At 46.9% G+C, this 144,179-nt stretch overlaps 1 protein-coding gene, 1 long non-coding RNA gene and 1 pseudogene across 2 annotated transcripts; all 3 read right to left on the reverse strand.

Moving 5' to 3' along the window:
* Window positions 1–15,887: 15,887 nt before the first annotated feature.
* LOC146205870 (transcriptional repressor scratch 1-like) lies at window positions 15,888–50,571 on the reverse strand. Its single transcript, XM_084586966.1, has 2 exons — window positions 50,367–50,571; window positions 15,888–16,789 (listed from the first exon to the last, which is right to left on the reverse strand). Exons 1-2 carry the CDS (start codon window positions 50,569–50,571, stop codon window positions 15,888–15,890), a joined length of 1,107 nt encoding a protein of 368 aa, XP_084443092.1.
* A 27,241-nt stretch (window positions 50,572–77,812) lies between these two features.
* LOC146205871 (uncharacterized) lies at window positions 77,813–78,896 on the reverse strand (annotated as a pseudogene).
* Window positions 78,897–83,751: 4,855 nt separating this feature from the next.
* LOC146205872 (uncharacterized) lies at window positions 83,752–88,530 on the reverse strand. The gene is made up of 3 exons (XR_014703226.1): window positions 88,485–88,530; window positions 87,253–87,361; window positions 83,752–83,863 (listed from the first exon to the last, which is right to left on the reverse strand). It is a non-coding gene; the product is annotated as an uncharacterized LOC146205872 (long non-coding RNA).
* Window positions 88,531–144,179: the final 55,649 nt, after the last annotated feature.

Consider the following 144,179-nt stretch of genomic DNA (forward strand, 5'->3'; position numbering starts at 1 on the left):
CAAGAATAGCCGAAACACGATGGAGGTGGCCTTCAAAGGTTGATGAAAATACGATGACGTCATCGAGGTAGCACAGACATGTGGTCCATTTGAGCCCGCGTAATAGAGAGTCCATCATACGCTCGAATGTCGCAGGGGCATTACATAAGCCGAAAGGCATCACCTTGAATTGGTAGAGGCCATCCGGGGTGACAAAAGCCGTCTTTTCACGATCTCTTTCGTCAACAGAGATCTGCCAATATCCAGAACGGAGATCGATGGAGGAGAAGTAGTTAGCACCATGCAGGCAGTCGAGAGCGTCATCGATCCTTGGAAGAGGGTACACGTCTTTCTTTGTTATCTTGTTTAGGTGTCGATAATCAACGCAAAACCTCCAGCTGTTGTCTTTCTTTTTGACGAGTACTACCGGAGACGCCCAGGGGCTGCTCGACGGCTCAATAATGTTGCTTGCCAACATTTTCTCTACTTCGTCCTGAATGATCCTGCGTTCGGAAAGAGCAACTCTGTAAGGCCGTCGATGAATAGGTCGGGCATCTCCAGTATCAATACGATGTGTGACGACGGACGTTTGGCCCAGGGATCCGTGACCGAAATCAAAAATGTCGCTGAATGACCGCAAAAGGCCGGCAAGGGCGCTAGGATATTCGGGACGCAGGTCAGAGGCAACCATGGCTGAGATGCGGTCCTCCGGACTATGTGATGGGACAGGTTGTGCAGGTACGTCGGCGTGACGGTCGGACAGCACTGCAGAAATGGTAAAGGTGGACAAAGGCGACAGCTCGGCAAGGAAAATGCCCTCCGGGAGAACTTGTGAAGACATGCTGAAGTTGAGTACGGGAATGTAGATGAGGTTATTCTCGACGTGTACAATGTTATGAGGTAGGACGATGTTGCGCTGTAGAGTGACGTCGGTGATGGGGTTGACAACGTAGTCGCCGTCAGGAAGGGAGGGAAAAGGTGACATGGGCACGTATACTGCTGCCTCGGGAAGTAGGCGAGTAAATGTACTGGAACGGAGGCGAGGCTGGGATTGGTCAGCACTGGGGTCGTGAACACAATAGGGCAGGGCTAGGCGCAGAAGTCCGGCGGAACAGTCAATGAGAGCGGAATGGGCTGTTAAAAAGTCTAGGCCTAAAATCACGTCTTGAGGACAAGTATTAAGGACGGCGAAGAGCACAGGGACATGGTGGCCGGCGATGCTTACGCGTGCAGTGCACATTCCGATGATGGCAGCAGTTTTTCCATCAGCAACGCGAACTGCAGAGGTGTTAGCGGGCGTAAGAACTTTTTTGAGGCGCTGGCGGAACGACGAACTAAGAACTGAAATATGAGCTCCAGTGTCAATGAGAGCGGGCACAGGGACTCGATCTACGAGGACATTGATCAGGTTGCGGCGTGGTGCGATGGTCGAAACACAGTTGGCTGTCCGGGTTGGTAACGCAGCGTCACGTCCGGGCGCTGCGTTGCCTAGTTTCCCGAGTAGGTGCCTTGGTATGTTGGGGACAAGCTGCGGCGACGAGTAGGTGATCGGGAATGGTGGGCTTGAGGCGATGGAGAACGGCTAGGACGACGGTCTTGCTCTGTGTTCTCAGTACGAAGATGTGCTGGGGTGACAGAAACGGGTCGTGGTGCATAATAGTTATGGCGGACAGGGCTGTAATAGGGTTGAGAGGGGGGAGCCGGACGGCTGCGGCAATAGCGGGATGTATGGCCAGCTCGACAGCAGATGAAGCAAATAGGCCTATCGTCAGATGTGCGCCACTCCGCAGGATTGCGGGTAGGGTAGCGCGGTGTGTAGGGCGGGGTTGTGGCAGCAGCAGCAACCACTGGGAATGGCTGGGGTGCAGGGGGTGGTGGGGCAGGATTTGAAACGAGGCCCACATTAGCGAATTCTTGGCGGACAACAGCCTGTATCATAGCTATTGTTGCCTGTGCAGGAGGTGACGTATGTGTAACAGGAGTCAAGGCCTCGATTTCTCTGCGGACGATGGTAGTAAGGTTATTCTGACTTGAAGGCTGCTGTAACGTGGGCAAGTCGTCACATGAGGATGTAGTCGCCGTGTTGGGAAGGCGCTGAAACCGATGGACGATGCGGCGCTGCTTCGCCTGTTCGAAACGGCGACAGACTTGCAGGACTGAGTCCACCGTAGAGCAGTCTTTGCAGAGAAGTATATTGAATGTGTCATCGGCGATACCCTTAAGTATATGGCCCACTTTATCATCTTCGGTCATGGAGGTATTCACCTTTCGACACAATGCGAGAACATCCTGTATGTAGGCCAGGTATGACTCGGTTGACGACTGAGCCCGAGTAGCCAGGTCTTTTTTGGCTGCCAGAGCTCGCCCAATTGGTTTGTCGAATAAGTCCTGCAGTTTTTGTTTGCAGATGTCCCACGTAGGCATCTCCTGTTCGTGATTGGTAAACCAGGTCTTCGCCGTTCCCGCCAGATAGAAGATGATGTTTGCCAGCATTATGCTAGCATCCCAGCGGTTATTCTTGCTGCTCCTTTCATATTCGTCGAGCCAATCTTCAACGTCCTTGTTGTCTTCGCCGTTAAAGATAGGCGGATGACGGATTTTGGCTAAAACCATGGGGGCAGCTGGAGTTTCCGTAGCGGGTGATGCGTCCTGGGATGCCATGCTTACTGCGGTAGTCGGTGGGGTGAGCTCAGGGAGATGACGTCCACTGCGCAAATCCAGGTTTCTGGCGTGAAAGTACGAGGAGCTGTGTCAAGGGGAATCGAAAGTACCTCCACCAAGATGTTACGGGGTAGTTCAGCTTGTAGCAGAGGGCGGACACCGAAGACAAGGCTTCCCAACGGACGTTCTCTGTAGGCACCAGCCGACGCTGTTGAACGTCGTCTTCTCTCCAAAAACTCACGAGAGTCTTCTTCTTTCCTTATGCATATGCGTTCTTCTTTCCTTATGCGTTGCACCGCCTAATGTGACAATATGAATGCCGAGCTAGAGTCGTTTTGTGACACTTTCGCAGCCAGTTATCAAGAGCTTCCTGTTGACGTTACCTGGCAACTTTAAAGAAAAAGGAAATGCTCCGTCTAATCTCAAAGTGCATACATCCCCATTATTACAATAGGATTGAAAAATACGTTGAAAAAAAAGGGGAGATTTTTCGATCTGCTAAGCACTCAGGCAATGACGCTGCGGGGAAGAAGTATTTCTGCGTCTCTAGCGAGTATAAAATGTTATTACAACACCTCTAAACACGGCGCTTTCAAAAACACTCTTTTCATGCCTTGTAATAACCCGAAAAGTTTTGGAAAACGATCAATCCTTCCGTCTCAGACAATATTTTTTTGCTTCGTAGCGACGGCTGCAACCTACATGATCACGAAGTTGCTGATATGCCAAATGATACTTTTTGTGCTGTCTTTACTAACGAGATCCTTGGTGACATCCCTTGTCCATCGGAATAAGCTCATCCTCAAACGTATCCTATACATTCGACTCGAACGGTATCTTTAATCTTATTGACTAATTCAACCTCGGCAGGAACCGACGGCATTAATGTTAGGGTGAATAAAAGCCCCAAACATGTCAGCAGTTTTGTTCTATCGCTCGTATTTCAGTGGTTGCTAAGCACTGATACCATGTTCTTATGGACTAGAGGATCGTTCCTCTCGTCAAAAACCATTATTGCTCTTACCCTAGCAACTACCGACTGATATCTATCGCAAGCGCTTCTTTAAAAACTATAGACCATATATTTATTTACTGCTTGCGACTTTCCTATTATCTGTTGTCTATTTCCACCCCAATCATGAATCTCAGCTTGCTCTTTTCCTTCACGGTATTCCCACAAACCTCGACCTTAATGCATCTAGAGACGTCTTCTTCTTTTTTTTTTTTTTTTAGATTTTAAGTAAGCTTTCGACAAAGTTCCGCCTCATCACCTGCTGCTTAAACTGTCTAACCTGAACATATAACATAGACCTTTGTGTACTCACTTGGATAAGCAATTTCTCAACAAGTTACCTCCAGTTTGCTGTTGCCAACTCCCATGCATCCAATCTCTCCCTTGTCCGCTTAGGTGTTCCCCAAGGTACTGTATTGGCCCCTTAATTTTCCTGATTTATATTACTGACCTACCAAACAACATCCAATATACATCTGCTTGCCGACGATTGAGTAATATACCATTCCATAATGACCATTGTGATGGTATTATCCTGCATAATTATTTCCTCAAAATTGGTTACTTATAATCAGCACATCAGGAAAGCACACAGAGAGGAAGAAAGAACAAGCGCTGTTTCCTGGTGGGCTGTTTCATAATCAACGACAGGCCAATTAGCAAAACTATCCGCTTTACTCCTCAAAGTGCAAGAGTGATGTGCGACACCTGGCTGATAAAATCAAGTGTTAATAAAACCTTTCATGTCTCTTTCCACCGTCGATGTAACAACTCATCTCTTACCTACCACCTTTGCGGTTTTCCTATTACTCAAACCGACACAATCAAATATCTAGGTATCTATATCTCTAGTGACCTATCCTAGTACAGTAATATTACTCATATAACTAGCTCTGCCAACCGCGTTCCTGGCTACTTATGGTGCAACACAGCATTAGCACCCCCTTCTGTCAATTAAATCGCTTACACATCGCTTATCTCACCTAAACTACAGTACACCCATTCTATATTCGATCCTCACCAAACTAATTTGATCAATTTACTGCAACCTATTCAAAATCAAGCTTCACGATTCATTCTTACAGATTACTCCTATATCACCAGTGTAACTATGATGAAATCCAAATTTGAACTCCACAATCTAGCTTTGCGCTGCAAACAAGCTCGCATTTCTCTTTATCATAAGTTTTATCTCTCCTTGCCACGTGACAGCGTGTTCATCCGTCCAGCTCATCAGTCACTTCGTCATCTCCATGACAATTTCGTCTCCTCCCATCGCGCTTATACGACAACATTCCAAACATTATTTTTTTTCTCTGCACTGCCCTGAACTGGAACGACCTTCCCGGCCCCATCGCCTCACTAACAGACATTCCACATTTAAGGACTGCAATAGAAAACTATTTTTGTTATGTCTACCATACTCCCAGCTGACGTCTGTGTAATATCCTGTAATTGGGAATTTAAAATGCAATAAATAAATAATAGTTAATAAATGTCAGCGCATCAGTGCTCAATTTCGAAGCTTGCTAAGAACCTTAATGAGTCTGCATATAGATATTTTTTTTTTCAGAATGAATTGTCAGACCCTAGATGAAAAGTGTGTTGGTGTAGCAATTATTGCAGATTTTGTTTTTCATTTTCAAATTTGTCGATGAGTCACAACCTAAGATTCGTCCTAATTTACCGAAGCTTAGAAAAATTGACTCCACGTTTGTTTAACGATGCAAGAACGCAAACTATTATCGATATTCATCGAAAAATCGGAACATCAGTGCACATTTGTTTACAGTTTTTACAGGGCTTCTCATCTTCTCTTCTCATTACAGGGCTTCTCATCACCTACTACCCCAGCCTTCCTTCGTTCATCTTTTTCTACTCTGTTGTATTCATTTTCTGCTCCAGCTGCAGCCTTCCTGTTTATCCCCGCGTCGCTTACACGCAGGCCCTTGCGGCACTTACACGCAGCCTCGCTGCAGTAAATAACACCACGTACAGGCAACCTCCGTTTCCAGCAGATCTTTTATTTGGTTCTTGTCCCCCTTATATTTTTGCCCTGCCAGTACATTAGCGTCAGTGACTTTATAATGTTTAGACCTTAAGGCGGTCTGCCAGTTGAGCGAAGTAGTAGGCATTCTGTAATATCCGCAACAGTCCTAACCTTCAGAAGGGCGAAGACTAGTGTTCCTGTTCCCTTCAAAAGGTTTTAAGAAACCTCCTAGCGCGGCCAGTGGTGCAACGCCCATCGAGCTTGTATACATTTGACACTTCTCCTTCTTCTGTAGTGGTGCAGAAGTTTCGTCTGACCTTATTCTGATAATCTCGTAGGCTTTCAAACAACGAAATGTGCAACAAACGGCGAAAGCAAATCATGCCATAATACCATCGTCCTCGACTTTATTTCATATTTATTCCCGGTGTATTTTCGCCTACATTTTCGCCCTTTTTAAGTAATTGATATAATGCTCGTAAGAAAAGTACAACACAGAAAGTATGTCCAAAAGTTGTTTATTTCGCTTTTGTTTGCAACAAAAGAGTCTTTGACAAAGCAACAGTCAAACTTTCGCCCGTAATAAAATTTCGGATAAAGAACACTTTTATAAATGAGCAATCTCATAACATTTTCTGCTGAAGCACGTGCAATAAAATTGGGAGGAAAAAACACTAAACAGAAAAGTTGACTGTTTTTATTTACGCATGAAAACTGCATATGAAAACCCCAAAATGATCACTTGATTCATAATCATGCGTGTCTGCAGATATATTTGAAAACGGGGACTTTCAGCTTTAAATAAATCCAAAATGGTTCGCATGACAAGAGGCGTACTGCGCGAGACCATGTCAAGGTTATAAGAACTGCTTAGGCTTCATGACTGGATGCAGACTGTGTTCCCTTATGCCTTTGCAATAAAGGCATGTGAAGAAGCATATAATACGGACCGAAAAAAAATGTGGAGGATGCTGATATTCTGGAATTTTGTTAAAGAAGGAATGTACCCTTTATTTATAACTTTAGGTTAAATTTTTCACGTGAAGAAATATTCACTACGATCAGAGATCACTGGGCGTCGATGGCTTGAAAAATTTTAAATGCGGCGTAGCCAGTCAGGAGTAAGCGTGGAAGACCGCATTTGTTTTTTATATTTCATCCGTCATTTCAGTTTGTTTTTTGGAGATCAATACTCGCTGTTTACCTGCGCTTTTTCAATTTCATTTGAGCGCTGGTCAAGTGTTACATAACGCGTCGCCCTTCTTTTTGTGAATTGTAGGTATGTAAAAAACCTGATTCATATTTATGGATCAGTTTCGCCTTTCCAAAACACCTTTGACAACACTTTTTCGAAACCCAATGCATACTAAATTGCAGATGAACTAGCGCACATCCGTTTACAGTAAATATACATTTGTCTGCCTGAGACGATCAGTATTGACAGAACTGTTAGTGACCGCGTACAAGTCAAAGCTGTTTTTGAACTTTCGTGAAAACAACTCTCAACACGCTAACACCAACTTTTTTTTTTTTAGCACTTCGTTTATTACTTGCGTGGACGTGGACACAAAACAGCCGAGGTCTGAAGAGCAACTTCAGCCGACAGCATGCATCAAAACTCCACGTGAAGGGTTTTCGTTGATGTCAAACCTGAAGCGAAGGTCGAAAACAATGCGACCCGGTCGTTACATTTTGTTGATACACATGCACCTACATTAAAAACTAGACGAATTTAGTTTTTATACAGTGCACTGCTACACATGCGATATAATCTTTTACAGCAGAAGTACAATTGAATATCATGCAGCGTTCAAGAGAGAAGTACACTACGAGAAGAGAAACGTTAGTAAGGAAGAATTCGCTGATTTGGCAGCTTTTAAGCTGCCTTATTGCTTGGTCTTATTCTGCAGCGTCTACATTTTGTGGGGGCAACGGCAAAACAATGATTGTATGCCTATTAGCACACCCTTGTCGATGCATAGCCAGCGTTGAGCCTTAAAAAAGAAACGCTACAAATTGTGCGGATTCGAAGCTCTAGAAGAAGCAGTTATTGCTCTCTACAGGTTGATGTATTGTTAATACATCGGTGATTATTGCTGGAAAATTCGGCATTTGCTTTTATCAACACCAGCACTTTGAGCTCACTACAGCAACAAGATTTGTATGCCCCTCAGAAACACATGCTGCCAGCATTATGGATTCAAGATGCTCTCCATAAATCAGAGAGAGCACGTGAACACAATAAGGGATTGTTACTGGTGCACGAATCGTGCGTCGTGCTTGAAGGCTGGCTAATTTATTTATCCGCAATGTGCGTATTGCTTGCGTGTTCATGTACAGCGTAATGACTAGAATTTGTACATAGGCGATTCAACGCGATTCTCTCGAAGCTGCCAAGGCTGAAAGCGATGGAAAGAAGTTCTGTGTTTGTCTTTAACGACCACATGAATGTCATGAATAGCGGTTAAGCCCTGAGCGCTCTAAATAGAGAAGCTATCTATGAAAGCAATATTTACATTGCCAAAAGCGCTGTTTTCAACTGACTTGTAACATTCCAAGTCATTAAAGATTTTTAATTAACCTGAAGCAATCTCATTCGAGCTTATATATTTCCTGCCGTTTACTTTTCTCATTTATTGGTACCCGCATTAAGCGAATTCTTTTTGTAAGACAAGCATATAAAAATATTTGTATTGCCAGCTCATGATTAGTGTGTACGTTTTACCATCTTGCCTTTCTGTTAGATACAAAAGAAGCCGAGAGCGCTTAACGTTATAACCTCGTTGAGCGTTTTGGTTTTCCTTGCCGCTGCTTTTAATGCGTTAGAGCTTATATTTTGGCTTTAATTATTCAGCCTCAGAATTTTTCACACGAAAATGGCATGTTGTTCAAATAAACTGCATGTGGGCTTTTTTTTTTTTAATTTCCCCTTGTTGCTTGAGTGAAATGCAATTTGCTCATGTCAATGAAGACATGAACTGCTGAAACGAATATGCATAATCAGCTGCCGCGTACGTTTTAGCCTCGCGTAGAACATTCTTTATTGCCAGCCAGCGAGCTTCGTTCATTATGTTACAATTCTGAACCCCCTGGGGAAGGTACAACAGCAGCTAAACAATGAAAGTAACAACACCTTTCTCGTTGGAATGAAATTCATCGCTGTAAAGCATACCAATTGAAGAAGCATTATTGTTAAAAGAGTTTCACTCCCTTGGATGAGTATTTAAAGATCTAATGATTTGGCAGTTCCACGCCTTCTGTAAGGACTTCCAAGCTGCTCATAAGAAGCTAACGGTCAAGATACTATCAAGCGTCAACGCCTCTGTACGTTGTCGCTTTACTTCAACAATTGCGCTAAGGAAGGAAAAAAATACGTGGACGTGCCCTATGTAACAGTCGCACAATCTGTAACTACTATTAAGCCATATACACTCATCAAATCTATAACAGTGAGAACGATATTAGCGTCTTAGCGGCAGAGCGCTCTGTATAATCAGTTCACGTTTAAGCGCGCAGAATGACTTGACTAGGCTTCTACCACTTCCTTGCTACACCGTTCATTAACCCAACGCTGGCAAAGCAGTGCGAATGCATATGTAACCGCTCTTTCTATCAGGATGCAGACGGTTACACTCAGAAACACTCAACGAAGCTGTTATTCGGCGTCCTGGACATTATGTGTGTTCGTAATTCATGTTATATTCGCACCGAATATATGGTAGTATTATTCTTGGTGCAGTTTGAATATGGCTTTTCGAAGCGATTGTAATGTTTCCTAAACAATGTTTCCAGTTTCTTTCTTTAGCTTCTCCGTTCAAACGGGTCAGGCAAAGCCGACTCGTTTTAAATATACACGACTAAGTATTCAGCCGCGGGAGCGTACGTTGGTTTCGTTACGCAGCTGGAACCAGTGCCCTCGAGAACTGTTATGTTGACCCTCTTGCGTGATAATGTTTCTGCTTGTTTACTTGTTTACTGTTAAAAATTATCGTTCGCCAGCTGTCATTTTTGTTTGCAGTCGTGAATAGCAACTGCGCAAACGTTGGCTGACCACGAGCCAATCTCTCCAGGATGTAAGGAAGGCTCCGGGCATATTACGCTACAATTCATTTTTCCCATAAAATTTGATATTTATATGAAGCCTGGTACCAGTGTGAAATGAGAAAGCCTCAAATACGGGCCGGAAAGTGTTATCCGTAAATTCATACAAATTTAGAGCATGACGTTTGTAATCCTGGATGCTTGTTTTCTTCTTTGTCTCCCAGCTATCCGTCCCGTATGTCTCAACAAGGCACATATACAGAAACTGGAAACCGTATTCAGGTTTCAGGTTACGTATGCGTTATAGGAAATAACCACATCAGATAGTTCTTCAGAGCGATTCCTGGCGAAGGTGTATTGAATGGTGAAGTAGCAGCAGGACGCGAAAGCAGAGCCCGTCAAGGATACGAGATTGTGAGTGCACTTCAAATCACCACTCCAGCGAGCCTACGTATATAACAGCTGACTTCGGCGAACAGTATTGGCGAGTAGGTAAGTCAGAGCACGAAAGCGCACTGGCACAAGCACGAAGGAAGAAGCACACGCATCCTTGCGGATATATACAAAAGAAACACACGTGTTACGATGCGTTTGTACAAAGCAAAAATCGCACGACACATTCTTCTCTGCACCGGACACAATACTATTTCGATTGTCTCTACTTTGAAGTATAAAGTAGCGTCTGTATATGTACAGTGGCGAAGAAAGCAAAGCGTTTCCTATCACTCCGCTTGCTGTCTCAGCTGTATACATCGTTGCTGGGAAAGTGGCGCATACGCGTCGAGGGCTATACACAACCGCGCTGGGGGCATCAACCTCGAGCGCCCCGCTACGCCTACGGCCTACTGGGCACGCAACGTGTCACGCTTCGCGGGCAACTGTACATTGTATTATTGCTGTGCGAATATGTCGATTGCTTTCTGGCAAGACGACAGTTGTTGGGAAGCTGTCTAGAGCCGGAGGGATTAGCTCCGACGGCGGGTCGAAAGAAAAACCTCTCCGGCGACTCTCTGCTACGGAGCGACGAGGCACGCCTAGCACTACGGCCTATCTTTTCTACGTCGGAGCGCGCTTGATACGGGACCACGGAAGCGAGGATTCCATCTCGGAACATCGGGAGGGCCTCTTCTAGAGAGTCAGATGCAGCATCAGTAACACTCAAAACTAGACAGCGGTCGTTGCAGATTTGAACAAGGACACGGCCCGGGTGGACCCACAGTAAAACCCGTGCACGCGGCCGAACCCCCGGTACCGAGGACACTCCAGCGTGTTCAACAGCTCGTCTCTCTTCCAGGATTGCATAGGAGACTACGTGATGTCTAGGTAGCGCGTCATTAATGCACTTCGCTCTCGAAGATTGCACATTTTAGTCGCGTTATTGCTAAGCCAACTAGACTACAGCTCGTACAGTAGGCCGGGAAAGGTGTGCGAATGCTGGTCCACCACTCCAAACGGTGGGCCGATAATAAGCTCGTATCGGAGCGCACACTTGAATATTGCGCTCATTTATTGCCACTTCGTCTGAAGCTTAGCGCTGCTCTCCATGGGACGCCTTCAATTACGTCAATGGCGCACTAACATCTAGATGTAGTCCAGTTTAGTTTTTTTGTTCAGAGGTAAGCTCTTCATTGTCTCATGCGCGCATTCTGTAAGCGCCTGTGTAGTTTTCCTTTTCACCGTATATATTTTTGCTCATTATTACGTTACTTCTCAGCACACACTTACGGTTAATGCTGCCGTGTTAGCTAAACGTAAGAAGCCATATTTGCCGTAATGGGTGCCCTTTCCCATCTGTCGTAGGTTTCTGCCCCCCCCCCCCCTTTTTTTTTTACGGGGTTACGTTTCTGCCCTTTGTGCTACCTATTTTGAGCGGCAGGCATTCTCGGAAAATTACCCAAAGATACGCCTTATTATTTCGTGAAAGTGAATGCGAGCAGGCGCATGACGCTACTATGCAGACGCCGGGCTGCTAATCTGTAGCTGGAGCAGCTACAGCTGCCTCCTAGCTGCCGTTTTAAACTCTCATCAGTTTCAAGGTAAGCTACAAAGAGTAAGATTACCGCAATATAACGCTTCATTCAAGCAACTCGTAGCAATTAGAATAATTGTAGAGCTTTCGTCGTGCCAATTGCCGCAGTTAGATGCTATACTGTGCATCTTGAATAATACCTTTAAAGTGAATCGTATTGTATATGTGTTATTGCCGCATCTTGTTAGACCTGCACCTCAAACATTCGCACACCTTTTCCAACCTCGACATTGACACTCTACAGTACACCACACAGATTGCGTACCACCACATACCGACACGTCGACAGCTGACGCAATGTAGTTCGTTTGAAACGTGGAGCCATGGTCTACGGCCAAGGCCTATTGAGCGCAAGAACAAGACTGAACAAAATTTCCCAACTCCCGAAGTATTCAAATTTGTTACGATACGGCATTCTTTATGACATGTACACATCCCATAGCACATCGTCGTATAGCATCTTGATTCTCGTTTCAACTGGTTAACATATTTAGGTACGCAATATATTTTGAATATGATGCAGCGAGATACTAAGATGAGTTTTAGTAAACAGTCTGACCTACTGCCATTAAGATTCTGGCACACATCTATGTATATTGCATGACGTAAACAATTTTTGTATATTTATTGCTTCAAAGGGGAAATGTTTTGTCGAAAATCCCTCAATAAAATAATGCTTTTATGAGCGGACAACCTCCTAGTCAGGAGCTTGTGTATGCGAAGTCTTAAAAGGCTGAGCTACTGATAGAACGTGAAGAAATAAAGCAAAATTTAAGCAGTTCTTTCTTATTTTGGGGGAAAAGTGTCAATGAAAAGTAAACGCGAGCGCTGCTACAGTATGGACGGTACAAGGGAGCACAACATGGTCAATAAGTGGTCGTGTAGTGAACCGCCTACCAGGGAGACGTTGCCATTTGACGTTTCTTCCTGCACTCATCGAGATTTGTGGGACAATAAAAACGAAGTACCCCTAATAATGTGCGTAGAAATTTGACAGCACTACGTACAAACGCAGCCAAGGGAATGAGTTTTCGGTACGGGGTACTGGAAGAAGCCTTTCGGCGGCCCGAACGATGCATTTGGCTCTGGAACTCAACACCGCAGCTAGCGGAAAATGTTTTTCACTCAAACGTTTTCAACTTTCTGAACCCGCCGAGTAACTTCGAGCGGTCAACACTTGTTTGAGTGTACATTCCCTGAAGTTTATTTGCCAATGAAGGCAGATTGTCGCGGAGGTAGCGCTGCAATCGAAATCTCGCGCTGAGCATAACAAGGCGAAGCAACGCTTGACCGAATTGTCGCGTGAATGCAGCTGCATTATTTGCGATTTAATGCCCCTTCCTTTTGTTTTCTTTCGAAGATTAGCACCAGTTATTGCGAACTCCTCACGGGACGTCTAAGAGGAAATGTGGGTTGGCGGCTGCGTCCCTTTGTTTCCGCTTATTTTGAAAGAAATGTACTCCTATGTAACCAAAAATGCCCGCAGATAAAAACCGACAAAGCGAGGCAAAGTGGGTATTTTATGTACGCGTGCACCTTTTTGAATGTTACTCATGATAGACCTCACTGGCTTTCTACTTCTACGGGTTATTCTAACAATAAATATATGTACAAAGTTATATACACGACTGCGACGCCTGAGAGAGTGTGAGTGTGTGTATATGTGTATATATATATATATATTATATGTGTGTTTCTCTTGCTTCTTTGTTCAGTCAGATGTGTTGAACCACTGACGGTTGCCACATAACTACTTCGTTACCATGTGCCGGTCGTTTCAGTTTAATTCCTTCGGGCTCGAGTTCACAGGTGTGAAATTGGGCGTTAACTGCTGGGCTGCCCGAAAGGAAGGAAAAGTTGGCACCCCCGAGAGTCCCGCTGAGCGCTCAACATGTCGTTTCAGGACACCACTCATTGATTCACCGAATATCTTCGTTTTGTCTTCACGTCAAATTACTTACAGCGCCGGCTTCAGTACGAAAAAAGAAAAATTATGGGTAATTTTGCATCCGTGATTCCAGAATTGGGCGTTTTTTTACAACAGTTGAGGGCTGTCGTCAAATTAGAAAAGTAAATGATCAAAGCTAAAACGCCGTGTTACGTTACTTCCTTCTATTCGCACTGTTTCGGAGCTGTGTCTTCAGCTCGCATATTTAACGAGCCTTGAGAATGAGTGCTCAAAGGGGATCGTCATATTTTTCAGTCGAAGTAGTGGTCGCGAGCAGCTTGCCTGAATTAGGCGGAATAGTTTTCGAGCTGCCCAACTGAGTGACGTTTAAAAGTGGTCCGCATTTAGTGTTGGACGCGGCGCTCTCTCTACCTCCTCATTTTATGTACAAACTATTATTTTTACCCGTGCTCTCGAGACACGGCGCGGTGGAAGAACGGACCAAGTTCTTCTGCTGCCTTCCTTCTGTTTTGCCTATTCAAAATATACCCGAGGACAATTATCCACCTCGAACTTATGTAGCGTATCAAAGCGCGATGGGGTACATATAGGCCAATGTCTTGGAGTGTGGGAAAGAAGGGAAACGAAGGGGTGAATAGGCCTGTTGAATGTTTAGAAAGTGATCGAATTCCAACTCTTACATTTAGAAAATCAAGAAATTTAATATTATTAACCTACTGCTGGGAAAGTTCCATGACGCAGGTGGTAGTTGAAATAGTAAACCATGCAAAGATTGTGTTGCTGTCTGCTGCAATTTCGGCTGAAACCGCCAGGCGGGGTTTAAAAATTACGTCCTAAACTTGAAGGAGGGAAGACTGACTACACAATATTTCTTGTTTTTTTTTTTTTTTCATTCTTGCTCTAAGGAAGGCATGCGGGCTAAGTTCTGTGGTAGAAGACTGGGAAGCGCTGGGAGAGGTGGCCTACAGCAAGGAGGAGAACGACACCCAACTAACGCAAAGAAATTAAGTTGTCCGCTCTACAGCGTAGCGGGCTATTGTTGTACGGACGGATAGTGCATTCGAAAAGCTACGCCATGCTGCCTTCATCGATTGTCGCTGAACACCTGCGCGAAAACACGTGAAAAGAACTGCGCACGTATTCCTTGCCCAGAGAAGAAAACGTCTATGGTTACCAAGCAAAGCACTGCAGATAGTTGGGTGCAGGAAATGTGAAAAGTACGAGCGTCAGGATTTTCGTATCGCCAGTAACCAATGAGCCGAAGCCATAAGGAAGCAGCGACGAAGGGATAAAACAGAAAGCGAAGATAAACGAACAGAGCTAACAGCTTAAGGTTAGGCATTTGGTCACCTAATTGTATACAAAGTTTGAGTGGTGGTCATTATAGTCGTGAATTGAAGGCCAAATTCAAGAGCCAAGCAGAGCAAACACTACCATTTTGTGACCCTGCGATGACTTTAAATATGCGTTATTACACTACAAGGTGCGGTCGGGCAGTTTTAGCGTTTATTTCTGTGTTAGCACTGCGAGGATTGTATTTGTGTCAGAGTGTAAGTAAAATATACTTTTTAGATCTTGCGCCTATACTAATGCATGTAGTCTTGAGACCGCGCTAAAAACGAAGGCGTTATATAGCCGGGAAGTACTAAATACTATGAAATCTACCGAAGCTCGCGCAAGATAGAAATTTCCATTTATGGCCACAGCAATTTCTCTACGTAGCAAATGAGGGATCCACTGTGTACACGTTTGCATAGCAGCAAAAGTGAATGAAATGCCTGAGCACGTCTAACCACATTGTAGGAGAAACGCCAGGTATTTAAGGTATTTATCGTTGTTCAGTGAACAATTAGAGCTGAGCCACAAAGACACGTCTAATTCGCAAACATGCAGCGTTGTTTTGGGTCTAGAGATGTACATACGACCGTCGTTAGGTACGCGGACCGTAAAATAATGGCATAAGCTTAACTCAGAAAGAGTTCGCGGGGCTTTGCAATGGACTTAAGACGCCGTTCGAAAGCCAATGCTTGCTCTTCACCATTCCATAGGCGAAATCAATCTATTGGAAATCTGAATTGAGAAACAAAGGATCCTCTTTTGGCGCGTAGAAGGTAACTGACGAGAGCGGCGGCTGCCTGTGCGCTGCCAGTGCCGCTACTTTCTTTGCATGTTTCGCGTATCTGCCAGCATTGGTAATCGTTGCGCGTTCGGCGGCAGAAAAACTGAAAGCGCCCCGCGGCGGAGGACAGGCGAACCAAGGGGGAGTCTAGGTGGCGAGGCCCAGCACGGCGGCCATGGCGGGTCCCAGTTGGTGTTCGGCCGGCGGCAGCGGCAGCGCCGGCGAAGGCGGCGAGGGCGTCGCGCCGTCCTTGAAGCATGCCGACTCGAGGTGCTTGTTGAGGTAGGACTTGAGCGCGAACGACTTGTGGCAGCGCGCGCAGCGGAAGTGCTTAAGGCCCGAGTGCGTCTGCATGTGGGCGCGCAGGTTGGAGCGGTCTGCGAACGCCTTGCCGCAGTGGGCGCATCCGAAGGGCTTCTCGCCGGTGTGCGAGCGCATGTGGCCCTGCAGCAGCCAGGGCCGCGAGAACGCCTTGCCGCACACGGGGCACTTGTGGCTCAGGTTGTGCGTCAGCACGTGCATGGCCAGCGCCGGCATGGACACGTACACCTTGGCGCACGTGGGGCACTTCTTGGCCAGCTGCGAGTCCGGGCTGCGGTGCGTCTGCTTGTGGCGCGACAGGTTCGATGAGGTCGCGTAGTGCTTGCCGCACTCGCCACACGTGTAGCGAGGCCGGTCCTCGGTGGTCGGGCGCCGCGCCGGGCCCGAGAGTGTCGAGACTGCCGTGCGGCGTCGGGACCTGCCGTCGCTGATGAAGAAGGCGTCATACGTGTAGCTCACGGTGACGGCCCCTGTGCTGCGGGCGCCGAACGACGAGCAGGACGAGGCCGGGCTGCTGCTGCGCGCGCCCTCGCTCGACGGGCAGCGCGGCTCGGCGGCCGCCTGCACCAGCGGCGCCAGCGGGGCCCGCGAGTAGAACTCGGGTCCGCTCAGGTCCAGCACCCGCGGCTCATCGCGCAGTGGGCTGTACGCCGCGGCCCGCTCGGGCGCCACCACCAGGCTCTCCGCACCCAGGGCCAGCTGGCCCGTCGAGTAGTCGTGGATGAAACCTGCGCACAAGGGGCACCGCTCACTTCATTTATTTTGTTTAGGGTTTTTCTTTCGGACTATCATGCAACATAATGGCTGTTTCTGATAGATACATGTGTGACCAATCCTCCTCGTGTGTATCTGCCATTATATAATGGGCACAAAACAACAACAACCTTCATGCCACGCCAAGTGGCGGACAGAAATACGCATAGAGAAGAGCTTGGATAGGTTACAGGCCCCGCGGCATGAAGAGTACTTAACTGACCAGTCAATGAACAAAGAACGCATACGCGGTTCCGAAATGTCTCGAACTACCTCACATCATTTGCAGTTGAACTCCTCATTTACTAGTTTTTGTGCCTGGTGTAATACCTGGAAAATGAAAGTAAATTTTACTAAAAGTGGTGATATCTCTAACAGCACGTCCCCTTCACTGTTTAATTATGCTTTCAAAGACTCACCATTGCCCAGGACTTCCGAATAACAGTATTTAGGTATTATATATACTACTAACATGTCCTGGTCGAAGCATATTGTTTCCTTTGCTCTAAAGTACTAAAAACAATTGGACATTTGAGAAGAGCGTCGTCTAATGCTCGAAAAGGAACTAAGCTACTAATGTACACATCCTTAATTTGTCCGGTACTTGAATACGGATCTCCAGTCTGGAATCCTGATACGCATTGCGGAATTGGCATAATCGCGACGATCCAAAGAAAAGCAATCAGGTTAACATATCGTCGGTACCATCAGCATTTCTCACCTTCATGTGCAGCGTCCACTATGAACCTACCCCCCCCCCCCCCCTCTGGTAAACTGATGATTCAGTGAAATCATTGCCTTGCATCGTTAATTCAGTTTACCATGTCACACCTAATTTATACCATACCCCCGATATTCCCCGATCAACCAGGAGTCATCATGGCCTTAATCTGAAGCCCCCACAGAAGCCCCCTCGGAAAATTGAACCTTGGAACTCAATTCCCGTCACAACGTGGTCTCTTCCACTCTGCACATTTTTAACAGCCATCTATGCCACATTTTTTTTAATTTTTTTTTATATTAATTTTGTTGTGGGGGGTACATTGTCTATTGCTTCATTTTCTTTTTTTTCTTTTCAGAGCGTGTGTGCCATATTATATCCGCCATGTGTGTAAACGTGTTGACTAAGTAAATTTGTTCGGTACCTTGTCATTTTATTATGTATTTTTCTTAACCTCACTTAACTTCTTAACCAGCAGGAGTTGCAGTGTGTATGAATATATAAAATAAATCAATAAAAAACAAACACAGCAAGGTTATGCACATACCGTAGTTTCCAAATTTAAGTAGCGTCACTAGCACGAGCGTTCGTATTCGAGCTACCCTTTCCTTTGAAAGATTGTACATAAGCCGCTCCTCTTCATGAGGCACATTTTAATGTGTACAGTCGACGTGGTAGAACCACAAAACAATCCGTATAGTTTACGTATTGCTATCGTCAGTTATGTGCTCGAGAAAGTAAGCTTCTTTTTTATTCTTTTTTTTTTTACAGCTTTATGAATGTATGTCATAAAAATGAAGCCATAAAGTTGCACGGCCTAGTCTATGCAGTATATTGAGGAGGTTCACAGGTCACTGACCATGGTCAAACAGAAATGGCGTTTCGGGAGCGCTACGGATTCCTTGTTCAGAATAAGCAGCCTGCTGAACATTCCAGGTTTTTTGCAGCGGTTAGCATCGTTCTTAGAGATATCGCAGAGATAGGGTGCAATGTGCCATTATTCTTTTTTATTCTGTTAGGCAGAGTCTAGATTAGTGACTCTAGATTTCGGCGGACTGATACGTTCTTTTCCGTTATCATTATATCTGCTTCGTCACAGTAAATTCCTTAGCCTGTTTCCTGCGCATGCTCCGCGATTGCGTTCGTTGTCATTTTTCATTTACGTACATTGTGCTGATGATCATTCAGGCGTATCATAAAATCGTTTTTCTTCGCCTATGTAAACTGATGAACAGTCGGCGCAGGCAATTTTGTAAACCATGACAGGAAACTTGGCACGAGGGAGCTGATCTTTCACGTTTACAAGCTCATTTCTTATCTTGCTTGTGTGACGGCTCGTGTACGAGCGGACGGGACGGTCGAACAGAAGGCGAGCAGAGCAAATGACTCGGACTGCGCCACGACCTGCGAGTCCGGGGTCTAGCCGCCGTTCAAGTTCGGCCCCTGTCATCCTGCCTCCACCCCTGCCAGCTCATCCCACCGCCAGACGGAAACGAAAAGAAACAGCGGCAGCCCTCGGCATTCCACCACCTGGCTGTGACGAACACCCAACCCTTCTTCGGAGCCCATGCAGCACCGCAGCGACGCAGCCCAGTTACGGCGAGCCGTAAGCGAAACTGAGCCGGCTGTTTTAATTAAATATGTTAAAAAAATATATCCCCAGTCTGTGCCTCCATCTTCCCATGGCCAGTGTGGAGCCAGGGCCACTTTAAGTAACTCGAGTCATCATACTTGTTGGGGCATATGCAATATGGGCATGGCGCTTGCGGGACGTCCGCGCCAGCGCCTCGCTGATCCCTGCTACATACGGGACACTGGCTCGTTTCGGTTTCGGTGCGTTATCACTTTCGTCTTTCACGGCAGATGGAGCCAATCTTCTTTGTGTGTTCCGAATGAAGGAAAGTGGATAGCCTTTTCTTTTCAAGTCATTTTCGATGGTCTTCATTTCGTGGATTAGGGCTGCTTCTTCACTGCAAACTTCACTGGCACGGTTGATTAGTGATTCACCGCTTATGACTCACTGGGTGCGTTGAATATAAATCTACCTATCGTCCAGAATGCGTCGTTTTCCGGTAGACGTGAAAACTAAGACCAGTCGGAGTACGGGTTACCACGGTGTCAAGGAACGGAAGGCAGCCGTCGGTCTCTTTCTCCACAGTAAAGTTGATTGAGGGCTCGATGGCACTCAGGTGACCGAGGAAAGCGTGGGTGTGAGTTTGGTCTATGACGCAGACGCAGTCGTCCACATACTTTAGAAATACTTTTGGTCGCGATTGGAAGGTGGCCAAAGCTTTGCATTCGACGGCTTTCATAGCGGTGTTAGCCGCTGTGACCGAGATGGCTGTCCCCAATGCTGTGCCAAAAATCTGCTGATAGAAGTGGTCGCTGTATGTGAAATAGGTGTTGATGGGACAAAAATGCGAAAGTTGGCAAAGTTCCGCTGCTTCGAACGGCGTCCGATTTTGCCACGAAGTGTCATTCTCGATACGTTGTTTGCACGTCTCAACTGCGAGATGAGCAAGTACGCTTGTAAATAGTGAGCAGACATCGAAAGAAACTATGTCGTCTTGTCTTCTAGGGCGACCTTTTCAATGAAGTCGGATGAATTCTTGATATCCGTGGCTGTTTTGCCCACGAGCGGAGCCTGAACGCCATGAAGGTACTGTGACAACGAACGGAGACTTTTTAAAATCCACTATTGGACGCAGGGAAGTCCGTGGTTTATACACCTTTGACAGTCCGTATATGGCGAGCGCTTAACCTTTTGTACATATCAGCTGATGATACAGCCGTTTCGCAGACGGAGGGAGGCCCTTGAAGATTTCTGTGAGCATTTTTGAGTCTGCACATCAGGTGTAGGGTCTTCCGGGATCCTGCAGTATGTGGTCTCGTCTTGAAGCATAGCCTCCATTTTTTCCTTCTATGAAGACCGGTCAACGATAACAGTGACATTACCTTTATCTTCCGGTAGGATCGTCGTTAGCCCGGAGGCTTCAGATTGCTGAGCGTTCATCTTGATCGAGGGGGCTGTTTGATGAGGTCTTCTGCATACGTGACAAAACTCATATCGCCTTCGTTCAAACTTTGTCTGCAACGTCTCATTCCAGAAGTAGTACTCACCTATTCTACGGCGCATGCAACCTTTTCGCGGGTCCGGTGCCTTCCCTTGGCTGAAATTCAAACCCCAGCTAAGCATCTTGGCTTCGGATGGGTTCAGTTTGTAGCCGGGATCAGCGAGGCGCTGGCGCGAATGTTCGGCAAGCATGGCGTCTATATTGCACATGTCTCCACAAGCAATATAAGAAATGAGCTTGTAAACGTGAAAGATCAGCTCCCTCGTGCCAAGTTTTGGCGGCGTGGTTTATAAAATTGCCTCTGCCGACTGTTCATCAGTTTACATAGGCGAAACAAAAATTTCACGAAACACCTGAAAGATCATCAGTACGATGTACGTAAAGGAAAAGTGACAACGAGCGCAATCGCGGAGCATACGCAGGAGATTGGCCACAAAATTAACTGGGACGAAGCAGATATAGCGGTAACAGAAAATAATGTATCAGCCCGCCGAAATCTCGAGTCACTAATCATCCAAAATACGCCTAACACAATAAACAAGACGAAATGCATTAATTAAAAATCTAATCATTATTGTTTAGTTAATCAGCTGTAAAACACGTTGTTGGGCTAGTTGGTGCATTTCCTGTGTGCGTCTTTTTGGCCGGTTAGTCTTACTTCATTAATCAGCTGTACAATTAGGAAGATGTGCAGCAAACTGTGTCCACTGAGATGGACTGTTTGTTCCTGTAAATACTTTTTGTCGGTAGAAAAAAAAAAAGAACGCGTCGGCGGTGGTATCCGAACCCACGACCTCCGGATCTCGCGTCAGGCGCTCTTACCAACTGAGCTGCAGCGAGGCTGTACAAACTTCCGCTTTCTTGGATATTAAAGCTTTTGTAACCGAAACTTGAGTGTTCACCAGCGCCACTCTCATCAATTGCGGTGGAAGAGGAGCGTCCTTTGTTACCGCGAGTGTCGCGTAGAACGTGATTGACGGAGAGGGCGGAAGCTGCGCGATAACTCTCTTTAAGAGAAAAGAGGGTTATCTCATAGCATTTTGATTATAATTGCGTTCCATTGGCAGTAATGGAAATTAATTTTCTCTGCCTCTGTATTGTCCCTTGGGCATGCTCGCAACAGAGAATGACAATGACACGGCACCTGGTGAGCCACTGTTGAACGACAATATGATCAAAAATGAAATACAGCTATAGCAGCACTGCTGCATTATCTCGTCCCAGCTCCCCCATAGACACACAGTAGCCACCTGTTTCGCTGCACAGTTGAGTTCTCTTTTCAGATCGCCCGCTTGCGTTACAACCGGGGAGAAATGACGACGGAGGCGTCCCCGTACTTTCGCATCGAGATGAAACGCTGACGGAGGCTGAGAGACGAGCGCCTTTGATGCGGTGCCGGATTAAAAGGGCTCCGGAGGCGCGGTTCAATTCTGCTTGTTATCAACTGGAGAAGAATGCGCCTCTTTGACGCTATCGATTGTTACTACAGGAGGGAGCTGCTGGGGATGTGCGCGCTTTTGCGTTGTTGCAGCTTCGGCATGGCTGCGCGGTGCCCTGGGCACGAGATAAAGGAGGTGGGGGCCCAAACGCCGCAGAATGGCAGCTCCATCGGCGCTGGCCCGTTGCAGGCGCGCTCTTTTGTCCTTGGCACGCTCCTGAAGCTCGAGCGAAGGCGAGGTTGAGGCTTTCAGGTCGCGAAATTGGATTGAATCAGCCTGTGCTGCGGCTCAGAGGTCGCCATGGCAGGCATCCTAAATGGCTCGCTTGTGGGCCGCCACCAGTTTTAGAGTGCGAAGCTGGTATCGGTCTGCCTATTCTCGTCAGTAGCAGTTTGCCCCCAACTTCGTGCATGTCGGGACCGAGCTGCGTTCCTGACAGTGACAAAAAGCAGCCGTACACCCACAGGTCCGTGGGGAGCAACAAGATGTGCGATTTCTCGGGCGTAGAAATGCACCCGAGACTGAAAACCTTAGAACGAGAAACCATCTGGCGCTACAGGGGTCTTCAAAGGCAGCTCCGAAATTGTGTGATCAAGCCAGTGCGCCACGATTTAGATTTTCTTTTAGTTGCATGGAAAGGCATAAAGAAGTCATTACAGCAACATTCTGCGCATTGTCTGCTATAATGTAGAGTCTCCAAATCTGGCGATTGAGTTCTACCTCCTTATCCCTGACCTGATACCATCCACCGTTATCCGATTTTAGCGCTCGTTTCACTTCTAAAGCTTGGTCGTTCGGATAGTCGGGTTTGGGTTTTGTGTTTAGTTGTAAAGGAGGTTTTGTTTCTTATTAAAAAAAAAGATTAGAATTGGGAAACATCGTTAGTCGAGCCTTACAAGCTATGATGCGACGTGTGTTGCATCCACAGCCAGCACGGGCCTCGTGCCGACTTTTTTTCATATTTACGTTTAGAGTGTAGTACGCGAAGCTCGCAAGTAAAAGTAAGTAAAATGATATAACACTTTATTTATGTTTTATCCTGCAGCCCAGGTTTTCAGTATTGTTACATCAAGGATATCTTTTAGCGCCCATTGTTTCTTTCTGTTGTTTCTGTATTTTCTATTTTGTTTCATTCTTTCGCATTTTACAGCCTCTTCAATACGAATAACTACGTCTGTTTATTTAAGAAAATTTAGTTGGAAAACGATTCGAAGCGAAGGGGCGCAACTCGTAAGCTGAAATAGAGAGCGCAGTTAACTTAATTTCGTAAAATATTTTTCACTCAGGTGAATTGAGAGACTAAACATTGATTAGTCTCATCTTCTACGATGTAGATGCAACCCGGAATTTTCTGCGCATAGTTGAAATCAGGCACAAAGCGGCGGCTTTCGACAAGAAGCACTGAAAAATTATTATTGATGCTGCGCAAACAAGCTCACGCACTATAAATGACATGAAACAGGCCTTTATTGTTTGCATAAGCCGCACAATTTACTATTATCACGTTTTTAGCGCCATGAGACGTGTTGCGATATGAGAACGCCATTCAGAAAGGCGAGATGGGTTAATTTATTTAAGCGGTAAGCTTTGTTTCTCTACAGCCACCAGTAAAATAAGCGCTCGATGGAGAGGCCACGCAAATACCGCGGTTTTATTTATCATCCTGCAGTAAAATTCCTAACTACTTATACTATTCATGCTCACAAGTGTGCATTGCTTATTCAATTCGAAGCAGTGTTAAAGCACAAATATTTGCGGCAATTACTTTTCATTTTCACTGATATACAGATCACGTGCGAATTTCAATACCTGCATTGTTCCCAGATATGCCGTAATATGTAGCAATGATGCTTGTCGAGAGGTTGCTTTGGGGTAAACTCAATGCGGAGGTTGCCGAAAATGCTCCAAGGCTCTTAAAACCACCTTGTGCAACCTTCACAGGAGTTGCCACTTCACTGGTTCAGTATCATTTTGCTTTTTTTACAGGATTTGCGGAGCACGTGAATGAATTGCAATCTTAGCACAGAAATGCGAGCGAAGAAAATAAAGGTGACGCTGAACTCGCTATGTGTGCACCATTGCCTTTAGCTTGCAAAGATCCTTGAATATAATGCAAAGAGCGCTCGAAAACTCGAGAAGAATCCTAGTGGCCCGAAATCCTAGGCAACCTTCGCACGTGCGCAGTCACCCAGACCGCTACGCGCAAAGGTGGAGGACAGGTTTTACACGCCTGACCGAGTGACACTGGAGCGCGCCGTCCGCGCGTTTTCAGGCTAAATCAACCACCCGCATAACAAACACGCAGCCACTCAGCAAAGTTCACAAAACACAATGGCTATTGAGGAGAAAAGAGGAGTCGCGTTTGCTCCCAAAGAAGAATTAGATCGGAACTTTGTAGATCCCCACCCTCTCTCCCTCCCCTTCAGAAATAAAAAAGCAAGAGCGCTGGGAAATGTACTGATGATGATGAAAATTCCCCGCTGATGTGCGGTGCAATCAATGGATTACGTGCCCCAAATAAACGTCACGCTCCCACCAGCGTGTTTATTCTTGCCCTACTGTGGTAGCGAATACTGTACGCTTCAATGCTGTTCTTGCTCGGCATCTCCGCTGCATTAATATCAAGGCTATTTTTTATTTTCACTTTTTATCCTTCATGGTCATAAGCTAAATAGTCAGGACGCTACCCCCATAGCAGATGCTTACTTCTTGCAGGAGTAACGATGAAAGAGCCCAATGAAAGAAGAACGAAGAATAAACTGAAATAATGAAAACCCTCTTGGATCTCGAAGATAACTGCCAGCTTCTCTAGTGATATTCGAGATGCCCCCCCCCCCCCCCCCCCCCCTCAAATAATATTTTTGTGAGCCATTTTAGACGTGCATATTCACTGAACATGTCTGTGCAACTGCAGTACGTTCAAATCTGCTGATCACCGACGCTAATAGGATGCAAACTATTTCGCGAGCATGAAGGGCCCCATGCATTTCAGTTGTGTTACGATTAAAACAAATAAAATAAAAAGAAGGTGGGCATCTTTGGATCCCGAAAAACGCAGATAAGAGTAACATTTGCATAGTAGTTAGCGACTGCGATCACGCCTTTCAAGAAGATCCAATAGCATTTCGGTGATGCTACAGCCGAAAAGCCCCAAAAGAAAAAAAAGCACCTATTGCTTCTCATTTCTCGAAGCCTAGCGCAGTCAGAATACGAGCATTGCGCTCTTTGCTGTGCATCCGCGTTGCAATGGCAGCGCGAAATCCGCCAGAGAGAAAGCCTTCCCTGCATATCAGCGGTGTTGAAAATTTCGGCGCCCAGCGAACCGATGTTGAAACCGCGCCCAGAACAGAAGATGTGCGGTGCGCCCGAGAGCCGAGTGGGACACGATATAGCGGCGAGAGGCAGCATCCGAGTGCTCTCGAGAGGCACCCCATCTCCGGCGGGAGGAGAGCCGCGAGTCGAGAGCACATCGGGGCGACATCGGGAACCCACTCAGCGCGACCCGCTAAGTCTGCCGCCGAAGCAGCGGCGCGCAACGAATCGACACGTTCGGCGCGTCCCGGCGCTCCTTTCGCCGCTAACAAGGTGACCCGCAGCTAATAAGCGAAATCTGCCAACAACAGCCAAACGGAAGCCGAGCAAACTAAAAGCGAGATTGTTATTTGCTCGCGGGCCCGCCGCCGCGTGGCATTCTTGGTTTTCCAACGGGTGCCTAAGAGCTTTTTCCCCAGGTTCGGGCGTCTCTGAGTCCCCGCTCGGGGCGTTAGCTGCTCGCCGAATATCCTGGGTGCCAATTTGGGGATAAGGAAAGGCTTTCGCCCCAGGCGCGATGTCGGGGCCTCGCTAGGCTCCTCATGACGAGATTTGCTGCCGTCGTCCGCCTGGGAAACCTGCTTCGGCGCGCCCCCTGGAAACAAGGCGTCCCCGAAGCAGCAGTAGTTATTGTTCGCCGTTGCCCGCAGCCCGAGATGACACGTCGCAGCAGCTCCGCGCAGCGCTGCCATCGCAGAGGGGGAACTTCGGCGCAAGATTACCTCTCGGCAACTCCATTGCCAGAATTATCGCGCCGTGGCGGGGCCACGTGGCGCAGCTTGGTCTGCAATCGGTGGACAAGCATTGTTTTTCTGACTATACGCCTCTGTCTTTCCATTTCTCTGGGAAGCCTATCATTCACTAGTCCCAGGGAGCAACACGTGCGCGTTGATAGGCGCAGTCCTCCTAGAAGGGCAGTTATAGTTTTTGAAAAAATTTAGGAAAACGCATATATATATTCTAAGAGGGATGCCTGACCAGCGAAAAAAACAGAAAGAAGAGGAAAACGGAGACGTCGCGGTCGCGCGCCGAGGACAATGAAGTTGTGAAAACGACAAAGAGTACGAAGCTCGAGCTGTCGCTGTGAGCGCTGGCCTTCGTAGCTGCTTCGTAATGTAAATATATTGCTGTGCGAATCATCTAAACCGCTTCATTACACTATATATATATATATATATATATATATATATATATATATATATATATATATATATATATATATATATATATATATATATATATAATACGTTGCACGTGGTGTGAACTGTGGTACGAAATATTCTGCATCGATTAGTTATTAGCGTTAAGCACTGACCGCAATTTTTTAGAAATGAGATTTTACGAAATGTGGTGATAATAAAGATTTTTTCAGAGCTCGTCTACCGTTGCTGTGGCGCAAATGGTATTGAAGGTGAACAAATAAAAATAACAAAGTCTCGTCACACCGTTTTCGTTTCTGTTTTTTTTTTTTGTTTTTTGATCATTTTTAGATCCTGAACAAAATGGGAGTACTGAACTCGAATCCCTGAAAGTTCCTAGGTTTCACTAATGCGCAACTAATCCATGATGAATGTGTGTGCAGAGGACGCAATACAGCTGAAAGGCCGTCCTTAAGCAGGAAGGATGGAAACATGCCATAAACGGGAAGCCTAGACGATGTCACCTGAATGAGAATTCCCCATTCTACCTCAAATGACAGACAACAAGAATATGAAAATAAACATCGGAATCCGAACGAAATATCAAGTACCAGGATATCTCTGAGCCGTGTACCGTCCTAAATACCAATGAAATTCAATGAAAACTTTTTGAAGTGTTGTTTGCATTATTACATTTATAACAAGAAGATAGAAATGCCACATGCAAGAAAAACCTATATATAGGACCTTGCTATTCGCCTACGAAAGTTATACGAAATATATAGCTAGTGAAGTTCGTGCTTCTGAATTTTTATCCGCATAAGAAACAATTTTGAGACTCTTGTTTCGTGTCGAAGGTTACCATGTACTGCTTACAAACGGACTTTTTGAGAATTTACAAGACGGTGGCTTGTGCTGACGTTTTTTTTTTTTTACTTTTCCAATTGAAAACAGAGCCATGTCTTGAATCCTTTACAAGGACACAAACTAAGGCTTTATTAGTTCGTACATTTGTTGCTCGCGTGGTGCTGAAATGGTGGCAGTTTTATATATCAGAGGAGAGCAAGGCGAGTTATTTAGGACGCATTACAAAACGCAATGATGACTGGAAGAGTAGAAAACATTTTAGAAATGTTAGCCTTCGCAATTGGCGCGCCTGAATCCATGCATCTGATACTAATGCAAGCATATAATTTCTGGAGGAGCTCAAAGGGCATAAGCGGTTAAGTGGATATCAATCTCCGTACTTCCTCTCCTGAAGCATGCCAGCCTTTTATGCACCGCCTTTCACACTCACTACCTGAAATATTCAACACCATCATGTCTCTTAGCCAAATGGGGCAATTCTGTTTGTCTACGCGCTCTGCGAGTGTGGCAGCGGCCAAGCACCTGACTACTTCGGGCAAGACATGGCCACAGGCACCGCCGCTCACCGCAGTGTCGGCCTCCGGGACGTCCTGTGCGTTTAAAACGCCATGCGCGAGCTCCTGTCGCGCGTCTTCCCACGCGACACATCAAAGCGAGCGAAAATTGCGGCGCATCGTTTCAGCGGCGACATTTTGGTGTGAGCGAACAGAAACGTCGCGCGGTCGGAATACGGTACGACCGGTGACTAATTGGAACGAGCGCGCCAAGGGCGCGGCGCAAGACTCGCGGCAGCGGGTATTGCGTACCGTCGCTACCGGACGGCGCAGCCGCCGCCAAGAAGCCTGCTCGCGAATCCGACGGCTGGGTTTCTGAAAGATTTATTCCAGAAACGTGATCTGTTTAGCTGAAACCGCGCTTTGTTCCCGCTCCTTTTTGTTTGCAACACGTAGACGCGCGCCGAATATCTAAGGAAGGCTCGGCTCCTTGGCGCGCGCGCCCGTTGCGGAATTCTTTGGCGTGCCCCTGCGGCGCTGCTCGTTGTCTGTGCGTGCGCGAGAGCCTCCCCGAAGATTTTTAGCCTTCCCGTGTGTAACGCTCTCCATGGCAGGTCGAAAAGGACGGATGAAAATACGGTGTCGTATAAACTGGCCCGCTTTCTAGGCGCTTTCTCCGCGTTGCCGACCGCTCTTTCTTCGTGTTTCTTTCTTTCTTTTTTTTTTTTTTCCGCGAACAATTTTGTGACGCGCGCCAGGGCAAGTGTGCTCGCGCGATGCCATCGCTCCTGTTTCCGCGCCGTGCTTTTCGAACTTGATAATGCCGCTGTTTATTTTCCGCCCTGCCGCGCGCCTTCGCCACCTCCTCCTGCCTTTCTCCCTGGAGGATTGTTCTTTTGATCTGTATGCTGCCGCTTATCGCCTATCTGAGCAACTCGGTCAGCTGTGCAATATGCAGATGTACCTGTTGTTTATGAGGTTGCGTTCCGCTTATGTATCGAAGGGGTGTTGAGAGCTGTAACACACACTCCTTAATGCTTTCTATAATGTCTTCATATTTTACACTGATCAAGGCCCCTTCTTAGTTTTTACTCGTTCATTCTTTACATACAATGTCTTTTCTTTTTGTGCTTGATCCCGAGATTATCCTTACAAGTCGAGAGTGTGACATTGCAACCAGTTCGTGGATGCCTCTTTCCGTTTTCATTTTCCGAATCGCATTACAATTTGCCGTATACTTTTAGAATTTTGAAGATAACAGAGTGATGAATGTTAAGGAAATACTGCAGTTAATGGTTGTTAGAACACTACCTCGCATTTGTACACATGAGGCTGCAGTTCCGTCCTTCTTCAATTGCCATAGTTCGTGCGAGCTTCACTCCTGGCGTCGTCTCACTGATTAACACTGCCCCGTGGTCGCGAGAGAATGGTTGCTTTACGCACAGCCCCATCCGAATCGACGCTATTTCGTCCCTAATGCTGCCACGAAGGCGTCACTGCCATGGGCAACAGCCACAGCTCAGAGAGGTGCGCGTCCACCAAGACACCACGTTATACTTGCTGGATAAATGAGTAGTTTCGTTGACGTGCAAGCCGACTTATTTGCTTTCCCTTACGGCGTCTAATACAAGGCGTAGGCGCCGTCTCCACTATCGTTTGACGAGCCGTTGTGCGCTGAGATCCTAGGTGTCGATCTCGCCGTGCTGTGAAGGCCGAGACCGGCTGTCTGCGTAAATCACGCGTGCACGGCATATATTTCTCAGGGTCAATGTTGCACGTACGATATAGCAAAAGGTATGCATGGCTCCGCGGGCAAAAGACTAAAAGCGTTGCTCAGGCAACCTGTTGCGGCCGCCGCCACCAAATAGATGTCACGTGCTTTGCGTGTCCGGCACCGCGTCCACCTTACTATGCTTCCGCGGCATTATTTTAAACCGCTAGAGCAGTCATGAAGGGCACCTTGTCGTGTGCGTCATCTCGTTGCCGTGTTGTTTAAGTTATAGTTGGCGATGTGGGTTTCTTCTATATAACTGCGGAGGCGTTTGTGGCGGATGGCGCTTTGCATATGTCGTGGCCTTCTAGCGGCTATGGGACACCGTATACATTCGTTGTATGTGAGAAAAGCTGCAGCATTTGATGAAAATGCATATTTTCACATACCGTGAGCGCATGTATGTTTCGGCAGTGACGCTTAAAGCAGCGAGACTGGAGCGGGCTGTGTGTGCGTTTGAAATGACGCGTATAATAGCAAGAGTTGCAGCAATGCTATAGCGAGTGGAAAAGAACGCCGGAAACCAAAAACAAATAACCTCGAAGTGCAGCGCTCTGCGACAAACAGTATATACTGAATGATAGCATGCAATACAGTCAGTGTTGCGGTGGGTTTTGACTTTTTTTTTTTTTTCACAAACTGTCGACGGCACCGTAGTCGACCAAAGATGGCGACTGTAAGAAGGAACCCGTTTGTGATCAGCCTGTGAGAAAAAAAAAATATTCGATTGCACGGCTGCATCGCGTTGGTTCATTGTATATGAGCGCCCAGTTTTAGCTACACTTTGTGAACTAGTTGGCGTACGTAAAACGAAGAATCGATGACAAACCGGAGCGATGCTGTTGGTCGGGAAAGTCACAAAAATGCGATAACGTCTTGAGCTCAATGTTGCATTGTTTCAGGTCGGCAAGGCAGTGCGACATCATTGCATGACGCTGAAAACTGAAGCAGTTCTCAATAATTTCACTTTCGACCGTCTTCTCCGTGGATTTAAATTCCGTTCAAGTGTGACCATCACTTCAGACGCGCAAGCAAAGTCCTAGTATGTGCATTCGTGAGCAGGCTTGCTTGGTGCTCTGTAGCGGTTTGATGCGTAAGAAATTAGAGCGTGTAACTGCTCCGTTAAGGGTAGTGTGTTCGTTCCTCGATTTTATTTCTACGCAGCTTCACTTCAGCCTCAGCACTGACCCAGCACTTGCTGCAAAATGCCGCTTAGTTTCCTCTGCACAGGACCGCTCGTGTTCTTGGAGACACTACTGGTCGCTTCTGTATGTTGCTTCGTGAACTCAATACCATAGGTGGGGATCGAATCGCTCTCGGAGGAGTAACGTCGTAGTACAGGCGGCCTTTTGTTTTTTCTTGCACTTGCCGGTAATTCACTTTCTAGGCGTAAAACGGATCGATTGCAGTTCACCGATAGAGTACAGTGTGCAAATCTACGTCTTACAGGCGAGTTAACTAATGTGCCTCACCTCTATATTATTTTTTTTTTCTTGCCCGCTGGCACCAGATTTATATGAGCGCTCTCTTCTGGACACTCCCGTCTCTTCACTTTGATGGGAATTTTGTGGACGGTTAAACACAAATGTTGAAACCAAACCAGCGTCAGTACGAAAGTATAAATCACAGAGAGGAAAACAAGACAAATGCTGGCGATTTACCTGTAGCTTGAATTGCGACGAGGAACAATTTTGTGTGCGTTATGGCTGTAGCACAGCCGCAATAACAGCAGCCAGCTGCGATTATCACCCTTGTCATTTATTTTAGGGGAAGAAATTTATCTTTTAGCTGGCAAAAAGATGTCGTCTCTCTGAAAAAATTCTGAGAGCACTGCAGAATCTACAGTGGAGAAATGCGAAAGCCTGAGCGTTGTTGCGGCACATGGTACATCGCGCGCCCCTTGTCAAATACAGCTAGCGTTCCGTTAAGCGCATCAAAGTTCACCGGGGTTCTGTGATTGGTTTACAGGGAAGGAAAGGCGCAGTATCTGTCACTTGTGGAATCCCGCTACTATCAACCTCACGGTAGGCAAGGAAACTTATGATGTGCGTTTCACGATCCCGGCGTGGCGCAGTTGGTTAAAGCAGTCGGCTGAGCATGCGAGGGATGGAGGCTCGATTCCCGGTGAAGAGAGGATTTTTATTTTTCTGATGACGTCATCAGGATGATTAACAAGTGAGATCTCGCGGTATTCCGAGGAATCTTGCGATGAAATGGGACACTTATCGCGGACACACGGACGGAATGCTAGCGAGTCATGAGCCATAGAAGGCTTAACCGCGAATACTCGATCACCGACTCTGTGATTGGCTAACCAGACTGAAGCTTCTGCACCCAAAGATGCATCTTCTTCCCGCTGCTGATAGTGGCAAAGTAATGGAATGATATCTCGAGGCTTTTGAATCTCTTTGGTGGACGGAAAAGGAAGCAACAGTGCCGCGAAGCTTTCAAGTTACCACGATGCTCTCGGCATCTCATTAAAGAGTGCTTGAAAAGAAGAGCATCAACAGCAAGTGTGTGGGTGTCAGGGCGCTCCTCAGGCAGAAAGCATCCGTTTTTAACCTGTTATGCTGCGCCATATTTTGTCTGAGAGAGTGTTCAAAGTAGATTGAATTAAATTAAAAGAAAGCAAATTTACCTTGCTAGCTATCCTTCGATGGGATCGCGGCACGGCTGCAGTGTGGCGTTGACGGCCACTATATTCATAGGGAAATTCTGACAGCAGAGTCTTGGTTCATCGAAAAAGCACTTGTGAAGAAGCAAAAACGATTCTTGCGCTGCTGGTCCTTCCTAGACTATACTCCGTTTCATACATCAGGTGCAACGCAGCGAAAGCTACGCAAGTAGTCCGCAAGAAAAAAAAACAGGGGGCATATCACTACGCGCTCGTTCTGTAGGCGAGTGGTTCCTGCCGAAACGGGCTCTATTCCGAGCATACACGTTTGCAATAGCATGCTTCGCATGCTTAGACGTCTTCACAGAGCGGATCTTATAGAAAAAATGCGCACCAAAGAACCATTTTCTCAAAAAGAGATGCGCAGCGCGGAGGGCACAGCCAGCGCCATCTGGTGGCACAGCTGGCAAGGTTGCGGGGCAGCAAAACGCGGCACGAACAAAAACGACATAAAAAAAACATACAAATCAGCCGAATCCGACCTTTTCTCCCTAAAAAAGGTGCTTTTTATGAAGTTGATGGCAAAAGTAAAATCTATTATGCTTGCAGACATAGAAACTATTATTTTCTCTCGTCAAGAGCAGGCACTATTTTTTATCGCGGATGCGGAGAGCGCAAACAAGAGCTGTAGCTTTGGTAGTGTTGCACTTGATGTATGAAACGGAGTATAGCTCGCGGCGCCGCCACAGCGTGGCGTTGATTTTGTGGAAACTGTTAATAGGAACCGTTTGACGAAATGTAAGGTGTGGCTGTGTCACAATATTAGCTATATGAGACAGGAATACGCTCAGGGAAGCAAGTGAGACATCTAATTGAAGTCTCCTGTCTAAGCCCATATGCCAACCCTAGACGGGCTAAAGCATAGGCAGAACGCACGAAGTGAACGAGTGAACGTAAGTGAACGAAAGACATAGAATATACACACCGCGCTTTCAGAAGTCAAATGTCGAGATGAAGAATGAACTTTCGCTTATGTAGATGACTGACAAAAAGTGGTCTGGCGTATAGAGAAGGCAACTGCTACAAACCTCAGTCAGTGCAAGAAAGCAAACGCGACACTCTTTGAATATATTTTTTCCTTTCGAATGTCCAAGTAGGATTTAAAATCTTTTCTTTTTCTATGTTTTCACTATTCATAAAACGCAGTACTGTTTTTACCAGTTTTAATTAATGACGATAAGTCAACGCTTTCATGCCATTAAATAGTACTTTCCGCAACTTCATAATGCCTGTGAACGCCTTGATTTAAATACTCACTCTTGCATGCCCCTTTATATGAAACGTCATGAACCGTACGCGCTCGGCAACCATCCTCAACTTAATGGCGTAAGAATGTCAAGTTGTCTGGCGGCAACTTTTACTCCGGGCCCCTGCATTCATTTGTGGCAGGGATGGACATACGAATCCGAAACGGATTGAACCGCATAATTATCGAGGCTATATTTACACGCACAGTAAGATAGGGAAGTTTAGGTTCTTTTTAAAATGGGTTTTGTAAGCGTATTCGGTCACTTATATGGACAATTACAAACAATGCAAGACAAACACTAGCAGCAATGATCAACCTGTGATGTCGATCTTAAGGTCCAGGTCTTCTTGAAACTATTGAGAAAAAAAAAAAAAAAACTCTTTCAGGCGTGGTCCCTGAAGTGCGTCGCGTGGATGTGGCAGCAGTTTGCCGGAGCTTCTGCGTTTTTTTCTTATCCGAAGTAAATCCAAGCGAAACGGGGGCCTTGAAAAAAGCGGTTCGACATTCTATTACGCTGTGAGTGCGCATCATCAATTTAAGTTGTGACATTCGGTGTAATTTCTGCCGTTTCTTTTCTCCGATTTTGGTTTTTTATTGATGCCACGCGGGCCGAGAAACCAGCCGCCCCTCAGGCTCAGCCGTCATTTCGAAGTGGCGCCATGCAACGCTTACGCGTTTTGGGGCGCAATGCTGCGACCGAACGGAAAACAACGACAGCATACAAAAACAAAAAGGAATAGGGAGAAGAATCACGCTCGTCGTTAAAAATCGATTTTCGCTGAGCGTATATCTGAAGGTAGGGAGAAGAAAACGGCTTTACAATATATAACACAAGACCATATCGCGCAATGATTTATGTGCATTTTCATAAATTATATAGCTAGTGCCGAATAAGAGTAGAAGCGCAAAAGAAGAAAGCCAGGGCATTGCGCGCAGAGGATGCAGAAGGGGACGCACGCGCCGAATGTTGCGGGATGTGACTGACTGGGCACACGCGCTCGCTTGGTGGTTGGTGTCATATATGCCGGGCGGGTGGCAGGCATCCCTCTGCGGCGGTTTGTTGCGTACACGTCTCGCGATGCAGCAAAAGCAAGTGCTGCTGCTCTTGCCGTGGTGGCAGAGGAAAGGAAAGATTGGAGGGAAAGGAAGGAAGGGAGCCGGAAAGAGAAGAGGAGGGGAGAAGGCAGGCGAAGTTGACATTTCAGCGCTTGTGAAAATCAAATTTAGCCTGCCGGCGATTCGCTGGGATCGTCTGCAGGCAAATGCATCTCGTCAGGAGGAAGGATGCGCGGGCGGCTGGCTCTGCAGAAATCGTGTATAACCAGATTCCAGCGACTTTCGCCGTCTCACTTTTCGAGCCCGGGGGACCTACCCAACGGGGAAAGGCAGGCATCTCCGCGTCTTCCCCCCGGGTAGCGGTGCGGATCGACGGCTGTGCGCTGCTGTGCGACCGACCCTGTCTCGGCACAGCCAGCGAGTGGTTGGGAGGGGGGGACTGGCATCACGAGCGGCTAATCTGCTTGTACGCACACGACTGGCACAGCCGGCGTCGGCCACTCCGCCGGCTTTCAGCACCACAAAAACACACCTAAGCTTTCACCTAGATGCAACAGTCGCGAGAGCTTGCTTCAGACGCACCATATACGCGTACTTAGTAGTTATGATAAGCCCGTGACAATAAGCGGCTTTCTGTGAACTCTGCCGCTCTACGCTGTTAGGTCCGCGCTTCCTGCTTGCTCCCTATAAGATCGCATGCAGCGGACTGCAATAAAGCACAAATTACGAGCGAATACTACATACCGGTTCGGATTTTAACCTTTTACGAGCTTCTACGTAAGATAAGGAAGAGAACAGCACTGAATGGCCACAAGTGTAAACATTATCGTACGCGTACGTTGAAAGACAAAATAGGGCGAACCTAATGAATATCCTCGCAAGTTGGTAGCGCTAATGGGCTCTAATGTGGACACTACCCCTTTTAAAAACCTAGCTGCATGCTAAAGTGATCAGAATTCCTTTAGATAAAGCATTAAACGACACCAACTATTCTCACCTTACAATTTCGTCGTAATGCACTGGAAACGCTGACTGGACATGTGTTATTTTTCGAATGTTGATTTCCTCACAAACACGGTTCCTCGTAGAGGTGCCGATTCCGCAGAATAAAACAAACGAATCTTGAAACTAGAAGATAGTGACTGGGTGATAGACTGCGTCTGAAATCGCGTGAAAGGTCTGCAGTATAGAGCTGCAAAAACCTGTGTCGTGCGTTAGACTCAGACACCTGGAAGTGACGCCGAAGAGTTCTTCTGGATCAAACACTTTAGCTTTGTTAATCAGTTAAAGAAAACATACAAAAAGTCACTTTTCATGAATTAACCTATATTTTAGAAAGTGCTCGGCTAGTTGGCGAACTTCATTGTTTTCATTTCATTCTGCATCACTGTTTCTGTTTTAAGTCCAATAGATTATTGCGCATTTTTTTAGCGATCTATTTCAGCATAGACCCTAGAAAACGAGGCACTATGCTTTCCCCTGCCACACCTTTTTTATTTTTTTTTTACCCGATTTACATGTAACGGTCAAAAACCAAGCCCCGATGACAGATTTCTAGTAATCTTATCCCCTCAATCATATCAAGCAAATGACAGAGGCATCTATGTAAGCTGAATAAAAATTCGCGACAGCCACAAATTTTTATCGAAAGCATTCTTCGAGAGCCTACTCTGAGCGGATTGTTTCTATCTCTACCTGATCGCGCCGAATCTACAGAAGCTGTGCGAATAATCGGTCATAAACGTTGTCCTGGGAGACATTTGAAGCGGTTGACGCAGAATGTACACATAGGAGCGTAATTTATGCACGCGTACCAAAGTAAAGAGCGAAGCAAGGAAGTAGGCTTACCTTGCCGTGTTTTAAAGAAACTCGCGATCTAATTACGTGACAATCAGCGCTTCTATAGTGCGGAACATAAAGTTTTCAGCTCGCCGAATTAGGAAGCTTCATTGGGCAGCCGTAAAACGAAATTTATCTCTTTTCTCGACGCCTCAGCAGAAGCAGCAGCAGTAACAAAATCAGGAGCTTACGGCAAGACGAAGCAAGGCACGAAGTAGAAATGAAAGACACGTCTTTTTATTGTTCTTTTTAGCTATATATATTTTCGCTCGGGCAAAATTCTCTCCATTTATGAGCGTACGTGAAATTACCAAGGTAGAAAGAACACAATTGCGCTCTAAGCTTTTCAATTTTTTTCGCTTGCTCCAAAGGCAGAGTATCAAAAACGCAGAAGGAAACGACGAAGAGAGGGCTGAACGCTTGTCGTTATAATTTTATCTGTGTCGAGATTTTAATCGTGAATTATTCATCACCTGTTACCTGAACGTAATCCGCTTGACGTTGCACACCGCGGCGGCCGCGAGTGCAGCGTGGGGCTGGCGCCGCACATGCTCGGAATGTTCGCCCGGCGAACGGCGGCGCTTTTTAAGGGAAAACGCGTTTGAGGCCGCGGCGGTGGTAGCCGCGGAGATCGATTACGTTGATCACCAGAGGCGCGGCCCTTGACGATTCCGCCCCCTTCTCTCTGACCTCACTGCACGCCGGGGGTACGCGTGCACTTTATGGATGAATGCTCTGTCGTTATCATTTTTGACCACGGTGTATGCAGGCCGTCGTTACTACACGAAGGGAGGCCAAATGCCACGCCGGCAAAGTGGGGTGAGGAGAAGGGGGGGGGGGGGGGGGGGCAGAGCGACTCATTAGAGCAAAAAGGCTGTGCCCCTCTTCGACGTACAGCAGCGCACAGAGCCACTGAAGCGCGTTCAAGTTTTTAGAGTTTGAATATAAATTGGGATCACGTATACGGGCACCGGCGGCGAATACAACAGAATGGACAGCGACGTGGCCAGTGTTGCGCATCTAGCCCCCCCCCCCCCCCCCCCCTTTATTTCTGATCGCCCCGCTGCGAGGCACGATGCTCGGGTGGCGCGTGCGATGCTTTAGCAGCTGTTAATGAATATTCAATGAGTTTAGGACTGTAATAAAATTGAGCGCTGGCCTTTTTTACGCGCGTTCAATTACAAGGGTGCCAACATAGGCCGGAACACGCGATTACCGAAATTGTTCTGCGTGCAACTTTTCTTTTTTGCTGCTCAGAATAGGCCAATTAATTTGCCCTCAGATCACCACGGTGTGCGCGCCCTTTTCTTCTGATGCGACAACGATTTAGGACCGCGGCCACGCAATGAGCCAGATTTGGGCTGCATTAGAAATAGCGGTGAGCTGCATGCAAGCCCAGACCCGTCTGTTTCCTTTCCCGTTTCTTTTTCTTACAAGACCCGTCTAGCTTTTCGTGTCATCCGTTTAATGCTTCGCTTAAATCGTATCTTTGTGCGTGCGTTAATGCGGCTGCACCTAATGACCGGTGCTCGATTCGGCGACCTTCTGTAGGTGTTCCAACAAAACCTAGTGATACTGTTTGGTTTGCTGCCCTTGTCACAGGTGAGAGAGCCGGTCGGATGGAGACGCGAGGCTCGCCCGCGTCATGTAGCTCTCCGAAAGACTGCGGCGCCACTCGGGAAGTTTTACGAGTGTTTGTCGAGCAGTTGCTATTGAAATCAGCGAATCTTCTTTTCGGCGGTTGTGCATTTACTGAGCGCGAGCAGTTTAAATCGCGAGGACTTGATGGACCGGGGAGAACGGTGTCACTGTGCAACGAGATAGAATTTTTTTTTTTCTAACAGCAAGAGTATGTATAACTGTTAATGTGTCCATATAAAACAAAGCAACTTCTTCGCCCATCACTCTTGAGTTGCGCTGGATTCGGTTGTTCTAACGCTTCTACGTAGCGTCAAATAAATCTGTCAGCAAGCTAGCTGGACTGATATCTTACCTAAATTTGAAGAAGCGGACGGGTCTTTCGCAGCTGAACTCCTTGAAAGCATTGGGTGAGAACGTTCCTTTTACTAATAATCGCATACTGGCTTATGAATCCAAGGCAGGACCAACACGAACCGTCTTGTGAGCACAAGCGTCGTTTTTTAAGCTTTCCATGATTTACTTGGACAACTATTTTCGCTGCTCTTTTACATTTTTCTAAGCTAATATGAAATTGCGTATCTACAGAAGCGAAAGGTCTTCTTGAAGAAAAGCTGGCTGAAAGAATCGCCTCGAAGTCACATTAAAATACGGTTAACAAAGACTTAGAGGAAGTAACGTAATAAAAGTTGGGCAGGTTTAAGTATGGTTAAGCCAATGGTCAGGCGAAAGCGGTGCGAACTTTTGGGCTAAACAGCCCGTATAACACGCTTTAACCTACGGTCACCCTCCAGCCTCCCGTTTATGTGGGGTTTCAGCAGCTCTCACCATCATCTGCCTCTCACGTTAGGATGCCATCCATTTGTGATGTCGTACGAGCTAATGGCGCTTAAGAGAAAAGTACTAGAGGACGGCTGGCGTCACAGTTGCTATAGAAACGTCTCCGCCAGCCGAGCGCCGATCCCACACAAAATGGCTTTGAAAAGAGGCACGGCCTATGAATCATTTCGCACTAAAAGCTGACGCTATAGCTACCGGTGCACGTTCAATACCCAGAGCGTTACATACTGCCCATGGCATATGTGCAAGCGGACAGGCTTAATTTAGTAAATCATTAGTAGTAAAATAAATTGACGCCATCTTAAATGCAGTAGCGACGCGCACTGAAACGTCCAAAACAATAGCTATGGAGAAAGTTTTTCGTGAGAGTGCCAAAGGCCTGCATTTACGTTTGCTTCCCGTCGCATGGCAAACACGTTAAACTCCCGGAATCAAGAAGCTCTAGCATGTTTGACAAAAGGCGATGAAAATAAAGCTCCTCTGGTATGGAGTCGCAGCTTCAGCCTCTGCAGTGTTTCAGGCTTTCTACTGGAGCAAAAAGGGCAACACTTGTGCGGGGATGGAGCCAACGTACGTGCTGCCGTACGGTGAGCGTCGCTCTAACTTATGGGTGTGAGGATTACAAAAGCAGAGGGTGAGTAGTGGAAAAACACTGGCATAAAACCCATCGAGGCTTGTCAGATCACTAAGCGAAGGGCTGAAGAACGGGGTGGCTGATCCCTCTGTTGGCGCAGCAATGTGAAACGCGCATATTCCGTCACTTGCTACCGTCTGTGAGTGAGTGCATTACACGAGCTCTCAACTATCAACGTCTATGGAAGGAGCTGAATTTTTCTTTTGGAAATGCCGCAAATTGAAGATATACTAGAAATATCTGAGAAACACTTGGGAGATTGCAGCTCTATTTCGGGCTCTCAGTGCCATAGCTTGAGCTTGAACGCAGCGCCCAGCGCAATGATTGTGGGGAGCCAGGCTGCAAAAATACGTCTCTTATTGCTCGAAATGTTTTCAGAAAAAATGCCCTCTCTGCTTTCAGGTCAACAGCGGAATGTTGTAAAAACCGCAGCATAGTTTTGTGAACACTCAACGCGATTGTATTTGCTGAACGGAGTTATTTATGAGGAAGAATGCATCGTGCACATTATGAAATAGCAGTGTGAAATCCCGATGTGATATAGCACTCCGAAGATTGTCCTCAAGGTGACAACCTTGATGAAGGAGGATATGAGGACGCATGGGGATTACGTCGTATCCACCTCTGCTCCCGCGAACATTCCTGTTTGTATTAGATATATTTCCCGCCGGCACTCAGCTGCAGGTTCCGCAGCGTCGGTCACCGCGCGAGTAATGGACGGATTATGTTTAAAAATTGAGCGCTAAATCTCATTTCAGGTCAAACACCAAACAATGCGACGAACCATTCGCGTGATTACATTTTACAGCAGTCAAGTGAGCCCAGATATTCCTATTTTACGGCCGCGAATGGTCGAGCAATTTAGCGCGCACTCCCTATAAAAAAAAAAAAAAAGAAAAAAAAAAGTGGTGCTGCGAGTCTTGGGCTTCATTTAACAGCTTACGTTAACCCCTGCCTTCAGTGTCCCCACTGGGGCACTCGGACCGCCTATACGCAGTTGCCTTACTAAATCACGTGTGTTGCGTAACGTGTTGTGCAACAGTCTTTTAAAGTTGCGAAGAATGCACGTTCACAGGCACTAAGAGGTAAGCGATCGTAGTGCAAGTGCAAGAAATGAAGAGATAGCATGGTTTCCCCGCTCCGCCATAAGCAGATGACGCAAACGGCACGTGAAGCGTTGATCACATTCCATCGCGTTTTGCGGTTCTCGCGGTCTGTAATGTGATAACAGCGCGGGCGCTAGGTATTGTGCCACTCAGACGGAGACAGCGCGCACGCCCGGCGGAAGAAGCAGAGGACGATAATGGCCAAGAGGATGGGCGCAACACACGGACCACACGGCCAGTCTGCACTGAGCGAGTGACACCGCTCATTCCACGGCACCGTATTCGATGTATGCCGCTAACGAGCCCCTTTTCCCGGCCCTAAATGTCCTTCACAGACGCAAACATTCTGAACGCCCATGAAATGTGCGAAATACTGAGGCGTTTGTGAATCCATTCTTGTTACGGTTTCCGAACACGGAAACTTGGGAAGATGGGGTATTACGAAATAATGAGCACGGTCTGTGAGATTAACGCGAGAGCGGCGCGCTGTCATAATGTCTAGTAATATGGGAGGAAGAAACTGATAGCTTTCTGATAATGTCGCAGAAAATTACGGAAGTAACTCTTATGAGCGTATATGTGCGCACGTTTGGAAGGACGTTGCATCATAATAAAACAGTCCAGACAAGTTACTCACTGTCATGCGGAAAATTTGGTACATACGGGGGAAAAAAACATAAACTTGCATTGACGCCTCCTCCATTCTAGGTTAAATACAAAATAGCTTTCCGTGGACCAATCTGAGATGTCGAGAAAAGCAGATAGACTAACTCTGCTTTCGTCATTGCCTTGAATTCATCAGGATGCTTATCGGTAAAATCATATTTACGGTGACTATATTGCTTAATTTATCTGCCCGTGGGAAAATTTTCAAATGTTTTCGAGCAACATCAAATCAGCTGTACTCATTTTTTGGACTTTCAAAAACACAAATTTCGCGCAGTTCTCTCACTTGCTTGTGACAGAGAGCTTTTATTTCGGATGTATCCCTACTGAAGAATGGATAAATTTTTTTGGAAAAGCTGGGATCGTTATTGCAATAAAATAAACATTTTTTCCACCCGAAATTTAATCGTTTATATTGATTAAAATAAAACAAAAACGTCAGCTTTGAAAAGTGACCGGTAATTTATTTGCGCCCGTATATCTCGATGTTCGCATGGACTCATTAGTAAAACTGTAAATTGCAGTTAATCCTTTTGATATAATTGTTATGTCAGCAGGATAGATAATACACGTTTAAGCAATCGGCCACAAGCGGGAAACTAAAGCATGGCCACAAGCACGCTTTGCGCACTATAAAACGCGCTCGCGTGCTAGTTGAGCCGTGTCGAGAAAGTTTCCGTGATGCTTTTTGCTACCAGCTGTACGCACTCATTTTGGGTACACAATGAGACTACGATGCCCACTGTCAAAGCTCGCATGAGAAGGAAAAACTCCCATAAAACTTAATTTTCAAAGCACGAAGAAGACAATGCCGTTAATACTTCCTCGTGGCACACAAACATTCACTCGAAGTTCAACAGAACTTAGCTGAGGAATGCAGTTCTCGAACTGTGTCGTCAGTGTTCTTTGTGGATGCGCGGCATCGCGACGTTTTGTCTCCACCGCGTGGCGTTTATCACGGCGATGGTGGCCCCCCGGGGAATCTGAAAAGAAGACCTATCGGCGCTTTTAACACCGACTCCGCGGTCTGCTCTCGTTACCTAAGTTCAGCCGGCGAATCGCCGTTCTTCCCGCGAGCGGGCTACCTTCATCATTAAAGCAGGAGCGAACGCCACAAAGCCGTCCTATTAGGTGCACGCGCTGTGAAGGGGGCCCAAGAAGACCGCTTCTAGAACTGAGAGGTCGCCCCTGAATGGCCTAGAAATGAACCCCCCTCTCCTCTCCTCATCCTCCATTTTCTTTACTTGCTCTGCAAAGCTGTCTTTGTGCGCTTTCTTCGCTTGCTGCAATTTGAAGGCAATGATGCGGCAAGTGCGCGGAGCACACGGGCTCTGATTCCTCGCAGCGGGGACGCTTTGGATCCACGGCTCGGGTCCTTTTCCTCTTCTGCGGTCGGCTGTAGGTAATCGGCTTACGAGCGGTATTGCGGAGAACGCTACCTTGTTGGATCTCTTGAATTATCCACGTAAAACTCTGCCACGTACGGGGAGGAAGGAGGGAATGGGCGAGCGTCAATGGCGTCCTCTCTGTGTGGTGCGTTTCTTTTTCGTTTTTAGTCTGTGCTTCCCGTGTTCATTAGGACACGTAAATGTGCCGAAGTTTATTCGATTCCTTCATTTTTGTTTTGCAGCTGTTATAACCACGCTTGAGAGGACGTGTGTCTCGTAACGTTAGGTTTTTATGTTTGTTTTGAAATGATCTAAAGCGCACACCAGGGTGCTTTAGTAGCTATGGTGTGATGCTCCTTAGGACAAGTTCGCAGAATGTTTTTACTGAACTGCGTCGTCCTGAATCTAATTAGCACGAAGCGCAAACTGACCATTTACGCGAATTGCAGAGAACGGTTAACAACGTAAATACTCGAGATTCATCCATGAAAATGATTCTGCGCTCAGTGAAGCGTGACAATATGCCACTAAAGGTTTGCAGAGAGCTGTAAGAATGGTGACCGCGGAGAAGGCTGCTCGCAGCCGCCTTGCACCATGGCTTTTGCGTCCGCGCACCCTACCAAAATTACTGCCTAGTTTTTGGAGTAAGTAGATTGTAAATTAAGGGCTAGTCCACACTACAGTTGCGACCTGGCCCCGAGTTATTTTTTTTCCTTTTCCCAATGAAACGACTTACTTGCGGCAAAAAGTTCTCAAACCCTGTAAAAGCTGTTTATACTTTCGAAAGTGAGCCTGGACTAGAGGAAGATTACGCATAAAAATGGCTCACAACATTGAAAAAGTTCGTAGATTGCCGTGGCTGGAGCTTCGAAAAATCTTATAGCAACCGAGGAGATGTTGCAGTTCTTCCTTTTTGCCTAGTGCGCTTCGATGCTGAAATACATCACGGCTCACAGGTGTACGTTCGCTTCCAAATGCGAAACGTTGCTCCGACCAGGTAAACAAATAATTAAAAATATATGTTATTATGGAGATTCGCTGCGTGTACGCATTCTTCTACATGATATTTAGCGATGCTGCGAAGCATAATATTTTTTATTGTCGCTGAATGAATATCGTTGGCCTTCGTATCCACAATACGCCGCCGTGTATCAATGCAAACCAACATTTGAGTCGAGGTAATTACGAGGTACCCAGAGGTTCCTGTCCTTAGGCACGCCTGGTGTTATTTGGATGTTACGGCGTCCCCTGTCAACACCACATTTGTTTTCTAAGATTAAGAGGGCAAAATCATCGGTGTGTTTTGTAAAAAAGGTAGAACATGTAAGACCCTGAAAGGTTCGCGGAGCACACGGGAGCGAAAGACGAGCAAGCACACAACACAAGCGCTTGTGTTGTATATGAATTTTCCAATCTTAAACACCTTTCTATCATTGCTTACTTCATATTTGAGCCTCGTATATATGGTGTGGTCACCAGGTCACAGGAAAGGGACAGTCAATGAGGTTGCTGATAGCCTGGCTAAGGAGTCTTTCCGTGGCCCCGTGTTGCCTATCTTCCCGGCTTCGGTATTCGTGGAGCAGGCAACCATGTCAGTCACGGCAGACTGAGGCCTCTCTAACAAGGCTGCGCTGCCGTATCCGGTCCCTAAATTTCTATATGGTCTGGTTTGGCGCTTACTCCCGTCTGCGCATTCTGCGGGGAACCGGAGTCTATAGAACATTTCCTGCTGTTTTGCCGCCGTTTCACCACGATGAGAAGGCGATATTTGGAGAAGCCGATGCAACAGCTTGGACTTAATTTCAGCAGCCATATCTTATTACTCTTTGGTGCCATCGTACTTGGGCACAGCCCTATGTCTGTTTTTAACGCCATTAAAAACTTTTTAATGAAATCTAAACATCTGCCTTGCTAATATGCTTTCAATATTTTTAATAACTAGCTACAAATCTCACTGTTTCCACCTCCTGCGTGTGTTTTGCTTCGTTCGTTTTATTTCGTTGTCTCATCTTTTAGTTTCATCCTCTCTTTCCTAGCAGCCATTTTATCTTTGGCAATGTTATTATACATCTCAAAAACAAACATCTCATCACCCCAATTCTTGGCCGATCTCCCTGTATGGGTATGTGCCATCAATTTGGAGGAGAACAAGAACAACAACTTCGTCTTTGAACCCCGTGTTCACTGTGAACTGTTCAGAATGAACCTATATTAACTACCTCAAATCGGCCCCCTAAAAAAAAATGTGAGAGTTTAGTACTTAACGTCACAAGACCTGCACGAGAAACGCAGGTCTGTGGAACAACTCCGGGTGTGGTAGTGACTAAAATGACTCCCTTGCAAAGCAAGAGTATAAAAATCTTATCGTACATGCTTTGCGTATTTTGCTGTAGAGATATTTAACGACAAATTTATTTATGTCTAATTCGTACTCCGGATGAATTGTTAGTCAAGAGCAGCTGTATGTAGGGTTGTTTTAAATAGTCCAAGATTTTATAGAAAGATAGCTCGCTTTCGATTATTTTGTTTGTAGGGCTGTGTTGCGGTTTACGACGGGCAATAATGATAGAACAGCGACGGGCAATAAGTAATAAAACATTTTAATTCTTTCGCTAATTAACCAAACGAGTTGTTTACTTGTAATTTTTTTAGGGCCCTTGCATTTGCGGAATTGCAGCTCGTCCTCCAAATAGTATACCCTAGAAAACAATTTCATAATACAAAGCCACAAATGGCATCCTGATAAGAAGTATGCAGCGAGCGATTCCGACGTAGATAGCTCCTCCCAGCTCTTGTGTTACTGATCGCGTCACTTCAGGCCCAGGCGAACGGTGCTATTCTCAGTTTCGCTTTGTCCGCATCCTCGCTGATTGTCCCCATTTTTTTTTTTTTTCATTCAACTGCTGCCAATTTTTTCATCAGTATTTTCTCGGCTATAAGATTTGAAGGTCGAGCTCCAGTTATGCCAAAACAGCATGTCCCACCCCTTCTCTTATGTGGCGCCCTCCGCAGCCCCTCAACGCAGCTTCAGGGCTAAAATCAATCTGAAGCAAGTTCTGCTTTTATAAAAAATTTGGACCCTCAAGAAAACTAATAAACACGCTGTATATGTTGGACTCTCTGCAATACGCATATTTATACATCTACAATAAACCTCAAAACTACTCCGTGGTATCGCATCGGAGATCGGAGGTGATGGGAAGAACAATTAATACACCCCGAACCACTGCAGAGCATAGAGCGACAGTTCGGTACAAAATATAAAGCTTTACGAAATGCTTCAAAATTATTTTAGACACGACATTACTTGGAGGCTCACTCTATAGTTTAACGCCAGAAAGTAATGCCTAGCATTTCATCGAGTTCATCATGCAAAAGAGTAGATGCAATTTCAATGTTGGGACTTGCTTTAAACGATACTTGATGAAGAAAAAATCTGCTTTAGTCAGAAATAACATCTATGACAAATATTGAAAAAGTACTGAATTTAAAAAAAAATGCGCCTTTCTTGCTGATTTACTTAATATATCAGGATATTTCAGAACGCTTTAATACTATCGCGTGTGTAGTTGATTAGTATGCAACAAATAGCATGAATCTGCAAAGTTTTGCATGACTGTAGGAAAACCTTGATATTTCCCATGATAGAGCAAGATATCAACTGTCTGTTGAATAGAGCTTTGTGAACCAGACAGAATAGCCACTAATAACGTTCTTATAGCTTGTTCTAGTGTATTACTCGCCTTTCTGACGATATTCTACGTGCTAGTTCCGTGTTGAGTTTGTTGATAACGTTACACTTGTGTATCCGCTGAGGGGTGCTGTTTTCTATATTATCGAACGAGTATGGGTCGAAGTGTCTTTAACTAATGTCATTACTTTAGTTTTGTTAGCATTAATGTTTGTTAGCACAACGTAGCACCCCGTTGACAATACCCTACCCTCAAAGTCGCCAAAAATGTTTGCATATTATTGCAATACGTCTAAAAAGGAAACAAAACTCGCTTGCGTGATCTAAACAAATCAGTCTGAGCTACAGAGCGTTGTGAATGGGTGAAGGAGTTTTTTTTTTTTTTTGTGCATAAATAGGACAGCAAGCACTCGCGCTCAGGCAGGATATGGCTGCCAAACACCACAGTGTACAATGATTCCGGAGTCGTCTTCTGTTTTCCAATTAAACCACATGTACTATCAAAAATGACTCGGGTGCTCGCTTGGGACGCGTGGTACGTCGAGCGACTAATTGGTAAGGAATTGTCTTTGTGAATATAATCAACGAGTTTTACTCAGTACTATGAAGTATGTGTCGGGACAGTGATATTTTGTGCACTTCAAGACATATGCAGTCTTTATCATGTCGCTACACTCAGACAACGGTTATGTGCTCAAACTATCATGCTTCATTTAGTACCAATGATATCTACATATTTTACATATTTAGCACGCAGATATTTAGGCTAGGGACAAGCTTTCGGTGAAAGTTGATGCAGTTCTGACCTACATCTCACTTGGAATAATTTTCATGTTCCTCTGCGTTCCTGGGCGCATGATTGGTGAGGACTCTTCTCTCATTCCATTCTTTTGCCCCTGTTAACCACGCATCTAATAACAGAGCGTTTGATGACCATGCTTATTCGTTGTAAATCCTGAATTTATAGGCAGCAGATTTAGATACCTGTGATAATGGACAAAAAAGAATTTAATGAGAGAATGAAGCATTGCAAAAGCGGCCTTACGTTTTTTATTATTATTATTATTATTATTATTTGCAGTGAGGCAAGTGATCAAGAATTAAATTAGCATGGTAGAGCCCCAGTTTACAAGAGCATTTAAAAAGTGCCCTTTCAACCATCAGCGCTGCCATATCAATACCTTCATTTCCTGCTTAAATAGCGCTGCCCAGAAGTCCCTTTTAAAGTATCTTGTAGTGCGACGTTTGACACCCAATTCAAATTTTAGGTCTAGACCCTCGGTTTTTATAGCGCTTTCAATAATTTTAATAAGTTCACGCAGAGTAAGCTGCATAAAATCTAAGTATGATATCACCAGATACTTTAAGGAATAAGTGAACGATAGCAATCGCCCCATTATCACCGCTAACATTTACCCTTGCAACAATGAACAAACTGTAGGGCGATCGCTCCTGTAAAGGATGCTTTCCTGTTATTGAAGACTTACAGTGGCAAAGCCGCCCTTACGACGCAAGGACTAATGAGTCACGTGTTGCTGTGAGGTTTATTTACTTCGTTAGGAGATTAATCTCTAAAGCGAGAATTGGTACACTTATTTACATTAGTAATATATATGCCAATTTTTAACCTGAGCGGATATCACTAAGACCTGTTTATTAATGAAAATTCAGGTATAAGCGCAGCTTCGTATGACACGGCAAGGCCCCATTCTATGCTTACAGTCTCGCTACAAAATGAGCAGTGGCGGCAAAGTTTTGAAAAGAGGCGCAAAATTACTTTCCAACAAGAGGATTCGTCGTATGCCAATATGGCTAAAGATATTTTTCCTTTCTTAGGTAAACGGCGCAACCAGCACGTGCACCTGAAAAGGCGCTTAGCCTATGCGGCTGCTTCTCTATTTCAATTTAGCGTGAGTGGTTATTATCCAAAAAGCATGCCTTTTTCTTTTTCTGAGCTACCTGACTTTACAGCTTAAACGAATTGCGGGGGCATTTATTAGGTTCCCACATATGGCGCAGGTCTGACCATATTCAAGAAGAGTTAAATGGTGTGCAGGGTTCAAGGTTTCGAAGCTGTACGAAGGATATGAGAGGCAATGTAGCGGAGTCATCCAAAATACATACGTCCACTTGAGGTTCTATAAAGCTCACTAAGGTGTCGCCTGGGACAAGTACGTTTTCCTAACTCTCTCCCATCAAAATTTGTTTGCTGTGACAGGCATTTGATGACGTAACCTCGCGTTCGGCAGCAGAATAGTCTAGTCAGCTTGCCACCATGCTGAGTTCAAGGCTAGTAGAAGGTTGCTTTCATACATTGATACGGATAGCATAAAAATATTTTGAACCAGCTTTTGTTATAATGCGTACTATCGCAGTAATACCGCCTGAATTTTTAATACATTCGTTAAAAGTCACTTATTCTCTTTTTTTTCTTGTCTAGCTTATGTAATCAGAAGAGGTTTGGCCTGGTCAAGTAGCCTGTTAGAACAGCACACAAGTTTTTATTAGGAATGTATTTTCTGGACCAGATAACTTTTGCAGAAGGATAGTAAATAATTAATCCGTTTATTACGTTACAAGGTAGTTTAGAAAAATAAGTTGGTCCTGGCATTCTGGATACAAAACTGCATCGAGTGTAGCCCATTAGTTTCCCCTATGGAAAATTTGGTCCCCTTAAGGACATTCATCTAGTAGTTCTTTTTTTTTTTTTTTGCGAGTTTTGAGGTTCAAACCTTTTAGATTAGACAGGTTTGTGAAGGACGTGTTTATATTTTGTAGGAAATATAGACATTATTACAGAATCACAAAGATAACAAATTTCATTCGTACTGCTCAGTGCGAAAACGAGAAATGCATTGCGAGTTTTTCATCTGCCAATGTTTGTTGTAGGAAATGGCAGCGGACCTAGTAAAAAAATTTCCCCGCTGTAGCTTCACAAACAAAATCGAATGTTTGGCACCGCTCCTTAGAATTGAACACTTGACAGGACTATTTGGATGCTATCAATTAATTGTACCTTCTTTTGGTCGACCGTTTCCAAAGATCTAATACACGAGTTGATGATTTATTTTAAAATTATCATCATCGTTCAAGGTACTCCTTGGGAACTATTTACAGCTGCTGAAATTATAGCAGATAAAAATTCCATCAAAGTCCTAGAATCTACTGTATAACTGCTACTCGTTCATTCATAGCATGAAAACTCCTTGCGGTCATGCTCATAAGGCTATCGTGTTCAGACATGCAGTGCTTCTCTGCGGACGTGAACTATTCCTTAGCGGTATTAACAATGCTATAACCTACTCAACCGGCAGCGCCCCTTTCTAGGGAAGATAGTTTAAATTCAGCTTTTGAAAGGAATTTTAGCTCTTCTCTACGAGTCATAATCTTTGGTTTGATTGTTTACATTACTGGCATACATCCGCACCAACAAACATAAAGCACTTTCAAGCTTCCAAAAGATCACGTCATGCTTGTGAGGGCTAGTTTTTAATCCGAACTCCCCAGCATCTCACCAACATTTCTACTAACATTACGCGCAACGGAAGACGACCGTCGCTCATAGCCGCCTAACACACGACACCCCAAAACGACTTCCTTCCATGAATTTTCCAACTTCTACAGCTTCAGACAATGTCACTGACAACGTCGTTTTCTTTCCGCATGCGGCCACGTGGCTGAATGCTGATGTCAAGCATGTAAAGCCGAGCTGGATTTGTTTGTCCCCGTTGCGAGATCGAGCAACATTTGGGTAGCGCGTTTGCCGGTGCTGTCACTCGCTGCCGATCGTGACGAGTCGGTGTCACGCAGCGTGCTTTCGCTGCCGTGCCGGCCACGCGTGGTGACGTTGTTGCGGGCCTCTTCGGCGTCAAGGGAGGCCCTTGACGCGGAAGCGTCCCAAGGGGGCGGCGCGTGTGCGCGCGTGGCCGGCGGCGTGGCACGCGGTTCACTCACCGGCAGTGGGACTGGTGCGCCCGAAAGCGGCCGAGGTGACGACTGCGGGCCGGTCGTCGGCGGCCTGGTCGCCGAAGAGAGGAGCGCAGGGCGCCGTCTCGGCCTCGCTGGGGCTGAGGGGCTCGCGGTACGGCCAGCGTCCCGACGAAGCCGGCCCCGCGGGGTGCTTGGTGGCCGCCTTCTTGACGAGGTAGCAGCGCGGCATGGTGCCGGCCCCGGGGCGGCGCGCGGCCTGGCTCAGCTGCGGGTCCTGTGCATGCCGCGGGCCGAGCAGCGTCCGCCAGCGCTGCCGCTCCGCTCGCGTCTGGGGGGGTTGCCGTGGGCCTCCGTCGGAGTGTGTGGAAAACGGGGAAAAAAACGACCAAACAAACGGTGCGCTCGGTTTTGTCAAACTGGAAAACCTGAGTTTACACCTCGGGCTTTGTTTTATAGCGGGCCCTCGCCGCCTCCTCCTCCGCCGGATAGCCTCCTCTCCATCGGCATCGGAAAGGCGCATGCGCAGAGCGCCCCTCAACTTCTCCACAGCCTTTCCTCCCCACTCGGGAGTGCGAGGCGCCGCCCTCTCCCGGCAACATCCCGCGGGGGGAGGAGGCCTCCTCGGGAGAAGATGGAAGCGCGGCCCTTCCCGCGCGCCGCTGTCCGCGCGGCTGTCTTCGCGTGAGGGACCCCGCGCTCACTTACCCGCTGCGTCGTAGTTACGCCGATGACGACGCCGCCCTTGCTTTTGAGGTAAAACACCATGTTATCCCTCGTAAAAGATCAAATCCCGGGTAAATTTAAGTAGCAACGGTTAATTCTGTGGAGTCGAACTTTCTGTTTCGGATCGTTCGAAACGTTGTGTGCAAGACGGAGGCAAATGTTTAACATTAAGAATCAGCTTCTACAAGTCACCTGTAGATGCAGGGTGCACGTCCTGCCATACCAAATAATACCTACTGGACAAGTAGAAAATTTCCTTCAGTTGATAACGCAGAATTGGAAAGGAGGCAACAATGAACTCATCTGCAATGTAAAAAATGAGCCTGCCTAGTAAAACAGTCCACATATTGTGATCTCATTCTTTCTGAGGTTTTAAGTCAGCACCGCAGACCTGCGCTGCCAATGCTTACCTACACTTTGCAGATTATAAACAAACCGGACATAGTAACAAATGCGCACTTTTCGTTCTTTTTCGTAGCATGCAGCCTTGATGAAAATTAAACCGAAGAGCATTCCAAACCTAATGGTTTCTCATATTTAGGCTCACTTTTCAATCCTGCGAGCCTTCTTTTCATCTGCATGGGTCCACACAGAAAATTAACACGTTGCGTTCTTGCGTGCACTAGAGTGCTCATGGCATGAAATGCCTTCTTTCGTGTCTTTCTCTTAAAGAGACAAGACTTTTCATGATTTAAACATTTAGGCATACGAAGTTGGAGTGATTTTGTAGGAAAAATTTAAACTCGCGGTGTCGCTCAGTTCGTTGCGTTGCCATGTATTTGTTACGTACAGGCCGCCTTTTGTCTTGAAACATTTGCACGTGAAACGATTTCAGACTTGTGGCTTTGTTAAGCGGATGCAAACATAAAAGCGTTACACATGCCTCATATTTTGCTAGCCTTTTGTAGGTGAGAAAAACAAAACCAAACTTTTGTGAGTGAAACTCAGAGAGGGGGGGAGGGGGGGATTTCGCAGGAAGTACTCTTGACCTTTAATGATGCAGGAACTTGGTCTTTTCATTGTGATGCACTTATACGAATGAACAGCAACGTAATATAATTTAATCCTGCTATAGTGATGTTCCTGAAAGCTTCTAAGTTTCTACGAAAGCCAATTTCGACTTTGTGCTTCTATTCTTCTTCATTGATTTCTAGCCTTGTTTAAGCTACCTAAATGAACATAACGGAAAGAAATTGTGCGCTCTCGGATAGTAGTGCTGCATATAAAAAAAAAAAAAAAACCATTGTTCGGGAAATACGACCCAATTTTAATTTACGGAGAAGAAACCAAATTAGATCGCTTTTTGTTTACCGCCTACGGCGAAGGAAGAAATGAAACGCTATTCAATTGGCCCTGACGACTTGTCTCAAAACCAAGAAGACAGCTGACGCTAGCCGCCAGTTACAAAGCAGCGACCGTGAATTGTACATAGTGCGCCCTTCCCAGTGGCCGGTTATCTTTCTCGGTCATTCACTAAGGTGAGTTAAGGAGAGTGCTTTTGTGCCTGTGCTTCCTTCGACAGAAGCTGTAGCCCCCCCCCCCCCAAAAAAAAAAAAAAAAAAAAAAAAAAAAAAAACTCGCAAGCTGCGCTCAAGAGCGCCAATATCTTACGTGAGGGATTTCGCTAAACCTTGTCATCCTCATACTTGCTCTATTGAATGCGAAATAACGCGAACACGGGTTTTCGTTTGTTTGTTTTTTTTCTGCAGCAAGTCGCGTGGCCTGCCTTGAAACGGTGGCAAAGTAAAATGTCTAAGTGGCGATGGCGATCCTTCATTGAAGTAATAGCTAAGGATAGTGTTGTTTCTATGAAAGGCTCATCTACGTTAATTCTACAACTCTTAGAAATGGTCAAGTTCAACTGTGAGGCCTGAGAGTTTGTTCAGTGAGGTTTTTCACTGTCGTGGTGCACAACCATCTCCCCACGACTTCTGATCTCTCCTGATCTCGGAGCGTTGACTCTCGCACCAAAATTGTTTGTAGGGGTTCCCAGGTGTAGTGTATAGGTGAAACGCCCTTGAAGAACGCGAACTATGACAACCAGCGCATGGAACGAACGCCGTTTATTCAATGACGCACACACACACACACACACATATATATATATATATATATATATATATATATATATATATATATATATATATATATATATATATATATATATATATATATATATATATATATATATATATATAACTATAGCCCCGTGGCGGTGTTCACACTGAAACAAGAAATAACTATACAACACCAGGCAGGCTTCATAAATGCGTTTATTCTTTAGAACATTGTGGCTGTAATACCGCTGCTACGAAGCCATGCAACTTATTTATTTATTTTTTAAGATAATTTCTCGAAGATTGCCTGTCGCTCGGCCAGAGTTCCAGAGAAACGTTTATCTGCTTCGCTCATTTTGGCATCGAGCTGGTTTTTATCGCTTCGAAGTGGTAGTAAAAGTAAACAACAATCGTAAACAAATCTGTTCTCATAGTACATGGTCATTTAGAAGCTTACTCCTTCATTCCGCAGTGTCACTATAATGTGTTGCTTCCAGCTGCTGTAGCAATCTTCGTTCATTAATTCTTACATAATAAAGATGCCTAGTCTAAACAAATAAAGAAGTGCTGCTTTTGAAAGTAAGCACGTCTCTTTCGCTAATCCGGAGAAAACTTTTTAAAAGGCAACATCACACTCAGTACAGCGTTGCATTTGCGATTGTAACAAGGAAACGAGAAACTTCATATCGCAGAGGTAAATTTCCAGTCTTGTCGAGCTCGTAGTAATCGAGCTAGTCCGTGCTAGGTCAACAAAAATAATTCATCAGATCTTTATCCTCGTGGGACAGCGCTTTCGCGGTATAAACGGTCAACGTAAGAGGATTATCGTGCCCATTGAGTCAAGTAGTAAATCACCTAGGTTCTCTGTTGTGGCAATGTTTGCAGTGAAAACACTGCCTTATTTAGCAAGGCATGAATCGAAAAGCAATCATGTGGTGCAGAACTGAAGTCTGTTGGTTTTTAAGTGCAGGCATGACTGGTCCTTATGGTTATTTCTTTATGTTTTGAGTGTGATCAGGGGCGCTCTCTAATGAACCCTGTACATTTTACGTTTGTGTCTGCTGTTACGAAGAATACTATCTGAAATAAAGCTAAAATCGAGCCCCTTTCTGTGGTTGCTGCTTTCCTTCTTGTAGGTCTGCCTATTTTAGCGAATACTCTCTGTTTGCCCGGTTATGAAAAGGTTCTTACAAAATACTAGCTTTGTCTATAATAACCAATTTCTTGCGGAGGCTAGTATTGGAAGCTGCGCCTTCAGCTTCGATGACGAAATAATAAGTACATATTTACGGCACATTATTCATGGCATTGTCGTACTTTCAATGCGCAGATACAGAGCACGATGCGCTCGCAACTCCAAACAACTCCATGCGATTAGGAAAGACAAGGACAGAACATTTAGTAATGTTCGCTTAGAACCGACGAGACTTCTGCCAGGAATTCTCGTATTCCAGCATACATAAGCATTTTTTCCTTGATTTTCAAGCATCAGAAAGTGAATTAACGATATACAACTTTGCCTTTTTCGCGCCGCATTTCAAAGTTTATCTGCAGTTTCCTGAGCATCTATACTTCACATGAAGGCGTTTCTTTTTTTGATTTTTTTTTTTTGGCAGCAGGAGCCCTGAGCCGAAGTGAATGGCGGAGCTTTGGACAGGCGGTCGGAAACGACAAACAAGGCTTTCTTGCTGCTGCATTCGTAGTGAGAAGACATGCCAGCAAGAGCAACACTCTGTCCATCTGTGCAAAACAGCAGTTGCGCATATTCAAAACTTGATTGTTCTTTTTTTTTCTTTTGCGCACACATAAGTGTAAGAGCCAGCCACGTTCTCCGTCCGCTGTGAAAGGCCACGCACAAAAAAAAAAAAAAGAGGGGGAGGGGGGGGGGGGGGGGAGGGGCAATTAAAAAAAAATGAAATCGTTTGTTGATTCCCACTTCCGCAACTTGATCAGCAGACTCTGTCACGTCCGACTCGTGTTTGCTTTCTGCGTCGTAAACGAAACGGTAAGAGTGAAGGCAATGTTTCCGATTCTTTCATCTGGAAAAAACTGTTCCGCCGCGATAGCTGTGCAGAGCACATTACTGGGTTCCGCGTCGCTGGAGCAATAGCACCACTACTAGCAGTAGCTGTAATGAAAGTAGTGGTGGTCGTAGTAGTATTAGTGGTGGTAGTTAGTTGTAGTAAGTAGTAGTATTAGTAATAAAAGTACTAGTAGTAGTAGTAGTAGTAGTAGTAGTAGTAGTAGTAGTAGTAGTCGTAGTAGTAGTAGTAGTAGTAGTAGTAGTAGAAGTAGTAGTAATAGTAGTAGTCGTATTAGTAGTAGTAGTAGTACTACTGCTACTAGTAGTAGTACTAGTAGTAATAGTAATAGTAGTAGTAGTAGTAGTAGTAGTAGTAGTAGTAGTAGCAGTAGTAGCAGCCACAGCAGCAGTAACACTGCGCGTAAGGTATGGGTGCGTTGCCATTTCAACCGCCCCGAGGCATGATGAGTACGGAGGAGCGGTTAAAAGGAGGGTAGTATCAGAGGAACGATCCGGAGGGTAGTTACGTAACATAGGAAGGAGGAATTGGGTTTGTAATGTCGTCCCTGGAACGCAACGCCACACAGTGAGTAGTTGGGCGCCGGTGACGTCGTGAGGGACACTAAAGTGACTTTATGAGTTGAGCGACTACTAGAAGAGCACGCCCAAATGTTGGCAGAGTTTTTTACCGTCTACAAGGAATGCACCTGCAAGAAGAGAAACCAATGGCTGACACGAAGATACTGTGGTTACTTCTTGACCGTTCGACCACCTTAAAGACAAAACACTCCGTCCTTTCTACCCGTTTCGCAAAGTGGGGGACATTTTAGAAGAAAACTGCTTAAAAACTATCTGCAAGAAGCTCATGAATCTCATTCCAAAGACACCAAGGCCAGTACCGCAGTTATATAGTCACTGGTAAAATCTGCGTTCTTTGTAGTTGTCAACTTACTTCACATCGATTGAGCGGAGCCGGAAACACTTTCAGGAATGTCCGAAGTGAGAAGTCACCTTCCAAACACTGAAAAAGATTCTGTCCTTCTAGACATCGATGCGGTAGAGCGCAATTCCCTGCGCAAACGATGTCCTGCTGTGTGTACCCCCGTAACCACCAAGACACGCGCGTCACCAACAGTATGAGGTCGTCCGAGAGGCCAGCCTTCCATCAACTCACCGCTCCCAGACTCTTCGCAGATACAAATCTTGCTCACGGGAGCGCCAAGACATTTGTGCTGCGCCTCGTCATGGATGTGTACTACAGATACTGCAACTCGCGCAGACAATGTGAACTCCTACGTCGCCTAGGCGGCGGTCACCTGCAGGGAGGTAACTTTACACGCCATCTTTAAATTAAACGTCAGGGCGGACGGTGGATTCTGCTACAACTAGCTCAACACCTTTCCGCTACGCATTCAGGAACCCAAGCTGGACACGGCACTTGCCGTTGAGTCCCGTCCGTAACGGCCACACAAGCTGGACACCACCTCCACCATGTGCTACACTATGACTGAGCAGTCGCACATCACCCCAGCCCTTACGCTAAAGTTGGTTCACTTACGGATAATAAGAAGTATGTGCACCACGACAGAATTAGAAGGCATGCCTCTGTCATGTACCTCTCACGGACTAGGATGAATCCGAAGCAGCCGTCGAGATCATATATACCAGTGCTGATGTGGGCTTGCAGAGACTACAACAGATCGGCGAGAGGGGCCATATACATTCGTGCGGGCATCTCTGCAGTACTCATAAAACTCTTTGGCACATGATTGGCTTTGGTTTTGTGGGGTTTAACGTCCCAAAGCGACTCAGGCTATGAGAGACGCCTTTTTGAGATCGAGTCAGCCAACTCTCTGCAGCAAAATTAAACGGCTTGCTCTCTGTGGCGGCCTGCAATTCTTATACCGCACTCCCTAAAGATGTCAACTTAAGTCGCATTATTAATACATCGATCCAAACCTATCTCTGTAGTTGGGGACTTTAATGCAGACATTAAGAAAAAAAAGCTGACGGCCGATTTACCATGATTAGGCCAATTGAGAATTAGGTGCACTATCGCTTCGGTTTCGGTTAACACATACTGGTTAGCATACACTCCGAGTCTACAACACACGACACAGATAGGAATCATGGCTTTAGCTAAACGTATGAATGTACTGCCTCTGACTCGAGATCCAAGGGTCACGATTCTTATATCTGCCCAAGTTCGCGGCTCCCACAAATTGACCTCCTGTCTGGACACAAACCGCAGACAAATTAGAACCCAAGCATATCAGCTGCCAACTGCCACCAGCCAAAAGCATAGTTTTATTTTTTTTTTCTTTGTCATTTATTTCGGGCATTTACTCGTGCAAAGGACCGGGCAAACAAATATCGGCGTAATATGAAAGTGGGATGCTGGGGCGAACGCTTTTAAACAAGACTTCAATTCCCCCACGCACGAAAACATCCCATTCCTCGCCCTGGTAACATCTCCCACTGCTGTAATGACCTCTCAAAACACATTCGCTGACCTTATGAAAAAGCACTGAAGAAGGGTAGAAGGGGAGCCTCAGTTCGCAAGTCGAGCTAAGGTTTCGACAAGTGGACTTGTCGAAGCGTTGGCTTGGCTTGCGAACTGAGGCTCCCCCTCTACCCTTCTTCAGTGCGCTCTTGCACAGTGGTAGCCACCCTGTCACTTCTTAATTTTATTTTCGATGGATTAGCGCTTGGTTAGTGGCTGCCCTCAACTATGGCATAAAAACATGTTCCATGAATCTCGAAACACAAAACCAACAGAAAGCTTGATTGAGCCTGTAAGGAAATTGACCGTAGCAGTTAGCATTGCTCCTGTCACTCTCCTTGGTCATACTGTGAGGTACCGAAACGTGTTTACGTTGATGCCTGATCCCTAGAAAGAAACTGTCGTCAAATAAAAACCATCTGCTCGCGAAGAAACTTGTCATAATGAGCCGCCAATAGGTCGTGATATTCTATTGTTGTATTTTGAGGTTCTTTCAGGTGATAGTGTATAAAGTTTGTGCGCATCTAAAAATAACACGCGACAGTAGCAAGAGCGTTGTTAAGAAAAATCACCAATTTAGCGAAAAATGCGCTCGTATACGCTGAGGCCATTTCTGCTTTGTTCTGTTTTTCTTTTTTTTTTTTTTTACCAGCCTAAGGGACCCTGTTATACGAAGCAAAACATACACTTGTGCACCTGAGGGATTTAGACCAAGTGGAGTTGTCAAAGACTCACTGAAATTCAACCACGTAAGTTTTTTTTTTTAGTGCATTCTCGTGGAGTCAGCATGCTTCTAGCAGGTGATATGGGCGGTTTGTGTGATGTCACGAGACCACGTGGCATGAACGAATTGCCAAGACCTACCAACCTGGGCAGCACTTTCAAAATGGGAATCGAACCCACCCTTGGATCCCGAGTCGCACACGCTACTTCTTGGGTCTGAAGAAACGTTCCGGCGGCTCAGCTAAACCGAGGCTTTATATCAGGTTGCCATAAACAATACCGGAATTCAAGAAGTTCTAACCACCCTCCTTAAGCCGTAAACGATGCAGCTTTGCCCTAGTGCAAACCGAACACTCTCCAGCAAGTTCTGCAGTAGCATTGCGTTCGGTCTTACATGAGCAAGGAGCACTGAAGAGCCACGAACATTGCGTGTGGCTGTTTTAGTCAGCAACTTTTCACAGCAACATTCACTGGGAGTGCACGTGTTACACTTAATTGCAACCTTTGTCGATTATTTCGCTTCTCCATTTCTCTTTGATCGGCTTTACTCTTGGCGCTACGAAGTTTGATTCGCTCAGCCGTTTCGTAGACGGTCCCTATACTTCCAAGGGGGGAGGGAGTTAGCTCTCCTCCGATACAGTTCGTGGCGCTGAGGGCCACAAGAAACCAGCAATTCAATTCAATTTCATTAAATTCAATGTTATACTGTTTCGCACTTTTCAGGGATCATTTTCCTCCCTGGTCTTTGTACGCTGCACTGTCGGCCTGACTTCCAGTGCATCATCTCCTAAATAGTTCGGGTGCTGTCGTCGTGACTGCACAAAATATGCGTGTAATACAAAAAGGTTCTTATGAGCCAAGGACGACGTAAAACAAATGCTGGGAGTAACAACTACATGTGCCCATTAAAGTCTTGGGGTCTGCGTGATCAAAGACAAAGCGCGCTTCCTGACTTCAGTCATTTTTTCGGTCTGGCTAAGAAATGGCTTCTCTTTCTTACTCTATACGTGCCTGGGAAGCCGTGCTGTCACTTATACGCTGCTGTACCAGGTCGGCGTATGTTGGTAACTCTACCGCCTTCATTTCTTTATTTATTTTTACCTCATTCTAAGTGTGCCCCTGCTTTTATTGTGTAGCTTTCATTGTTTCTATATTGTAAAGTCTTATTGCAATCTTCTTCCCGGGTCATTAGCGCTCTATTATGCACTTGTCAGTGTCAATTACTTCCTTGCTTCTTTTCTTCCGGTCTCTTTCTCGTGCGGCACCTATAAGCTCGGCTTAAAAGAGTCAAAGCTTAAGCAAGCAGTTAAAACAAGTTTGAACAGGCGACTTCGCCCAGCGCCTCAGTGAGGCGAAGGGCAGTGGGTGGTACTTGCGGCAACAAAGAGCCGGGCCGCTATTATTTTACAAATCACCGCGCTTTTTTCTGCCAACATTGTCTTGGCAGGCTGGCGTAGGCGGCGGAAAAGCTTGGAGGAGCGCCTGTTTGTTTGGGAAATTCTTGGTCCAAGGGGAGGAACACACGGCTGGGGGACGTCGCGCGGCGTGAGTGCGAGCGGAAAGGAGGATGCTCGTCCCTCTCTCTCCGCAGACGACACACACGCAGCGCCCTTGCCTGCCCCGAAGTCATCACTCTGTTCGGTGGCTAGGTTCTAGCACAGCTCGTGGAGCTTCAGCCCGCCTCCACTTTTATCTTCTTTCGCATTCGCTTCACTTGTCCAGCACCGTTTCTTCCACGTCTATTTGATGTTTCCTTTTTACTCCAGCGCGCCTCGCTTTTAATCTTTCACGGAAGAACGTGCCCGTTCGTCTTCAGTGCCACTTTTATGCACTCGCTTTATGCTCAATTTTTCATTTAGCTACTTGCCTCTGGGTGCACTGCCTCACTTTTTTATTTGTTATTGTCTATCTTATTTCCACGAAAAAGTCTTGGGCGATGAAAGAGGAAATCATGGGATATAAAAGGGCAAGAGAAGGTCTGTTTTCACTCTGTGCGCGAGCAGCTGAGAGCATTTGTGCAAGCATCTTTCTTCTTTTTTCCTTCATTTTTGCGCAAAGTGTCATTTAATCTGATGAGGAGGAACTGAAAAGCTCCGTGCCTCTATGTGGTCCCCGAGACGTCCGGGTTTAATTCATTATTTCCTCGTAACGCGTCCTCCTAGCGCCAAGCGGTTTGCTTGTGCAGCTACAGATTCGCACGGCGGGAGTTTAGTTTTTCTTGCGTAGTCATTACCCTCCCCCTTGTTTCCACGTCAATAAAAAGAAGCAAAAGGCCATCTAGATAATATGACACATAAAACTTGAATAATGTCGAACCGCCTTCCAGCTGTTTCCTGTATTTTCATTCTAACAAGCACCGGTCATTCTAGAAAGGAAAGGAGAATGCCAGTTGTCAACAAAATAATCCTTTCGTTCCGCTGGAGTGAGCTTTATCGCATGCTTAAATCTCCTTTGTTTCTGCGTTCTGAATCTTCTCTTTAGGGCAGCGATGTTGTCTTAACCTCGCCTGGAAGGAAACACTGCCATTAATTCATTCTTTTTCTGACAACATATTGCACACACTCTCGTGTATACCGACACTTGCGTCTTCCGTCCCGACTCCTTCTTGCCATCGGTGGCTGCTGCCGGCGCTGTATGCAAACAGGCTCATTTGCAGACGAGGAGGGCGCGTTTGCGGGCTCGGCCAATGAGGACAAGGCACCGACAGGATGCTTTCAGTGCCTCCTTGTACAGTGGGTGCTTTTGGCTGGCTGGCCACTTCGGCTCCCCGCCGCCATCCACTCTTTTCTTCTCTGCTGCCCAGCGTATTCTTTCTTTTTTGTCCTCTTCTTCTCTTGTCGGGATACACCGTTGCCGGGAAGGATTCCAGGCATGTGTCTTGTCGCGGCTCGAGCTGTCCTATGGAACAAAGCGAAAGAGAGGCACCTAATGATGCAGCCAAGCTGCAACTCAGCCGCGAGACCACCAACGGGCGCTTTTTCTGTTTACTTGGCTGTTGGCGCACGCGCCACTGAGAAAAAGAGAGCGGAATCATGTGCCATTGAGTTCGAATGACGTCCCTCCTCATGCCTGTGCGGTACTCTTCCTCAGTGAACAGCGTCGCGTGTTTTGTGTCTTCTTCTTCTTTGGCTTTGCTTTCGCCTGCCCTATATTATTGCTTACTAGCGCACGTCAAGTTTAGTTGTGGTTGATGGTGGCATGTTGGTTATAAATATGTAAGGTTAGTTTTATTCCTCCAGGGCTCTCGTAGAGTCCTTTAAATGTACCCTTGTGTGTGTTGGTTCTGCCCGTGTTATCCTCTCTCTCGTTTCACCCTTTTCAAGCTGTAATCCTACTTTGCCAGTGTGACTAGCCAGCTTGACTTAACTTTGGGTTTCTGCTTTTCTGCTTTTTTCTCTTTATAGGAGAAACTTTAGCATAATGCAGCCTAAGCAAAAATGTGAGGCGGAAAGCAGCAATTCGATAAGATACTGCATATTACACTGGTTTTATTGCAAAACTAGAGCGCAAACTTTCATTCGTTCTTGGTACATACAAATCTTGTTATATCATCAGCTCAGAAAGAAGTATTTCCACTTTTTAGTTAATAACAGAGCGCAGATGACTACGTTGACATCAACGTGGTTAAGTTGTTTATGCAAAATAGTTTTTTAATCATCTTGTTATCAGATTTTGGAGCAGAGTGATAATCTCCAGTCAAACGATTTACATCCTGTGTAGCAGTGTTCCACTAAACGATGGGTAAAACGTCCTGCTTCATAAGGCTCACAAAAAAATAGCGAATTCGTGTTGTCAGAAGTTTAGCGAATGATCTTTACCATCATTTAGTTCCATTCACCAAGCCACGTCATTATCTAGCCGAGAGAGATAAACCAGAATGCCGGCTCTGTCTCCACTCAAGGAAAAAAGTTACGTCTACTTAGACGATCCGAGACCCCAAATGCAAGTAATCTAGCTTTTGTATTAATTCAAAGAGTGCCAGAGCATCTTAGCATTCTCGCCAACAAAATTGATAATTCGTCGGGATTCTGTTGGCGAGTATTTTTTGCGTTAATTTCGGCTGTAGAGTACGTCATCTCACCTGTAATGTCATCCTTACAAGGTGAAATTTTAGAAAAAAAAAAGGCACTATAGCGGGGTGCGTTCGTCTATTAATAACAAGCAGGTACTACGGGGTGCAGATAAGCGTTCGATTTCGCCTATGATTCGAAATGCAAGTGCTCGAGCCTGGCACGTTAGCGCTGTCCAGTCGGTAGGAGGCTGGCAGAGAAGTTCGAAGAGCAAGCTGACTGAGACAGTTCTCGTGCGTTTCGAAATTGAAAAAAAAAAAAATAAAAAATGGCAGGAACGAGAGAAAGAAGGGGGAAGTGAGGGATGGGACGGAGAAAATATATTTTGAGGTGGTAGTGACGGCGAGAAAGGGCGCGACATAGATTTTGGCGCTTGGGACAGGGAAGATGTAAAAAATAAGTGTTGCAAACAACACAGTCAGGTCATGACGTAGACCTTTGCAGTGTACTGAGCGTCTTTCGCAAAGGCTAAATCAAAATATTAATCAAAAGGCTGGTTTAAAAGGCATTGGCTTCATAATCACAGCGTGCAGTCAGCATCTTCGGTGAGCTTGTGCTTGGCTACGGAAGCTAAAATAATTGCATCAAGCCTTGTAAGAATAGAGGTTGATTCAGTTTGTTCAGTGAAAAGTTGATTGGAAAAGTAGAATCGAAAATGTTAACTAGATCATCATACGTTAGGAACATAATTATTCTAACATTACACCCATGGCTAGGAATCACTATCTCAAATTCTGTGTTCATATAGTCGATATGCATATTAAAAAAAAAAAAAAAAAAAAAAAAGACCTGTTTCGAAAATTCGAAACTGCCCCGTAATATTTCTAAGGGCTGTGGTATTTCAGGGGAACGCTGTCTTTGCGTTATGGGTGTCGTTTTCATTGCATATATTTCTCGACACTGATTGAACACTATCGAATGTGTGAGTGTTTTGTGCGCGTGATTTGTGTGTGCGTTCGTGTGGATTCTTCTTAACTGGGGCACCATGTGATCACTGAAAGCAGAATGAACAATGCTTGAAGGGGAGCCTCAGTTCACAAGCCAGCATTTCGACAAAAGGGATTGTCTTTGTCCAGATGAAGACAAGTCTCGCTCCCTCTCTGTTCTGTCTCTACCACGGATCATAACTGGATGTCTTCTGCCAATGTCTCACTCTTCACTGGATCCACCGTCTAGAAATTATTTTTTTTTTTACTTTCTGTACAACGTCATCACGGCACCCAGTATTCTGACTCATCTTTACGAGTCCATTTTCGCACCAGGTTTGTAGGCCTAGACCATGCTTGGAAAACTTATCGAGAAACAAAATGTGATAAGTATGCTTTCTTTTTAACGATGTGATTTGGGCTTCAAAACCCTAACTGTACTCAGGAATGTAACCACTAACCACGTGGAACAAAACAATTATCGGTGGTATAAGTCACTCGTACATGATGTATAAAAAACAGGGATGCTATTTTACGCTCCAGCGATCTTATATGAAATGCGATAGTACTACTGAGAAAACGCGAATATTTTACGTGTCACGAAGTAATACGGAACGATTCAGTGAGGTTATTCAGAAATTTAGTGTTACTAAGGTAAATTAAGTGCCAATAAATACAATTATTTGAATATATTAAGAAATCAAAGTGAAATATCAGTAGTTTGTTAAATCATAGCCGAGTCGCTTTGGGACGTTAAACCCCTAAAAATCAAATCAAACCAGTTTGGTAAAATTAGAAAGTAGGTGCAAGGCTACAGTAACTATAGCCACAAGTCAGCTTTTAAGCCATGAGTAAGATGTAATCTAAGGGAGTTTTGAATTTTTTTGGTTAAACAGAAATATTGAGTAGCGTGTTTTTTTGGGCTTGTTGGTACATGATTCCAATACACTATAGCGCAGCAAAAGACGAGGACACAAGAGCGAGAGACGAACACCACGAGCGCTAACTTCCAACAAATTTTATTCTCCTGAAGCATCATATATAAACGCCAGAAAAACATGAATCACATGTGCCAATAGTATCAATTCCTTAGAAAGACAAGCTCTTTATCTGAGAGGAGAATGGAAGGTGTGCTTACACACGCGCATCCTGAACTATTTATCTTTTCGGCTTCAATGATTTCGCGCGTTACTCTTTCTCTGCTTTTTCCTATTACCACACTTTTATCAAAGAAAGGCTTACAGGTTTTTGAGTTGCATATCTGCACAACATTTCTCACAATTTGAAAAGAAGAAGAAAGAAAGAAAGCAAATGCGACCGTAGTGTTCTCGGCGCCGAAGAAACTTTCTACGTTGTGCAAGCTGAAAGAAACCAACACTAAAAAAGCGGGCGGATGCGCAATTAAGCACCAGAAGCCGTACGTCTCGTGCGATGAAGGTGTTGTACATAAAATTCCCTTGTCATGCGGGAAACACTATATCGGCCAGACAGGGAGATGTCTGAACGAGCGCCTAATGGAACACGCTCGCAACGTCAGAAACGGCCGGCAAGGCGGATCGCTAGTTGACCACATTCTCGAATGCAACTCAAAAACCTGTAAGCCTTTCTTTGATAAAAGTGTGGTAATAGGAAAAAGCAGAGAAAGAGTAACGCGCGAAATCATTGAAGCCGAAAAGATAAATAGTTCAGGATGCGCGTGTGTAAGCACACCTTCCATTCTCCTCTCAGATAAAGAGCTTGCCTTTCTAAGGAATTGATACTGTTGGCACATGTGATTCATGTTTTTCTGGCGTTTATATATGATGCTTCAGGAGAATAAAATTTGTTGGAAGTTAGCGCTCGTGGTGTTCGTCTCTCGCTCTTGTGTCCTCGTCTTTTGCTGCGCTATATGGTGTATTAGAAATATTGAGACGATCCAGAAACTTAAAGAAAAGAGCTAAGCGTTCATAAAAGTCCGAATAACTAATATGCATACCCGAAGTTGCAGATTCCAGAACATTGAACAATGAAGAAAAATCTGGAGATACTATCCCAATGGATATCACCAGTAACAATTCAAACTATAGAAGGCACGTAGTCCGGGAATGATTCTGGGCGAGATACAAGCGTTGTGTTACCAATAAGTTCTAGAAGATTCGATAAAATGCAGATAAGGTTTAACAGTGCTTCCCTGTGCTGCAAATAACTAATATCGTGGGACGCGGCAAAAAAAAGCAAAATTCTTGAGGCACTTAAGACCCCTTAAGAGCGACAAGGCGTACGCTTTTGGGGCTGGTTTCACAGTAGTTTTTATTTGACAAAACTACGTCGATCCCGCAGTGCAGGACAGTGAATTCTTCCTTGCTAGAATCGAGGGGAGCAGCTCCACTCGGCGGCGATGGAGCGCGCTTGTTGTGGCGGTTGGTCTTCATAGCTGGCGGCAGATGGCGTGCGTCACGCTCTCTCCTGAAGACCGGGGTGAAGGCGTCGTTGTCGTTCCCCTACGTTGCCACAGAGACGGCAGCAATGATAGACAATGAGAACTATGATATATGTTCCTCACCTCCTAGGTGTGGCGTATTCGGTTAACACATTCGGAGGAGTTCGATTCCCGGTGACGGATAATTTTTATTCGTAAAGGCCAGACAAACCCACGTCGTTATCCGCGGAATCTCGCAGACACATCTCGCGGACAGATGTTGACCACGATATAATTTGACCTTGAGCCAATAAGGCTTTCTCCCTAAAACAGTTCGAAAGAGAAGTATTGTAAGCTTTGTTCATCTGCGGTTAGGGTGAAAAGTGCGTCAGCGATACGACAGTGACATTGCTGCAGATAGAGTTGATGTTTATGCGCAAAGAAAGTTAGTGGTTCGGCCACACTCCTTAATGTCCATTTAGTAGTGTGCACACGTAGCATCAACCCCTTGATTAAATGTTGCTTGTTTTATCTTAGGCAATTAAGTTGCGCTAGTGGTTGCTGTATGCATCTGCGCAAGAAGTCTGGTCACCGAAAAATGAAGGTTCAGAATGAACACAGTTACAAGCATCGTTTGTCCCGCCCACTTCCTTCCTCTTTGTATGCCTGAGTACTTTAAAATTTACAAGTGTAACGTAGTGGTGAGAAGGCCGTATGCACTAAAAGAAGACACAGGCTTTATGGTACCGAAATTAACTCTTTATTGAGCTGACTTGCGCCCGCAAAAGAACTAAGCAACTCGGCGGCGGCGATAGTAGGGGGAAGTTATTGTCTTCCACGCACATATGTACTTGTATATATACACACACGCACTGTAGTACATACATGGGAGGACAACGAAAGGTGCGATAAATTCCCAAACTAGCAACAATCACATATTAATCGTCATTCCGTGTTCATTAATACCCCCAGAACACAAGCTCAAAAGGAGTTACAATGAGAAACTTAATGACAGACGATTAAACCTTATATGGCAATATACTTCCTCATGATTCGAGGTACGTAACGAAGGGGGGGCTTAGTATGACAAGGCTGGCATAACAAGCCTGCCGCCCCGAATGAAGAAGAAACGGGTGTGCCAGCGCTGCAGAAACCGCGCCTCTCCATCTCTGTCCAGTTGATCAGAGATATACTTTCACAATAGAAGACGCAGTCTCTGCAGCGCTTGGTACATGGCCTTGGCTGGTTGCCTACGGACTTCAGCAAGGCAACACCTCTTCCAGAGCACAAAATATACACAGGCGACTACTAGCCGCTCATAACATCCGCGTGGTGGCCTGGCGCCAGGGCCACCGTGCACGGAGAACATCCTTCTCACTAAGCGCTACATGACCAGCGCGACTGGGCATTCAAAGAATGCGTGCCTCATGGTTTCCGTGCGGCCGCAGTTTGGGCATCGGTCATTCGGCACGACATGCCACATGGCGAGGCGTTCTCGCCAGGGTAACACGGCGGCGATAGCAACAAACGTGCTGGTCGATCGTCGAACAAAGAATGCTCGTCGCACTAGTCAGCGCTCAATGTAAAGGCTGCTCAGAACGATCCAGACAACGTCGCAAACTGCTACTAGCACAACCTGAAACATTGTAGAAACATACGCGAGTGATCGGAATCTTCGAGACAGATCTCGGCGCATCTGGCGCGACCGCGAAACGGATAAAGGTGCTTCTCGCGACATCCAGCATTACCAAACAAAGAATGCAGAACTGATACGCGATCCAGAATCAGAGTGAAGGCCGCATGCAGGCGGCTGTCAAAAAAAAAAAAAAAAAAAAAAAAAACAAGAACAATGCAGTTTTGTAGGTTTCGCGGCAATAGATATCCTTGAACTCCGATGCCGCTACTATTTTCGCGTCATGGTAGTTTAATAGTCTCGATAAATGATTAATCTGGTAAGCGCCAGCAGTTTTCTACGATAACTCTGCAAAATGGACACATTAAACAAACTGTTTAGCGCCACGTTTACACAGAAATAGCCTGTTCCGACTTTTAAAGTCGAAGGTCTAGTTCAAACAGCGAAAATTTATTCTCTGCGTGCGACTCCGCCTTCAATGCTTGATTAATTCAATTCTCTTGCATAGTTTAAGAAAATCGGTCTGCCAAAGTGCGAGCCTGCTGAATGCCTCTACAACATGCGGCGTAAAGCGGAATCGACTCCTCATACACCGAATCAATCAGTGCAACGGTAGAGCTGGCCTTCCCGCGTGCTTTGATTGGAGCATCAGCTGAAGTTTGCATAAATATGCAGACAAGGTTTACGTTAAGTAGTGGAGCAGTGCTCCTTCTTATAAGATAGTTCTACCCCTTAAAGGTTAGAGTTAACAGATTGCTAGGTCGTCAACGCATGCGGCGCCCTTCGCTCTGCGAGCCCAGGGGGCGCCGAGCGAATCCTGCGAGGCTGGGGCACGCTTGCATTGGCGCTGTTGCGTTGCAGCTGGCCGTTGTTGGCCGAGAGCTCTTATTTTCCGCGCTTCCCGAGCAAGGCGGGATGGGGTGAAGAGAGGGGGGACCTCGGGCGTCGGCTGCCGCCCGTATCGGCAGTTATCTCGGCGCGAACAATGCGAGTGGCCAGCGGAAGTCTCTAGGTAAAACGGAAATTGGACAGGCTCTTCGCTCTATCTGGCTCCTTCCAGCCGGCCGGCCCGCAGGCAGCGCCGGCGGACCCAGCAGAAAAGGGGATGAGGTGACCGTCTTAATGGTATTGTTTTAGTCGGTTAGGAGCGTAACTTGGCAGCAGCAAAGCCGACGAGTGGATCGATTGGAGCGGGGCCTCGAGTTTGTTTAGCGATCGCCTTTTGTTTGCCGTCGGCCGCCTCCGGTGGCCGCCGCCGCAGCAACAGCTGCCGGCCCGCCGACAGGCTCCCAGCGAGAAGGGGCGCCAGAGTGCCACCCGAGTCGCGGCCGTCACTCGGCCCTCCATTCGCGTCGACGTCCGCTAAAAGCGTTAGCAGCTCGAGCCGCCCGGTGTGCGCGAAGTCAACGAATGGGCCCTGGCGCTGCACTGTTTCGGGGCTAAGGTGCCCGAACGACCTCGCTCAAATTAAATCGCCAGCCCCGTTCGCCCTATTGAAAGGCGAAGATTGCTGATCATCCTCGTCCCGGCGTATGGCTTGTCCTGCTGAAATCGTTTCTTGACAACAAAATGCGAGTACTATATTATTCCGACCACTGAAATAACTTGACTCTGTTTTATACCCCCCCAATACCAAAAAAAAGAAAAAAAAAAAAGAAACCCGAAGACGATTCTTTTCCCATCCTCCCTACAGACGCTGCTAAAATGTATACTTGAGAGTTGGTTTGTGAGTACAGTTTCCTTCATTTCTTAACTATAAACCCGTGTACCAGTTTAATAGCTGTGTTTACTCAGCAAGAAGTGTGAAACGATGATTTTTCATAGAATTAATCTCTCTAGTTGATTACGTTTCGATATATGGTCTAAGGCAAGGGTGACCGGCATGTTTGAAAGCATCGCCCTTGAATCCTGCGTTGTGCCCGAATGACAGTGCGCCATGCAATTTTTGTGATCGCTCAGGTTAAGGGGTCTGAAGCTGGGTGTGGAGGGCTGAAATTAACCTAGTGACAAGTTTTCGTAAACTTGAGGCTAAGTTTACGAACGTTGAACAAACAAAGAGTCATGAAATGATGAATACTGTCAGTTTTACTCGAGTATCAAAAGTTGCTCTACGGAAGTATAAAAATGTGCTCTTTGCTTTTTTATTTATTTTTTTTGTCACTGTTATGAAGACTTGGAGATGAATTAATATTAGGACCGCTGCGAAAAATCTCGCTACATAACTTTGTGCAATGCATAGAGAAAATCACCTGGGATTTCAGACGTTTTAGACGAGCTACTACACGTGGCGTACCACAAGACGTAAAACAAGAGTCTTCTTCTACTTAATACCCAAACTCAGTTTATAAGAAGAAATTTTCATTATGTTGCGTGGTACATGTTGGCTTAACCGATAGTTCTTGATGTTTCTTTAGCTAAGATCCCTAAACCAAGCTATTGCAGACCGCTTCCATAAAATTGGACACCATCCAAAGATATTTCATCGACCATCAACAACAAAACACAACAGAATGCACCATATAAATCCAGTTTGAAAATTCATAGCGATTTGTTGTATCAGCTTTTCTTTCTCTGTGTTGCCTCCTTCCAACTGGACTTCCCATAATATACACGTCCAAACTAGTTTCGCAATTATGCATACGTGCCCCTGAACCGTGCTGCGGTGTTCGGCTTTAAGCATGCCAATAGATATACGTGTTTTCTTATGTAAGGAACAATATTTTTTATAACGAATCTTAAAACGCCTATTCGCTAATCTCCGCACGGCACCCATTGTAACTTGAATTAGAGGCATGTGTCGATTCATTTTGTATTATGAGACGTACTATAATAAGTGAGAGCGTACTCCCTAGCCTTGTAGCTTTATTTATGTTTCTATATACTCCGTATCATTGAAACTCTACACCATTGTAAAAGCTGGAGCGGAATCCGCTAATCAGGGCACACCACCAAATGAAAAAAAAAACACTATTTACACGTAATGATGTTTCGTGAATGGCTGTCTCTAATGGATGACTCTTTCGCCAATTGAGATCTCTAAGTTGCCGGCCAGTTACTAATGGTTCTTTCTCTCTGCCAGCTTTGACAACTTAGTCGCAGATATCTGACCCAGATATAGATTGTACAACACTGGAAGCATTTTATGAGCAATGCCATTGACCCTTCTTCGCCTATCTGCTGTTTTGGCTTTCCTAAACATCACCAAAAGCACCTGCTAGCGGCGATTGATAAGAAGGTAGAATTTTGCTTTCGGAAATTTCAGTCGTATCTATTTGAACAGAAGGAAGAGACGCAACTGTACGTCACCTCCCTTGCAATGCAATGCCGCTGAAAACCAGTAGAGGTATGCCATTCAGAGCACACCTTTTAGGCCACCCACTGACCACGCAGAAAAGAGACCGTTTTAAATGAGTTCAATGTTGGTCCATTTCACGTATTACAACTTTTCATACCTCCCAGGATTTTTTTTTTTAGTTGTTGTTGTTATTCCTAACCACCCTTTTTATCTGACCGCTCGTAGAGACACGAAGGACTACATACAGCTCGCTACATACAGGCGCAGCTCTTTTTTTTTCTTTTTTTTTCCTGCATTCCTTGAGAAGATTACTACTTCGCCAGATTCACCATCAGTATATCAGTACATACGAAAAGCCGTCACTGGCGTTCCATTTCAAAAAATTGACAATTCACTACAATCGCTACCAGCCTCTGTTAGTGGCAAACGATAAAAGAGCAAAGTTTTGCTTTCCGAAATTTCAAACAACTGCTTGTACAAAAGGAAGAGATGTAAGCGTTCCTTTACATGCAGCACGTCACCAGAAAATCCTCTTGTAATGAAATGCCGTAAATTTCCAATCGCGTGACCAGGTTTAAGTGGCCTGCGGTGTGAAATGATTAACGCTTTGACGTTAATGAGGGACTCATTATTGGTGTGAACTCACCGGGGAGGCTCCTTATAAAGGCTTTCGCTGCAGAAATTATCGTTCTACAGTCCCGATCAGGGTTGAAATAATCGCCGCATACGAACCAAGCTTCGTTTCTCTCGTTTCCCGAGCCATTGGGGCGCTCTGCGAAGCCGATCACGATGCGTGTTCCAGCTAGCAGCCTCAAGCTTGGTATATTTGAAATCGTAGTCCACATCTTTCATCCGCTAGTTCCGAGACGGGAGCGTTTGCTGAGGCCTCTGCTGACCGTACACACACTATCGCGAGTCAAACAGCAAAAACAGCGAGAGACGCTGAGCTCGTTTCCAATCCCTAAATAAAAAAGAAATTCGGCTGGACGTGTTGCCACTTAAAGCATGAAAAAGCGGCGAAGGAACCCAAGCGCATCGTGAAGCTCTGAGCAGGTGTGTAAGCTCCTGCATTCGCGAAAGACGCCAGGAGACCATGCGTCTTGCTTAACTTGCAGAACAAAAATGGGCGGGGGAAGGTCATGTTTAGCAGCCCAGGACCTAGCTAATGCAGCTGGATAGATTCCAGCACCTATGAGCCACCTTATAGGTGCTACGCCTTTCCAGCCCGAAATAAATTAGATTTCTTTTGCAATGTTTCAAATCTTTGCCAATCCCTTAATATAAAGCCCATTTGTAATGCGGGAGGAATTACAAATAACCACCTAAACGAATTGATTTATTTATTTATTTATTTATTTATTTATTTATTTATTTATTTATTTATTTATTTATTTATTTATTTATTTATTTATTTATTTATTTATTTATTTATTTGTTTGTTTGTTTATTCCTCAAAGGGTCCCTCAGGGAATTACAGGAACATGTGGGAATAACACGGCAAAAAAAAGAAACATATACATTATTAAATGTTATGGACAGAGGGTTACAATAAAGAATGTACTTCCTCGATGGCGGTCTTGAATAGCTGAAGGTTGCTGAATCATAGTGCTACATATGAAACTATGCAGTTTTCACTTAGTCTTCGTATTTAAAAAAAGATCGTTGTGATCTTGGGTCCGTGTTCGAGACCATGGCCGGTCCAGGCCGTCGCTTCGCCAACTAAGCTAGCCGAACTTCTTCCATTCAAAAGCTTCTGGTGTAGGTGCACAACATTCGTTTGTAGCAGTATGGCTGCCCTTGCGTGAATGCTTATAAGTGATTGCAGCCCTTTTACTGTGCAAAGATTGCTTATAAATTGGGTATTTATCAGTCGTCAGAGGTATGATAAGAAAGCGATCTGCCGTCGAGTGTCCTTCCTGAAAATCTGAGTTTTACGCTTGACGAACCTAATCTTTCTCTGATTCTTCCGCACATAACTCCTAATAAAGTGACAATAAGCTAATCATTCATAATTTTTAAATTTCATAGCGCTCCCTTCTAATTAAGTAAAATGGTTTTAGCACAGTTCCGGACTTCGGTACGCTTAAGGTCATGAGAGAACGTCACATTCACTGTTCTTTAGGGCACACGGAATCAGTTTCATTTAGGCAGGCAGGCAGGTGGACAAGCGGGCGGACGGACGAACGGGACAGGACGGACGGACGGGACAGGACGGAGGAACGGGAGAGGACGGAGGAACGGGAGAGGACGGATGGACGGACGGACGGATAGGGAAGTTGGAAGGTGGGGATTGTAACCCAAAAAGCCAGTTCTACTTTAGCTGTTTGATAGATAGCCAGAGAATAGAGAAACAAATTAATCAAAAAGCACTACGCCGACAATGCCCGCAGCTGCTAGGGAAGATCAGGTAAATACTGATGTGTTGAAAGACGGTGGGGATCTCGTGCTAGAAAAACTGGCCACCCTCTATACGCAATGCTTGATGACATTGACGGTTCCGGAGTCTTGGAATAAGGCTAACAATATTTTAAGTTACAAAAAAGGGGACACTAAGGGCAGAAAAAATAACAGACAAATCAGCTTACTATCCATTATCTGCAAGGTATTTGGTGAGGCAACCGCTAATAGAACCAGGGCAACCTTACACTTCAATCAAACAAAAGAAGAAATAAGTTTTTGGCAAAGCTACTCTAAACATCTCTCTTATCCGTATTAACCAGGTGATAGAAAAATGCTCAGACTACAACCAGCCGCTCTGATTGGCTTTCATTGATTACGAGAAAGCATTTGAATCGGGTGGAGCCTTAGAAATCATGCAGGCGTTGTGAAATCAAGGTGTTGATTAGCCTTATGTGGTAGTACTGGAAGATATCCATAGTGGGTGCACGGCAACCATAGTTCTCCATGAGGAAAGTAACAAAGTTCTCATAAAGAAAGGTGTTAAGCAAGAAGTCATGATCTGCCCAGTACTACTCACAGCTTGCTAGAGGCAGTATTCAGGAACATTGAATGGGAGCAGTTATGGACATGGGTTGATAGAGAATACCTCAAAAATCTGCTTATGATATTGCCTTGCTTAGTAACTCTGGTGGTGATTTGCAAAGAATGATTGATAGATGATCTGGACAGAAAAAAAATTGTATTAGTTTAAGCATGGCTTGAACCTAGTGATAGAGCGAAAGCTGCGAGCGTTGCAGCCAACTTTTCTGCGGGCACCTAGATTAAATGTGCCGCCGTCACAACGTTCGAAAGAAGCTTCTGTCCTAGCAACTCGCTGTTGTCGTTCGCCTCTGCCAACTACTCAGTTCTTCTTCTTTTCCTTTTTCTTCTTCTTTCTCTTCTTCTTCTTCTTTTCCTTCTTCTTCTTTTTCTTCTTCTTATTTCCTCCCACTCCTGACCAAGCTCTCGGTCTATACCACGTGACAATTGCTAGGCAACGGTAACGTGGCACGGTGCCACGGTGCCACGGTGCCACGCCGACAGCTTGGAAACCTAGCGCAGTGTAGCTTTCACTACAAAACAGAGGTAGGCCTAAAACTTAAAAAGGATAAGACTCGGGTAATGCTCAACAGCCTCGGAAAAGAACACCAGTTCCCAATAGATAGTGAAGCACTGGAAGTGGTAGGTGAATATGTCTACTTAGGACTGATGGTAAGCGCAGATCTGTACCCCGATATGGAAATAACTAGGAGGATAGGACTGGGATGAAGCATATTTGGCAAGTACTCCCAGGTTATGACTAGCAGCTTACCGGCATCACTAAGGAGGAAAGTATACAGTAGTTGCATCTTACCGGCACTCACCTAGGGGCTGAAACGTAGAGGCTAAAGAAAAGGTTTTTACATATCCTGGGAACAATGCAGAGAACTATGGAACAGAAAATGGTAGGTGCAACTTTAAGAGACAAAAAGCGTGCAGAGTGGGTCAGAAAAATAACTCTAGTTAAAGGTATTCTCATGGAAATCAAGGAGAAAAAATGGGCATGGTCAATACATGTAGTGCGAAGAACGGGTAACAGATGGGAGCTATAGAGTAATAAATTGGACACCGAGGGAAGGTAAGAGTAGCGGGAGTGGCAGAATTTTAGGTGGGCGGATGAGGTTAAAACGTTTGTCGGAGCTAAGACGAGGAATAACCAGCTCCGACAGCGTTCGGGTTCGAGATGTTGTTTTATTGCGGTGCTCGCGCTGAGGAGCCCAGTGCCAAACTCTTTTTTGTCCAGCGCCGTGCCGTAGCTTGCGATGAGAGCGCGGCGCGAGGGGCGCTACAGGCCCCCCCTCCCCCCCCCCCCTCCCATCGTAGAGCGGAACCCACGAAATCCTCCCATGCAACGAACGAGTTTGGTGGCAGAGTCAAAGCGAGAGCGAGTGGAGGGGTCTGGGTTGAAGGAGCGGCATATAGGCAGGTTTCAGCCTGTCAGCAGACACAACATCTTGAGGACCGTTGATGTCTAGGGTGAATGTTTTCGTCGTACGCTGGAGTACGCGGAACGGTCCGTCGTAGGCCGATGGTAGCGGAGAACGGATGTGGTCACAGCGAACGAAAACAGCTGCAGCAGCCCAGATCCTGGTTCACATGCACGGATTGAGGGTGACGATTAGCAACGATGACCAGAGCGATGTGTCGAAATGTGGTGCGGAGGTTCCGGAGGTAGCGTGAAGCATCGTGGATGAGCGAAGGAGACGAAGGAGAGAATTCCCCAGGAAGTCGCAGCGTAACGCAATAAAAAAAAAAAAAAAAAGCTCAGCAGGAGAGCAGCCAAGGTCAGCCTTCAGTGCTGAGCGGATGCCCAGAAGGACGAGGGGAAGATGGTCGAACCAGCATTCCCTCGGTTGATAAGTTGTAAGGGTAGCCTTGAGCTGGCGATGAAAACGTTCCATCATGCCATTTGCCGAAAGATGGCAGGCGGTCGTATGAATGTGGCGGACGCTCAGGACGTTGGCAAGGGCGGTGAACAGGACCGACTGAAACTGGCGGCCGTGGTCGGTGGTAACGACAGACGGGCAGCCGAAACGATACAGCCAGCCGGCCATGAAGGCCGTAGCAACTGTCTCTGTCGCAGTGTCAGAAATGGGTATAGCCTCGGATCAGCGGGTGAATCGATCCACACATGCCAGCAGGTACGAGGCCCACGTGATGGCGGAAGAGGCCCAACAATGTCTATGTGGACGTGGGCGAAGCTCGCATCGGAAGGCCGAAAAGGAGAGGCAGGCGTGTCGGTATGCCGTTGAACTGTCACACGCTGACATTCAAGGCAGGTTCGAGCCCAGCGACGGACATCGGCATTCATGCTCAGCCAAAGAAAGCGCGATGTAACCAGCTTCTGTGTGGCGCAAATACTAGGGTGGCTCATGTGGTACAATTTGTCGAAAAATTACGAGGGACTTTAGCGACTAAAGAGTGAAAGGCAAAAGCCTGAGTGCCGGATTCTGCTACGAAACTGGCGCTAATTAGGAATTAATTAATTATCTAAGTAATTAGTTATTATTTGATTAAGTAGTGATTACGTATATAACTATTTATTTCTTACGTAATTAATTAATCATTATATTTGTTATTATTGAATAATTTAGTTATCAATTGTATATAACTTGGTCATTAATTAGTCGCTGATCATTGATTGGCATATGACCATATAAGGCACGCATTCGCGCATACTGTGGAGGTTCTCTGTGATTGGTCGATACTTCTATGACGTCATCCCGCCTCGGCCAATAAGAACGCCGCAAAAGCGGGACAGATTTTGTCCACAACAGCATGAGCCTTTAAGGGCTTTCACCTTACTATGGCGAGACGAAAAGCCAAAGGTACGTAGTAACGCGGAACACCGGTGGATGTCTCGCACGTAATCAACGTGGAAGAAAACGACAGCGGACACTCAGCGAAGGACAAGGATGTGGACAAGGAACGTAGGCGATGCAGTTGCGGGTCATGCGCTGTGCGGCTGCTAACTCCTCCATGTCCACTGTTGAGTCGGATGTCATGGCACCGACACGGGAAAGTGCATCAGCAGCAGTATTTTCCGGTGCATGGGCGTGACGGAGATCTAGTGTGAACTGTGAGATAAAGGAGGTTGGCGAATCTCGCGTTCAGTGCAGGTGCTGTGATTCCATTGGAAGGTAAACGTCAAGGACTTATGGCCTGTGACGACGTGAAAGTCCCCGACGTGAAAGAAAGTAGCCTCTGGTGGCTTTAGCTTTTCTGAAAAAACAAAACAAAACGAGAGGCTACCAGGTAGAAACATGTTCCTCAAGTACTGCGCTGACTGCAATGCTAGATGCATCAGTGACAAGACGCAGGGGAGCGTCAGGAAGGGGATGTATTAGCAATGTGGCGTCTGCGCGCGTCTTCTTCGCAGCAGCGAATGCAGCAGCAATGCCGTCAGTCCACTCAAGTGGCGCAGCTGGATCTTTTTGGTAGCCAAAAGGTTGGTTAGAGGCTTCAGGAAATCGGCACACTTGGGAGAAAGCGCGGTGAAAGTTCAGAGGGCCCAAGAATTCTCTGAGCTTCTTAAGTGACGTAGTGGGTGGAAAATCTTGAACGGCCTGTACTTTGCTGTCGAGAGACCGGATGCCTTGTGGAGAGTAACAAGATGGCCTAAAAACTCAATTGTAGCGATGCTGAAAAGGCACTTGTCTGGATTGATAACGAGGCCGTATTCATCAAGGTGTTGGAAAGGGGCGCGCAGGTGAGTTGCGTGCTCATCCTCGGAGGAGGCTGCGACAAGATCATCCATGTAGACGAAAACGAAGTCGAGGCCTCGCGTAACCTCGTGTATAGTTCGCTGGAAAGTCTGTGCAGCGTTGCGCAATCCAAAAGGCATCCTCACATACTCAAATAGGTCAAATGGTGCGGTAATGACCGTCTTCAGAATATCAGCGAGCTCCATGCACGGGGATTTGATGGCAAGCCTTCACTAAGTCAATCTTAGAGCAGATCGTACAACCAGCTAAATTTGATGAGAAGTCCTGTATGTGAGGAAGTGGATAGCGGTCTGGTAAGGTGTGAGCATTGAGGGCGCGGTAATCTCATCACGGCCTCCAGTCGCCCTGATCTTTCTTGGGCACCATGTGGAGTGGCGGTGCCCAGTTGCTGGAGGAAAGACGCACAATTCCGCGTTCAAGCATGTGTTGAAACCCACGACGAGCGACAGCCAGGCGTTCTCCAGACAGGAGGCGAGGGCGAGCAAACACAGGTGGTGCAGAGGTCGCGATGTGGTGGGCGATCGAGTGGTTCACCAGTGACTCTCTGGTGTGCGGCTTCGTGATGTTGGGAAAATTGTCAAAGATTTTCCCGTACGGCGAAGCAGGGACAAGAGCTCTAAGACCTGTTGCCGAAGAGGTGGAGAGCACGGTGTTGACGCAGAGTTTCGTGCTGAGATCGATGAGGCGATGGGCCTGTATATCGACAGTGAGGTTGAAGAAACTGGGGATTTCAGTGCCGAGAACAGCTTGCGAGACATCGACGATTATAAAAATCCAGCGGAACGTCCGGCGCAATCCGAGGTTAACTGAGACCGTTGGCCGTACTTGCGGATGGGGGAGTTGTATATGGCTTCGAGCGTGGAAGTCGGTTTGTTGAGACGGCGATCTGCCCAAGCTGCTTGCATTACACTGACCACTGCTCCCGTGTCAACGAGGAAGCGAGCGCCAGGGATCTTATCCGAAACATACAATAGGCGGCATGGTTGTCCGCCAGTACCACTTGCCGCTGTCAGTGGGTAGTCGCAGCGTTTCCCGGCCAGGAGCACGGGTGGGTGCACTTGCGGGCAGAGCTGCCGAAAATATGGTGGTACTAGCACACAGCCGAGGAGGAGGAGTCTTGCCGCGCTTCGGATGGTTGGAATTCCGGCGAGGGCAGCGGTGCCTGGGAGTGGCGGCGGGACTGGAACCACGGCGGAGAACGGCTTTGGCAGGGGCGCGAGATCACCAAGCCGCCTGGCTAAAGCATCCAGTCGCTCTTCTATGCTCACAACAAGCTGGGAGGCTGTTGTAGTAGTGGAAGGCGGAGCGGTCACGGCGCTGACGCTGGTGTGCCTTGAGTAATACGCAACACGGTCCGCGAGTTCGGCGAGCTTGTCCAGAGTTACATCACCCGCAGTCGCGAGGACGAGGACCATGTTCTGGGGAGGTCGCTGGAGAAACAATTCACGTAGTAAACTGTCCGGCCCCGAAAGGGAGGCTCCAAGCAACAGTCACATGCGACGAAGGAGCTGCAATGGACGGCTATCACCGAGTCCTGTAGCAGTGAGGAGCTGCTAGAGTCGGCTGCGCTCGGACGCTGATCTGCGGTCAACGAGAGCCGCCTTTAACGTGTCAAAAGGTCGGATCGTATCCGGCGAGGTGATAATGTCCGCTAATTCCTCGGTGACACCAGGAGGCAGGGAGGACACGAGATGGAGGAACTTGGTCTCTTGGCTGGTGATACGCAACAAGTGGAAATGCGCCTCAACCTGGAGTAGCCAGGGATGAGGGCTGTTGGGCGCAAATTGTGGCAGGTTGACTGGTTGAAATGCAGCCAACGAAGCGCCGTTATGCTAAGCGTCCTAGGGCGGGTCGCCGGCTGTAGGAGGGGTGGAAGATCCAGCGGAATCCATGTAGGAGGACGGGGTTGCGTGGTAGATGCCGGGTCACCAAATATGCCGCAGCTAAGACGAGGAATAACCAGCTGCGACAGCGTTCGGGTTCTAACTGTTTTCTTTTTTTTTATTGCGCTGCTCGCGCTGAGGCGCCTAGTGCCAACCTCTTCAACTTTGTCCAGCGCCGTGCCGTATACCTTGCGATAAGAGCGCGGCGCGAGGGGAGCTACACGTTTGTAGGGGTCAATTGAATACAGATAGCACAGGACTGGCAGGAGAGCCCTTCATCCTGCAGTGGGTACAGTCAGGCTGCTGCTGATGATGATGACTATGAGAATGCTATCAACATTTGTATTTAGGAGAAGGCCGGTGAAAAGGGGCCGAACCTCTCGGTGGTATACCTTTAGGCGACGAAACACAACTGCTGTGTCTTCTTCTTTGTGACTAGGTTCTGCGCAAAAATTCTTATTCTTTAGTTCTCAAATTGACCGAAGGTGTACTGACACATGTTTTTCTACTTAAGTAACCCTAACAAGAGTTACTTGATATGCCAACAAGTCAACGAAAACAACGTTCTTCGCACCTGCTCGAAGAAACACGTACCGTCTTTGCCAAAAGTAACCAGGCTTGCATGTTTTGCTTCTCGCTTGCATTCTAAAGCCAACATTGATTCCCAGACGATCACCGCTTTTTAAGAAGTGAGGACAGGAACTCGCCTTTACTTTACACTGAATTACAGCTTCAGACGTCGTACGAATCCTCCACTACCAGTCTTAGAAGCGGAACATTCAGCGTGGTTACTTTTGGCAAAGACGGTACTTGAAGTTGTTTTGTGCATGTCAGAAGGGCGTTATCTGCAAGATTCGCATTCTCTTGTGGACGACACTACATCGGGCAAGCTGACCATTGTATCAGTGACAGAGACTGAGGACTCGAGATTTCACTCAAAGGGACCCCGTTAAGCAACCTTGCCCTGCATCGTCGGGACCAGAAATGCATAGCGGAAATCAATCACATTACAGGAATTGAAAAAAGTAGAAGCAAGCTGGTGCACGAGATTAAGGAGGCATTGACGGTAGAATATAGTGGAAAACCTTGGGTCATTACACCTTCGGTCAATTTCACAACTAAAAAGTTAGAATTTTTGCGCAGACGCAGACATTTTGTTTCATCGCCTCGACGTATAACACGAAAAAAAGTTCGCCGCGTTTTAAGTTGTCCTTCTAGTAAATATACGCGTATGTAGAGTCAGCGTATAGGCCTTCGTCTTTAATTTCTTTGTTAATTTTTTCACTGACGCGCAGCTCTAGCTATGTTGATCAGGAAGGTGTTTTGGTTGGCTGCCCTTCACTGACGACGAGGAATCAGGGGATTAAAATTAGAAGGGCGCTTAAGGTTCGTCTTTAAAATATACACGATATGGCCTTTAACAGCGCCTTTTATCACCCAACTTTTTACTATTTTTGTTTAAGTTTGTTTTGGGGGTAAGGATGATGCAGTACTTGTATCACGTTTCGGTGGACATGAAAACTTCATTTGTAAATTGGTTTATAGGTAAGCAAATGAGCAGTAGCTGTCCAAAATCTCGGTAGACACTTGACCGCGCTCTCCATAAGGGAGGGGTACCCCCATCACTACAGGCCTTCATGCCAACAACTTTCGACAATCTTCCTGCCAAGTTCCTAACACTTCTGGCACAACCCGAACCGAAACTGATACGGAGGGTATTTGCGTTTAAATTCTGAATTGGTTTATAGCAAAGGGAAGGAGCAGTATATGACGCAGTTCTCGGAGGACACCTGAACCACGCAGCAAGCGAAACGAGACCGCCTTAACTGCAAGTCCGCTGCCCTGCAATCAGCTTTAGATATTGTGTCTACATATGCTTCTTCGATTGGGCTTGAACTTTCCGCTTATAAAACTACGTTCATATCAGTCGCCAACCGCTGGGGGCGCCGTAAACTAGCTGCAACACCTATTCGTCTACATCTGTCCGGAACCCCAAAGTACAACAGTAAAATTATTGGGTTTAATGATTCATCAGTCCGAAACTGGAACTACGTGGCTGTCTCGCCCTAAAAACCAAGCATTACAGTCTCTGGATGTGATCAGAAGCATAGCGCCAAACAACATCGTCGTGCAACATATAAGGCGGCGACCGCTTAGATGTTGCACAACAGTTGCTGCGGGCAGTTGTGCAACCGCGCCTTGTTTATCAAGCCCAATTTCAACATTTGACAAGGGCACAATGGGATCGGCTTGAAGCTATAAATCGAGAGGCAATGAGAGTCATCACCTGTCTTCTTCGCATCACACCAATCATTGGGCTCCAAGAAAACGCATAGCTGAACACAATAGATGAACTGGGGCAGCAATGACGTGATGCTTGCAGGCTTCAGGCCTCCCTCTCTCACGCAACGCGCCCTCTAAGGGCTAACGCTTCGTCGCATTTAATTCTACCCCCGCCACTGTCAGTTCTTCCTCGGCGTTTTGTAAGGCTTAGTGATAACAAGCCAACGGAATTACGACAACCAAGAACATAAGAATCGGCGTTGTCGCTTCGCAACTAAATTACGGAACAAGACGCCCTCTTGCCACAAAGTTCCGTCGTAATTTACGTTGACGCAACCATACAGGCCTACGAAGTGACAAATGCAGTTTGCTGTCCTTGCAAGTCTGCCCTGACAAGACATCAACTTTTCAATTACTGAGACCTCGTCTTTTTGTGCGGCGCTGCTTGCTGTGAGTGGGGGGGTTCGCTCCATGACCGCCGTTCCCATGCTTCCCACTGCCCGTATTGTTATACGCACTGATTCCCCCCAGGTGACAAAGCTACTTAGACGCGTCAGTAGCAACACACAAATCCGCCAAAACATACACAGTCCAGCGGCACGCATACCGCAGCCAATTCGGATTGAATGGATTCCGCGTGGCCTTCTATGCTCTCAAAGCAATGTGGATTCTGCGTCCCGCCTTTCCACCTCAAGCTCGTCATCACCCAACCTCCTAAAATTTTATAATGCTACCCTCCTTTTAACAAAAAAGGAGTGCCTCCGACGCCGTACATATGCTCTCATAACTCCGTGTACGGTAAGCCTCTACCGCGGTCTAACCCGTGTAGATGAGGTAGCGCTTCGGAGTATTCGAGTTGGCGTGGCCATAGCACCTGTAGTAACTCGAAAGTGACCTCGATTTCGAGGTCTGTATCGCCACTCTGGGTGCCCCGTCTGCAATTCTCGAGATACGGAAGCCGATATCCACCACCTGCTGCGGGAATGTCCAGCGCTGAAGCCGACGCGGATCTGGCATCTGGTGGCATCTGGCCTCTCCCGATAATCCGTCGTCGTATGCCGCTTGGACGCAGGGACCGTATCATTCACTTCTAGACTTCATTACATTATCCAACCTTGTGACCATACCCTTCATCCTTCATTACATTCCTTTTATGCCCCGAGGCAATGAACATCGCAAAAAAAAAAAAAAAAGACTGCAGGCCTTCATTTTTCTTCCCTAACACGTTCCGAAGACTTCTGAGAAAATCCGACAAAACCCGAGCCAAAACTGGGTACGGCGGCGGCTGAACGAGCTGTATACGCTCTCGTGTAAAAAGGGGAATAGAAAAAGTGTGGGGAATACAGTCGACCTTTATCAGTCAAGTCAGTCGCCCCCAGGTAACAAAACAATGCCCTGTCGGCCTTGAGGGCAGTCAGCTCCTCTATCGACTAGGACAAAGTTTGCGTATTCTACACTCTAAAAAAAAAGGTGTGATCTTAGTCTTTTTGGGGGGTAAACTGCTTGTCGCTGAGCTAACACCTTTTTGGGGTAAGGTTACGCTGTGTCTTGGAAGACTAAGTATTTATACCATTGCATGTAGTGTAACATTACGCTTCTGGTAGCATAAACTTGCACCTTCACAAGCAGTGTAACTGTATTCTACCTAGGCATAACGTTGCACCTTTCATAAAGGCCTATGTTTTGGTCTGTCGATGGCATAAGCATACCCTTGCATCAAAGGTGCAAGTTTGCACCTTGACAACGTAAACTTATCCTGTATGTACAGGTGCAAAGTTACCATTTTAGAGTATAAATTTATATTACGACAAAGAGCGCAAAGTTTTGCACCATTATGGTGCAAGCTTATACCACCAGGAGAAGGATAACGTTGCCCTCCAAGCAGTTTAAAGTAATGCCATATTACATAGGGTATCTAAACATCATCTTGTGGTATATATATGTTATCCACACAAGAGTACTATTACCAATCTGCATCGTAAACTTGGTCACTGGAAGCAGGAATAAAGCTAACCAATACATTTCAAGATTTTCTGGAAGGAAAGATTATGTTGAAACATTGCAATATCTTTGTGTCGTCTGGAGTGTGACAGTGAGCAATGTTTCAGGTGAGGTAGGCTGTGTCATGTTGTTGTCAAGCCATAAGTTATGTTGCAGAGTGAACAAAAAGAATTTACAGAACAATCGGTTAAGATAACATACCATGGTGTTTATTTCACCTCATTATACACCGAAGTTGCAGCAAGGGACTGGATAATCTTCTCCGCACAGTCAGGGCAGGGATGTACCACGTATTTGACCTGCATAGAAAAGAGAACTTGTAATCGGTTACTCACGAAGAAAGTCTCACAAAACATGCTTATGGAGTAATTAATTCACATATAAAAAAAAAACACTGCACAAAGGGCAAGTAAAAAGGAAGACAGATGGAAATAGTGCACCAGTACAGGCTTCCAAGTGTTTATATAATGAGAATTGTGAACTCACACAATATATAGATCAATGAAAATTCTCCAAATCTGAGCTTTACCTGTGCCACTAACACACACATAGACAACTAGCACATTGCAATCTCAGAAAAAATTGACAATATGCTCAATAAGACACAATATAAAATGAGACATATTCTTGTTAGGAGCAGGGTCAAGCCATAGGCATCACTGATGTTGGACTACCCAGAGGGTCATTTAAAGAAATATGAATGAAAACATATTGATAAAATAGAAGCTAGCCTAATAAAGGCAAAAGATGTGATTTAAAAAACCCCTCCCTCTACTCGTTCATATGTGCAGTTCTCCTTTTTTTTATCATTAGCTTTTTATGTTACACTTTGTTTTATCACCTTCACTTTCACCTTTGTTGTTTGCTGGTTTCCACTCCAACACCCAAACATTATAGTTTGCTTTCACACCTGACCATACCAGTGGTCTTGTTTCTAGTCACTATGGTCTCACCCTCCTAGAAAACACTGTCTCTGGTCCTTCATGACATTATCTTATGTTGCCTATAGTGTTAATGTTTTCCTGAGACTACACTGTCTTTAGTCATCTGATCATCCATCACAAGTGACAACTGCAAATCTCTTCTTTTTTTTTTTGGGGGGGGGGGGAGGGATGGGGGGAGGTTCTTTTGTTCTTGCATTCGTTGTCATTTCTCATGAATATAACGAATGAAGCTTGTTCCTGCAGAGCTTGCTCCTGCAGGGGTATGTCTAAGGCCATTCTATTGTTTCTGCCTTTAGTGCAGTTTACATACCTGGAAAAAGGCATGAATATACCACAGAGGCTATGCCTTATAAAATGCGGGATACCACTTCTGAAAGATGGAACATTTCATGCTAAAAGAGCAATGATAGCAAGGCACATCCAAAGCACCTTCTGCAGATGTGCATTACTGCAGTGATGTCACAGATGCAGAATTATGTAAAGCATGGCAATAAAATGCAACTTTTACATAAGTTCATTGCTAGTTTCACACCACACATCAGCTTATGCCGATGCCAAAAACTTCTCGAGACTGCCGTTTCACTTCAAAACTACATTATCTTGCTCAGGAGGCAAAAAACAATACACTTCAATACCCCTATAATTCCTTGAACAAACCACAAAGCTTGAGATTCTATGTATTGCTGCTTCATGTAATGCTCGCAGCACATGCAGCAGGAATAAAACTTCTCATAAACTGCAATTTGCCAGAACTGTCAACTGCTTATCTCTTTAGATGCCTAACTAATGAAATTGTAAATGCTGACCAATATTATACAAGAATGATTAATAAAAAGTGTTTACAACAAATTTCTCAAAGATTATGTTCTTTACCTTTACAGATTGCAAATCATAAACTATGAAGAGACACCCGTGCAGTCTCTGCCGGTGGGTTGTGCAGCAATGTGGACTTTGGGTACCTGGTACAGCTTCAGGATTAGACTTAATTATCTATTCTTTTTGTTTATAAGAGGCAATATGAAAACTGCAAAATTGAAGGCTATTAATGAGTGAGTCTAGGCCTAAAACCCTCCTAATCATCTATGTGGTCTAACATAATGAGCATCAAAAATATTCCTTTAAAAGCTTTGTAAGTTGGTTTTTCCACATTACATAACTAAAAAAGGGTGTTGCTGACATTTCTTATTCAGATAATATAGACATATTTTGTGTTTTTGATGATGCAGAAGAAGCTAACATGATTCTGGCAACAATACCAAGTGCAGCAGCATTTTTTACATGCAATGTGGGAAAGCAAGACAATAGTTTTCAAATATGCCTTTCCTTGTTCAATATTCTGAAGTACATTGCTCTTTAAGAAAATTTAAGAACTGGGCTCACCTATAATATTGGGGACCCTCATTTCTGGTATATAATACTGTCCCCTAAAATTAAAATGCAAAAGTTAAGTCAATTTTGGTTGATTAGCCATTCAACCATTATCCTCTACCACATACATGTCCACTGTGCTGCACAATCCAGTTCTAATTGTACTGCAAATTTCATTTCATTCATTCTCCCTTTCTCCCTTTATAGGCCCATAGACATGACATAAGGGGTGGGGGCATATATATATATATATATATATATATATATATATATATATATATATATATATATATATATATATATATATATATATATATATATTGTAGCATGCGTTGACGACAAAGAAGCGCAGAATCCTCCAGTGCGAAGTAGACATGGCGAAGCTTCGAGTCAGCGTTCCAGGCGTTGAAGGCAGCCACCCGGTCGAACTGCTCCAGCCAGTCTTCAGCATCCTCATGTGGCAGGCCGTGGAAATGTGGTGGATCCCGCTGGTGGTTGAGCAGGACAGGAGTTGTCAATACCGGGGGATTCATCGCGCTGAGAGAAACGCTCCTTGTTGGTCTGTGGTCAGGGAGAGGACCACACTCGGGAGGCAGACCTTGCAGTCGGCGGCTGCTCTGGTGTACTGGGGTCTCCACCTTAGGGGTGCGTCCTGGGCTTGTAGGGGGCGTCCGGCTCATGAAAATCGTACCCGGCAGCTCCACCAGATGTCGCGTAAACGGCGACCTTTACAGTTGCGTCCGAGGTCCAAAGCGTGGCAAAGGTTCTACGAACAGCGTCAGAGTTCAGGCTCGAGGTTAGCACACTCCTTCCTCTCACACTTCTGCGCTTCTTTGTCGTCAACGCATGCTACAATATATATATATTTGTTAAATGGTAGTGGTGGAACACAAGGAAAATACGCTGAGTACAAATGGCACAAAACAATATAAAGAACACAAAAGAAACAATAAAGCTGAAAGTGCTAAAATACCGTCCATTACATATCACCTGCAGTACTTCATTTTTAGTTCCATTCTATTGTGGACATACCTAGCAACATAAGAGCATGTGAGTTGTTGAAAATTACACCCATCAGAGAACATAACCTTACTGCTGAGAACCAAGTGCAAACAATTTAAATATTAGGTTTTGAAGAAAAAAAGAAAAGAGGCATACATTAACAGCTCACTCAATAAAAAGAAGTCAACATGTTCAGATCGATTACATACTGAAAAAATTCCTCCCTTGCTAACTTGCTCAATAGCACTGAATGGTTCCAAAATCAATGTAATGCCAGGGCTATTGCTCCTCAGCATAGAAAAATATGCTCTTTGATAGACATAAAGCAACAATGAACAGACCACAATGCCACAGCTATGTCGAAAAATACATACCACACAAATCTTGCCGTAAGTAGTCGTCCAGCGCTGAAGAAAGCAGGTTGATCTTTAGAAGCAGGAGTAACAGCACTTCTACACCGTATTCCTCCTACTGGCAGGTACGCTGCAGCAAAGGTATCATTCATAACATTAGCATGATACTCGTAACTAGTACATACATAACTATAGTACAAAAAATAATGGCACCACACATGCCAAAACAATGACTCAAATATTTTGACAATGAGCTTAAAAGCTACAACTCCTGTTCCTAGATATATCTGTAACAATATCTGCCACCTCTTTACAGTCGAAAAAACTGCTTAAATAAACTAGAATAGCAGATTTATGACAAACTGCTAGCACAATGACAATACACATTAACTCTAATGAGGGAATGTCTCAGTACCAGTGAATTGTAGTAATGAGTATAACACAATGTCTGACAACAGAAACTACAGAAGGAAAAGAATGTGTTGTTATTGGTCAGGCATAGCCTCCTTTCTATGGGTCAGGAGGCTGAGAAGTTCAGAATGGAAATAGCTGAGTAGAAACTATAGCAAATCCCCAAATGAAAAATATTAGTGATATAAAAATTTTCCTTACCTCGCTAACAAAAATTAGCACATTTAATCAAAATAGCTGTTTGGGCCAGTTGGTTCATACTTACACCCTAAAAGACCAGCGAAAAAAATAGAAAAAAAAAAGAAAACAGGTACAAAGGAACACAAAACGTATTTCAGTGCCCGTCCTGTCATTTTTTGTTCCTTTGTCCCCGTAATTATTTTTTTTTTGCGCTGGTCTTTTTATGTACCGATTACAAAAAGAAAGTCAGTCTTAAAGCAGAGAAGGGGTGACACATGGTTTGCTTCAATGCTGAAGACATCTGATCACCAGCTAACCCAGATTTTTCACTTGTTAAGTGATTTGATCGAGTCCAATATTTATTATCAGTTCTTAACATAAGTGATCAGCAAGTTAAATAACACTATTTACTCGCACACGCCCTCAAACACAATGAAACTCAATTGATAAGTCACTGTCTGGGCGTGCACCATATTGCACGGCATGAGCGAAAATGGCAACACGCAAGGAGACACACATGGCACGCGACATAAATATTCTCCGACGAGAATCCCAAGAAGTATACATTGAGGCAGATGTCAGTGATCAGCAATACGTGCCACAAAAGTGCGCGTGTCAATTTAAACGCCCCTTTCTGGACGGGAACAATGCTTTGGACTTACCAGCACGGATAGCAGAGACCAGTTTCAAATTCTTTGAAGAAACGACAGTCTACGTTCTTGCGCAGACAAGACGATGGACTTGAGCCTGCAGCGAAAAAAGAAAAAAAAAAGCGTGAGAAATGTCTTTCCTGCACATTGCGTCACTGCGACAGTATACATGTACACGAATCGGCTCGGTCCCACCTCTGGTCTCGACGCCATCAGCTCAAAACTGCGGGGTTAAATCGGCGTTCTGAAAGCGTGACTTTAGGATATCAAGCGCGCTGGCTTTGAACGTACAGGTTGGTGGCAAAAGAACCGTAAACTTAACCCATCACCCTGCATGCTCTCCCGCATTTATGGCAACGTTCCCGTAAAGCAGCAACAACAGACGATCAAAATCGATTGTAGGCAGCGAGCAAAAATAATGCGGCATGCAAACACGTCAATGCGTATCACCGGGACTGCATTAGCGCTCGTCGACGCATACTTTCGACCGCGGGATATGCTTGTGAGCGTCGTAGACGACTAAAAATGCACCATTAACATCCCGCAAAAAGGTCGTGACCATCTGAAAATTTTGGGATGCGCCGCTCCTCCAGTCTGAACTGAGGGAGTGGTATGCTCAGGTTGGGATCCAAGACGTCGTGCTCAGAGGCCGTTTCACAGACAAACAAGCAGCGTCGCGGACGTAAGCAATAACAAAACATGTTCAGGTCAAGTTAAATAGCAGAGAAAAACACGTAAAACAAAATGTAAAACGTCACTTACATGCGCGGCTGAAATTTGGCGCCAAGGATTCGTTGGAACACCACCACCGCGACGACCAGCCATCCGCCGTTTAATACCGAAGTTCACACTCTCACGAAGTCGTTTCATAGTGAGGCCTCGATGAGCGCACTCGGTGAAATAATCGCTGACTGAGAGCAACCGAACTTTTCTAAAAACACAGATGAGTACCAACGACAAAGAGCACGAACGCTGACTCGTGCGGCAATCGCCGTCGTCGTCTTCTCGGACCCGCAGAGTCGCAGGGAACGCAGGCAGGCTCAAGCAACTACGAACACGTGACGCTGCGTTGAGAATAAAAGCAACAAAACTAAAAAGCAACTGCTTCGCTTCTCGCCTCACCACCACTTCGCCCTCACCTCCCCTTTCTCCCTGTTTTGCAGCGTACACACTTGTCTGTCTGCCCTTGTTCTGAGTTCGGCCTTGCTCCCTCCACGGTCAAGCTCGCGTAGGAGTCAAAAGACGGGGCGGGTGTCGGGAAGGGGGGGGGGGGGGGAGGTGAAGGGGGGAGGCACCGCTTTTTGTAAGAAGATAAGATGCTCCCAACTTTCGACTATTCCCCACCTCCTCCGGGGAAAAACTGGGGGTCCTTTTGTGGTAGCTCTTGAAAGGACATCGGACGGGAAGTAGAAACACAGCCGCACCCAGCTTGAAACCGGTTACCATCATAAAAAAAAAAGAAGAAACAAGCGGCAAACTTTTTTTTTGCTTGAGCTGCAGGGACGAAATGGTGTAAAGTCATGCGAGAGAGACTAAAGGCCCGACTCCAAACACACACGCGTCATGCGCTGCCGCGCGCCGACGTCGCACGCGTCAGCCAAACTCAGTCTGCGCATGCGCGCGGGCTCTGACGCGAGCAACGCGAGCGACGACGCTCCGATCTGTCCTTGCCAGATATTTGGTGCGCGCGACGCACGCGTCGTTTCCGGCGCGCAGGCGTCATGACCGGCATAGACCAATCGGACAACGCGCTGGTTGTTCCACATCCGAAATGAGGCTTCGAGCGGCTACTGCTTTTTTCGTCGTCAATAGGAAACAGCGCAATGGAGATGCTTTGGACTAAAGACGTTGATAATGAGTCGTTAATTGCGGAAATGGAAAGAAGGCCATCATTGTGGCTGGCGAGCCACCGGCTACATAAAAACAAGTCGGTGAAAAGAGCTCTCTGGGAAGAAATACTTGGAGTAATTCTTCCCGGAGCACCACGAGTAGGTAAGCCAACCTGACATTTATGACATGCATGTGCATAAAGAATAATTTGTCACTGTGTTTCAATCACGCAGAAGGAATAAACTTCCTCCAGAGGCGGTGGAAGTCGCTCCGAGATAAATTTCGCCGTATCCTAACGGCAGAAAAAGAGTGCAAGAAAAGTGGCGCCGGCACAGAAGACGCAGAGGCCAGCGAATTTGAAGTTGCGTGGCCTTATTACACGCAACTTTTGTTCCTGCGAGACACGATGGAGTGTAGGCCGTAAGTGCAGCTTTTTTTTTTTTTCTTTGCTACGATTGAAAAGTTTTGATCAAAACGGAAGCGTGTAGCGCCGTGCTTTCGTCGGTCACGTCTATGCTGGCGAAAAATTATGGGCGAGTTGGCAGCGAGTATAAAGAAGTGAGCAGACTTGTCTCGGACGTTGGGGCAATATGCGTCGCAGTGAATGAATTGAAATTAAAGCTAGTTGCTGTGCTTAGGTGTGGGAGAGGCTGATTCGTCATTTCCAGTCTCAGTTCTGCTCCCCTTTTGTAAAAAGTTACATTAGCTTCACCTCAATGCATTACGCCAGTTATTTTTTATTTTAACGGTACATTATAGCCTTGTTTTATGTGCTTTTCGCAGCGTAATATGTTCAAACGGTTCCCTTCACTGCATGCAGCTGTGCAGTAAAATGCAAATTCAGCACTTCATCATGCCATGATTAGGCCGCAAGATATGTGGGAAAGCCAACTTCTGTAGCAGGTTTATTGGCACTGCACTCCTTCAGTACTTTTGGTAACTATGATCGTCCTTTTGAGCGTAAGAATTATGCGTGAAACACAGTGCCAGATTTTAAAATTTCATTGCTTGACCTGCAGGCGACTGCTTCAGTTCTGTACACAAGCACGTATGCATATACATCCCAGTTCGACGCGATCGACTGTATTACCCCTTTTGATCGACACTAGCAGTGTATCGTTCAAAAAGGATATTGTAACCAGCGTAGGCAACTGGCGAAGGCACTTCACTATAATTCAATTAGCAACATGTCGCCTGTTCCCATTAATCGCAGAATTGGATTTGCTTTTTTCAATCTGCCCCTTGCAAGCGCATTACCGCTGCATGCTCTTCTGACGCATTTCCCCCATGCAATACTTTAAACCTATGATAAACTGCTGCCGTATACAAGCGGCCTAAGCTCTGTCATTTGCCACTAAAAAAAAAAGGACTTTTCTCAAAAAGGGTCCTTTAGTTAATGTTGCTGCTTGGTTCATGCACACTCATTAAGCACCCATTAGAAAACCAATGAAACACTTCTCATTTGTGTGGCTAGTTTCAGCATTCTATATCACCCGGGAGTAAGAAAGCCTTGATATCTTTCGTGCTTTCTTATTCAATCATTGAGTATTTTCGGTCTTCTTTCATGCCAAAATTGGCACACGTGCTCAATAACTTGCATGATTGTTTGTTCTGTTTTTAATTCCATTTATTTTCATTAGCATATATCAATGTCATCCGTCGCTTGCGCTTCTCAAACAGTGTATGGGTAACAAGGTCATCAGGCAGAGACCACCTGGCTTTAGCTTGGTTATCCAAGACCACTGTGTCTGAATTAATGCTCGAAATAAAAAAAAAATTGCGCACACACTTTTTAGAGAAAGCACAGCTTGCTTTTTGTGTGCTAGACTGCCTGCTGCTGCATGGGTATCTGCTTTTCCAACTGCATTAGAAAACTTAGGTGCAGTTCCAGGCCTGGTCTGAAGGTAGCTTTCATACCTATACAGCACATAAAATGAAAGCAGGGTGAATGAACAATTTATTAACTGCTTAGGAGTACTTTATTTTTAAGAGGAAGGCACGAAACTACTGTAGGGGGTAAGGGGGAAAGGCTGGTACAGCAATCACCTGCTAAGGCACATTCGAAACACACGACTAGTGTTCACTGCCCAATAATGTGTGGAACACTGAGACTTAGCATTTAACATCTGCAAGGGCTTTTCGACATGTCGGCAAGACTCGACATTTGAATCTATGAAGTCGAAATAGGCAAACGCTTTAGGTCAGACTAGGTGTTCAGTTATGAAGTGCACCAGCAATCATTCAGTTTGCTGCTAGTCTGTTTCATGTTGTTGCTAAGGTAAGTCTGTGTTAGTTATCTTACATGCTTTGGTCATTTGCCTTCTAAGAACTTGACAAAAGATAAAGCGCACAGGAAGACACTCAAGAGAAGAAGACACAGAACACGCGCTAACTCTCATCCGATTTATTTGCAGCAATAGCAGCAAATATATGCTGAAAAGGAGTCATGCGCAGGACATATCAATAACATAAAGACAAAGTCAAAACAAGGAATATTACAAAGCACGATCATGAAAACTGATCTCTGCCTTCCGGAGCCGCACCGACGTAACGCTGACACACTTATCTCCCCTTTTCCCGATATTAAATGCCTCCAATAGCTCACACGCTGTCTTATCGCGGCCTCTGCCCAGAACCTTAATGTCACCCAGTCGCGGCTCGCATGCAGTGCAGTTCACGCAGTGTGCTGCCAAATTTGTCCCTCCACTCCTTAAAGCCCGCAATGTGTCAGCGATATGTCGGTGCAGCTCTGGAAGGCAGAGATCAGTTTTCGTGATCGTGTTTTGTAATATTCCTTGCTTTGACTTTGTCTTTATGTTACTGATATGTACTGCACGACTCCTTTTCAGCATATATTTGCTGCTATTGCTGCAAATAAATCAGGTGAGAGTTAGCGCTTGTTCTGTGTCTTCTTCTCTTGAGTGTATCTTCCTGTGCGCTTTATCTTTAGTCAAGTTGCAATGCGCCATCTAGTCCAACTTTAAGTTTTGTTAAACTGTCTTTTAAGAGATGAGTGTGAAGTCGGAAAGGCATTGAACTTGCGTAAAAAGGAATCAGATGGGAGGTTTTTTTGTATTTCAGAAAGAGAAAACTGCAATTATCAAATATGAAAAGGGTTTGACCAATGCCCAAAAGTTTCCAAAAATGACATTATTACTGCTCCCAAAAGTGCTCTAAAATGCTCGAGTCTGTTTCCACCCCTGCCCATTTTATTGAAATGCATGTGCCGCTGCTACTGTCCCTGTTGATAGGTGATGTTTCGATGCAGTTTTCCTGAGCCCCACTAGCACCTGCATATTTTATACCACTTTTACTCGCAAATGCATGTGGCAGTATATCTGAGAGAAACAGTGCACTAGACTCTGTACAAACGCATGTGTGATCATCTTTGACCACAAGAGATTAGGAAAGGCTGCCCTGCAGGCATCATGTCAGTGCTTCTGAAAGATAGATACAAATAATGATGTGCCATATGAGAATACCTCAACAGTGCTAACAATGTGACTGCAAGATTCAACCTCATAATATGCATGTATATTCTTTCTCATGTTCAGAACATCAGGAAATTACAAAAAGGCGCCGGCTCGGCATAACCCGGCCGTGGAGCAAGGCCACATCAATGTGGCAGGGCCAAGCGGGCTGCAGCCCCGTGTGCTGCACGTCGACATCGACTGCGGTGTAGATTTCGACGAATTGCCGGCGTCATTTGAAGTCATTCCGGAGGCTCCTCCATCATTGGCTGAGACTCTTCTGTCCGAAACACAGACTTCAGCCGAGTCCCAGGTGTCTGCAGCGTCTCAGGTGTCTGCAGCGTCTCAGGTGTCTGCAGCGTCTCAGGTGTCTGCAGCATCTCAGGTGTCGGCCGGAACAGCTGGAAAAAGAAAAAGAAAAGACGCAGAGGCAAATGATGATCTGCTACTTGATCAGGTCGGGCGGCTGACGGATGTGCTGACTACCCCTCCCCCCACACAAGACCACATAGATTTGTTCGCAATGTCGCTAGCAGGGATGATGCGACAAGTGCCGCCGGAGCGCCAAGTGAGCCTACGAATTAGGCTGCTCCAAGTACTCGAAGAGTTTATCGTGTGATTAAAAATCTATGTTCTTTATATCACTCGTTTCACTCTAAAATACCTTAAACATGGCATGAAAATGATGTTGCATTGTGCCGAAATGAGGGTTTGTGATGTGTAGTCTGCCACAGCAGTGCTGGATGGAGCATTTACATGCGCTCTAAGTGTGCCACCTTCAAGTTCGCTGTCTTGCTCACAAATAGCGCAGTGGTGACATGGGGCTGAAACTTTTTCAAAATTCCAGCCAGTGGGAATGGCCATATAGCGGTACTATATGGCCATTTACAGGGATTTCTATGCTTGTTCTGAATTTCTGTAGCAGTTTTGAGTTATAATAGTGCACGATAAGGTGCAATTTAGAGCAGAAAATAGCTTCCTGGGACAGAAATCGGGCAACAAGCAGTTGCTGTACATGCATATTATAAAGTACAGTACCTCACCTTCAGTGCCGTGGATGGTGCTGCTGCTGGTTCTGTGCCCTCCTCAAGACTTCCTCCTTGGAAATGCCTGGCTGTTGCCATTGCCAGGAAACCTCACCAACTGTGCTGCAAAAATATGTAGTGAACAGGTCCCTAGCAGCAGCGGCATCAGCGTGGTGATTCCTAGCATGTGTCGGCGCCAGTGAAAAAAACCGAGGCTCGGAATCCTCTTGCAGTGCACCCTGAAGGCCTTGTCGCCAGCGTCCTGGCACGAAATTCCCAAAGCTGTCCTCTCTGTCAGTTGCATTTTGAGAGCGCGGGTTCCGGATAGTCAGGAAGTTGTGCAGGACACAGGCAGCCTTCACGACATAGTCTACGTTTTTGGGGAGCAAGGGTATGGTACGCAGCAATATGCGCCACCTGGCTGCAGTGATGCCGAAGGCATTTTCAACGCACCGCCTGGAAAAGAAATGCAAAGCTTCAAAACAAAAGCATCAGCTGTGGGAGTTTACGTCATGTAAAGCAAAGTTATTTATCAAGCAACACTGGGGAGCTCCAGAAAGCAAGCCCCTAGGCAATAGACTATGTCAAAAATGACGTCAGGGAGCAAATTATGTAATGATCACAAAACAAAACTGCCGTAAGCCTGTCAATTAGCTCCGACTCCTACTGCTCTGCGCATCTGCTGGTCAGAATCCACCAATAGGAGCAGGGTTAATTATCAGTTTGCAACAGATTTGTGTTTTTTGTGTGATAACTGCATAATATGGCCCCTGACGTGATTAGTACTTCTGAGATGTTCTTTACAGGGTCTCACTTTTACAAGCTACTCAAATTTCATAAGACAGCACCATATCGTACCTTGCTCTGCTCAGCCTGTAATTAAACACCCTCTTTTCGTCCTCCAGGTGCCTTGAGGGGTAAGGGCGCAAGAAGTCCTTCCGCAACTGGAAGGCTTCATCCCCAACAAAAGCAAAAGGGGCGGCCACAGTTGTACCGGGCAGTGTCCGAAGTTGAGGGATGTCGAGACTGCCATTGGCGAGGTCTTGGCCAAAATCACATTTCTTGAAGGTGCCTCCATCGCTGAGTAGGCCCTCAGTACCCACGTCAACTAGCACATACTTGCATTCGCTATCTACAATAGCCATTAAGACTACTGAGTAAGTTCCCTGAAATAAATTGTACAGCACTGACAATTAGCACAGGCAGCAACACTCAACATAAATCACAAATTCTCCCAGGTCAACATGGCTAGGGCATTAGTGCCTGCTGTATGAATGACAGCACCAATTCTTCACTTTTTTTTTTCAGAACATTTTTTTTATTTCATTTTTCAATTTGGTGCCAAAAATAGACAGTCAAGTTTGTACCTAGCCTGCACAGGACAGGCACGTCTAGTATTCAGTACCTAAGCTTTAATTTGAGACATAATGGCAAAATGATTTGCAAAAATCTGATACGTGGCGTGCGGGACTCAGCCCTAAACAATTCGGCCTTCCTTCCGAAACCATGCACCAAATACACGCGTAATCTTCGCTACCAGACTTGTCTGGCTAAAATCAACCGAAAGATCTTGGTCCTCTGGTGGCATTCATTATTTGTGTACATCAATAAGAGGCAAGAGCCTTTCCATCTGCATCAGCTTTGGGTGGACATCCCTCCGTTTTCAAGAGCTCATTAGGAGCAAGGCAGTAGAGAAGCCTCCCTCTCTTTTGTCTCCAAGTCTGCATATTTCGTAGTTGTAATATTGCTCTCGACAACCTGACTGAAGTGAAAATTAGACGAGAAGCATTGTTTTCTGTTGTCAATGCAGCAGCTGTATTGCAAGGGTTGGTGACAACAGAGTTGCTCAACTGAAGACACCACTCTGGAAACAGATGGACTTTTTTTTTGAAAGCCAGAATAACTGGAGTAAACTGTGGGAACAAGTATCATTAGTTCACATATAAATACAATATTCTGAGAGCCTTTCACAGATAGATGCAGATACTATCTGTTCCAGCACAAAAAACGAATGAGAAAATTATATGTTTCAAGCAACGCTGTTGCAAAGAGAATTACTGATATGAGCTTGGACATTGCCCATGCTTACCACTGGCATTAAGAAAGTGCCCAGTGTTTCATTTTCATTACGGCCGTAGGTGAAAAACTAAATATGACAAGCACTACTGCACAATTGTCACTACAGCAATGGACACCATTTCAGCACTTGAACAAGTTAGTGAGCAAACTAGCTTGCAGTGGAAGCAGAAGGTTATATTGTAACCACTGTCTGCCACTGATGGTTGCAAAAAGTGGTCCTGTATGACATTTGTGGATAAAGCTTGCTTGCCTGATGTCACCCCGAATCTTCTACCATTGACCACTCTACAGCGAGACAGAATATGAAACTCGTCATCGACATTGTGTTTGATGTAACTAACTTTAACTTGTTCAAGACCACTGAAGACTAGTCTATACACCTCTCTTTCAAAAGGTAGCATTGGGAAAATGAAGAGATTTTTCGCCCTTAAAGAATACATTGACAGCTTCTTGGCGGTGAAAATTGAGGCAACTGCCAAGCTATGAAATAAGATGTGCCTTTGTTATCTTGCTCTGTTCAGACGTGTGACCACCAGAATATATGTAATCCAAAAGTTACGGAAAACAATATATCAACGAAAATGTGCCTTGACGTTCATGTATTTTGTAGAGCAACAGCTTTAGGAGGAACATACAGGAGCCAATAAGCTGAACCAATTCCCAACTTTAAGGTCACTCAGGCATGCTCCCCAAGAATCTTCTGATGTTTTTGCAGATCGCTCACCACAATCTTAACGAATAATTTGAAATGGACTGTTAAGTAATGTACATGCTCTTTAATGTGCTTGAAATGTTCTCTTTACCCTTTGCTGTACATGTTGAAAATAATAACGGCTCATCTTCGTTATCAACTTTACCACAATACATCCCACTTCTTTGGCTTCAGTGCATTTTATTTGTGCACTTAGGTGAATGGGAACGTCAGACTCGCAACAACCGCAACGAGTACTACGTGATGACCAGAGGTTCTGAACAAAAAAAAAAAAAGGCATGCAAATAAGGACTGTGCAAATATTTGATTGCATAAAAATTTTTTGCACGCCCCTTTCATTGTAAATAGAGCTCAGTGAGCAAGCACAAGATTGTGACAGAAGTTTGAAGATGCACACTTCCCAGTTTTGCACTTGCTCGGATAACGATTTGTCCAGTCTCTGACACAAAGGGACACTAATCAATGCCATGTCTGTGTGTACGTACTTGTATCTTTGCTGTGCCTATGCAAGGTCCTCTGAATTCAAGGATGACAGATGACTACCTCACAGCTACCACACGAACCATTTCTGCACAACACCTTGTTCCAGATATTGCTTCCCTTGTTACTGACAAGCATTGTTAAACCACAAGCCAGCAGAATGCTTAGAACTTGGCCTGCTAATTCAGGTTCTACATGCACATCACTTAGCGCCATATTACTTAGATCAGTATTTTTACCTTATCCTAGGAACAGACCTATCTGAGCAGAGCCCATCTCAGGTAACAAACTTTACCTTGTAATTGAAGTATGTGCTTCCGGAATTGGGAGGGCAGAAAATTGCAACATGTTTGCCGTCGACTGCCCCTAAGCAGTTGGGAAATTGCCATTTCATGCTGAAACCTTCAGCAATCTTCTTCCAATCAGCATTTGTGGGTGTCTGAAAGCAGTCATCAGTACTTTTGTAAGCTCACCAGTAGCAATCTTACAAAATGTGCTCAGCTAAATGACTGAAACCCTGTTCAATACCTTCACAAAAAGATGTGAAGACGTTACAACCAAATGAACACTTGGTGTGGATAGGTAATGCTTAGAAAATTCTGATTTAATTAAATGAGCAGGGCCTGATTAAGAAAAAGGGGGGCCTTGGGCTGAAGTACATGCCCCCCCTCATTCTCTTGGCAGCCCTTCTTCACTTCAATACTACACGTTCAAAGTATCATGCAAGAGTTAAAAAATAAACAACAATCACAAGAATGAAGGCAATGATGATCCAAACTACACTCAGGGTTCAGATTTAAGCAATTGAGCAGTAGTTTTAGGATGAAGCTGCTTCAGGGGAAAGAGCAGTGATAGGTTTAGCTGCAAAAAGTTCACCCCACCTTCATAAAGGTGTCTTTGAGTCGTCCCCAAATGGCTCGACAGGTTACATGGATGCAGCGCCTTGCAGTTTCAATACCTACTCGGTAGGCAAGTGCCACATTACAAATATCTTGTCCAGAAGCCAGGTAGCTACAAAACAGAACAAGACAGTCTATTCAAGATGAAATCTGCCTTTACATCCGTGCTTTCATTTCATTTGAGCATAGTGTCACTAATCCATCTCAGTGCAATTACTGCACGCTCTTTTTTGCTGCTTTTTTGCAAAAGAAATGCAAAAAAGCAAACTGGTTATCTGAAGAGGCTTTGCAAATAGCTGAGGAAAGGAGGATGGCAAAAGGTATGGGGGAAAGAGAAAGATACAAGGTTCTCAATGCGGATTTTCAGAAAATAGCAAGGAGAGATAAGAATGCCTTCCTGAACATACAGTGTCAAGCAGTTGAGGACAACAGCCAATTAAGGAACACAAGAGCTCTGTATAAGACAATCAAAGATATCAAAGGAAGCTTCTGTGCTAAGCTGGGCGTGATAAAGGACAAACGAGGCAAGGACCTCACTGAAGCCTCAGAGATAAAGAAGAGGTGGCAGGAATACACAGAAGAACTGTACAAGAAGGACCCGGATGTGCAAACCCAACATAGGACGGTTGTGATTACTGATCTCGAGCCGGGCATCCTGAAGAGTGAAGTTGAATGGGCTTTAGCCAGCCTTGCTAAGAACAAAGCTAGCGGAATTGATGGTATTCCAGCTGAGTTGCTTCAAAACCTCAACCACGACGCTGTTAACACACTGCACACATTATGTCAAAAGATTTGGACAACCCTGCAGTGGCCACAGGATTGGAGGAGGTCAGTTTACATCCCCATTCCAAAGAAAGGCAGTGCCAAAGATTGTTCCAACTACCGCACGATCGCGCTTATTTCGCATGCTAGCAAGGTGATGTTAAAAATCCTGCAAGGTAGGCTGCAGCAGTATGTGGATCGGGAGCTTCCGGACGTGCAAGCTGGGTTTCGCAAGGGCAGAGGAACTAGAGACCAAATAGCCAACCTTCGCTGGATCATGGAAAAAGCAAGAGAGTTCCAGAAACCCATTTACTTCTGCTTTATTGATTATGCGAAAGCGTTTGACTGCGTAGATCACAGCAGATTGTGGCAACCTCTCCAAGAGATGGGAGTTCCAATTCACCTCATCTGTCTCCTCAGGAACCTTTATGAAGGGCAAGAGGCCACTGTCAGAACTGGGCATGGTCTTACTGATTGGTTTCCGATTGAGAAAGGGGTGAGACAAGGCTGCATACTGTCGCCCTGCCTATTTAACCTATATGCAGAGTGCATCATGAGGAAGGCCGGTCTGGACGAGTCTTCAGCTGGAGTGAAGATTGCTGGAAAACGTATCAACAATCTTAGATATGCGGATGATACCACTTTAATGGCAGAAAGTGAAGTGGAACTCAAGAGACTTCTGATGCGCGTACAAGAAGAGAGTGAGAAGTTTGGGCTTAAACTGAACATTAAAAAGACGAAGATCATGGCGTCTTGCCCTATCAAGTCCTGGAGCATGAATGGACAAGAAGTGGAAGCTGTGACAGATTTTCTGTTCTTGGGCGCCAAGATTACCTCGGAAGGAGACTGCAGCCATGAAATTAGGAGACGCCTGCTTCTGGGAAAGAAAGCAATGGTTAGCCTTGACCGCCTAGTAAAGAGCAGAGACATTAGTCCGCCAACCAAGATCCGTATAACCCGTGCTATGGTTTTTCCAGTTGTGATGTATGGATGCGAGAGTTGGACTGTGAAAAAGGCTGACCGCCGAAGAATTGACGCGTTTGAATTGTGGTGCTGGCGAAGACTCTTAAGAGTTCCTTGGACTGCCAGAAGATCAAATCAGTCGATATTGTCGACCATAAACCCTGACTGCTCATTGGAGGGTCAAATTCTAAAGTTAAAGCTCAGCTACTTTGGTCATCTGATGAGAAGAGAGGAGTCGCTGGAGAAAGATTTGATGTTGGGAAAGGTTGAGGGTCGTCGGAGAAGGGGTAGGCAGCGAACGCGATGGTTAGATGGCATTCTCGAGGCATTGCAGATGAAGCTATGTGATGTTAAGAAGATAGTGAGAGACCGGAAAGCGTGGCGTGACATGGTCCATAGGGTCACGAAGAGTCGGACACGACTGAACGCCTGAACTGAACTGAGGCATGCCCTGATGCGAAACCTCAAGGTTGTGGATGCAAGGTTATAGGTTTATCATGTTCACATACAGATGTACTCCCTTAAAGAAATACTCAAAGTACTAATATTTGTGTGAAAATGTGTTGTGTCTCACTTCTGATTGGCCTGTCAGATAGGGACGTCATGGTATACGTGTCTGGTGCAGGTGATTCAAACAGCGTTATTTAGCCACCTTGGCCTTCGACCTTTCACTGCGCCATTTTCAGTGCAAAAGCACTACTTCAGACCGTCAAAGCTAACCTAACATGTTCTGGCTCACACCTGCTGTGCTCGGGTGGAAAAAAAGGCAGAGCAGATTAGAACCCTTGAATTTCTCGTGGAGAAGTGAGTACAGAAAGTCGCAGCTATCGCTGCAGCCAACCACCCCATGTGCAGGCTACAATATACTCTTACGCTGTGAATTGCACATTACTGTCTCCATCAACTTTTATCTGTGCGCAAAAGCTTTCAGACATCCTACACCAATTAGCATTAAAACTCTACTACGTTTAGAAGGGCTGCATTAATTTTTCCATTGCAGGTGTTTTATATGAAGCTGTCTTATCAGCACAGAGATAATGTGGGAAAATCAGGATATTAACATGCAATAAAATGAAAAGAAGCACCAAAAGAAAGGAACCCTTTCCTAAGCATAGTGGAAGAAAACACACTCCGAAGGAAACAACTAACAGCAATACCAATGAATGGCAAACTGCAAAAGCACATATAATCTGTGTATGAAATAATTTTACATGCTCAAGGCAACTCACAATACCACTAGAGAAATTGTAGACTGCAAAGACACGTCAATGTTTCAGATATATTAATGATCACAATAAATGCATCTACACAAGAGGAATCATTAATTACTCTTCCACAGGTAACTAATAAACTTAGGAGTGATGTAATAAGGCTCTAACACTAACTTCAAGTTTTTTTCTGATGAAAGAGCGTGTTGCAAGTACATCCACTACAGTGCTCAAATGCAAGTTGCAGAAACTTAACTATATATGTACCTTGTTGATGACCTCCAAAATAGCACAATGTCACTAAATGTCAAAATCCTGGTTCTTAAAAAGCAGAGGTACATCTCTACAAACCTAAGTGTAATTGCCAGCCGCTCCCCTGGCTCCAGGGGCTCTCTGGCAATGTGTTGCCGTGTCAGGTCAGATTCCACAAACCTGAGAAGTTCATCGAAGAGTGGCGGCGTCATGCGGAAGAATTTAAAGAACAGTTCGTGGTCTCCTTCCCGCATGCGAGGCATCTGTTGAAAAAAAAATACTGTTCAGCCTGCAAGCTAACAAAAGGAGACTAGCAGAATGCTCTTCTACCAGTATTCCAAGTCAGTGTACGTCTTTGCTGTCAGCAGACAAAAAGTATCTGTTCACTATCTGATCACTATCGCACGCAGTCATAAGAATGCCACTGCAGTAAGCTATGCGGGTTTTTTACACTCTGGAATGAACGAAGCTACTTACAGCTGTATGGTAGAGGCCTTCTTCTTTGCGCGCCATAAAAACCGGCCGAATCCACCAGCGCGGCTGTCTGCGCTGGCGCCGCTCCCGTCTCCTTTTCAGGATCAGTAGGAGCAGCGTTCTAATCAGAAACAACACAGCTCTTCTGTTCCTGCGAACTGCCGGCATGATGAGAAGAAGAGACGCGATCTGGCGAATCGGTACGCAATGAAAAAGTTCCGCTCGACGTCGCCCCTGGCCGTACCTCCGCACCACACAGCTACGGCGCTCAACTGGGGAGCCACACTGGCCACACTATCTGATCTGACCGAATGTCGATGGCGCTGCGTGCTATGACTCTGCTAAACGAAAAAAACAAAAAAGACATATTTGTGTACACACTACATCACGCGCATTTGAAAACAATTTTAGTGCTCAAATTACTGTGTCTCAAAACTTTTGACAGTGTTACTGTTTCAAGAAATAACACCGTAGCGCGTGCCAGCGCAACTGTTTGGAGGTGGAGGCCTCTTTCGACGCCCGCCGCGACGCCGCACTCAACGCACCAGCGCGTGACGCGACGCGTAGGAAGTCGCTTGGAGTCGGGCCTTAACGTCTTCCGTGCGGGGGATTGCGCAGGGTATATTTAAGCCATGCGGTTTCAGATAGCATAAATCCCGAAGTTACCCTCCTTTTACACTCTTTTTTTTTTTTAGAGTCCTCTGTTAAAGGGCGAGGATCGGGATCGTCCAGAGCACAACGCAGCTTACGGTTTTCGCTCGCAAAGGTATACTCACCTAGGAGATGTTCAATTATCTCTTCGCAGCCACATCTTTCACAAGCAGAGCTGTCGGCCATCCCCATGCGGACAGCATATCGGTTTGTAAAAGCAGCTTCGAGCCATAGACGGAACAACAATGTTGCTTCACGGTGCGCTATGTTATGGCGAAGATGAAAGTGCACTCAAGGGTTAAGTGCCCTGAGACGAGTGTTGAAAAACTTTCCCGTGCTCCACATTGAAAGCGTGAGCCCCGGCGCCAAAGATCAATCCTACACGGTACCTCAACTCTCGATACAGGTATACCGACCTGAAGCGCGTAGAGTATTGTCAACTAGCCGTGTGGAATGCTTATTTATTTCACCCTCATCCACGCACCTCCGCCCACATTCCTTCGCTATCACTTTATTCTCCGCCATCATCTTCTTACCACTGTTGTCAGCCACTAGTGATGCCTTGTCGCTATTTAAATGGATCCCGTTATCGTGTGTTGTGTGTATGTTGAAACGTTTAGTTTCCAAACAAAAGAAAGAAGGCAAGTAGAGGAGTTGTCATTTCTCAGAGCGCTGCAAAGAAAGCAGCAGCCACACATACGCATGAGCGCCCTTTTGGGCTTGTTACTGCTGCATCTCGAAATAGGCAGGGCAGCAGCACAGGAAGCTGATAAAAACACTGGCCCAAAGCGCTGCGCTCGTCTACTCCCCTATCAAGTAACTTGTAAATTTGGGTTTAAAGTCCAAATGAACGCATGGGCTAGGACGCCGTGATGGGGGGTTCCGGAGTAATTTAGGTCAACTGAAGTTCTTTAACGTACGCTTACATAGGGCAGCACAAGAACGTTGTTTTAATATTAAACCTCCATTGCAATTAAGCTGTCGGGAGCAGGATCGAACCTGCGACCTTAGGTTCAGCAACTAAACGACAAAGCTAGTGAGTCGCAGAGGTGCGTCCAGACCAAGTAGGTAGGATATAATGTGATAAAATAGGATCGAGCATATCATATAAAAGTAAAGAATTGCTTCAGATAGCATAGCACAGGATAGAATAATGAAGGTAGAATATGATAATTGAGACAGAATAGGATGCCCCGCCGGAGTGTTGCAGTGGTAAGACGCCCGACTACTGTGCCGGAGCTCCCGGGTTCGAACCCGACCGCGGCGGCTGCGTTTCGATGGAGGCGAAACGAAGTGGTGTCCGCGTGCTGTGCGATGTCAGTGCACGTAAAGATCCCCAGGTGGTCGAAATTACTCCGTAGCCCTCTACTACGGCTCCTCTTTCTCTCTTTCCACTTTCATTCCTACCTTCCTCCCTTCCCTTACGGCGCGGTTCTGGTGTCCACAGAGCAAGTTTGGCAGATACTGCGCCTTTCCCTTCCTGTGAACCAATTAGAAGAAGACAGAATAGGATCCCACCCGCAGCATGTAGTTATTATTTTACGTTTTAATAAAGGAGCCTTCAGGCTTAAAAATGATTACACTGTTTATTACTGAGTGACCAACGCAAGAAAAGCAGCCAAAATACAATGCCCCTATGGTTTCCTACGTTTCAGCGTCTGTTGGCTTCCTTCATCGGTATATATCATAACGAACCCCTTAATGAGACAAATGTCTCTCTAGGCTCATGGAGCGTCGGTAGAAGTGACCGCCGGACGCGTCTTCAGGGAATGTCTTCCATGTAAGAGAAATTAAAGAAGGAAAAAATATAGTTAGGATAGTAAGGATTATAATTATAAAATTATAATTAGAATAGTTATTGAATAATAGAGGTTACAGTAGTGATTGATAAAGATTACAATGACTAGTAATGATTACTAATGACGTCTTATGACCCATATATTTAACAACAAATTAGTCATCACTACTAATGAATTTTAATGACTACTAATGTCCTGTAATGACAAAAACATGGGCATATGCCTAGCGACGACTTGTAGCGGCAATTAATTAAAGATAAGTAAAAATGCCTAGCAATAAGTACTAATGACTAAAATGACTACTAATGACTTGTAATGACTACAAATGACCAGAATGTCTAACGACAACTTGTAACGACTACAATTAATTAGAAATGACTAAATATGCTTAGCAATAAGTAGTAATGACTAAAATGACTACTACTTGTAATGACTATACTAGTGAATACAAATGACCAGTATGTCTAACGACGGCTTGTAACGACTACAATTGATTAGAAACAACTAGAAATCCTCAGTAATGACCAGTAATGAGTAAAATGAGAGGCCAAAAGAAAGAAGGGCAGAGAAATAGGTAAAGAGAAGAAGCAAGAGATATATGTGAATGATAAGAGGAAGAAGAGTAGGCTTTCGCTGTTCACCTCTTCAGAGACATCTAAGAGGCCCTGTAATTTTTTTCTTCGGTTACCTGTTTAACCGGATAGGAGAGGGAGCATAGCCTGGTGTAGGACAGGATAGCATATGACAGGATAGTATGCCGGAAAAGCATAACAAATGGATAATATAGGAGAGCATATTTAACATAGATAGGATAAACTATGATAAGGTATGATAGTAGGTTAGGATCCGATACATGTTAGTATGGAATAGAATAGGACGGATGGATGGATGGGACAGGACAGAGTGGAGCCGGTCGCAGAAAAGACAAGCCCAGCATTCTGGTTTATTGCTGATGCAGCTCGAAGAAGATTTCATGCTGCAATTTTTTGCATATTACCGTCCAGAATAGTTTTTGCCTATTCTTCCGAGGCTTATTTTTCACCACCTTGTATTTTTTCATAGGGTGAGGAATTAGACTTCTAACCATGTATTTTTTCATAGGGTGAGGAATTAGACTTCTAACCATGTGACCAACTACTTCTTCATGGGCTTAGAAGATGCCACCATAATAACGGTACCACAATGGATTTAACATGCGGCTGGAGCAATCTGTTTGCAGAAGACTACTCCTGGCTGTCGCCATAAAATCAATTACCTGCTAATATGGGCGGCAGCTACCCCTCTTCACTGCGTGAGCAACTCGCCGATCTCACAGTTAATTAGGGAGCAGCACCAGGGGCAACAGCACCTCGACGATTCACCAAAGCACCGGCCTGCACGGGAGTAAATGTCTTCTTCTGTCCTATGTTGGCGCGTGTTAAGAGTTAAAAAGAAGAATCCTGCAAGTGGGAGCCCAAGTGCATTTTTTTTTTTTTTCATTACAGTGGCGCTCAGCGAATTTACCTATTTCTACTACCTCCTTTCATGCCAATGCTTACGGTCATAGGAGAAATTGCAAGGTTAAAATAATTCATCGGTAAAATGTGTGCTAAAGAATAAAGATTCGTATTAAATGCCAGAACTCACCTTCCATCTGTATAAATATAAAATTTTTCGGTTCCATTTTGTATTGTTTGTGTTGATTGGGCTTCAACCCAACCAATTTTCGCTGCTGCTTGCCTTCTCAAACTAACTCCATAACCAGCACCGTAAACTTCTTTGCCCCCTGACAAACACCTGCGGCTCAGGTGCATTCTTACAGGTGCTCCCCTTATGAAGCCGAAAGGAACCGCTTTTCTTAATTTCAGCCCTGCGCCAAATGAGCCGCTTATTATTGTTTAAACACGTGTATCCCCCCCCCCCCTTCTCTTCCAATCTCTCCCCTATAGTACTGCAGAAAGAGGTCTCTATCGTCGTTAGGGTTTAAAACGAAGCGCTTTGATTAGATTTTCCTTTGCTTTTCCATCATTTGAATCCCGACAGCTGCGTCGCTGCCGGGACCTTTCTCCGAGAGCTCGCGGCGCCGATCGGCTCCCCGCGAAGGTGTTGAAGATGAAAGGCGCGCTGAAGGCCGCCCGTTTTAATTACACTGAAGCGAGTTAAACGACTAACGGCTCGCGCGCGCCCTGGTTGGCGGCCGCCTCCACGCATCCCACAGTTGCTCGCTGACGCCGCATCGTTGCGCGGCGGCTCCCATCGCGCTCGCCGCTTCGCGACTCCTGCGGCTGGAGTACATTTTCCGGGCTGGGGAATCCACATTAATTATCCGTATTAATTAATTCTCGGCGCCTGATTAATTTTGTCAGGTATTCAGCGGGCTCTGAACAGCACGGCCTCCACACCCGGCGTTCTCGTGCCTAGAATGGGGGGGGGGGGGGGGGGGAGAAGAAAGCGCGGTGGTCCGCAACACGCTTCGGCTCCAAGGTGCTGCGCGCGCTGACTCCTCGGAGCAGCTTTAAAGAATTATGATAACATTTACGGTCACGGGGCGTAATGGAAGCATTCCTGGCTCCCGTCCATTAGGTGCGACTTAAATGGCCGTCCGCGAAGCCATGGCGCTCCGCTGTGCCAGGGCGCAGAGAGCGGAGAAAAAGAATCGGCTCATTACTCCGATAAGAACAAGAGCGGGCCCCGGCCGAGGAAGGCTGCACCACGACAAAGAGCGGCGCCGGGAACCCCCACGCCTCGGCGCGATGGACGACGCTTCATTTGGCCGTTTCAATCGGGAGCCCCCTGCGCGTAATACCGGGCCGACCGTCACGGCACCCGTCTCGTGGTTGCGCAGGCATGCCCGGCGTGACTTGTAGAACACTACGTTTGCGTCATTTCTTTCTGCTTTCTCCAATCTCCGCATATGATTCGCACATTGGCATCCGGACTACGTTCTTTTAGTCTGATTTCTTGTTCTGTATGCGTGCAGCGTTTGCCACTCCGTATATTTCTTTCTGAGAGGCGCAGAGAACATTCTCTGCTTTTTTTTTTTCTTTTTTTTTTTTTTTGGGGGGGGGGAGGGGGGGGGGAGCGGAAAACACAGCGTAAGTGCTATTTGTCGTTCGCATTCGCCGTCCCATATCATTGCCCGCTTCAAATATATATACGGTGCCGTCCACTCTTACGGTGAGACGGTGAGCACGCGGCGAGGCTGTCTCTTTGAAGCGCAGTTGCAACCGACAAGGCTGAACCCGAAAGCAAAGTGGCGCCGGTACAGAGGGACGTGGATATGGTGCTTCTCACGGACTATCGTTTAGCTTCGAAGCGCAGTCGGGTCGGGCCCACTGTCACCCTGAACAAAGTGGCCTCGTTGGCAACCTTGTACGTGCACGAGTTAGCCTGAACTGCAATCCTAGCATTCCCCTTGCAACTCAGTTCCTTCAAATAACGCCTACTACTTCTTGTCCCTTGTGTTAGAAGACACTTTCAGTTGAGATCCTTATTTTGCAGGACCGAATATTATCTAATCCACATCGTCACGCATTTATAGCTGGCATTGCAATCCTATTCGGAGTTTTTTCGGTTTTACTCTACACGTTGTCAGAAAATAGCCAACAGTGCTGATATGGAGCTTTGTGAAAGCCGCAACTGATGCCAAGACACGCTTTCTCTGGTCAGGTCGTATCTGGGGGCGTCTCACGGCGGGTTTACATCCGCTAAAATTAGCAGTTGTGGTGGTTCAGCGTGCGACAGCTAAATCTCTGTCCAATAACGAAGTGCTCTAAGCGTGCCTACAGCTCCAAGCCTTGAGTTCTTGGCATCAAATATAGCTTTCACACCATTTCCGAGTGAAGTCATTGTTTATCAGGGAGTTGTTGAAAGTTTAAACCTTCACAAGTACGCAAGAATTTGAGCTTTCTATGTGTGTTTAAACAAGACTACTGCAAGCACTCTTCTACGCTTGTGAAAAAATTTAGACATGAAGATTCTTTGGTTTGGTTTATGAGGTTTAACTTTTCAAAGCGACTCGTACTATACAGTATGCCATAGCGAGGGTTGTGTTCAGCCGAATTCTCTTGTTCAGTGACCACTGCGGTAGATGAGACCATTCCTGTGCGTGCAAAGAACGGGAACTTGTAGGAGAGAAATTAAAGAGTGCTCAGTACGAGCCAGATTGCAGTCGTGTCCCATACACACAGTCAAAACGGTGTCAACAAAGCACAAAGACCTAGCTGTTGCCTCAGTATACCAATTGGAGTTCAGCGCGCTGTTTCAAGAATCGCAGGTGATACAGCACGAACAAACGGGGATGCGGAAAACAAAATGTGAAAGTGGTTATGAGGTGCACAAGGCGTGTATCGAATTCCATTTACTTGCATGTGGTGATGCCTTTAAAAGAACGGATCTACCCTTTTATTTCATTAAATGCAGCAGCGACATACGGTTAGAAAGCACCAAACTTCTGGGCAGGGCCTGAGACGCTGTAGCGCGCATGCATAACTATTGGTGGCGTACTTCGGTGTCAAGAAAAGGGGCGCAGTACGCATGAGTGACGCATAAATTTTATTATATAGCTAAGAATTAATGTTCTTCTATAGACTTTTACATGCGCACTGGCTCCGTTTCAGTTCCTTCTTTGAGACGCGTATTTTTAGTTTTGCCTTTATATTGTAGGGCGTGAAGGCCATACAATTAAACGTTTGCTGTTGTTCACTTTAATTCGTCTCCAGTGTTCTCCTTTTTATGTTTGTGTTTACTCGAAAAGGCATATTACTCGCGTCATCGAAAATCTTCCTTCTGATAGTGCTGTCTTGTTTCTCTCGGTTTTGCTGCATCTTAGACATTAATACCTGTAAATTATGAGCCAGTTAACCTTCCAACGATTTTTTTTTTTAACTAGCGTAGAAACACCTCTAAAGAAACATGATTCTGCACAGCAGAGCATGAGATAAGTGCAGCAAAAGAAGGCTGCTTCTGTCGAGGAAGCTTAAACACTTAAAGGCTTAACATTAATAACGTAACTCTAAAATATACCCCAGGCATCACTGAGATGGAAGCTCAGAACAACAACTCTCTGGTTAAACCTATAGGTGAATTGCGAAAGCAACAGCGGAAGCTTCCTTAGCCTGCTACATTATTCCCCTATCACGCCCTATCAGTGTAAGGTGCTACATTATCATCCTTTAAGGGTGTGATGCCAGAGCGTAAGCTACCAGCCCACATATAAAGTCACGCTTCAACCAAGCCGTATGGATGTGCCTGCGAGTCGTTGGGGTAACGAGAATGCAAACGGTTCTGGCTGGCTGATTCTGATATTCACCCTCCCATATTAAAGGAGCGACCCGAGTTGGCAGCTACTGCCCGTGGCATAGGGGTAACGTGAATTCAAATGTCATGGCAGGCTGCTTTTTTATTATTTTTTTATTTTTATGAGGAAACCGTAGCTACGCCTCTTCGCGGCATTGCGGCGGCCACCTGAGGTCTCACTTTGGCTATAGGGGTATTGCTTTCGCAATAAAAATTTTCACTTTATTCTGCGATGTTTGACCTCATGGGCATATTACAGCAATAACGTGTGCGTCCCCCTGCCGCATTGGATTAGTCGTTATGTCTCTCGACTGTTCAATCCGAGTAAACGGATTCGATTTCTGCCATGGCGGTTGCGTTTCCTTGTGGACCGCAAGGCCCCGTGTACTCTACCATGTCAGTGCAGGTTAAAGTGTCCTACATGGTCGAAATTAATTTCGAGCCCTCCGCTACGGTATTCCTCATAGCCAAAGCCAGATTGAGACGTTAAATACAATATACCACACCATAACCTTCCCATTCGATTATCACCACCTACCCGAAAGCGTTCATACTTGGGCAAGTGCAATCAAACATGTTTTTGCGGAAAATGCGCGAAAACAACAGTCAGAGCACAGCGGGAGCAAGCCGTGACCAAGCAGCTGAATAGCAGGTGTGGTTCCCGTCGTGTTTAACAAAGATGATCACAGGCATTGCAAGAGTGTCTGGTTTCATGGCGTGTACGTTATTGGGAGAAAAAATTATCGGTTTTAACGAGAAAGGGGCATGTAAATGTGCTCTGCGTTGGCATTTGTAAATTCGAAAGCGTTATTAGTGCATACACTATAGCGCCGCTTTATAGGGCTGCTGGTTGCAGCTGCATGTTAACCAATACTCCACTAGCGCCGGTATAATATAACTAATCTGACCCCTCAGTTAGACTTTGGGCTCAAGGAATGAAGCGTAGAATAAGCACATGACAAAGAAAGGTGAGAATAAAAATTAGATGGGGTTTAGCTATAGTTAAACTCGGTAGGTTGCGTAAGCAAAGCCGACGGAGCTTCACTTTTTCTCCTTCTTCTTCTTCTTCTGCGGCGCGGCATAGCTACCGACCGGGTTTATCCGACGGCTTGAAGAGGGGCCCCATCTGTGCTCGCTCTTGTTGCTATGGCAACGACGCGCCATCTGCGGCACGGCGTGGCTACCGGCCGGGTTTACAGAATGGGCTGAAACCTAGCGCAGTATTCGAGGCCCATCGCTAGTATTGCTTACGCAGTAAAAACTAATGCTACGTTATGGGGCAATTTAACGCGGTTCAGCGAAATGCTACACTTGCGCAGTAGCATGGTCCGCTTTCTTAGCTGCTTATCCATCGCACAGGGAAGAGGGAACACAACACAGCCGGTTTATTCTGCTGTATTGGTGTCACTTCCATCACGTTGTGCGACGTAGATAGCGACATATCTCCATTACTGCACACCAAGTGCAGTCGGCTTCCGCTCCTATCACCCATCTTTCCAAGTACCGTGCTTCTCTTAGCACTCCGCTCCCAGCTCTCAGACGGGCAACGTTTGAGCCACGCTCTCTACACATCGTCCTTGCCCAGATCAGCTAGAGCACAGAGAAAACCCGGTCATGGAGCCCTTCTCGTGTGCACACGTCACTATTGTAAAGTCATAGCCATCGTAACGGAAAATAAGAAGGATAGAGGTGGCTGAAACATGGACATGTCCAGGCACGGAAGGCGGCCACGCAGGACATCTTATCTGCACGCCTGTACTCTCGCATATGTGCATGATGTGGGCATCGCCGAGATCTTCTGCAGTTACCAACAGCTGCAACATTAAAAAGAAAAAAGAAGGGGATGTAAAAGCAACACTATACCAGCTTTGTTCATAATAAGATATAAGATTTATACCGGTATCCAGTGATATGCTCACACTTTTACGCAACTTTCCCCCTTACGCTGTCACCCGGAGCTGATTTAAGGAGAAAGAACTGGTGGAAATCCACGATGGCTTGTTAAAACACCGAAACAAAAGCGCGGCTCTTTTTTTCGCACTACTAAATTGGGCGAATCCGCGGCGCTTTTCACATTAGCAGCTTCATATAGAACAGCACACTTTCGGAGCACATCCCGACTATGAGGTAGTTTTCAGCGGCTTTGCGAAGTCCATCTTTAGGAAGCCTGCATTGTTATTCCCCTAGAGGAGCATTTTTAATCAGTTTGACCTTCTTCCTTGAAACCGCGTTTTGTTCAGTCGTTGTTCGCACAGGCAGCTGTAGCGAAAGAGCAGAGGACGCCTCGCCCGACAGTGGCTGTTCCGGACTGGCAAACTTCGCTTTCGCCAGGCGCGGCGTTCCGCCGGAGGCGTAGCTGGGCGCCCATCGAGCGTCGTATCACTCACAGCCGCACCAGTGAGACAGCATCCTCCTCCTCTCGTGTTGTCGAGCCCCGGCGCGCCGGCGATGCGTGTCCGCGCAGCGGCGCAACACATCTCCCCGGTCTCTAATCTATCGGCCCCGCCCGACGGCTTCGAGGCGACGCGACGATGTTTCGCGTCCGAGTTGGGCCGCCGCCAGTCAGGACGGACGTCGGAAACCACTCCTCATCCGCGCTGTCAAGAAAACGAGGCGGTTGCTTCGTGTTCCGTTCCATTGACCGCCGGTGGCGGCACTTGCGGACGGACGGGAACGCTACAATGGGCCGCAATCAAGACTCGGCCGCGCAGTGCGCGCTGCACACGCGTCTGGAGAGGAGCGTAATGCAACTCGCCATTGAAGTGGGGGAAGGTGGAAGCAGAGAAATGAAAAAAAGAGGGGTGCAGTGCGGTGTGCCCATAAGGCGGCAGCGTCCTTCCGGCTATCGGACTCATTAGGCAGCCGACGGCGATTAGCGAGGAGGGCGAGCCGCGCGAGAGATAGTAGTCGCCTGGGGAATGGCGGGTCAGACTCGTCCCCGGGCTGCCGGGGGCCCAGCGGCTGCTTCCGCCCGACAGCCATTTGTTGCACGCGAGCGCGGAAATAGTCGGCTTGCTGTGAAAGATTTCATTAGGCCTAACTAGGAGCGAAAGAGCCAGCGGGCGCGACGGATTCGGGCCCTCGGTGCAGGCAGCCGGATGACGCAGTTTGCGAGGAACACGAGACGGCGGGCAGGGGGACACCGCGACGCCCGCATTACCCAAATCCGCGATAAGCCGCCCGCTAGTGTGTGTGCGGAGAAAACGAATGCGTTGCACGGGATACGAGGCACGTGCTCACGGCCGCGATTGTTTGGAGCGCGTGCAGGACGCGCGCTGCGTGCGTCATGGAAGTCGGTGCGGTTGCGCGAAGCATTGAATTTCTTTAATCAGTGCTACAATATTCAATTTTCGTCCTTACTGGATGAGCCCAAAGCGTGCGCATGCTTTGCATGGGCAAGCGGTATCAGGTAGGTTCCCATTGTGGCATGCCAGTGTAACATCAATGAGTGAATTCACGGTTATAGAAAGAAATGAAGGAAGTTATTGAAAAGAAATAACAGCTGTACTTTCCGAGGAGAAAAGAAGTGAAGGAAACAATATCAAATTTGGCTGAAGTCATGTGCAAATTCAGAAATTATGGTGCATGAATACATAAATCACTTTAGGCCCGCCATGGTGGTGCAGTGGTTAGGGCGCTCGACTGTTGTGCCCAAAGATGCAGGATCAAATCGGGCGCGGCGGTCGCTTTGCGATGCAGGCGAAACCCAAAGGCGTTCTTGTCCTGTTGAATGTCAGTGCACGTTAATGAACCCCAGGTGGTCGAAATTATCCGCAGCCCTCCCCTACGCCGTCTCTCGTAGCATTAGTCATTTTGAGACCTTAGACTCCATAATCCAAATCAAACCATCTCTGACATGTAACACAATTCCGAATCTCGCAGGTGGACAGGCGGGAAACTTGCATACGAAAGCACATACATACATACATACATACATACATACATACATACATACATACATACATACATACATACATACATACATACATACATACATACATACATACATACATACATACATACATACATACATACATACATACATACACAGACACACACACACATACATGCATACATACATACATACATACATACATACATACTGTTGTGACGCTGGGGCTATGGCGACCCGGCCTTCACTTGGTAGCGTGCAGAGACTCCGGGTTGAAGAAGGACTGAATATTCGAAGTTGGTAAAATATGTACAAGCAGGTTTACTGGCACTTTGAGAAAACGTATTTACAAGAATATTTACATGAAGAAGAAGGGTACATCAGCAAAATGACAAGCGTTAAGAGTTCATAGCGAGAAGCGACTGGATGAGCCGTTTACCCAGGGCCCAGAGCGACATTTCGTGCTCTGCAGCGTCCTTAAAAACCCCCTATGTCCAGCCCCTCTCTGAAGATGCTGACCAACCAAATCCAGGGCACGCCCCTCAGGTATCGGCATCCAATCGAACACATCACTGCACTGATGGTCTGAAGCACTGACTGGTCCGGCATTCATTCGTTGGGCGTGATCACTTGTTGGCGGGAAAAGCTTGGGAACGGCGAGGAGAGGAGGTACATTTCTATTCTTCAGCAAAGAAACCACAGGCTGGTTCTGACAAGGGGTTTTACTTCTCAGAAACCCGAGTGCACGTGGCGCCGCATAGGGCTCCCAACATGGTCCCTTTTCGACAATTGCAAATCTTTCCTGCATTCCCGGGAAATCACTTAATGGCCGTATGAGTCATGCTCCTTTCTTGTCCTGCACGTCAGCGGACATGTCACTCTGTCGTCTCCTTTGGATAGGAGGCATTCATCACTGGAGGATAGCACTTCTCGACTGGAAGGGTGAACAAAAGAAAGAAAGCACTTCCTGCTATTTCCCGCAGGGGGACGTTTCTTTGTGTTTTTCCAGACGTTCTCTTGACAGGGTCAATTTGGCATTTGCAGGTTGTCCACAAAGCAAAACATGCTTACAAAACAGGATTCCTGGAAACAGGCTCACTTAGAGCCATTGGACCATCACCACATATTCACAAAACTTATCCATGCCCACAGGCGAACAATAGAGCGCGCAAATGCGGATGCTTGGTCGTAACAGCCTCCTCCCCCGCCAGAAGAGACTCGGAGGGCAGCAGTCCCAGCTGCTGCATGAAGAGACGACTTAATGGCCTGCACGTGAACGCTTGAAGCTCGCTGTTGCTTGTCGCGTTGTCTTGATTGTTGTAGGCCAAATTGCTCGAGCTGTCTGAAACTCAACCACATGTCGAAGCAAGCACTCGGCTCCCGTCTGAAGAGACCAGGTTAAAAGAAAACTGCCATTGTTGTTCGAGAAAAGCCCACTCTCAAGACGTTCAGGACCCACGTATTCCTAGAAAACCAAACGTGCTGCTTTACATAGCCACACATATACAAGCGCACGAAAAAAAAAAAAAAAAAAAAACCTGATTATCAATTTGGATACATGGTGAGGAACATCTCGGACCGCTTAGAAAGAGCGGCTAAGCGCGTCCGCATTCCCATTTAACTTCCCCTTTTTGTATCTTATTTCAAAATTGTACTGTTGTAAAATCAAGCTCCACCTAAGAAGGCGACTGTTCTTCGATGTCGCAGTTTGCAGCCAAGACAGGGGACAATGGTCCGTCTCTACGGTGAATTTGGCCCCTCCAAGATAGCACTGCAATTTTTGAATGGCCCATACAATGCAAGCGCATTCTTTCTCTGACGCGCAATAAGCCCTCTCTCTAGTACTCAGTTTTCTGCTCAAGTAGAGCACGGGGTGCTCATTACCGTCGTCATCTCTCTGGCAGAGAACAGCACCTAACCCTCGATCACTGGCATCACACTGGACCGTGAATTCTCGGCCATAGTCTGGAGCTCGCAATACCGGACGGCTAATCAGCACAGCCTTCAGGTTTACGAAGGAGGCTTCCTTTTGTTCGTCCCAGACTACATTTGTCGGTTCTGTCTTGCGGAGAGCGTCGGTCAGAGGGCTAGCCAAAGCTGAATAGTTAGGGATGTAGTGATTGTAGTACCCAGTCCGACCTAGGAATGCTCGAATTTCCGTCTTCGTGCTCGGCCGCGGATAGTCTGCTACCGCAGAAATCTTAATCTCGCTGGGTTTCCTGAAACCCTGACCTACATGGTGACCCAAGTAGTCCACGGTCGCCCTTGCCAGGCAACATTTCTCGGCCTTTACGGTTAGTCCAGCTTGACGCAAAAGGCTCAGTACAGCTCTTAGATGTACCATATGGTCCGCCCATGAGTCGGAAAAAACCGCAATGTCGTCTAAATAAGGCATCGCGAATGTTTCACACCCCTTTAAAACCCTATCCATGAGTCGGGAAAAACAAAATGGAGCATTTTTAGCCCGAAACTCATCATTGTTGGCTGGTAGCTGCCCGTCGGAGTGACGAAAGCCGCGTATCTGCTGGCGCGTTCAGTGAGCGGTACTTGCCAGTATCCTCGAGTAAGGTCCAGCGTAGTCACATATGCCGCTCTACTGACCTGTTCTACTCTCTCCTCAATATTCGGAATAGGATACACTTGATCCCTGGTGAGAGAATTTAGCTTTCGGTAGTCTACCACAGGCCTAGGGTCTTTACCTGGAGCTTCTACTAAGATCATAGGCGAAGCATAATCGCTTTCCGAGGGTTTTATTACTCCTAATTCCAGCATGCGAGTTACTTCCCTATCCAGAATTTCTCTTTGCCTTGGAGAAAATCGGTAGCACCTTGATCGCACTGGCACGTCTGAAGTCCGCTCAATATCGTGCTCAGTCAAATCAGTTCTGCCTGGCCTGTCCACGAAGCAGGCCTCAAACTCTGTTATTATCTCGCCCAGATCGGACAGCTGGGATTTCTTTAGTTCTCCTCTCTGCTCCGTCTTTTTGAGAAGCTCCTGAGCGTTGCTTCCTTTTCCACTGAGGCAAATCAAGTTGTCCCCCATCTCCTCGGGAAGGTTTAACGTTAGATTTACCACGGCTTGCTCCATAGCTAAGTCCTCTCGGGTTCCACTTAGTAGTCTCGTGAGATTACTAGAGACTGGCGGCAAGAGGTTACTCTCAATAACGTCCTCATTCCGCGTCTCATCAAGCTCGCTTTCAAGTTGACTTATCTGAGATGCCTCGCTCTCAAAGTTTTCCGACCCGCTATCTTCCGCATCGACCACTGTTTTAACTGCCGTTTCCTCCGCTGTGGAATTTTCTGGAATGAGCAGTGTAGCTAGTTCTCGCGCCTTTGAACGTGTTAAGGCTTGCACAACTCTGTCTCCGAAAAGGATGCCCCTCTTTCGCAGCAGCATGTCCGATTTGTTGGAGAACAAATACGGATAGCACTTAGGAAGCTTTCCTGAAACGGCAGCCTCGGTTGTTAATTCGCCGAAAGGGCCCTCGATGACCACTTTCGCGATCGGCAAGCACACACTCTGTTCCTCAACTACCTGTCGGATCCATGCACACTGTCCTGTATAGTCGGAAGGCGATACATACGCCGGATGGACAACATCCATCGTTGCGGCCGAATCGCGCAGTACCTTGCAAGGCTTCCCGTTGACTACTAGGTCATGCAGGTAGGGTTCTAAAAGCTGCATATTTTCATCGCAGTCCCTGACATACGAGAAAGCAATCTTTTCTTTCCGGCAGTTGACGGCAATGTGACCCTGCTCATTACACCTAAAGCATGTGAGCGGCTTCCTAGCCTCAAGCTTTTTCTTTGTGTTCTGCGCGTTGGTCACTTCCCCACTTTTCTCACTGCCGTCCTTTCTAGGGCGTTTGCCTGAAGAAGCCTTCCTTTCTTCGTTTGCAAATCTAGCAAAGTGCCTTTTCTGACGGTTATTTACACTGAACGTGGGATTGCGGAGCTTATCCACTGCTGGGTTGCTGAATTGTCGGCGCGAAGCATACTCCTCAATGAGTTCGGCAGCTTCAGTTGCCGACTTAATTTCGCCTCGGTCCTGTAACCAATTTCTTTCTTTTTCTGGGAGGCAGTTATAAAACTGCTCCAAAAGAATTCGCTCGACTACAGCGTCCCTATCACTGTAGGAATCAGTGCTCTTTAGCCACTCGCCCAAATTTACTCTTAAATTGTACAGGAATTCAGGGTAACTCTCGTCCCTGGACTTAGTAGCGTTCCGAAAACGTTGTCTGAACGCCTCGGCGCTAAGCCTATACTTTCTCAGAAGGCAAGCTTTGACCTTCTCGTAGTTGTCCGCGTCCTCCTTGCTTAGCCGCGCGACAACCTCCGCTGCCTCGCAGGGCAGAACCGTCAATAATCTCTGAGACCAAGTGTCTCGCTGGAAGGACAGTTTTTCGCAAGTTCGCTCAAAGTTAGCCAGATACAGACCGATATCCCCTGATATCACATATGGCTGCATGTACTTTGACATCTTGAAATCTGTCTCCTTGTTGAGAAGAGGTACCGCTAGCTGGGGACAATCGCCCGACCTCTTGCTCAACTCTAGTTCTAATTTCCGGAGCTCAATGTCTAGCTTCTTTGCCTCTCTTTCCCTCTCACGTTCGCGCTCCTTTTCCTCTTTTTCCCGCTCCCTTTCCTCTTTTTCCCGCTCTTTCTGCTGTCTGAGCTGCTCCTTTTTTTGACCGATGAGGTTCCATGCTTCACTGAGCTCCTCATCATCGGTTCCCAAATCTGTGATTGCCTTTATAATCAAAGGTTTTCGTGCCAAACCACTTGTATCAATTCCCAATTCCTCACACAATTGCAACAGTTCCGGTTTCTGCAGCTTTTGTAGGTCCATGATCGCTCCGAGTGTCGGCTACTTCCAAAACAACAGTGCAAACTACCAAACCTAAAGGCGTTTCAACACTTTTTACCAGTTCTAAAATCTAACCCTGTTCTAGAACCTGGTCCACATCAGAAGAAAAGCCAAGCACTCACCCACACATGCGATCGATGTTCCGAGCTACTCTCTTGTTGGCCGATTGTTGCTCCTGCTTGTTGCTTGAGATGCCACCTCCGATCACCAGATGTTGTGGCTTGTAGATTCTGATCCACCTCGAATCACCAGATGTTGTAGCTTGTAGATGCAGATCCCAACGCTGGTCACCAGTGTTGGGGCTTTACCCCACCGCTGCCACCAGTTGTCGTGACGCTGGGGCTATGGCGACCCGGCCTTCACTTGGTAGCGTGCAGAGACTCCGGGTTGAAGAAGGACTGAATATTCGAAGTTGGTAAAATATGTACAAGCAGGTTTACTGGCACTTTGAGAAAACGTATTTACAAGAATATTTACATGAAGAAGAAGGGTACATCAGCAAAATGACAAGCGTTAAGAGTTCATAGCGAGAAGCGACTGGATGAGCCGTTTACCCAGGGCCCAGAGCGACATTTCGTGCTCTGCAGCGTCCTTAAAAACCCCCTATGTCCAGCCCCTCTCTGAAGATGCTGACCAACCAAATCCAGGGCACGCCCCTCAGGTATCGGCATCCAATCGAACACATCACTGCACTGATGGTCTGAAGCACTGACTGGTCCGGCATTCATTCGTTGGGCGTGATCACTTGTTGGCGGGAAAAGCTTGGGAACGGCGAGGAGAGGAGGTACATTTCTATTCTTCAGCAAAGAAACCACAGGCTGGTTCTGACAAGGGGTTTTACTTCTCAGAAACCCGAGTGCACGTGGCGCCGCATAGGGCTCCCAACATGGTCCCTTTTCGACAATTGCAAATCTTTCCTGCATTCCCGGGAAATCACTTAATGGCCGTATGAGTCATGCTCCTTTCTTGTCCTGCACGTCAGCGGACATGTCACTCTGTCGTCTCCTTTGGATAGGAGGCATTCATCACTGGAGGATAGCACTTCTCGACTGGAAGGGTGAACAAAAGAAAGAAAGCACTTCCTGCTATTTCCCGCAGGGGGACGTTTCTTTGTGTTTTTCCAGACGTTCTCTTGACAGGGTCAATTTGGCATTTGCAGGTTGTCCACAAAGCAAAACATGCTTACAAAACAGGATTCCTGGAAACAGGCTCACTTAGAGCCATTGGACCATCACCACATATTCACAAAACTTATCCATGCCCACAGGCGAACAATAGAGCGCGCAAATGCGGATGCTTGGTCGTAACAATACATACATACATACATACATACATACATACATACATACATACATACATACATACATACATACATACATACATACATACATACATACATACATACATACATACATACATACATACATACATACATACATACATAATCAAGCAGTAAAATGAACCGTAATTAACGAAAATGTAACCATTAATTGAATACGTATTATTGAAGACGTAGCATCAGGCTCCCCTGAGCACTTACAGAAAACAAAAAAATGAGCAGCTGTCAAGATTGACACTACTATTTTTAGCATGACAGCACCACCTCAAAGGAACACTTGCAGACGAGACAAGTGACAGACTGGACACATATAGAGTCGATCCTGAAATTCTGAGTACATAGGACGGCTCGTCAGCATGTTTGCCGGCCAGCAAGTCCGTTTGGAACCTGCGGTGAACGCTCCTTTCGCCAAACCATAAATACTGCACCGCATCCAACGGCGCAATTCAAGAATCATTACCGGCGTGTAGGAACGAATTTGGGCGAGAAGCGTTTCTGCTGGGCTTTGGTCCAGTAAGCGTGCTGGTCCACGTGGCACCCATCGCGGCGTTCTTCTTCCACCCGCCTACTCGTGCTCCCCGACAGCAGCACGTGAATGGCCGTCTCCCCGAAAGCCGAGCGCTGCTGGGAGAGACATCCGGCGACGCTGATTAAGAGAGAGCCGGGGCTGTGTACACTCCGCCAGCGATCCAAGAAGAGGCGCGAGTGGGATGCCAGATAGAGGCCGCCTGCGGCCGCTCGGCATCGACTCGCCACCGTGCGGGCGCAATTACTAACGGCACGGACGAGGCGCCGACGAGGCTCCCAGCGCAGCCAAAGGACCCGGCGTTTCATTGACTCTGCAGGCGGCCGAATTATTTCGCGGGCACGCGCAACAATTTTTCGAAGCAACAGGAAGTGCGATATCGGAGCAAGGGGAGCGCTCTGGTGGAGAGCCGGCTGAAGGGGTTCGGGGCCCGCATCGATTGGGCCACGCTGGCTTCGGGCGCGCATCGGAAATCCATGGTCGAAAGGGCCGCGCGCTCCGGTGGCTCCTGCTGCTGCGTCGGCCGCCCAGAGGCCATGCACGGCAGGCGCGCCAATCATTTCTTGCGCGAATGAAGGCGCTGTCACGACGCGCGTGACTTGCTCCCTTGCCTCTTTCGAATAGCAAAATGAGAGAAAAACAAGGCTCCGCAGTGCGTAGAGCCCAACGACAGCTCATAAAGTACGCTGGGACTCTGGTTTACTCTAGAGAGGACCTTTTATAGACGCATTCCAATATTTTAATATCGCCCTCCAGGGGACAGAGTCCAAAGCTAGCAACAGGGTTTCGGTTCTTCTTCCTGACCATCGAAAGTGTTACCAGTCAGGATAGGAACAGACAGCAGTAACGTTAGCTAGGCATATAAAACTATCAAAATAGTAATAGAAAGAATGAACGTGTGCGGTCATGTCATATTGTCTTCGATCGCTTAAAGGTAGAAAACAAAGAAAAAAAAGGAAGGGAATATCGTGCCCGTGCTGCCTAGCATTTGTTTTCCTCCTCTGATGCTTTTTACTTTTCTGTGACCCGATTGCACGAAATTAAATTCAGGCAATCATTGCCATCATTGTTAAGTATAAGATTTCTTTATTTATTCTCGCTTCTAATCAACAAGACTAGAGACAATTCTAATTATTAACGCTCCGGAGCTTCCATCATATCGACCTCGTCAGAAAAGCTATTGATATACGTTGTTTTCTTGCATATGCCTCGATAAGAAGCATAGCTCGAGCTCTTAACTTCGGGAACCGAGAAAAAAAATGATGTTGGAATGTCGATTGCCACGACTTCCGAGCACCTAACGCTCAATTTAAGCAACTTCCTCGGCGCACCACACTCCAGAGTTCTCGCTGAGCCGTGAGCAACTCATCCTTACACAAGCGCTATCGGTTGCTTTTGTGGTATCTGACTTACTTTTGACGGCGTCTCCTTTTGCTCAGAAATTTGCTCCTCCACAAGTAGGGTGGTGTTTGTCTTAAATACTCCCGAATGTCGTCGCCTATTCCGGAGGCGTGAATCGGCAGGCGGCTCAGTTAGGCAGCATCTCATATCAGACGCTTTATGCAGTCGACAGTTCGCTGTTTTCGCTGTTTTTTTTTTCGAGGATGTACAGGCGGCATTATGCTGTGTTAATATGGCCTCTACCCAAGAAAAGTGCGCAGCTTTTATAATTATATTGTATTATAATTATATATATATATATATATATATATATATATATATATATATATTGTGGGCGATTCCTCTGCCCGAGGCATGCGCACGACAAACACACAGTGGGCCGTATAGCAGACATCCTTTATCTCATGTTAAGCGCGGGCGTCGTCGAGGCTGTCCGGGGTCGTCGTCCGGGTGGCTGCGGGTCGTTTCCGTGGAGAGAGCCGGGAGCGAAGCAGGAGCGACGAGCCAGGGACCAAGAAGCCAGAGACCAAGAGAGGCGAGACGGCGGCGCGTGCCTTCTTTTATAGCCCCTTCGCGCGGGACCGGTTATCCCCGAGCGAGCGGGGAGAGGGAAACGGGCACCGCGCAGGGAGCATTGGGAAGTGGCGCGGCCTTCGAATGCGCGGCGCGCCACGAGCCCTACATCTTCCCTCCCCTCAGCGTCCGACCCGGGCTCCGCCAACAGCCGGTCCATGTCCATGTTCGAGCCCGGGTCGGCGTAAAATATGAAGGCTTGTCGCCTGGCTCTGGCGGGATGCCATCTCAGCTGGTCCGTGGGACGGGAGAGGCAGCAGGCATGGCGGGACTGTTCCGGCTGGTCCCTCTCCGGCAGCGGCCACATCCACGGGGTCACTGCGCAGCTGGGCTCGGCCACGGATACGACTGGCAGCGGCCCTGAGCTGCTGCTCTACATCGTTGACCCCTTTCGACGTGGCGCCGTGCTGGATGCACATTGCAGCAGGCGTTTCCGCCACGGGCACACCTGGCTTCCTGAGGCCCGTACTCCAGGCCTGGGCAGCGGGCTTCAATCCAACTCGTTGAAGACGGCCAGCATGGCCGCGCTGGTCACAATAATGGGCCACAAACTAGGGGGGTACCCCCTGTTTAAGTGGCCCCTCCTTGAAGCAAGCGCTGGGTGCGGTTTCCCGCCCCAGCGCCGGTGGTTCATCTGGCTGCTGCAAAATCTTATCAGAATGCATTCTGAAAGAAGCAAAGACGTTAGACAAAGTAGTGCACTACCTTGGCCTTAAGTTATAGCGTCGGTTGCGAACCGGGTTGCTATCTGCATCGTTTTGAGCTTCCCCCGCTTCGCAGTTATCGTCCTTGCGAAGGTGGCAAGCTTTCAAGTCTGCGACGTGCACCGGACCAGCGGTTTCACCGCTCGCCAACAACCGCAGCTGGTAGGTGAGTGGCGTAGTCCGTGCCGTAACTTCGAACGGTCCAACCCACTTGTGCGCTAGCGACGCGGCGAAACCACGCGCTGCGTTACTAAGCGGGTGCGTTCTTTTCAGTACCAAGTCGCCCGTGTTGAAAACGACGTGACGACGACCTTTTTTGTACTGATCCGCTTGCTCCATGCGCGCGACATCGAGGTTTTCACGAGCCGCGCGCTGCGCTGCCTCAAGGCGCTCGCGGAGCTTTGCAGCGTACTGTGTAAGCGGAGGGGGCGCGGGCCCCGCCGCGTCACGTAGGGCGTTCTCTAGCGGAAAAGCGATCTCTTTCCCAAAATTCAAGTAAGCAGGTGTCATACCCACCGACCTGTTCACGGTTGTTCTAGTGGCGAAAGCCAGTTCGGACAACCGTGCGTCCCAATCTCTGTGCTGCTCGGTAGTCGCAACCAGCATACTCTTAACATTCCGATTCACTCTCTCGGTTATGTTGCTCTGAGCGTGGTAGGGACTCGTTTTCCTGTGGCGGATTTGAAGCGCCCGACAGGAATCAACAAAGACTTTGCTTGTGAAATACGAAGCATTGTCTGTAATGAGGTCGGAAGGGAAACCGAAACGAATGAATGTCTCCAACAGTTTCTCCCAAATCCGTTCTGACACAAGCTTCCTAAGGAGGAAAACCTCAACCCACTTGGAATAGTGGTCCGTTATTACCAGGATATATTGGTGTCCGCGCGCGGAGCGAGGAAGGGGTCCCATGATATCGCACGCGACCACTTGCCACGGATAGTTGCTAACTACCGGCTTCATCATGCCAGCGGGTTTCCCCGCCCGAGGCTTGTCTACCTGGCAAACAGGACATGTACGGGCGTAACTCAGCACATCCTTTCTCATACCTGGCCAGGTCGCGACACGGCATAACTTGTCGTAAGTCTTACTGCCGCTGCCATGGCCTGCCAGCGCTGAGTCATGGAAGTACTGGAGGAATCGTTTCCGCAACTTCCTCGGGACCACGACTCGGAAGGGGGATGCAATCGCCTCTTCCTCGTCAAGTTGGGGGATGTAGCGGAGCAGTAAGCCATCATCGCCCAGCAGATACGCGTCGTACTTGCCCTCAGCGTTCCCGGTGCAAGCTGCACTACTCGCAAGCTCTGTCAGCACCCGCTGGCATAGACCGTCTGCTTTCTGGGCCTCAATTAGCTCTTCCCTACTGACCGCTACTCCCCAAGACAGATTTCTCTCTGCCTCGCTTCTTGGCAGGCGAGTAGTCGCCGCCACCAGCTGCTGCGCCTTCTCTCTCTCGCAGCACAGCACGGCAACTCTGTCCGCCTCCTTTCTCTCTTTAACTACGCAGGGCGCGACACTCGTGTCCGCCCTCTCCTCCTCTCCACTAGCGGCGACACCGCTTTCAGCAATGCTGGTTTGCGCCTCTTCTGCGCTTCTGCCAGCCTTCAACGGTGCGCGCGATAAAGCATCGGTCACCTCATTCATGCTGCCCCGGCGGTACTCAATGGCGTACGCGTAACGTTGCAACGTCAGCGCCCATCTCGCGAGTCTGCCTGCGGGGTTTTTCAGCCTCTTTAACCACGAAAGTGCCTGGTGATCTGTCTGTACGGTGAAAACCGCTCCGTCTAGGTACATGTCGAACTTTGAGAATGCGAACATTATCGCCAGGCATTCTTTTTCGGTCACGGAGTAATTCCGCTCCGCCGATGTGAGCGTGCGGCTAGCGAACGCTACAGGGCCCAGTTTGCCCTCGTGTTCCTGCAACAAAACAGCTCCTACACCGGCATCACTAGCATCTGTCTGCAAGACAAACGGCTTGTTCAGGTCGGGGAGGCGCAAACTAGCGGTGTTCGCTATCGCGAAGCCAAGGCAACAAAAGCGTCGTTCTGTTCCTTGCCCCAGACCCACTTCGAGCCTTTCCGCAACAGCTGGTTTAACGGCCTAGCGAGCTCTGAACAACTAGGGATGAATTGTCTGTAGAAGGCAACCATTCCCAAAAACCTCTGCAAGGTTTTCACGTCCGTCGGGCAGGGGTAGTTCAGAATTGCCTGCAGTTTGTCATCGTTCGGTCTCAAAGTGCCATCATCAACCACAAATCCCAAGAGGTTCACTCTCTTCGATGCCAACTGCACTTTCTTTGGGTTGATCGTTATACCCGCACGTCTCATTCTTTCAAGAACAGAATTCAAGTGAATGAGATGCTCTTCGAACGACTGTGAGAATATCACGACGTCGTCGAGGTACGCCATCGCGTAGTTGAACCTTGCATCGCCCAGCACGATGTCCATCAATCGCATGAACGTGCTCGGTGCATTAGACAAACCAAACGGGAGTCGAGTAAATTCGAAGAGCCCGCGGTGACAGGTGAATGCGGTTTTCTGAATGTCATCTTCCGCCACCTCAATCTGCAGGTACCCTCTGCTTGCATCCAGGACTGTGAAGAACCTTGCGTTCCCTAACGCGTACATCACAGCCTCGATCGACTGGAAAGGGTACGCAACCGTAGGCGTCAGTGAGTTGAGCTTTCGACAATCAACACACAGCCTGACCGAACCATCTTTCTTTGGCGCTAGAACCACTGGGGACGCCCAGGGACTTTGTGAGGGTCTCACCGCGCCGGCATCTATCATCTCGTCAAGGGAGCTGTCGAGAAGCTGTCTCTTATGCGCGCTTAACGGCCGCGGGTTACATCTGAAAGGGCGCGCATCACCCGTTTCGATCTCGTGCTGAAGCAAGTCGGTCCTGCCTGGTTTCTCTGTGAAACAATCCGAAAACGGGAGTAAAGTTTCTACGAGCCTTCGGCGCTGACTACCGGTTCCCGAGGAGGACGCGATAATTGCTTCTAATGGGCTACCATTCAGTGTCGCGGGGGAGCCCTCTGCCCCAAAAGCGTGAACGCTCGCTCGCTCAGCGACGCATTCCTGTTTGGGTGCGCTAACAAAGGGAACTAAGGGGGTGAAGGGGCTGTAGCGATAGCCGTTCTCCCCATGTCAAGCACAATGCCTTCGCTCGAAAGAAAATCTCTTCCCAGAATAACTGGTATGGCTAAGCCGGGCAGATAGACGAAGCGATGCCTCCGCTTCGATGCCTCCGATCGTTCACCTGCCGCGCGGTCGGGGGATGCCGCGTTCCACGAAGCGGCTGGGGACGTCTTTCCCCTCTCTCCGCGCCTGTGCGGACATCGCTGGCGAGCCCAGCTCGACGCCGCTGCTCGAACGCGTACGGGTCAAGAGCGCGAGGAATCGCGGAGCCTTCTGCTGGCCTTTCCTGCCCTAGCGTCATTACGTCTGCGCCTCTGGCGCGCGGCACGGAGTCTTGGCCTCCGGCCCAGGCGCATCGCGGCTCTAGCGATTCGGCTGGCTTGGGGGGTGGCTGGTAGCGCAATTCAGCGAGTAAATCCGCCTGTACTACCTTCGCTTCCTGTGCTAGGGCCTCGAGGTTTGCAAAACCACGTCCCCGTAAATACGGCTTGAAGCGCGGATGGCATTGCCTCATCACACGCGTGACCTGTTCTAGATCGGTTGCCGTGGGATCTGCCCTCTTGTAGAGCTCCTGCATTGCGCGTACATACTCGAGGAGGCTCTCCTCTGGGTGCTGTGTCCGCAACGCTAGCTCCTCAAGCATCCGGCGCTCGTAATCGGGCGGCAAGAACTCGGCGCGGAAGCGATCTGTGAAGTCTGCCATCGACTGGAAGGCCGGCTGGCAGCGTCTCCACCGCGCCGCGCTCTCAACAAGTGTCACGGGGATTACCTGCGCTAGCACCACGTCGTCTGGGGAACCCAGTGCCGTCTGATAATCCTCGAGTTCTTGCAAGAACTCGTGGACTGACTTCACGTCCGTGTAGCCGGAAAAGGAGGGAACCTCTACATTTATCCGCGGACGCGAGACTGTCGCCGCAGCTGTGGCTTGGTTGGCGCTAGCCACCGAACCGAGCTGACGGGTGAACACCGACAACACTTCGTTCATCTGCCTCATCCGGGCGACCGCATCGGTACCCTGCGCGTCCTTTACCTCACTTCCGGACGCACTAGCGTCCGAAGCGGCGGCCCTATCTGGCACGTCTTTTCTCGGAGGCATTGCACTCAACAACTAAGGCCGGCCGGGAGTCTAAACGCGCACGACTACCACCTAGCCCGCATCAAGAGGCTAGTCACAAAGGCTAAACACTTCATAAAACTAACATATGCGCAAAAAAAATTAAAACACAAACCGCCCGACACTAACAAACACACACATAACACGAAGCAAAATAAAACACTGTACAAACACTACTATACTACACTCCGTGTCATCTGCACACACGATAGCCCTAAACTCAAAATGGCGTCGCGCCTACATACAAAGGACCGGCCCGTCGTGTTGCCGTGCGCTGCCACGTTGGCAGAGAAATCGTCCTTATGGGTGCTAATTCAGCCCCAGTTGGGTGCCAGTTGTGGGCGATTCCTCTGCCCGAGGCATGCGCACGACAAACACACAGTGGGCCGTATAGCAGACATCCTTTATCTCACGTTAAGCGCGGGCGTCGTCGAGGCTGTCCGGGGTCGTCGTCCGGGTGGCTGCGGGTCGTTTCCGTGGAGAGAGCCGGGAGCGAAGCAGGAGCGACGAGCCAGGGACCAAGAAGCCAGAGACCAAGAGAGGCGAGACGGCGGCGCGTGCCTTCTTTTATAGCCCCCTCGCGCGGGACCGGTTATCCCCGAGCGAGCGGGGAGAGGGAAACGGGCACCGCGCAGGGAGCATTGGGAAGTGGCGCGGCCTTCGAATGCGCGGCGCGCCACGAGCCCTACAATATATATATATATATATTGGGAGCCTTCCGTGGATGTTCTTTAATTTGTTCATTCCATGATCTTCCTCTTTCATTTGTACATACCATCATCAGCGTCCCGTGGCGCCGGCTCCGGCACGCGCCTGGATTTTTGTCATCGGATTAAAACGCTAGACAAGGCATCGCTGGCCTTGTCTAGCCTTGCCGTCTCAACCTAGCCTTCTTTTACAATATAGGTATATAAACTTAAAGGGGGTGACACACGGTGGAAAAAACAATACTTTGTTCCGACGTTTCGGCCGGGGTCCAGCCTTTGTCAAGGAATGTCCCTCCTTAAAGGAAACCCCCTCCCTATATATATATATATATATATATATATATATATATATATATATATATATATATATATATATATTGTGAGCCTTCTGTGGACCTTCTTTCATTTGTACATGCCATCATCATCTTCTTTCATTTGTACATACCATCATCATCGTCCCGCGGCGCCGGCTCTGGCGCGTGCCTGGGTTGGTGACCGGATTAAAACGCTGGACAAGGCTTCGCTGTCCTTGCCGCCACGACCTCGCCGTCTTGACCTAGCCTTCTTCCACAAGTGGTGGAGGTGAGAATTGATCCTCTTGCTGTTTTGTGCCCTGCATCTCGCTGGAGCTACGTTCCGGTCGCTGTTTACCGCCTGCCACCATCGTTATGTCTACCGAGAGCACCCACGATTCGGCAGGACCCTCTACCTCGGCTGCACCACCCCCTCCGACTATGCCCGCACGACAACGCGACCCGCCGCTGTTCGCTGGTCGTCGCGACGAAGACGTCGATGACTGGCTGGACACCTATGAACGCTGCAGTAACTACAACCGGTGGGACGACGCTCTAAAATTTCTGAACGTTTCTTTCTACCTCATTGAGGTCGCCAGAACCTGGTTTATTAACCGCGAACCCCACACCACTAACTGGACAACATTCAAGCAGCAGTTCCGCCAATATTTCGCCGACCCAGCAGTTCGCACTGAGGTCGCGAAGAACAAGCTCGCCTCTCGCCTCCAAGGTCCCGATGAGTCGTACGCGTCTTATATAGAGGCCATACTTGCACTCTGCCGGCGTGTTAGTCCCACCATGCCGGAACCTGAACGCGTACACCACATCTTAAAAGGAATTAATTCTGTGGCTTATAATACCCTGATTGCACAGAATCCTTCTACTGTTGACGCCATTATTGCGACCTGCCAACGCATCGACCAGCTGCAGTCCTCCCGATTGCAGCCCAGCATTGCTACAGGCCCGACCTATGCTGACCTGGATCTACGGGCACTGATTCGAGCCATCATCCGGGAGGAGCTCCAAGCCCTCAAGCCTGTCTGTCGACACGGGTGCGATCATTCTTCCGTACCTTCTAATGACGCCGGTCTACGCAACATCATTAAAGATGAGCTGGCAACAATCACGCGACCTATGCCGTCCGACCCTCCTGCACCCCGCCAAGCATCGACTTACGCGCACGTCGCAGCATCACCCCCTCCTTTTGTTCCGCCGCCCCAACTGGCATCGCCCTACAACCACATCAACGCCGTGACGACGGCTCAGCCTACGCCACCCTATTACGCACCCTGGCGCCCCTCTCGCCCAGTGTGCTACTACTGTGGAATACGAGGACATATATCCCGCTTCTGCCGTCGCCGTATTCAGAACGAGCGGCGTGGTTATGACGCATTCGAAAGTGACGTACCCTCATATTATCAGCGACGACCTCCTATGTCCAGCCCACCTCGAAGATCATCCCCACCTCCAGAATCCTCGTCTAAGCCTCGTGGAACCCATGCGTCCCGACGTCGGTCCCTATCCCCATACCGCCGCTCAGTTTCCCCTCTCCGACCCGCAACAACTCTCCCTGTCCGCCATCCGGAAAACTAAGCGTTGCAGTTTCCGGAGGTCAAACTGCAGTCTGCGAACTTACCAAAAGTCCTCCAGATCGCCCGCATAATGTGATTTCTGTTTTCGCTGAAGGATTACCGGTAGAAGCATTGATTGATACAGGGGCTGCAATTTCTGTCATTCACGCTGATTTGTGCTACCGTTTGCGAAAAGTTACGACACCATATGATGGGCCTGAACTCCGTGGAGCCAATGACGTCCCTTTGCGCCCTTTAGCAAAGTGCACCGTACGAGTTGTTATTGACGGCGTCCGCCATCATGTGCAGTTTGCTGTGCTCTCTCCATGTGCGCATCTGATAATTTTTGGATGGGATTTTTTGTCAACCGCTTCGGCATTAATTTCTTGTGGCGACCGTGTTATCCATATGACAGACAGCGATTTTTCATCTGAAGTTTCTGAACGACATCATCCCCTCGTTGCCGCCGCTGATACTGTTCTGCCTCCTCAGTGCGAAAAACTGCTTACCGTTGTTTCTGACCACATCGCTGACGGGGACGTACTCATCGCACCATCTTATCGTCATCTTGAGCGCGGTATCGCCTTAGCGTCTAGTCTTGTGAGGTTCTGCAACGGCTCAGCGACAGTAGCGGCCACTAACACTTCACGTGAATCCCTCGTGCTCCGAAAAGGAACTTCTCTCCCCTGCAAGGTGGATGTTCAACCTTTGTCCTTGATGGTGCTCACCGCCCCGCAGTCTCAGCACCGTGTTTCGACAGACGTCTCTCTTTCTGTTCTCACAAAGACTATTAATCCTAACCTCACGCCGAACCAACGCCAAGAACTGCTGACATTGCTTCGACAACACCAAGCCATTTTTGATGCCACTTCCCCACCACTGGGACGGACTAGTGTTGCGCACCATCGCATCATTACTGAAGGTAACTCTATCGTTCGCCGACGGCCTTATCGGGTTTCCCTCTCTGAACGAAAGGTAATTGAAGAAAATGTAAATGACATGCTCCATCGCAATATTATTCGTCCCTCGACAAGTCCATGGTCCTCCCCAGTAGTTTTAGTTAAAAAAAAGGACGGCTCGGTACGCTTTTGTGTTGATTACCGCGCACTCAACAAAATTACCCGCAAAGATGTATACCCAATGCCAAGAATTGATGACGCCCTTGACTCTCTCCGAGGCGCCGAATATTTCTCGACTTTGGACCTCCGCTCAGGTTATTGGCAAATACCTATGCACGAGGACGATAAAGAAAAAACCGCTTTCGCAACTCCCGATGGCCTTTACGAATTTAATGTTATGCCTTTCGGACTTTGTAACGCACCAGCGACATTTGAAAGGATGATCGATACTGTGCTTCGTGGCCTAAAATGGAGAACCTGTTTATGCTACTTGGATGACATTGTCATCTTTTCGTCAACTTTTAACGACCATCTCACGCGCCTGAATGAGGTCCTCACGTGTCTCGCTTCAGCGGGCCTTCAGCTCAACACCAAGAAGTGCCACTTTGCACAGAAGGAAATTAAAATATTGGGACATCTAGTCAGCCATGATGGCATTCGTCCAGACCCTGAAAAAATTATTGCGGTCTTGAAATTTGCTCGTCCACAACGGACTACAGAGTTGCGCAGTTTTCTCGGCCTGGCGTCTTATTTCCGGCGTTTTATAAAGCATTTTGCAAATATTGCTGCTCCCCTCCATCAACTACTTAAAGCACGCAGCCCTTTCGTGTGGACTGAACAGTGCGAAGCTGCTTTTAATAACCTGAAGCACGCCCTCACATCAGACCCTGTTCTTGGCCACTTCAGTGACAGCGCTCCAACCATCCTGCACACTGATGCCAGTGGTATCGGTCTTGGCGCTGTACTTCTGCAGCGCGATGCAACTTCGCGTGAGAAAGTGATTGCCTTCGCCAGTCGGACTATGACTCCAGCTGAGAAAAACTACACTATTACAGAACAGGAGTGCCTTGCCGTCGTCTGGGCTGTCCAAAAGTTTCGCCCTTACCTATACGGTCGGCACTTCACAGTTGTGACCGATCACCATGCTCTTTGCTGGTTGTCTTCGCTCAAAAATTTGACAGGCCGACTTGGCCGTTGGATTCTACGCCTGCAAGAATACGATTTTGACGTCATTTATAAATCGGGTCGCCAACACCAAGACGCCGACGCTCTTTCTCGCTGTCCACTTTCGGAATCGGCTTGCTGTTTTTCTTCCCAATGCATTTCCACCTATGACCACAGCCGACCATCTCTTTCCCCGACGTATATCACAACAGTTTCATTTGACGACGCAGAGAACAAACACACTCTCCGCTCACAGCAATTAGCCGATGCCTACTGCCGTCCCATCATCGATCGCCTTATTGGCGCTTCGGACCCGCCCAATGCTCGGCTTCGCCGACAACTTCGCAATTTCAAGCTCGAAGATGGCATCCTACTCCGCTTCGTGTATTGCCCTGACGGAACTCGCTGGATACCAGTCGTGCCGCGTGTGCTTCGTCAACGAATACTGGCGGCTCTCCACGATGACGCTACTGCAGGTCACCTTGGTATTGACAAAACCTACGACCGCGTGAAAAAACGATTCTTTTGGCCTGGCCTCTCTTCCAGCGTTGCCAAATACGTCGCATCCTGCCCTCTATGCCAACGTCGCAAACGGCCGACTTCTTCACCCGCTGGCCTTCTACAACCTGTTCCCTGTCCCGCCACGCCATTCGACGTAGTCGGCATCGATTTATATGGTCCCCTACCTCTCTCCGAGGGGGGTAACCATTGGATTATAACAACTGTCGACCACCTTACACGCTATGCTGAGACAGCACCTGTACCGACCGGTTCCGCTCAAGAAGTAGCAAATTTCTTTTTGCAATCAATTGTATTGCGTCATGGCGCTCCTCGGGTGCTCCTAAGTGACCGCGGGACGGCCTTCTTATCGACAGTCGTTGCCGAAGTTCTTTACGCGTCATCCACCCTTCATAAGACAACCTCGAGCTACCATCCCCAGACTAACGGGCTGACTGAGCGATTTCACCGCACCTTATCGGATATGATCTCCATGTATATCACACCGGATCATCGAAATTGGGACACTATTCTACCATTCGTCACTTTCGCCTATAACACAGCAGTACAACGGACTACCGGTTATTCTCCATTTTTCCTCGTTTATGGCCGTCCTCCCACTACAATTCTCGACGCTTCCTTCTTCTCTACGCCCGACTACTCCACATCGGTACCTACCCAGTTCTTATCTCGTGTGGCCAGATGCCGTCATCTTGCCCGCCTCAACACAGCAGCGTGCCAGGAAGACCGCAAGAGCCGCTACGATTCTACGCATCGCGTGGTCTCTTATCGTCCCGGTGACGAAGTACTGCTTTATACTCCACTGCGCACCCCTGGCCTTAGTGACAAATTCCACCACCACTACCTTGGTCCCTACAAGATCATCAGCCAAACTTCTCCAGTTAACTACAAAGTCGCGCCTGTTGATCCCCCAGCCGATCGACGCCACCGTGGAACTGAAATTGTTCATGTCTCTCGCTTGAAACCGTTTGTGCGCCGCGGTACAGTTAGTTAGGAGCGGCCAGGCTGGCCGCTTCCGACCCCCCGGGCAGATTGTGTGAGCCTTCTGTGGACCTTCTTTCATTTGTACATGCCATCATCATCTTCTTTCATTTGTACATACCATCATCATCGTCCCGCGGCGCCGGCTCTGGCGCGTGCCTGGGTTGGTGACCGGATTAAAACGCTGGACAAGGCTTCGCTGTCCTTGCCGCCACGACCTCGCCGTCTTGACCTAGCCTTCTTCCACAATATATATATATATATATATATATATATATATATATATATATATATATATATATATATATATATATATATATACCTTATTATCTCATACATACTAACTCGGATACAGTACTAAGCTGCCATAAATGAAAGACCACCTGGAGTGGATAGTGTTACTGTGTGTGTGTATGGAGGGGGGGGGGGGGCAGAGGCACATAGAAACATAGAAATATACATAGAAACGTCATAGAAATATAGAGCTTGACCACTCGAAGCCGCCGGTCATTTCCGATTCTCTTCAACGTTCTCCCTGCATTGCGCTCGAGCCACGCATCGTCGTCTCGTCTTCTAGCGCAGCGCTCTCCTTTGACCTGTGCCGTAACATCTTTTCTTTCCACCTGAGTGAAGGGGCGTTGGGGCTGGGTGAAGCGGCATGTGAATTTATTTTAGGAAAAACAAGCACATAACATAAAGGAGAAAAACCGGCGCTCCCAATTGAAATGTTTCATGCTGGAAAGAAGTACATTTATACCCTCTAGACATCTGCATACGAGAAAGAAAGCATAAAAGCACCAAAAAGAAACGTGTCATCATTGATAACGTGCAAACACTGAGAATTCCGGTAGGCCTTTCTTCGGTGTGGTACGAGGTCGTGGACGTCCCGCACATACCTAACAGGTAACCTATAGGGACAAGGCCAGCAATGGATGGAAAAGTTCCCCAACCACAGAATACTCTGGCTGGTGTGCAGGCACAGACAGTGCGCCTACAGTGTCTGGTTGGGGCACCAGCAGCGGAAGTGCCACGAATTTTGGTTGGACCAGCAATGGTTCGGGCGACAATAACAATGCAGCAAGTTCTGCCATAGCACCAGCTGCTTCGGGCGGGTGGAAGGACGACTGGCTGGAACAAAGAACCCTCCACTTCCAGCTACGATGGAGGCAGCTCCAGCTATGGTGGGGGCTCTAGCTAGGGTGGAGGTGGAGGCCATTTTGTTGGAAGAGGTGGAGGCAGCCATACTTGCTTCAAGTGCGACCAGTATGAACACATGACCAGACACTGTCCGAACGCAGACTCTGGAAGAGGTGGTGCACTGGACGATGCTGATTCCAGTGTGGAGAGGAAGTACTCGTGAACAGCGATTACGCAAAGGATGTCTTGTCGGGTAGTGGCAGCAGTAGGCCGAGGCTGCTTGAAGTGAGGTGAGGACGGTGATATGAGCAGAAACTGCTCCAATCCCGTCTCATCCGTAGGGGGAGGAGATGACAACATAGGTTCCTTGAAGTGTGGTGGAGATGGCCACGCGAGTCGAGGTTACCCCAATTCGTGCTTACTTGTTGGCGGTAGAGGCAGTGGCTTTTGAAGGCAGGAAAGGTGGTCGCATGAGCAGAGACAGTGCTCCTCCAGTGATGACGGGCCCAAGAGACGATGCTTCAAGTGTGCATGATGAAGACGGCCACAGAAGCAGAGACTATACCCCCCATTCAGCGAAGAATTCTAGGGTGTCGGAGTGCACAGACACAAAAACATGAGAACACTGGAATCCAACGAATGTTTCCGATTCTCTTTCACGTTCCATCTGTCTCGCGCTCGCGCCGCGCTTCGCAGTCTTCTGACGCAGTGCTCTTTTTCGGTGAGCTCCGTAACAAAAAAATGTCTGGGGTTCAACCCGGCTGAACCCGGCGGAAGCAACAATTAAGCGTGATCAGGCAGGGTTTGATCGTGCTTAACTCCCCATGACTATCTGCGAAAGTCAAGGACTCCATGCACAGCCGGGTCTAGACGACACGCGTAAGTGCTGTGGGCATGTTTTAGTGGGGAAGTTCCAGAAGGCGAGCGAAGGGGGCAGTGATAATGGTGGAGGGAAAGAGTAGGCAGATAACTAGGAGTCTGTGTGGAATTGTACCAGCCAATTTTTTATATTTTCGGAGATATGCACCGGTGCGAATAAAGTTTAGCAGGTGTGTAAAGAAGCAGGTGTGCGGAACAGGATAAGAAGCGAAGGAGCAGCGGAAGAAGAAAGAGCGAGCGCCACCGGCTCCTCGCGTCGCACCTGATGTCAAATCACGGCATCAGATGACGTTCAGGAATGGAAGGAATAGAGCTAACACTCTAATAAAGTCATTTATTAATGAAACCGTACGAACGTATCTGACAGGCCCAGGGGTAGCATGGGATTCAAGCGCCTTGCAAAGCTGCATTCCAAAATTACCCTTTCATCTCAATACCGAAGCAAGAATTAGCGCCTGCCAAATCATCAGAAGCTCAAAGTTCAAACGTCAAGGCTTGAAAAGATCTGCTCGAGGGGGGGGGGGGGGGAGGGGGGGGGAGAGGGGGTACCTGTGAAACCTTTTCGTTTTAATGGTGGCAGCAGCTGCCGCAGTTGATCCAGGCTCGAAGGCGGACAAAACACCGCATAACTGAGCAGTCTATGGGATCAGGTTCGTTCTGCCTTTATTGAGTCTGTAGCCGGATTTCTTCCTCACGCTAGCTATGCTTCGTGTAGGGGCCGGCTTCGCGAATTTGTGCATCACAACTTTGAAAGAAAAAAAAAAGAACAGGTTGAGCTTTGCGTGAGTAAATAATGCAGTAAATATTTGTTCTTGTTTCTACAGTGGTATGACTGGGGTCCCAGCCGATGTTCGTGCGCTTGAACAGAGGATTCAAGCGGGTCCAGCGAGCAGCCACCATCGAAGACGCCCAGTCCGCGACGGCAACATCGCCACCACGTGCCACGTGTAAAGGATGGGAAGCGACCCATTCATGTATAATTACCCACCTGACGTTCGTAGGGGTGATTACGAGAAAGTTTTCTCTATTGTTGGAGATAGCAAAAACATGCAGATTTTCGCCAAACTGGAGTGCACGCGATATTCCGAGAACTGAGTGCCGTGGGAGAGGGATCCTTGCCAGGGCTGGACTTCTCAAAATCCCGGACTGTCTCAACTTGGTGCTGCAATTCCACCGTCAGCTCAAGATCGCCATCGCCATCAAGGAAGTTCCCTTTCGCCACATGATAGTGTGTGAGGAAGTTCAAGTACCACCATCGGCAGTCGGCGGCACCTTGAATTTTCGCAAGTGTCTTCCCGATTGGACTGCACGACAAGAACTCTATTTCTCCAGCTCCCTAGCTGAGGACAAAAAAAAAAAAAAGAATTTAAGTGGTGGAGTTGCATCCATCAGCTTAGCTTTGTTCTCTTCTCTCGACCTGTATATACTTCACCATGTAGAAAGTGTACATAAACCTCTTTTCTACTCCGCCTTTCCTCTCTGGCTACTCGTTCCCCGATGTCTCGTCTACTACTGATCAGTCCGCGGTTAAGTCTAGGCTCCCGAACCCTGATTACATCAACTGGATGCAGCTGTTGGATCGTCCACGCTTGGTCCTGGCATCAGTAATATGGTGAGTGCTTGACTTTCTTTCAGACTCCGCCAGATTTGATAACTTAGCGAATTTATCAAAACCAGTAGATTTTTTTTTTATGTAGCGTGCGTGCTAAAGCGATTTTCACGCCCCAGTGTTTACGAAAGTCCTCGTTCGACGGTGGCCATGGATCAGAGCAAATTAAGCAAAGCATAGTTGGTTTTGCTTTGTGAAAAGTTGGGTATTGAAGTCGGAGAAAGCTTTATAGAGCCGCCGCTTGTGAGGGCAAATCAGGAGTGTGGAACTCAGGAAGATTAAATTTCTGAGACCTGGGAGTTCATTCAGGAGAAGTTCAGGAAGGCTGAGGAAGAGTCTCTGAGAAATAAGAGAGCAAAAGAAAGAGAACGAGATCTCAAATTATTGGATTTGCTAATCGCAGAGATAAAATGCACCAGAAATAATGCGACTAGCAATCAGGCAGGCTCAGTAGACACAAACAATTGTGGGGTTTAAGCATGACTTGAACCTAGTGATAGGGCGAAAGCTGTGAGTGTTGCGGCGAATTTTTCTGCGCACACATGAATTTAACGTGCCGCCGCCACAACGTCCGAACGAACCTTCTGTCCTAGCAACTCGCTGTTGTCGTTCGCCTCTGCCAACTACAGAGTTACTCTCTTTTTCTTCTTCTTTCTCTTCTTCTTTTCCTTCTTCTTATTCTTTCCTGCTCCAACTCCTGGCCCAGCTCTCGGTTTATACCACGTGACAGTTTCTAGGCAACGGTCACGTGGCACGGTGCCACGCCGACGGCTTCAAAACCTAGCGCAGTGTAACTTTTGCTACAAAATTAGAGAGCTGCAGGAAAGGGAATCAGAGCAAGCACGCGTCCGATTCGGATGCAAATTCAGCAGGTATAGTCAGGCGCAATTTAAGGCAAATGAGAAATCCAAGACTGGCACGAGAAACGCGTCGGTTAATACCCTGCCTGGAGAGAAAAATGTCACAGGTAACATAAAGGAAGAGGAGGTAAAGGAGGCAGGTTCTAAAGCTAGGAATTCAGTCATCTGTTTCCGTTGCTAATAGCTTGGCCATATTGCGAACGGTTGCCAGAAGCCAAGAGTTGCCTTTTCGTCTCAATTGAATGGGGAGAAGCTGCAAGTCATACAGCCCTCTCGGTGGGAGCGAGCGGGAAAAGAAAAACCACCTAAAGTTCTCCGCGACTTGTTTACTACCAGGGACGCTGGCCTCCCATTAGACATTCGGCCTGCGGAATTCACAGGCGAGCATGCATGTATAAGGTAAGTACCTAATTCAGGACAGCAGTCTATGTTTTACCTATGCCCACGTTCAGAGCGAGGGGTCATTCGGTGTTCCCCAAAGCGAGGCAGCCGTCTCTCAAAACCTACCCGAGCATTATTCGTATGGGTTCTCTAACCATTCGGATATACATCTGAGAGAAAAGGGGCTTTGCTTTGGGGGTGAAGCTGCTCGGGATCTCACCAGCTTGCGGCCTCAGGATAGAAGCAAGGAGCGGGGATGAAGAGGGCAGAAAGGAATCTGAAAGCGAAGGAGACTCATATTCATGAGAAAGAGCAGGAGGTGCCCAAAATTGACCCTGCGAAGGGCGGCTCGTCGCTTGACCTTTAAGGGCTCTGCGAGAGCTAGTGATGCGCCAGCGTAGGTTTCAAGAGGGCGGCATTACATAGGGAAGGCCACACAGGGGGGTTCCAAGGCAGAGAAGAAAAAATTCAGGTCACTTTCAAAGCCGAGTTGAAAACAAGGAGGGTACGTAAGCGAAAGGAATCGGCACCTCGGCGCTCTAGGTTCCACACGCGTCACGTGAGAGGAACAGAAGCTAGGCTAAGCAACCGCCAGGAATCTACATCTCAGGATTCAAGGATTCACACTTGTTGCGTTTTGAGCAACACAAGTTAGGCGTGCGCAACCGCGACCAAAATCGCCTTTGGTTTTATCCAAGTTCCGCCTGAATGGCAGTCACAAATCAGACAGTTCAAGGCCCCACAGCTCTTCGAGTATGTCTTGCCCTAACGTAAGACACTCAGGCAGTTGGCCTTTGTCGGGTGGCACGTGTCGTTTGCTACGAAGGGTGCGTTGCTGCCGCGTAAAAAGAGCGCATGCAAAGCGCGTGCAACGAAGATCCAAGCCAGCTACGGCACTAGCAGAGTTAGGCCGTAGATGCTTTTGTGGGTCTAAACGTTCAAGGTCTCTCGATACCTTGAAAAAATCTACTTGTGTGTCGAGACCCCACGGTGGTTGTCTAATTACAGGTGACATGAAGAGGTTGCGACGGAGGAGGTGTGGCTGCCGCGTAAAACTAGCACAGGCTAAACACGCGTAGCGTAGACGAAAGCAATTTATGACCTTATCAGTTTCATGTCGTAGAGGCTTTCGCGATTGGAAAAGTTCCAGGCCCCTTAACACTTTTATCATGGCTACCTGTACCACACGACACTTGTCAGGTAACATGTTTCGCTTGCTGAGAAGAGTGCGTAGCTACAGCATGAAAGGCGCACAAGCAAAGCGTGCGTAGCGTCGACGAAAACCACCTATGGCACTATCAGCGTCAGGCCGTGGATGGTTTTGCGCATCTCAAAGTACAAGGCCACTTTATACTTCGAACATGGTCACCTGTACCTAGAGACACTCAGGTCGTTATCTTCTGGCGGGTTGCATGTGTCGCTTGGTACGAAGGGCACGGAGCGGCCGCGTGAAAGCAGCCCAAGCGAAGTGCGTGCAGCGAATGCTAAAGCCAAATGCAGTACGAAGTGCGGCCGCAAAGACATTAATAGGAGAAAAAGTAGAAGGTCCCGTGGCATTTGGAAAATGTCTGTCTGTACGCCTCGGTAGTTATTTCGTGAGAGGTGGCATGGGTAGTTAGCTAGGAAGCGAGTGTAGAATAAAGCCAGCTATGGCACCATCAGAGTCAGGTCATCGAGGCTTTTGTAGACAGAAATCCTCTAGGCCGCTTAACACTTCCAAAATGTCCACCTTTCTCTCGATGCAGTGCAGTGGTGGGCCAGTGACAGGTGACAGGAGTAGCTTGCTACGAAGGTGATGCCATGGCCGCGAGAAAGGGCTCTGCAAAGTACGCGGCAGTAAGAGAGGGATGCAACATGTAAACGGGATCTAAGACAGGAGGATCATCTGGCAACGCATTCGCAGTCGCTCGTCCCTATCTCGCTTTCGGCTTTCCAAGCGCAAGCCAAGCTACGGAAGCATACAGTTTGGACGCGGAACAAGCCAGGTTCGCGAGCTAAATTCCTCAAGGTTTTCTCATATTTCGGCTTCTAGGGCCGCCGCAGGCCACCAATTCATTAAAACTTGAGACGGTTGAATGGAATCGGGCCCAAAGAAGTACTTTTCTTGCACTAGAGCAGCACTGGTCAGTCAGGCAGCTTGGGGTTTCCAACCACTCTTTTGTGCTGCAGTGAGAAGCCAGGCTGATAATGGAGGGGGATCACCCCATTGTGGTTTTGAGTGGGCCAACACTATGAGAGCAGGCATGTAGTGATTCTGAGAAGGAATGTGCTAGTCAGGTTTGACCCATTCTGAAACAACAGTATTGTAAAGTACTAGTATAGGAACGGCCTTTGTCATGTGCTTGGTTTGAATGTGGAATGCAGGAGTAACTATGCACCACAGAAAATATCATAATAATGCCAGCACTGCTAGCCTCAGCTTAAGAATTCCGGAGCAATGTCCTCTTGTTTGGTTCCCGGTTAACTCCCTCCTGGCATATACTTTTTAACTCCTTTGCTTTTGTTACCTGCAGCTCCTACTCATGACATGTTTTCACAAGTGGCTTTCTACAGCATTGTTTGTCTTACCACAAAGAGCAAACTTTTAGCCCACATGCTCACTTTTGAACCGATGTCTCATTCTGGTTTATTGTTTTCTCTAACATGGTTTCTTTCGGAACAAAACTTGAAATTATCGGGAAAATAATTTGTTTTGTTTCTTTTTCTTTTTTGGAAATAACATTTTTCCTAGAAAGCAGCCTGGCATTTCTTAAAGTTGGTTCTGCACTTGCCATTAATCGTGTTTTGGACCTTGTGTAGCTTAGACTTCTTACCCTGCTTATAGGAGAAGCAAGAAGCAGAGGACCAGGTGTGACTCGTGGCCGAACCGATCAAGCTTCAGGTCTCTTCAGGGACTCAACGTAGGCTACAGCCCTTTTTAGATTTCTTCGGGCGGCGGACGAGCTGTTATGACTTAGGTCCCAGCCGATGTTCACGCAGCTGGAACACAGGACTCAAGCGGGTCCGGCGAGCGGCAGCCATCGAAGACGCCCAGTCCGTGGCGGCAACCTCGCCACCACGTGCTGCGGCAACATCGCCACCACGTGCTGCGGCAACATCGCCATCACGAGCTGCAGCCGTCATTCGCCTCGGCGGGTCGAAAGGATGAGGAGCGACGTATCCATGATAATTACCTGCCTGACACTCGCAAGGGTGATCACGAGAAAGTTTTCCCTATTGTTGGCAAGAGCAAAAGCACGCCGCGACATTTCGAAAATTTAGTGCCGTGGGAGAGTGACCCTTGCACGAAGCGGACTTCTCAGAATCCCGGACAGTCTCAACTTGGTGCTGCAATTCCACCGTCAGCTCAAGATAGCCATCGTCACCAAGGTAGCTCGCCATTTCCACATGAAGGTGTGCGAGGAGGTTCAACTACCACTATCGGCAGTGGGCGGCACCTCGAATTCTCGCATGTATCTCCCCGATTGTACTGCCCGACATTAACTGTACTTCCCCAGCTCCCTAGCTGGGGACAAAAACATGATTTAAGAGGTGAAGTTGTATCCATCAGATTAGCTCTCTTCTCTTCTCTCGACCTGTACATACGTCACCATGTAGAAAGTTTGCATAAACCTCTTTTCTTCGCCTCTCCTCCCTGGCTACTTCTGCCTTGATGTCTTGTCTACTCCTGATCAGTCTGCGGTGAAGTCTCGGCCCCCGAATCCCGATCACATCAACAGCCAGCATGTGCCTTCACGTATAGTTGCTAAAGGTAGATCTGTTGTGCTATTTCTATTGACACATCGTCAAAAAGTAAAATTCTTTGCTGACAACCATGAAATTTTCAGATTTCTCAAAACATGCCAAGAATTAATGATTATATTTAGCAGAATAAGAGCGACATGGCAGCTAGTTTATTGAATGAGTGAGGTAGTCCTTGCGGGAGACTTAAGTGCATGTGCGCGTCCTGTCGCGAGTAGCGCGAGTGAGAAAACTAATTAGGAATTGAGCAAGTGGGCTATGAAGGGTGGCCGCCAGTGTGAGGCAGGGTTATTTGTTTTATATTAATCTGAATAAATTGTACAGCGGGCAGTCGACGACGAAGATAAAAATGCGGCTACACATGTTTTTTTATATCAGCTCTGTGCCACATTGCTGTGTTATTAATTTGAAGCAGATGTGCATGGATTGATTCATAGTTTTAGATTTGACAGCAAGGGTCCCTAATTGGTACGATTCGTGAAAGCAGATAATTTCACGCGTTACTATGAATTAATTTTGTTACAACACGGTAGACACCCAGTCAAGTGTGCATTTGCATGGACGAACAAAGCAATGACTTCTCTAAGTTGCTAATGAGAGGAGCAGCTGATATCGTTGGAAGAAACAGAGTAACTTCTATACGACTTGAAGCTTATAAGTTCTTTGTATGCACTTGTATCTTTAAATATAACTGGCCTTTTATTGTTTTGGCGGCGGCGGGAGGGGGGGGTGACAAAGAATTTGCGGAGGAGCCCATACATTTGCGTATAAACTATTCAGTTTAAGATCAAGGAAATATTTTTACTTTCACTTATGTTTGTCTTGTTGCTGCTGTTGCATGATTGTGAATGTGTATGTGTACTTCATGCTCGGTTTCTCATAGTCTGTGTATTCTTCTTCCTTTGCTTTTTTCACGGATTGTGCTAGCGTGAACGTTTATGAGTGGAGGTTTCATTCCGTCATGTGGCGTATTCCTTCATGTGTTGTAGACTTTTTTCTGTGCTTCCGCTGCGATGTTTCATCGCAAAGATGGTTGTCATTTTGGTGCTGTCAAGGTAATTCTCCTGATGAGAAAACGGCAACTGCTTACATTGCCGTTGTCTTTCAGCCACTCCATTGTGTTCAGCGTGATGCAAAAAATGCGTGCGAGAGAACACTTTTATCGTCGGCGATAGTCACGGACGTGTGAGTAATTCAGCGGCTGTGTTTTTAAATTGAAAGCTTTACTAGCTTCGTCGAGCCAAGGCCATCGACGAGGTAAATTTGACTTAAGGTGCGACGCGCGCAGACGGCGGCGCTCGCTTCTTCTTCTACTAGTTCGCTTATCCTTCTCACACCAGCCGCTTTTTCTACATCATAATCATCATCATCGTCATCAATATTAGCCTGACTATACCCACTGCAGGGCGAAGGCCTCTCCCATATTCCTCCAATTAACCCGGTCTTCTGCTAGCTGCATCCACGTGACCCCTGCGAACTTCTTAACCTCATCCGCCCACATAACCTTCTGCCATCCCCTGCTACGTTTACCTT

The sequence above is a fragment of the Amblyomma maculatum genome, chromosome 1 (genome assembly GCF_055883805.1).
Source record: "Amblyomma maculatum isolate TAMU_Amacu chromosome 1, ASM5588380v1, whole genome shotgun sequence".
Classification (NCBI taxonomy): domain Eukaryota; kingdom Metazoa; phylum Arthropoda; class Arachnida; order Ixodida; family Ixodidae; genus Amblyomma; species Amblyomma maculatum.

Bases quoted from the DNA above. Each gene is read 5' to 3' on its own strand.
- LOC146205870 (XM_084586966.1), bottom strand. From the start codon at position 50,571: ATGCCGCGCTGCTACCTCGTCAAGAAGGCGGCCACCAAGCACCCCGCG. The intron at 16,790-50,366 runs GTGAGTGAACCG...CCTTGTGCGCAG, and splicing joins GCGCACCAGTCCCACTGCCG to GTTTCATCCACGACTACTCG.